General features: G+C 42.3%; 4 protein-coding genes across 4 annotated transcripts; all 4 read left to right on the top strand.

Annotated features, from left to right (window-relative positions):
- Positions 1-7,581: 7,581 nt before the first annotated feature.
- Positions 7,582-8,505, top strand: LOC115766283 (scoloptoxin SSD976-like). Its single transcript, XM_030710151.1, has 3 exons — positions 7,582-7,710; positions 7,773-8,182; positions 8,271-8,505. Exons 1-3 carry the CDS (start codon positions 7,582-7,584, stop codon positions 8,503-8,505), a joined length of 774 nt encoding a protein of 257 aa, XP_030566011.1.
- A 2,215-nt stretch (positions 8,506-10,720) lies between these two features.
- LOC115766337 (venom allergen 3-like) lies at positions 10,721-11,634 on the top strand. Its single transcript, XM_030710230.1, has 2 exons — positions 10,721-10,869; positions 10,934-11,634. The coding sequence occupies exons 1-2, from the start codon at positions 10,753-10,755 to the stop codon at positions 11,585-11,587; spliced, it is 771 nt and encodes a 256-aa protein (XP_030566090.1). The 5' UTR covers positions 10,721-10,752; the 3' UTR covers positions 11,588-11,634.
- A 13,067-nt stretch (positions 11,635-24,701) lies between these two features.
- Positions 24,702-35,063, top strand: LOC115766342 (solute carrier family 46 member 3). Its single transcript, XM_030710236.1, has 5 exons — positions 24,702-24,914; positions 33,018-33,375; positions 33,477-33,878; positions 33,941-34,681; positions 34,744-35,063. The coding sequence occupies exons 2-5, from the start codon at positions 33,026-33,028 to the stop codon at positions 35,033-35,035; spliced, it is 1,785 nt and encodes a 594-aa protein (XP_030566096.1). The 5' UTR covers positions 24,702-24,914; positions 33,018-33,025; the 3' UTR covers positions 35,036-35,063.
- Positions 35,064-45,957: 10,894 nt separating this feature from the next.
- LOC115766303 (netrin-B) lies at positions 45,958-114,238 on the top strand. The gene is made up of 7 exons (XM_030710180.1): positions 45,958-47,976; positions 111,517-111,705; positions 111,974-112,123; positions 112,203-112,310; positions 112,853-112,918; positions 112,981-113,212; positions 113,301-114,238. Exons 1-7 carry the CDS (start codon positions 46,446-46,448, stop codon positions 113,440-113,442), a joined length of 2,418 nt encoding a protein of 805 aa, XP_030566040.1. The 5' UTR covers positions 45,958-46,445; the 3' UTR covers positions 113,443-114,238.
- The last annotated feature ends 1,334 nt before the right edge of the window (positions 114,239-115,572 follow it).

Raw genomic sequence — 115,572 nt, 5'->3', positions numbered from 1 at the left:
AGAGTTTTGCAACAAACTGCAGGCATGATATTTATTTTTCTGTACCGAAATCAAATTAATGATATCTATGTATCTACAAAAAAGAAATATACAAAACAAAATTTTTAAAAATTATATATACTACATATGGAAATGTATGTGTGAGCAGAAACAAAAGCAACTACTTATAGCTGTATCTCCATATAGCTGAGTGCGGCAATAATTAAAGACCCATAATAAAAACTTACAAGTACATATAACTAAATGGCAGCATATCAAATATCGAGTATTTTCTAATTTGCAAGTGGATAATGGTTGGCTTTCTTAAATGGTGAAAAAAGGTGCGCATTTGTGCAAATTGTTATTGGCAATATTCTTAGCCAAATATTGTAGCTAGAAACGAATTGGTCACATAGATAGAACAAATACAATTGTTAAGCTGACAATAACTTCTGGTAATTCCAATAACTTTCTCGCATATGGCTAAGCATTCTATTTTATTATTCTGGTTCAATCCGGAAATTAGTTAATGCACATCTTACTAAGAGTTGGGCAGCAAAATCACAAGAGACGTGAAACTGAATCGTTTTGTGTGCTTCATATACTTTGCTACTTTACAGTCCAGTTTAATTCAAGAAAGGGAGATGTTCAAAATCTTGATAAGCAGATTTGTTCGTGTGCGAAGAAAAATATATATATATGTATATATATTAAACACACGGTTGATTCCCGAACAATCATATTTAATCACTTTAACAATCTGGAATCTAGTTAAATTTGATTTATTTCTTTTATTATGCTCAGGCTCAAGAGTTTAGTTTTTCACTGAATATGTTAGTTTGCACCCGCGTTAACGTTGACTAATTTAAGTAATAATTTGATAAGTTTTGCACACACGGGAGCGGTGCCTGATATAAGTTTATGAGTTGATAAGTAGTCAGAGCATAAGTCTATATATTTCCAAAACCTTAAACCATCTGAGCATAATCTTAACTACTCTATCAGTCTTACACGCAGTTAAATATTATTTTATTATTATAAAAAAAGAACAATGCTATTGTTTTCTGGTTGGTGTTCTTTTTTTTCGATTGTTTATTTGTTTTGAACTTTTTGCATGTTGATAAGCAACAACAAGCTATTGCGTATCACTTAGCGCAGTCCAATTGGTTGGAGTCCTATGTATTATTCGTATGATTCATCATACAAATTTTTGGACGAGCTGAACATTGTTAGAGCGGCTCGCAATCAGGGCTGCAAGCTGTGCTTGAAACAAACCAATTTGAGTCTTATACACTATTTGCTATAAGCCGAGGCTTAAGCCAAATTATTTTTTTGGTTGGTTTTTGATTCTGATAACCAAACAAATGTTGAAAACATATAAGAAATGAAAATCAGAGTTTCACGATGGGGAAAACCTATGACCCGAACCTACAGACAGGAATTTGGTTCAAGTCGGGATCTGAACCACCGACAATTGTTTTTTTTTTTTTTGGTTTTTAGCTCTGTTTGTAAGATCTAAAGCCAAATTTTTATACCCTGAACCCATTAAAAATTGGTATAGGGGTATATTGTATTTGTGCGAAAGCCAAATGTATGTAACAGGCAGAAGGAAGCAACTCCGACCGCATAAAGTATATATATTCTTGATCAGCATAAATAGCTGAGTCGATCTAGCCATGTACGTCTGTCTGTCCGTCCGTCCGTCCGTATGTATGAACTCAAGGATCTCAGAACCTATAAGAGCTAGAGACTTGATGTAGCTAGAGACTTAGATGTAGATGCTCCTAGCTCCCGCGCATAGCGCGTTTGTTTCCGATAATCGAAAACTTACTCCGTTTCCAAGCAATCGATATCGATATCCTGTTTTTTGGGCAATTTTGGTAAATAATAAGAACTAGAGTCACCAAACTTGACATATAGCTTCTAAAATAGAATATATATATGATATAGGATTTTTTTCATGGTTTTCCCTCTAGATTAATGTGGCATTCAAATCTCGACACCGATTTTTTGGTCGAAATTCATGTCCAAATCTTACCCCAAGATTCGTATGTAGACTTGGGTCAAAATTTACCACCCTCACATCTCGGCCAAATCTCATCCGATTTTCACGAAGTTTGGCTTTTTCTTCATGGTTTTCCCTCTAGATTAATCTGGCATTCAAATCTCGACACCGATTTTTTAGTCGAAATTCATGTCCAAATCTTAACCCAAGATTCGTATATAGACATGGGTCAAAAATTACCACCCTCACATCTCGGCCAAATCTCATCCGATTTTCACGAAGTTTGGCGTTTTCTTCATGGCTTTCCCTCTAGATTTATCTGGCATTCAAATCTCGACACCGATTTTTTGGTCGAAATTCATGTCCAAATCTTACCCCAAGATTCGTTTATAGACATGGGTCAAAAATTACCACCTCCATATCTCGGTCAAATCTCATCCGATTTTCACGAAGTTTGGCGTTTTCTTCATGGCTTTCCCTCTAGATTTATCTGGCATTCAAATCTCGACACCGATTTTTTGGTCGAAATTCATGTCCAAATCTTACCCCAAGATTCGTTTATAGACATGGGTCAAAAATTACCACCCCCATAACGCGGTCAAATATCATCCGATTTTCACGAAGTTTGGCGTTTTCTTCATGGTTTTCCTTCTAGATTAATCTGGCATTCAAATCTCGACACCGATTTTTAGTCGAAATTCATGTCCAAATCTTACCCCAAGATTCGTATATAGACATGGGTCAAAAATTACCACCTCCATATCTCGGTCAAATCTCATCCGATTTTCACGAAGTTTGGCGTTTTCTTCATGGCTTTCCCTCTAGATTTATCTGGCATTCAAATCTCGACACCGATTTTTTGGTCGAAATTCATGTCCAAATCTTACCCCAAGATTCGTTTATAGACATGGGTCAAAAATTACCACCCCCATAACGCGGTCAAATATCATCCGATTTTCACGAAGTTTGGCGTTTTCTTCATGGTTTTCCTTCTAGATTAATCTGGCATTCAAATCTCGACACCGATTTTTAGTCGAAATTTATGTCCAAATCTTACCCCAAGATTTGTATATAGACATGGGTCAAAAATTACCACCCCCATAACTCGGTCAAATTTCATCCGATTTTCACGAAGTTTGGCGTTTTCTTCATGGTTTTCCCTCTAGATTAATCTGGCATTCAATTATGAACACCGATTTTTTGGTCGAAATTCATGTCCAAATCTTACCCCAAGATTCGTATATAGACATGGGTCAAAAATTACCACCCCCATAACTCGGTCAAATTTCATCCGATTTTCACGAAGTTTGGCGTTTTCTTCATGGTTTTTCCTCTAGATTAATCTGGCATTTAAATATGAACACCGATTTTTTAGTCGAAATTTATGTCCAAATCTTACCCCAAGATTCGTATATAGACATGGGTCAAAAATTACCACCCTCACATCTCGGCCAAATCTCATCCGATTTTCACGAAGTTTGGCTTTTTCTTCATGGTTTTCCCTCTAGATTAATGTGGCATTCAAGTCTCGCCACCGATTTTTTAGTCGAAATTCATGTCCAAATCTTACCCCAAGATTCGTATATAGACGTGGGTCAAAAATTACCACACCCATAACTGGGTCAAATCTTATCCGATTTTCACGAAGTTTGGCGTTTTCTTCATGGTTTTCCCTCTAGATTAATCTGACATTCAAATCTCGACACCGATTTTTTGGTCGAAATTCATGTCCAAATCTGACCCCAAGATTCGTTTATAGACATGGGTCAAAAATTACCACCTCCATATCTCGGTCAAATCTCATCCGATTTTCACGAAGTTTGGCGTTTTCTTCATGGCTTTCCCTCTAGATTTATCTGGCATTCAAATCTCGACACCGATTTTTTGGTCGAAATTCATGTCCAAATCTTACCCCAAGATTCGTTTATAGACATGGGTCAAAAATTACCACCCCCATAACGCGGTCAAATATCATCCGATTTTCACGAAGTTTGGCGTTTTCTTCATGGTTTTCCTTCTAGATTAATCTGGCATTCAAATCTCGACACCGATTTTTAGTCGAAATTCATGTCCAAATCTTACCCCAAGATTCGTATATAGACATGGGTCAAAAATGACCACCTCCATATCTAGGCCAAATCTCATCCGATTTTAACGAAGTTTGGATTTTTCTTCATGGTTTTCTCTCTAGATTAATCTGGCATTTATGTCCAAATCTTACCCCAAGATTTGTATATAGACATGGGTCAAAAATTACCACCCCCATAACTCGGTCAAATTTCATCCGATTTTCACGAAGTTTGGCGTTTTCTTCATGGTTTTTCCTCTAGATTAATCTGGCATTTAAATATGAACACCGATTTTTTAGTCGAAATTTATGTCCAAATCCTACCCCAAGATTCGTATATAGACATGGGTCAAAAATTACCACCCCCATAGCTCGGTCAAATCTCATCCGATTTGTTTGGCGTTTTCTTCATGGTTTTCCCTCTAGATTAATCTGGCATTCAAATCTCGACACCGATTTTTTAGTCGAAATTCATGTCCAAATCTTACCCCAAGATTCGTATATAGACATGGGTCAAAAATTACCACCCCAATAACTCGGTCAAATCCTATCCGATTTTCACGAAGTTTGGATTTTTCTTCATGGTTTTCCCTCTAGATTAATGTGGCATTCAAATCTCGACACCGATTGTATGGTCGAAATTCATGTCCAAATCTTACCCCAAGACATGGGTTAAAATTTACCACCCCCATAACTCGGTCAAATCTCATCCGATTTTCACAAAGCTTGGCGTTTTCTTCATGGTTTTCTCTCTAGATTAATCTGGCATTCAAATCTCGACACCGATTTTTTAGTCGAAGTTCATGTCCAAATCTTACCCCAAGATTCATATGTAGACATGGGTCAAAATTTACCACCCTCACATCTCGGTCAAATATCATCCGATTTTCACGAAGTTTGGCGTTTTCTTCATGGTTTTCCCTCTAGATTAATCTGGCATTCAAATCTCGACACCGATTTTTAGTCGAAATTCATGTCCAAATCTTACCCCAAGATTCGTATATAGACATGGGTCAAAAATGACCACCTCCATATCTAGGCCAAATCTCATCCGATTTTAACGAAGTTTGGATTTTTCTTCATGGTTTTCTCTCTAGATTAATCTGGCATTTATGTCCAAATCTTACCCCAAGATTAGTATATAGACATGGGTTAAAATTTACCACCCCCATAACTCGGTCAAATCTCATCCGATTTTCACAAAGCTTGGCGTTTTCTTCATGGTTTTCTCTCTAGATTAATCTGGCATTCAAATCTCGACACCGATTTTTAGTCGAAATTCATGTCCAAATCTTACCCCAAGATTCGAATATAGACATGGGTCAAAAATTACCACCCCCATAACTCGGTCAAATTTCATCCGATTTTCACGAAGTTTGGTGTTTTCTTCATGGTTTTCCCTCTAGATTAATCTGGCATTCAAATATGAACACCGATTTTTTAGTCGAAATTTATGTCCAAATCTTACCCCAAGATTCGTATATAGACATGGGTCAAAAATTACCATCCCCATAACTCGGTCAAATCTCATCCAATTTTCACGAAGTTTGGATTTTTCTTCATTGTTTTCCCTCTAGATTAATCTGGCATTCAAATCTCGACACCGATTTTTTAGTCGAAGTTCATGTCCAAATCTTACCCTAAGATTCGTATGTAGACATGGGTCAAAATTTACCACCCTCACATCTCGGCCAAATCTCATCCGATTTTCACGAAGTTTGGATTTTTCTTAATGGTTTTCCCTCTAGATTCATCTGGCTTTCAAATATGAACACCGATTTTTTAGTCGAAATTTATGTCCAAATCTTACCCCAAGATTCGTATATAGACATGGGTCAAAAATTACCACCTCCATATTTAGGCCAAATCTCATCCGATTTTAACGAAGTTTGGATTTTTCTTCGTGGTTTTCTCTCTAGATTAATCTGGCATTCAAATCTCGACACCGATTTTTTGGTCGAAATTCATGTCCAAATCTTACCCCAAGATTCGTATATAGACATGGGTCACCCCCATAACTCGGTCAAATTTCATCCGATTTTCACGAAGTTTGGTGTTTTCTTCATGGTTTTCCCTCTAGATTAATCTGGCATTCAAATATGAACACCGATTTTTTAGTCGAAATTTATGTCCAAATCTTACCCCAAGATTCGTATATAGACATGGGTCAAAAATTACCATACCCATAACTCGGTCAAATCTCATCCGATTTTCACAAAGTTTGGCGTTTTCTTCATGGTTTTCTCTCTAGATTAATCTGACATTCAAATCTCGACACCGATTTTTTAGTCGAAGTTCATGTCCAAATCTTACCCTAAGATTCGTATGTAGACATGGGTCAAAATTTACCACCCTCACATCTCGGCCAAATCTCATCCGATTTTCACGAAGTTTGGATTTTTCTTAATGGTTTTCCCTCTAGATTCATCTGGCTTTCAAATATGAACACCGATTTTTTAGTCGAAATTTATGTCCAAATCTTACCCCAAGATTCGTATATAGACATGGGTCAAAAATTACCACCCCCATATCTCGGCCAAATCTCATCCGATTTTCACGAAGTTTGGCTTTTAATAGCCTCAACCCATTAAAAATGGGTATAAGGGTATATTGTTTTGGTGCGAAAGCCAAATATATGTAACAGGCAGAAGGAAGCAACTCCAACCCCATAAAGTATATATATTCTTGATCAGCATAAATAGCTTAGTCGATCTAGCCATGTCCGTCTGTCTGTCCGTCCGTCCGTCCGTCCGTATGTATGAACGGAAGGATCTCAGAACCTATAATTTGAAATTTTAGATGTAGATGCTCCTAGCTCCCTCGCAGATCGAGTTTGTTTCCGATAATCGATAACTTACTCCGTTTCCAAGCAATAGATAAAATTCGATATCGATATTCTGTTTTTTGAGCAATTTTGGTAAATAATAAGAACTAGAGTCACCATATAGCTTCTAAAATAGAATATATATATGCATTTGATGTTGGAAGAAGAGGGTTCAGGGTATCCCCTAGTCGGGAGCTCCCGACTAGAACCTCTTACTTGTTTAAATATCAGTTATGTCACAGCCCTCATTTATGTCTATGGAAGGCAGTCTGTATTGTTGATACACCTGGAATGATGGGGGCAGGTTGACAAATATTAAAACTATACTGAAAATAGATTTATTAACTAACAATTGTCTTCACTTGAGAACATGAAGCTACGTTTGAGCTAAGCAGAGTTCAGTTCAGTTATGATATTATACTTGCTTCCCTTATGAAGCTATTAATTGTTTTGGTAAATGTAAAATATTGTTAATCAATGCCTGGAATACAGATGCTCGGCAACTGGCAAACAGAGTTGGAGACATGCATCGCATGTGTTTGCTTATTGATATAACTTTTTATATTTCTATTAAATATACAAATAGAAGTTAAATAAATAAAATACAAGTTAAATAATTAAAAATGCCTTGCCATATTTTCACGTTTTTGGACAGCTTCTTCAGCGACTACTATATAAGCCAAAACTAGAGGCACATTGGCAGTTATGTATTTGGCCATGTTGCGAATTGTTTTGGCAATATTTTCGGCGCTGCCTCTGGTCCTCGGACAGACGAATTACTGTGCTAAGAGCCTGTGCGGCACCGCGACGCACATTGCATGCAACAACAATGGGGTAAGTCTATTGGAAATGCATATGTGGCCATGTTGCCAGCCAATTGACTGTCGATTTCTTAGGCCTGGGACGCCAGCTGCCCGACCAGTCCGGCGCCCTTTGTTATCGACATGAATCTGGACCTGAGGCAACTTGTGGTGCGGCTGCATAACGTCAGGCGCAACAATCTGGCTCTGGGCAAGGTGGCCAATTACGGGCCAGCCCGTAGAATGGCCACCATGCGCTGGAGTCCAGAGCTGGCCACGCTGGCAGCCCTGAATGTGCGCCAGTGCGCGATGGAGCACGATGCTTGCCACAATACGAACAAGTTCAAGGCCAGCGGCCAAAACTTGGCCATGATTTCCTACACGGGCGCACAGGCGAGCCGCACCAACGCGGACCTGCTCACCTCTTCCATTAACGGCTGGTGGAGTGAGCTCAAGAATGCGAACATGGTGGTTATCAACAGTTATCCAAGCAGCTGGAGCGGAGGGTAAGTAACAGCAGAAGCCATCGATGCAACAGTTCAATTCTTCCGAGTCTAACCCTTTTCCTCCTGCTTCTCCTCCCCCTCCGCGCAGTCAAATTGGCCACTTTACTGCCATGGCCCAGCAGGCGAACGTTGCCGTTGGCTGCGCTGCCGCCAGATTTGTCAAAGGCGACTGGAATAACTTCCTTCTGGCCTGTAACTATGCTACCACAAACTGGGTCGGCGAACCTGTTTACGTGCGTGGACCGACAGCTGCAGGCTGCAATACGGGCACAAATGTCAACTATGCGGGTCTCTGCAAGGTGGCCGAAGTCTACAATGTCTAGATCACGTTTTGTATGAATAAAAATCGTTTGCAATCATATTTTCACTTGTTATTTTAAGGATTATGTTGGGATTAATATTAAGATCTACTCCAATCAATCGGTGATCGTCTAAAACAGAGCTTTTAGAATTTTGTCATATTCTGTAATCAGGAAAAACTTGCAGTTTTGGTTGGCTAGGCAAGCACTTGCTCTTATGAGTTATATATATGTATATATAGAAGAAGACCACCATTAATGTTGACAATGCAAACGGTACCAAGAATATATAGAAACCGTTTAATGGCCATTCACCATACGTCCGTGCCACACACAAGCCAATAAAAATCCATTACAAACGGAATTGTAAACACCAAGACTGTCATGTGCTCTGAGATCTTGCCGGGCTTACTCAGATCCAATCAACCAACAAAGTAAACGCGAGCTAAGAAACTTGTTATTGAACTCGTTGCTCATATTAATTGGGCTTCATAGAAATTGTCTCGCCTCTGATGCACAAGACAAAAAAAGGTCTGTTTTAGTTAATTCAACACATGTTTTCTAATTTAAATTAACAAGTATTCTGTCTTCTATCTATTCCATCTACTCGTGGGCCAACTTGTACCAACTGTGTTGATGCTCAGCCAACTCCGCTACTAAATCAACATTTATGAATTGACAATTGTTGGCGAATTTAAATAAGCGAGTGCTCGCATATTAGTCAACGCTCAGACACCTGGTCATGATTTGCGATAATTTTCATGAAAAATTTGACTAGCGTTTTTCCACATTTGGGAGTCGAATTAAACAAGAAAATCCGACTTGATGCACACTTTCAACCCAAAAGAAAGTTTAAGTAAAAATTACAGCTTCGTGGCTTTTAGGGCTTGGGCTATGCCTTCGTCACTGTTGGACCGGGAACTCTTTTATGTAATAAAGATAAATATTTAAAAATTTCTCTATTTTCTAAGCTTATAGACAGACAGACTTTTAATTTTCACCCACTGGCTCGGTGACTTCCCATCACTATCTCTTTATCCTATATACTTAACACTCTATATATCTAGTAAACATTTCTTTACTTTATCAATAACTTCTTTCTTCCTTTTTCCTGTTTATTATCATTAAATTAAGATTAATTTCGATTTTTACTTAAGAACACTGTATTCTCTTCTAACACCCTCTTTTTTAGCCGTGGGCTCTAATAGCGTCACTGACAAAAGTAGCTATGAAAAGGGGCGTAGCTGGGCGTGCATTCTAATTGGACTTTTAGCATTTAATGTTCATATTGTGGTGTATTGAATACTAAGGAAGACACTCGTTTTGTCGAGCATTAATAAATAAATAAATAAAAATAAAAACTAAAATACGTGTTCCCAGCAAAACTCTATTTGGATGCACTCTTATGCCAAACGTTGCACATTAAAATATTTTAAATATTGCATTAATATGCGTACTTCGAGAGTTCCCGCAAGGATTGCGGGCTTTCATGCTCTGATTATATTCAGGAAGGATTACTTTAAGAAAAATGATAGAAATTTTATGTTTGTATTGATGTGTGTCTATGCATGTTGTATGTATTTGTATAGTAGCCTTTAAAAATGGGCCCATTGCGAATACCTCTTCCTTACTTTCTAGCTCTTTCGTCCTATTTCTCTCTCTTCCTCTCTGTATCTCTCTCTCTCTCTCTCTATCCTCGCTCTCACATAAATCGACCCCGTACTATTGTTCTTTAACTGATATGTACAGTAAACACCAAAGATCGCTGTCAGCCCAAGGTAGAATTGTCACGACATATAGAACTTGAATAGTGTGTGTGTGTGTTAATTTGTTTTAATACTTTTGTTTAAGTACGGTTAGCTAATTTGCTGTTCCTGTTTGTGTTGGACAAGTAAATATGGTCAACGCACGTGTCTCCCCCTTTCTCCCTTGCGTTTAAACATTATCTCTTGTTGCCTGCCATCTCTCCGTCGCGTCTTATAGCATTGAGCTTTGGCTAGGCATTGAAATTTCCACTTCTTCTGGACATTCTCGGCTGTGGATTCGGTGAGTTATCAGAGTGCTTTATCTTTAGCTACTGGTGACGTCTTTTATTGTTGGGCTCCATTCGGAAATAAACGTTTGCGTATCATTGTGAGAACTGAGCCAACTTTGAAATAAATATTTGATCAATTGTTACGCCCGCTAGATAAAGGGGCCCGCAGCCAGCACAGTGGGTATAAAAGCAAGAGCCGCAGCCACAGCTGGCAACAATCGAGCCAGGCTATCGAAATGCGCAACGTACTATCCATAACAGCTGTAGCCCTACTGCTGGGCATCGCCAGTGGCACGGACTACTGCCAAACGAGCTGTGGCAGCACCCAGAACATTGGCTGCAACAACAGTGGGGTGAGGGGCAATCGCAAGGAGCGGTCTATCTATGACTAGCTAACGTACTCTTTTTTCATTACAGGATTGGGGATCGGCATGCCCCAGCGATAGGGCCTTGGTGGATCTGACGACGTCCGATCAGAACGCGATTGTGGCCAAGCACAATGAATACCGCAATTTCATTGCCGGCGGCGGGGATAGCAAGCTGTCGCCCGCCTGCCGCATGGCCACCATGCAGTGGAGCGACGAGCTGGCCTATCTGGCGTCCCTGAACGTCAAGAGCTGCCAGATGAGTCACGATGGCTGCCACAATACGGACGACTTCAAATGGTCCGGCCAGAATCTGGCATGGATCGGCTATTTCAATCCGCTGAACGCAACGGCCAATTCTATCAGCTCCGTGACCATGTGGTACAACGAGGTATCCGACACCCAGCAGTCCCAAATCGATGCTTACCCCTCCAACTACAACGGACCAACTATTGGCCATTTCACCGTTATGGTCGCCGATCGCAATACGCACGTTGGCTGCGCCGCATCCATCTATTCGGTTTCGGGTCAGTCCTACAAGGCCTTCCTCATGGCCTGCAACTATGCCGCCACCAATGTGATTGGCGTCAAGATGTACAACTCGTGCACGGTCCCGGCCAGCAAGTGCACCACGGGCGTCAATCCCAGCTACAAGTTCCTGTGCAGCACCCAGGAAGTCTACGATGTCAACAACCTGAACTACTGAGGCTCACGTAACATTGTTAGGAAATAAACTTAATGCATATAAAAGAATATGGGTACTTCTAATTGGAATTCGGAAATATTGCTTTGCTTATCGAGCAACAGTAAACAGCTATGCGGCTTAAAGTAAATCCTTTTACTTAACTGAGCAACATAATAAGATAGCCGCACAACGAAGTTCAAACTTACTGTAGTATTTCGATATCTATTACGGATGGTAAACGAGTCCATTATATATCTGCCTTTCTACTGCTTTTTCTTATGACTATATTGGTTAAAGAAATCAACTTTTATTTAACATGCACACATTTCCTTCCATAAAGATTAAATCAGCGAATTTGATTAAAGTTCGCCTCTCTATGAGACTTTCATCTACGCCTGCTAGCCTCACAGACTTTGATGGCACTTTGAAATGTACAAGCTTATTTATAATTGAATGTTTGATTGACTGTTTTTGGCGAATTCCCCCCGCAAATGTGGAATATTGATGGAAAACGATTGCATTCTATTTTTCGCATATACTTCTATAGGCTGCACACGCATTTTCAAAGATATCTGTGAACATTTATTGAACAAGTTTCGCATCATTCGCGAAATCCACTTCCAAGTTTGAAAGTTTTGGTATTGTCAATATTTTAAGCTAATATGTATTTGAAATGTTTTGCAGAAATGAATAGGGCAATTATGACCTGAACCCGGGCTCTCCCAGTACAATATGAATATGAGTGCTAGGGAAACATATGCTGGGGAATTATCAACGGGATACAGGATATTTTAAAGTTGTGCAATCAATACAATTAATTTGTCAAAATAAAAAGAAAAACATTGCGTTCGTAAGAAGCAAAAATATTTGAGTTCTTATCTTTCGCGAAGCCCGTCTACAGTATGATAGTAGAGATTCTTAGATCACATTTTTGAATGAGCTTCAACTTTACGCTTAAAAGCAATTATTGCTTTTGAATGGCGCTGAGATAACTCACAGAGATAACTTAAAATAAATATAAACATAGTTGTAACTGAATTATTCAACTCGTGCTGGCAGCCAGGCTGCAAATTACATAGTACGACTGGGAAACCACTCCAATCCGCTGGCTAGGCGCGTTCTAAAAAGGTGTAAAATTGGAGGTGTCCGAACGCGGAGGAGATTGCGAAGGTCCCACCCAATCAATCTCCCAGATCATGCTGGCAGCGTTTTACACATTTATATTTGTTTGGCCCGAAAATGATGCATACTTTTATGTGCCAGTGTTTCATTCTGAGCTGGACAGGATCAGCGTATAAAATGAATTAAGTTGTGCAACGATGGCAAGTCTTTAAAATTGTAATCCGATTGACTCTGAAGGGGCTTCGATACAAAGATTATATACCTTTGGAAATTATGTAAGATATTCCAAATATAACTACAGCATACTTTGCAACAGGTCATGGAAAATAAGGTTTTTTGTGACCGATACGACATTTTAAAAACCTTGCGGTTTTGCAGATATGTGCTAATAGTGAAGCTCGTTAAAGCTTAGTTTAATTAAAATATCTTGCAAAACAGAGTATTTTAGCGTAAATTTTTTTCTTTTTTTGTTTGCTCTATTTTAATTTTTCTGCTATTGTATTATTAAGTTTAGCTTTATTTTAATTTTTCTGTTAATATCTGGAACAACTTAAATTAAATTTGTATGAATATTTACAATCTACTTATTCTACTGGTAAGTCTTATATACAAATTTACAGTGTCAACTATAAAAATCGGTCTGGGAGATCGATTGGGTGAGATCTACGCAATCTCCTTCGCGTACGGACTCCTCTAATTCTACGCCTTTTTAGAAGACGCCTAGCCAGACGAGAGGGATGGTTTCCCAGTCGAGCTATGTAATTTGCAGCTTGTATATTTGTAACGTCCCCGACTTTCGGCACTCCTAGGTCTTTTTCCAATTCGGAAGCTTTCAGATAGACATCGGAGCGTTTTTACTTGAAACACCCTGATTTTCGTAAGACGCAACTTTGCATCCGTATACCAGAACGGACGGACATGGCTTTATCAACTCGGCTGTTGGTGCTGATCTAGAATATGTATCTTTTGGGATCATAAAAAAGTTACAACACCTTCTACAAGGGTATCAATGAATTCATTTAACAAGCAGCAGTATTATTTTTTGAAACTAAAAGGCATTGATATTCTTGATCAGAATCAACAGCCGAGCCGAGTCATCCTCTCAGAGATCAAGTTCGATAATTTATGTGAACTATAGTTACCAAATTTGGTATGATGGCTCAAATCTAGTGAATACAAATCCAAAATATTTCACGCTGTGATTAACTTCTCGCGTGCCCGCAAAAATTGCAAAATGTGCTGCATTCTTTTCTGCGTCCATGTTAAATTTCACAATGGGGTGCTTTCAATGCATGCATGTATGTATTTATGCCAGACATCAGCTTGTTGCTTCATTTGCTTGCCTGCGGGCATTCGGTGCATTGCTTTTGCGCGGAGACTGTTTCCCTCGCATCCCGTCGACGGGCTCTTTGATTTTGATGCCAACATGCGTATGGGTATTGCTGTTGGCAACTGTTGTCTATTGCAATCGCTGCGATAACCGCGCGCCAGCAACAGTCCCAGCTCGCAGCCCCAAGCCAAAACAACCCACCGCTTCTCCCCAGCCCCTACCACACACACACAGACGCACACGCATACACTAACAGACCGCGTCACGCCTTCAGTTGTGCTCTGTCATTGTTGTTACATGCCGAATTTGTCGTGAAATGTTTTGGTAATCAATTTATATGCTCCGCGACGTCTCCAGCGCCCAACTCCAGCTGGCAGCTATAGTTTGTGTGGTTGAACCACAGAGCCAGCGATTGGCAGCTGTCTTCAGCCCAGTTAGCTGGCGAAACTCACCTGGAAAAGTTCTCAGCTCGACTAGCTAACTGATATCGCGCTCTGTTATTCCCAGCTACAGTTGCCTGCAGACCCCCATGAGCCCTGCCTGTCTATTTCCAGCTTCAGCTTCAGCTTCGGCACTGGCTTCAGCCTTTCGTACGTGAAAATGAAGCATTTTCCATTTGATGATAAGAAAACATGTTTGGCATATTGATGAATGCCTCCAGAGAATTGTGTTGTTGTCCTCAGTGCGCTTGTGTCTGTTGGCAGGGCCCCCCGCCCCTCTCCGTCGCTCTGCCATAAAGCAGCCTGCCACGCGCTGCGGCACATCCACAACTTGCGGCAAGGATTGGAATTAGGTGGCGACGGCCAACGAGCTCGATTTTAATGATGTGACTGACGGGCGAAAGCGCTTACCAAAAATGTACTCAGCGTTTCCTTTTTGTTTTCATATTTTTTCATATTTCCCCGCCAACCAACCCCCTCCGCGCCCGTTCGTCTGTTTATTTATGCGTGCGCCGGAGTTTGTTTGCCTTGTGAATACGTGATGCGCCCACGGGTAATGGCAGGCGCCATCCAAGACGACGTCCTGGGCTGGGTGTGGGTCTGTGCCTGTGGAAGGGCCACACACATTTGCTTATGCTAGCATCTTTTTTTTTTAGTTGCCAGCATTGGAAATAATAATAATAAAAATAATAATAATAATTTCTCACTTCATTTGTTGCGCAAATCGAAAATGAGCTTCGTCTTTGGAACCGTAACTGGAGCACCACCCACCCACCTGCCCATCAGGCTCTGCTTGATGTTGCCTGATGGCCGCTGATAGGTTTGCTGTGGGTTCTTCCTACGGTTTCTAGCATTGAATTTTAATGAGCTGACCAACGCTGCGTATGCGCAATTTGAGCAGCCAATGGGCAATCAGCGAGCATGCAAAATCAGTTGACGGAGTCGGGCCTGCAAGAAAATGATTTCTATACCCTAGCAGTGCGTTTTATCATTTTGTAAGACAATATGTAACGCATCGAAGGCGATAGATCTGACTTTAGATAGTTTTTACATATAGCGGGGAGATATAACCCGGCTCAATTGTTTTTCTTATTTTTACGCACATTAACTGCTCTTGGTTAAAATAAAATTTACGTGTGCTACCCAAGTACTGTTTGTCCCTCTTCATAGATCTTTCAAAAATGCAATTGAAATCAATCGCATGAGGGTGCACAACACCCCCACAATTTGTGCAACATATCTCAAAAATATATATTTCAAAATAGATCTCTAAAAATGAGCATGTAGCTGAAGTCGAAATAAAAACAATAATGTTTGATGTAAGGCTTTTCACAATTTACCCACACTTGCTGGTGGAATTTTTTGAGTTGTCCAACACTACGCCTTAGCTAACACATAATCTTATTAAAGTGCAGTTTCCCAGCTCTCAAGGGTTGAACTGATCATCAACTAGTCAGTAAGTCAGATTTATATACATAGCGATCGATCTACGCCAACAGACTTTGTTTCTACATTAACTAATTTCCAACACAAGAGCTATCGTATTTCGGAGTCAGTTAGATTGTATGTGTGTGATACATTATGTTTCTTTTGAAATGTTGCGAGAAAACTCTCAAATGGCGAGCTTAAATATGCCTTAGACTTCAGCCAAAGGCCTTGCAACATCGGACTTTTGTGTTATGTAGCTGCCATGGGTATAATAAGTAGGATCGAAATATATTTCTTAGGGTATTTGGCAGCTTTGATGCACTGAAGACAAATTTCCTTATTTATTTTTTTAATATTTTTTACATTATATTTTTGAGTAATGTTAAAAACTGAAATTCAAGGAAATTTGTATGCTGCAAATCGTTAAAATTCAATTACAGCAAATTACAGAAAGCAGCGGCCCAGGAAAAGAAACAGCAGTAGAACCAACAGCAGCAGTAGCAGTAGCAGATGCAGTAGGCTGGTGTAGGAGCCACAATTTAAATTATCGGCAAGGTATGTGCTGGTGCGAGTATCTATTTAAGCGCTGCGCAGGAAGCCATAAAAATTGTTGCTGGCAGGAAGCAAAAGCGGCGCCAACTTTTGCACAAGATACGAATACGAGCCAGGCGGTACTTTACAGGTCTCTCCCTCTCTCGCTCTCGCTCTCTCTCTCTCTCTCTTTCGCCAGCTCGCTGCGTGTGCCAAAAAGCGTTTAAAGTCGACGATGTATTAGCATTTCACTTGAGCAAAGTTTATCGAAAGGCAATCATAAGGCAATTTATAAACGGACATGCAAAACTTTTGTGGCTCAAGTTTGGTTGGCAGCGGGAGAGACGCAGAGGTAAAGAGAGAGAGAGAGAGAGAAAGAGAGAGAGAGAAAGAGAGAGAGAGTGAGCGAGAGAGAGGACTGCGGCCAGGAAAGCAGTTAACAAATTGGAAAGCAACTTATACTCCTAGTGATAGCAGCAGAAGCAGCGGACCAGGTCGAAAGTGCAAGTTGAGATAAAGTTTTTAAGCTGAGGGCTGCGACAAATTCAGAAAATTGAATTCTTTCCCGGAGCTGGCTTAAGAACATAAAGATACTATCTGCTAATGAATGCAGCTGTTTATGTCTGTGGCAAGCAGCAGCAGCAGTTATCCCTTCTGCATCCTCGTCTTCTTCTTCAGCTACTTCTCGCTATTAAATTAGCTGCCAAGTTGTGAGCCAATTTCAATTTGTGCGACAACCATTTTTTCTCTCTGCGCTCGCACACTCTGTTCTTAGCATGAAGTGGAGTAAATGGGTTTTGTCCGCGACACTTTTGAAGCGACTTGTTAAGTGTTGTGCCACGCCTATCTTGGCGCCCACAAATAGCAAATATCCCAATGTTGAGTAGATATTGTACCTATAGCTTCTTGTATTCGAATTAAATCTTTTGAGTCCGTAGCTTAAGATTTGCTGCAAGCTATGCCCAAAATATATACCTGCCACGCCCGCTTGCGCTTTCTGTCCCAGACCCGGAACAGAGTATTTTACAGTCGTTAATTGCAAACTGCAACTTTTAAGCTTATTTTTGTTATGTTACATCATGCGACATCCAAACAGCTCAGCGACTCCTACGTGTCGTTGACATGTCGAGTGTGCGTGTGTGTGTGTTCTGCATGCCGTAGCATACTTTTCAGCGTCGTCATTCATTAATCAAGTTCAGGGCACTTTAAAGTGGCGCTGGCGCGTCAGTGCCAGCACCACTCACGCTCGCACACACACATGTACATCATGTGTGCTTATGTGTTAAGCAAGTTATAATGATGCAATAACAAAGCCGCAGCAGCCGCCTCAGCAGCAGTTGGCATCCACCTTGTAGCTAAGCAAATCCTAGGGGAGGCGTTTTTGCCACATCCACGCCCACAGTGCGCCGCCACCCCAACGCATCCAGCACTCATTGGCCATAAACGTTGATAAAGTCATAAAAAAAAGGAAACCAAACATGCCAAGAAAGAAAATAATAAGCCCCCGCAGCATCTTGGCAGCCCAAGCAAACAAAGGCTTAGCCACGGGCCGGGCCAAGCACTTGGCATATGCTGGCCAGCAACAACAACAACATCTTGGCTATAGCAACTGTATCAGTGGCAGTAGCAGTAACAATAACACATTCCGGCTCTTATCGAGAATGGGTCAAAAACTAAGCAGGTCTCTTCCCGCCCATCGCAATCCCTGGGGCCACACTCAACGCTGTCCAGTTGCGAGTTAAATTGAGTGAACGCATGCAACTTGAAGCCATAGAAGATAATAAATATGTGGATAAATGCACACATACACACACATGCACGCATGCACACACGGACATATATACATGTACATAACATAATATATAAGTATTTGGTTAAGTAGCACACATAAAACTCGTGTCCCAGGGGCGCAGTTGACACGCCAAGTCCAGATGCGAAGGTGTAGCTGAAGGGCACCTTAAAACTTGATGCCTCGTTGCGGCATCAATCAGTCCATCCAATCAACTGGACTGATCACAAGCTGAAATGCACGAACAACAACTTTATTTATGGCCCAAAGTTTTGAAATCGATTGATTGAGCAGCACTTTTACAACTGAATGCCCACAATTCCCAATGGCTGCTGTGTGCGTAAGTATATATGTGTGTGTGTGTGTGTGCGTGTGTAAGCAAAACCTCAAAGCCTGGCACAGCAAGTGTTTGCCACCAGCCTGGTCCATTGCATCATTTCGCCGACCTGTTGCTGTAAATTTTGCGGTTTTGCAATCAACTTGTTGGAACTGCACGGCAGGCAGCTGAAAGCTTATAATCAAAAAGGGCGTGGCAGCGTGTTCCTGGAAAATAAGTGCTGCAGACATAAAGCGAATGCACGATAATTAGACTGGCAGAGACCAAAGCCTGGGGCCCACGCTGCGAATAAGCAATAAGCAAGTGGTTTGTATTGCTCCATCGGAGGCCCCAAAATGTATGAGTTTTGTTTCCTAGAGATACGGTTACAGATACACCCACAGATACAGATACAGATACAGATACAGATACAGATACAGATACAGATACAGATACAGATACAGATACAGATACAGATACAGATACAGATACAGATACAGATACAGATACAGATACAGATACAGATACAGATACAGATACAGATACAGATACAGATACAGATACAGATACAGATACAGATACAGATACAGTACAGATACAGATACAGATACAGATACAGATACAGATACAGATACAGATACAGATACAGATACAGATACAGATACAGATACAGATACAGATACAGATACAGATACAGATACAGATACAGATACAGATACAGATACAGATACAGATACAGATACAGATACAGATACAGATACAGATACAGATACAGATACAGATACAGATACAGATACAGATACAGATACAGATACAGATACAGATACAGATACAGATACAGATACAGATACAGATACAGATACAGATACAGATACAGATACAGATACAGATACAGATACAGATACAGATACAGATACAGATACAGATACAGATACAGATACAGATACAGATACAGATACAGATACAGATACAGATACAGATACAGATACAGATACAGATACAGATACAGATACAGATACAGATACAGATACAGATACAGATACAATTTCATTCTGAAATATAAATCATTCAAGGCTCTTAAATCAGCTATTAGCAAGCGTTGGGAATCAAATTTCATTTATTTACCAAGTGTCGTTGGGCTTGTTTAAACGAAACGAACGTGTTTTGCCATATTCCATTCTTGGTAACAGATACAAATTCAATTATATATACCCGTCTTTAAATACAACTGTGTTGTATAATAACAAGTGAGTATTACTGTTAATGACTTGGCAGACCTTCAATATCCAATGGCCGACAGAAGCTTTCAGCTGCAGTATTTGCGCCGAATATACCCTACAATTATGAAGGTGTGCAGTAGGGTATGCAAATTTTATTTTCAACACCATAACATTTTCATAGCTTTGGCCAGCAGTAGCTTCCGAATCGAGCTACACCTGACTCCATACCCTACGAATGTCTGGGACATGGCAGAGATTATTGAAAAGTTGCCTAAACGATATTCTATGAGTATGCTTTACTGAGGACTGTATCTCAGTTCAAACTCTTTCTCAAGCGTATCTGGAATGGATGTAGTATAAATAAATATATATATATATATATATATATACATAGTTGTAGATAAAGATACATTATACATGTCAATAGACATAATATTTATCATTATACATACATATTCATACATATACAATATCATTTGTATTAAAGTATTAAAGTATGCATAGTTTAAGTCCGAAATTAAAAGTTTTTTCCCAGATCAAATTACTGTATTGAAAGGGTATCCAATATGCGGCACTTTGCGCTTGGGCTCACTTGTTTATTTGAGCCCAAACAGCATTGTTTAGCGAAGCTTTTGGCCAAGACACCCACAAGCACGCAGCTGGTGAGAAAACGGTAAGTGCAGCAGCCAGAAACTTGGCCAGCATTGAACTGGTCGAAATTAGTTACGACTTGTTAAATCTTTGCCTCAATTCAATTGTTCTTGTTGCTAATGTTATTGTTGTTGTTGGTTGTTAATTTACAAACGTTATGGGCAAGGTTTTGACACCTGGCTGGTACTTAATGGCGCATTCACCTCTGGGCTTTGGGCTTGGCTTTATCGCCAACTACACGCAAAATCCAGTGACGCACTTCTCAGCTTAAGCCTCCACTCCTAACGCCGGCAACATCTCCAACCCATTAAGTCCCAATTTGTCTGCGTTTTGTAATTGCTTGTTGATTGCTAATAAGCAGCGACCAATAATTATTGAAAAATAATAATAATATGCAAAAAGCCATGAAATGATGTCAATTTGCGCGTCCAATTAATCAATTGGCCCATTGGTAGCATCCACACCTGGCGATTGCGACAAAATGCAGCCCTGACAGCGAAAACACTTCAAGCACAGATATGCGCGAAAATTGCCAAGCAAATTAAATACTTAAAAAATAATTTTTTTAAATTATATACAAACGCGATTAGATGCGATTTAAATAGATAAATGAAATTACTAAAATATTTGATTCACCAGTCATCATTTATTATTGTCAAAAAAAAAAACAAGTACGAGGTTCTAGTCGGGAGCCCGACTAGGGGATACCCTGAACCCTCTTCTTTCAACATCAAATGTATATATATTTTCTATTTTAGAAGCTTAATGTCAAGTTTGGTGACTCTAGCTCTTATTATTTACCGAAATTGCCCAAAAAACAGGATATCGATATCGATTTTTATCGATTGCTTGGAAACGGAGTAAGTTATCGATTATCGGAAACAAGCTCGATCTGTGCGGGCACTAGCAGCACCTACATCTTAAATTTCAAGCCTCTAGCTCTTATAGGTTCTGAGATCCTTCCGTTCATACATACGGACGGACGGACAGACAGACAGACGGACATGGCTAGATCGATTCGGCTATTGGTGCTGATCAAGAATATATATACTTTATGTGGCCGGAGATACTTCCTTCTGCCTTTTACATACATTTGTATTTTGCACAAATACAATATACCCTTATACCCATTTTTAATAGGTTCAGGGTATAAAAAGTGTTATAAAAACGGTTTGTGTTTCGGTTCAGAGTTGAGTTAATCGCTACCCAACACTGGAATCTACCAAATATGGTTAGAAAAGTCAAGTGGTTGGGGCCAAAGAAAGAATATGCTTTGGTTCGGCATTAAGCTTTGCTGCTTTTCTGGCAGCTGGTTTATTTAAAAGATCCTGTCTGTTAAGTAATAAATTGATGCTCCGAACCTCGTGTAGACGCCAGACGGAGCAAATATAGTAGATACAAGTGGCTATCAGGTTTTCAAATACTTTTAATGCACTCAAACAATAAATGTCGAAATACGTCTCTTTGTAAAACACGTTTATGTACAACACAGGGTATCTTCTAGTTAAGCTCCTTCGCCAAATGCATTCTTGTTGGATTTTTGTTCGAGAGAAACTTCAAGAACGAGTACCCTCGAGCTGCGATGGAAGCGTTTGTCAAGTGAAAGTTTGTCTTGATAACTTTGATTTATTGACATACGAATGAGCGAGTCATGTGAGCTCCTAACTGCAGGCCCCCTTTCCCTCCAGCAGCTCCCATGTTTGATAGTTTCCAACAACTGTTGCTGCTGCTACTGCTGCTGCTGGTCTAAAGTTTCCACTGACTATGCTGTGCAAAACTGTCAGCGTGAATTTACATACTGAACAAAAAAAAGAAGAAATAAAATAATAATAATAATAACTGCAGGCGGGTAAACAAAGCGCTTCAAAACGGCTGCCTAGTTGAGTATATAGGGGGGGTGCGGCGGCAATAAGGTATGGCGGGGGAGAGGGGTTTGGTTGGCAGATTATGGTGCGACTTGGATTGTTGTCTTTGTTTTAGTCGCATAATTACAATTGGAATTTAATCAACAGCAGCGGCGGCGGCAGCGGCAGCGGCAGCAACTGCAGCGCGTTCCAAGCGACCAAACATGATGCACATTAATTATAATCTTTGCGAAGGGTATGCCTATTTTATTGCACATAGAAGAATAAGTCGCCTAGTTCATTGGGTGTGTAATAAATACTCTGGAGTAGCTAAACAAATTATAATTCTCAAGTGGTTCTGGCTTTAGACTGGGAAGAAGAGTCGGCAGCACGGTCTGTTGTTGAAAGAACTGAAAGGTTCTCTGAAATAGCTGTGCATAATGATAGTAATAATAATTATAAAAATGACTATAACAATCGAAGAGATCTATAGGGTATTTAGAGCACAAGACTACCTAGATACCTCCTCATTATGTCGTTTTTCTATTTGTATTTGCTTTTTGCCTTGCATCGAATTACCAAATGCTTAAAAACTGCATATACATGCATTTTTTTATGCGAAAATCATAATAAGCATTATCATTATTATTATTATTATTATTATTATTGATACTTATCAAGCGAGCTGCAACAGCGGCTGCGGCTGCGACTGCACAGGGCGAAGGGGCTGGGCCAGTGGGTGGTGGGGTTAGGGGGTGTCCACAGCGTTACAGCTCAGCGACGCTGTTCGCTTTGGCATCAGTCAACGGACGCCGTAGAGCTGCGGTCTTTGCGGCACTGCGGCTTTGTAAGTCAGGGGCAAATGGGCGTGGCACATGGGCCGTGGACTGCCATCATCAAAACAACAACAGAACAAGTGCGATAATTAAGACTTCGTTTAAAAAAATTGAAAAAAAATAAACATTTGATTGAGGTAGCAGCAACAACAATTGGCCAGCAGACAGGTGGGTCGTGATAAGCACGAGAGGGGGAGGGGGATGAAAGCTGCGGGTGCATTAGGTACTTGAAAATTGTGCACGAATTGCCGAAGGGCACACACACACACACATGCACAAATTGACATCTTAGGGGTTCCCTCGATCGATTAGATCGAATTTGAATTATTAATGCTAATTTATTGATTTTTTAAATATACTTTTTTTAGGTTACATTTGCTGCTTCTTCGGAATCGTATGCTAATCAAACCTGGCTGGAACTCATGGGACCAGATCAAATAGCGGCTTGTACTAGTTACTAAGCAACTAGCTGCACTACGTTTTGAGCCACTCGATAACAAGGTGGCTCTAGCCGTGACACTTCAGATTGCAGTGCTGAAATCCCCGCCCCTCCCCCGACACCACTTCCGTCGGTGGCTTTTAGCCTCGTTCATATTAGAGCCAAAATGTGCTAACGACGTGAATGTCGTTCGTAAGCAAAAGTTACCAAAAGTGACAAGGCGAAAATAATTGAAAACTTCAATAGCAGCATTGACGTATTCACAATTAATATCTAAAGGCAACAATTCACAATTGTTCACACACTATTTGTACATAGAGGCGGTAAGTATCTGCGTATCTCGTACGCTGTGTCAATAAACTGAGTACATAGGGTATTATAAAATTAAGCAACGGTTGCGACGGCATTCGATTAATAAAGATATCGATACAAAATATTGTTTTCAGAGGGTAATTACCTGCAGCAGGCTTGCAACATCTAGCCGCAGATATCAAAATGATGTACAAAAGACAATACATATGGGATATATATTTATCAATATACATTTTATATCTCTTCTCAAAAACTTTTTTTTATATATTTTGTGCATAATTACATTCTTTGTCCTAACCCACTTCTAAGTAATTGAATCGAGGATCACTCGGATCTCACTGCTTACAACATTTTCCAACACTAAAGCTCTCGAATACTAGGATATTTGCCAGTCGGGCACACTGTTTAATTCGGTAAAAATCTTTTTGCAAGAGAGAGTCAGTGAAATTGCAGACGATGTGAAGTTTACGACTCGCTTTTTTGTGCAGTTGAATATTTTTATGTAATATATATGTATACATACATATGTACATTTGTGTAAGTATGGATATACACATTAATATGACTTTTTATTATATTTTCAAATTCTTTTTTCTTTTGGGATTTTTGACACTGTGGCAGCAGCGCAGAAGCCATCGCTGTCGCTTATCAGATGTCGCACAGCAATATACGACGGCGTCGACGTTGGCGTTGGCGTCGCCCAAGCACAAGCTGGGATCTGGGCGATCGACGCGTCGCATGCCGCCCGCACGCGCTGCTGCCAGCAGCGACGCTGACGCCGACGTCGCCGCCAGCAAAGTTTACCGTGTGGCGAGTCGACGGCACTCATTAAATTCAATACAAATTTTAGTCGCTGAGTTCAGCTCAACGTCGCTGGTTTAGGCATAAAGCAAAGCTCGTTAACCAAGCCCTGTTTAAAAAAAAAAAATAAACAACAACAACAACAATAGACAATAGACAGTTGCAAACGTTTGCCATGTTGTTGCTGCTGTAGAATCGCCACAGTTACAAATAGAAAAAAAAAACGTGCCTAAATATCACATCCTGGCTGCAAGCGTGTATTAAGAAATTGAAATATAACTTGCCTAAAGTGAGTTTCCCGTTACCGGTTGTGTGTGTGTGTGTGCGTATGCGACTGTGTGTGTGTGTGTCTGTGTGGCTTTTACTACTAATTTCATTAAAGACATGTAAATTAAATCAAATTCGCGTTTGACGTGAAATTTGTTTGGGCTCTCGTATGTGCATCGCACTCTCTCTTTCGCTCACGCTCTCACTGACAATTACTCTCTCCATGTGTGTGTGTGTGTGTGTGTGTGTGTGTGTGCTTGTTTGATTGTATTGTTGTTCATACTTTGTTGTTTGTGTGTTGCGTGCCAGCGACATCCTACAAACTAACGTACTACAAATTGTTCACGTTCATAACACTTATGCTATTTGCATATTTTTTTTTTCTGGTTTCTGGTTTTTATTTATTTACCTACATATTTATTTATGTACCTTTTTTTTTGCTCTTTTGTGTCATTGACTTGATTAATGATATATGTGCTGATTTTTAAGTTGGTTTTTTGTTGATTTTTTTTTCTGTGATGATATTTTGTTTTTATATTTTTGCGTGATGATTTTTGATTTTAGTCTTCTTTTGTTGCGTGCTTTTTGATTAATTTACATTTTTTTTTATATATTTTATTTTGTTGGGGAAGTTTTTTTTCCTGTTATTTTGATTGCCAAATTAGTGTCTAATTTATCAAAGCGATCTGTTCCCATTTTCTGTTTTGTTTACGGAGTCGCCGCACACGTCGCTTGTTGGAACTGCCGCAATTTTAGACTGTTTAAGTCCCCATAAATAAAACATTGTCTATTCAAAGTCACACACACACACACGCAGCTCTCCAAGTGTGTGTGTGTGTGTGTGCAACTATATTTAGCTCTTTATTTTATCAATGAATTGCGCATAAATAAAACCTAAAGTCGCTTTATTTTCTATTTTTTTTTTACTGTTTTTTTCCAACTAATTGTATTTAATTATTTTCAATTTAGAGCTGAGCTAAAGCACAGCTTAATTTATATGATGTGTGGTATGCCGCACACGGCTTTGCCGCCCCCAATGTACACACCCCCACCTCCCGTATACCCCCTGCCCACCGATACACCCCCTAAGCCAACCTTATATGTGAATATGCCTTTATATCTGCGTATCGTCGCGATGTATCTCACAGATAGGCATGCAATCAATAACTTAATGGACAATTCAGAGCGCCGTAGTCGTGTATGTGTGAGTGTGTCTGAATGTGAGTCTGTGTGTGTGTGTGTGTTTCGGTGGGTGTGTGAAAAGTTTTGTCAGCAGCCGGAAATGGGTAAAAATATGATTAGAGACGGCCCGGCAAATTTCCAGCAAATTTCCCGCAAATTGAATTTGTTTTATTAACTGGCAAAGCTTGTTTTCACAGCAGCCGGTTTGCGCCGCGCAAGCCGCGCAACGCCGCTCAACGCCGCACAGCAGCGCATCACGCTGGCAAATCTAATAAGTTAATTTTCATTTATATATATATTTTTTTACTGTCTATCACTGCGTCGGCAAGTCCATTATTGTGTTAATCTGTCCGAGCTCAGAATTTCCTGCATCAACTCTATGGGGTATACGGGGCATAAAAATCTATACAAATCGTAAAATATTACTTAGAAACCTGCAAGAAATGCTATATACCGATTAATTAAGTAAAAGACTTTAAGCCCAAGGCAAATTGGTAGCTAAATTTGAACTTCGTCCAAGCTTGGCTTTAACCAGACATAGTCAAAAAAATCTAGTAATTCGGACCACAGTTATATATGCTTTGAAGCTGTAATTCCTACCTAAAAGTTCTTTATTTTGATATTTTTGAAAAAACAAGTATTGGTTGTGCTTTTATTTTGGCTCAGAACCTATTGCTCTTTCTATAGATCTCTACAAATCAACATTTAGATTAATGGATTTATATTAATTTATAGAGTTATATAAGCTTACAGGAAATTAATATTTTAATAAACAACCCAAAAAAACATGTTTATTTTTAATAAACATAGCTTTAAGGCTGACAAACTTATTCCCAACAATAGAGAAAAGCACACTTCGTGTATATATATTTTTCATCGTGAAGCTCTGCAAAATACACCGTGGAAGCTTTCCATATTTTAAGTGGCAAAACATGCCAGATGCGAGAAAAGCTGAATTTTAATATACATCTTTTAACTGATTTGAAATTGTCGTGCAATCCACTAAATCAAATTTATTATGCAAAATTATCGTAAGAATATCTAGAAAAAACCGCGATAAAATTCGTCGCACTTGGCAGAACCATAAAGTCTGTTCGATTAGCCGATCGACACATTGTCTTTAAGTACAATTGTCTAAGCGACAGTTAGTTAATATGCCAGATCACGACACTTCCTGGTTAGCGAGACCCAGCTAAGGCCACAATACGGCCAATACCCAGACCCAAAATAGTGCATCGACATGTTTGTCTAGCTGTAATTGAGCAATTGACCTCAATGGAAATGCTTACGCTTTTGCCCCAACTTTTGTTGTTGTTGGGGTACAACGCACGTTTCTGAAAAGTTGGATGACATTGATGGCACTACGAGACCTATAGAAGTAACTGTAGACCGCAGCACTACAAGCATATGCTTATATCTGGTAATGCATGCTAATTACTCAGTTGCTTTCGAGCCGAACCAAAGCATAAGACTCTTTGATGATAGTTTCAATGTTGTTTCTAATGTTTTCTATACCTCAAATCAATTGAGTTTTATATACGCGAATGGAATTTACCTGATAGAAGAGTCAGATTAGAGATTGCGAAATAAAATAAGGTTTTCAATTATCTTTAACATTATATACACCTACGCAATGACGTTTATTTAACTAAATTATTTTGGCTATCGCCTCTCTATGCGATTTTCACGAGTTGAAGTAAGCTTAATAGATTTATGTTATTTTTTAGTGATGTGTTATAATACATTTGATGTCAATCGATTTGTTTTATTACACTCTTGATCTCTTTACTCTTTTCTGCCTCTCTCTTTCACATTCTTATTCTCTCTTTTTTTGCCACTTTTGCTCGCTCTCAAGTATTACCTTTCTATGCGGTTTTTACGGTCTTAAGTTGTTATTAAAATTTATTCTTATGCTCTTTCGTTTTACGAATGTGAATACCCTTGATTTTTGCATATCATACGTGTATATGCCAATGTAGCTGATTGGCTTTTTTCTTTTATCTACACCCTATGAAATTACTTTTGCATTTCATTTATATCTATATACTACTCTCCTACAAAAGAGGGAATATCTGATAAAGTGCAACAATGTGAAACCGAACAGCGCTGAAAATTACTGGAGTAATTACAAAATTGCATAGTAATCGGTGTGATGAATGTTATTAATTTCAAAGATATCGTTTTTGACAAAATCGCGAAAATATTTCAAGTTCAGCTTTTGTTTTTTTTTTTTTTTTTAATAAAAAGAGAGAGTATTACTGCAATCAAGCTTAATTGCTTTTGCTTAGACTTAATTTTAGCTAAATTAAATCAGTTTTTAAAGCGGTGATGGGGGGTGTGGACGTTTGATTATTGTATTGTTTTCATTAATTTTTATTTATTTAGTTTTTCGGAAATACTAGACTAGTGGTTCGTTAAGTTTCTGCGTTTTGGATAATGCGATCTAGAGATTTGATTTATATGCAAATCGCTGGCAAAAATATTTGGCTAGCCGAACTAAACAAAAAAGAAAAAAAAACTAAGCCGCAATTAAAGGCAATTTAGAAATTTTATTCGCGAGCAAATCGCGAAAAAACTACGATTTAGGAGCCGAACAAAGCATGATAATGATCTTGTGCATGTGTGTGTATCTGAAAAAGACCCATGTGTGTGTGTGTCACACACTCACACACGTGCACACGCTGGCATTCTAGTCCAAATAGACAGGCAGACGCTATAATTAAGCCAAGCTTGAACTGAGTTGTCTTTGGGCGGCAGCGACAGTGGCAGCGGCAGCGTTGACGGAAGTTGAAGATTAAAACGGCCAGCAATGCACTTTATGGGTCGCTAGAGTTGCGTGTGTGTGTGTGTGTGTGTGTGTATACGTGTGAGTGTGTGTGCATATGTATATGTGTGTGAGTGTGCGTGTGTGTGACTGTCAAGGTCAATTAGCCGTGCTTAATTTCTGTCACTTTTAATGGATGCTAACAAAAAGTAGTTGCCAAGTTTTCATAAGAGTCAGCCGAAATAAATGTTGTTTTTATACCCTGAACCCATTAAAAATGGGTATAAAGGGTATTTTGATTTTATGAAAAGTTTGTAACAGGGTGAAGCAGCCGCGACCCCACCAGAACCCTTCAGAGCTAAAAACTTGTAAAGTGAACATAGGTCCTAATAGAGCTCTCTCTGTATGGGTCTATTTGCCCCGTTTCCAAGCGATCAATAAAAATCTAATGCTAAATCCGGTTTTTTGAGCAAATCTCTTAGGTTTAAAGAGCTAGAGTCAACAAATTTAAAATGTAGCTTCTTGAATAGTATCTGCAGATCAAGTACCTTTCATTTCATAGTCCCTCCCCCTAGCACGATCTACACTTAGTATTGGTAGGAGAAGTTCGGGGTATCCCCTAGTCGGGCACTTTTGTGTAGAGCACTCTTATTTGCTTTATACCCTGAAGTATGATACGACACAATATGATATACATAAGAATTTTTGTTGTAAGCTATCAATCCAAATATTATATTTCAAATGCGTTTTTCTAAGATATGGCATAATATGATATAAAATAAAATCATATATATCAGTGTGTTTCAGCATATAAGAATATTATTTTTATTATTTACGGTATAAGTTGTAGTTATAAACTATGAATCCAAATATTATATTTCAATGAGCTTTGATATGACAGATATGACATATTATAATATAACATGATATCATATATGTTAGCGCATTTCAGCATACTATAAGAATATTATTTTAATTATTAATAATATAAAATAAAGTTCTAAACTATTAATCAAACTTTTTTGTTGCAATGCTCTTTGGCTAAGACAATACAATAGCCTGGGACTAGAACCCGGATCCTCGTCGTTCAGTTTATTATAGACATTAGACATATGTTAGCGTAGGTCTAAGAATATTAAAAAAAATCATAAAGTTTTCATGCCATTATTATTAAAGTTATTTGAGTATAAAAAAAAAACAAAACAGTTTATTTCTGGAAATTCTATTGTGCATATGGTTTATGAGGCTGCAATTCTTAAATTCTTCTTCCATTAAAATATAATTAATAGTTGTTATACTATGTACCGTGATTCTCAGGCAATTAAGTTTATTGTGCATCTCGCTCTACGTATTATTCCAATCAATGTTTATTTTTCTTAATTGCTTTAAAACCGGTTTCAAAATGATTTTGAACAGGACTTCAAATATTTGATTCAGATGGTTTTTTGATTGATTGAGACTTTAAACTTTTGTTATGCTTCATGACGAATCCTCATTCTTTCACAAAAAAAAAAAAAAACACAATATTCTATATATACAAATAAAAAGATATGTAAGCAATTACGAGCAAAACGAGACTTGAAAAGAAAACAATATTTGTTGGCCCTTAGATGACTAATTTCGTAGTTTTCCTAATTAATTATGAAGGCAGATTATCGCGTTTTATATAAATAAATAAATGAATTAAGTCAGATTGAGGTACAAATTGAACCTGTTTTGACGGGGTAATCTTTATGTAGCTATAGTAAGTAAATAAAATGTAAAATTGGGTAAGCCTCTCAGCTGAATCAGAATCAAATCTAATTGGCACACATTAAACCTCGGCTATGCCATTATCCTATGATCTGAAAAGGCGAGTTGTTTTTGTCGCATAAAGACTAAATGCCTCATTTAGCTCCAGGTACTTGAACTAATTGAAAGTATGTCTAAAGTGTCTGTTAAACTGCGAGTGAGAGATGGAGATAGAGGGAAAAAGAACGTCAAATGGCGACAATAAAAGACAAAGTCAGGTGGTAAAACAATTTGGGGAATACCAAAAAAATTGATATACATATATATACACGCGCCAAGATAAGCAATTCGAGACAGTTCGAGTGACACAAATGTAATTAGGTTTTCGATTGCTCGTAATGCGATGAAAATGCGTCGTGTTCTACAAGTCCGGGCAAATGTCTTGTCAAAATAAACGAGTCTGCATCGGAAATTGACAAACAGCTGCCGAGCATTATATCGATAAAGGCAAAGAAAAAAGCAGTACTGAGTAATTGATAATGATAATTGATAATGATAACCACAGCAGCCGGCCAGCCAGAGGCAGAGCCCCAGGCACGGGCCCAGGCCGTGTCAGTCGAAGTTGCCGTTGACGTTAACGTTAATGTTGATGTCAGCGTAGCGCTTGATTGACACTCGCTCGTAGCATTTATAGACTAGGAAGAGTCGGCAAAAGAGCAAAGGCAAAACATAAAGCGAAACGAGGGGCAAACCCCGAAAGCCAGAACCCAAAACAGAAATACAAACGAAATACTTTCGCTGGCGATTGTCACTGGCAAATAATCCAATCAGAATAAGTGGGAGATGCGCACGAAAATAGAATGACAACCAAAAATGTGACAGCGGACAGAGTGGCGGGGGGCTGGCGGCAAGTGAAGCTTGAATGACCCCAACCCACCTGTCCCCACACCCCCGGCTCGACCACGATTAATACTCATGCTGTTAAGCAGAAAATTAGAGAAGCGAAACGACTTGCGATCACAACACGACCTACTGAATGATCGATTACAGTATGTATGTTGCGATGATGGATTCTGTGGAATGCAGATTAGACATGCATTTCAGAATGTCTACGGTATGCATAGCATAGGGCAGGGGTGTGCTTGTGTGTGTGTTTGTTTGTTAAAGACATATAGACAAACGCATGAAGAGCTACTTATATAGTTCCTCTTAAAGATAATCATGTGTATGTATTATATACTATTTGTATGTTTGTGTATTTACTTTTAAGTTTCAGTTATAATTTTAAGTTCTAGTCAAGCTTTATAAATAGCTACGTAAAGTGCATTTAGTGAAAATACCAGATAAAGGTTGAAAGGAGGGCATTCAAAGTCTGTCATTTTCGAATATTTCTTTTTTTAATATATTGTAATCGAAGTTCGAGTTATAATTTTAAGTTATAGTTAAGTTTTATAAATACCTATACAAAATACATTTGGGGTAAAGACCAGATTTTGATTTAAATTTGTATACCCCAGCCAAAGAGCGTATTCAGAGTCTGTCATTTTCGACATTCTTTTAATATATTGTAATTTCTTGAACGCGCCTATCTCCATCTAACCGTCTCTCACTATCTGTTGTTCAGTTTCTATTGTCGTTCAGTCCTCCCAGTTTTTAGATCTTAGCATTCAATGGACTTTGCTACATCTGCTTCTTTTTGCAGCTGACAGTATATATGACTTATACATTTTATTAGCGGTCAAAGCAATGCTTATTAAATGGAAAAACTTGTGTATTTATAAATATCACGATTATAAGTCTCATGTACGTGTTATTGGCTGTTATAGAAAATTTGTATGGAATGGCAGAGAAATTTAACGATTGCATACATAAATATTGCCTTTAAAAAGGTCTTGATTACAAGCCAAAAACATGTTATTTTACAGTGTTTCCAGTTGATTACAAATTGTGGATAGCGAATAAAACTCAGATTATGATATTAAATAGCTAAGTTATTGTTTATAGAGCTAAACTTGTGTAACTAAACACATATGTGATCAATATTTTAGAGCTTTAACGAGCGCTCTCTTGAATGTCGCCGTTCTAAGAGATTCTCATGGTCTCAATTAAGGAAATACGAACTGTTTTCTGTCTTATCTGGGTGGATAGAAGCTTAGCAAATCTGGCTTACGATATCAAATAGCTGAATTGTTTTGACATTGTGAAATTGAATACAAACTCGATCCGTGGTCAAAAGCTTCAACCAGCCCTCTCTAAAATAAGCCCTTCTATGAGATTCTCATGGTCTCAAGTAAGGCTTGTAGAATTTTTATGAATATCTTTAGAAAAGTCAAGGTGTTAGGTTGAGCGTGCTTATCGCCGATGTGCAATTTCGTTTACCCTTTCCTCTCTCAAATATCGGCTTTCTAACAGATTTTCATGTCATATTTTATTGCTTTATTTAAATAGATACGATTATGTCACCCAAGGACGGCGGTGGCATTGACCTCACCAAGCACAACAACAAATATACGCTCAGCCACACCACAACGCCGCCAGGCACGCAGCTGGGCCAGGAGAAGGCTACCGATGGCAGCGGTGAAAAGACAGCCACGCCAACGGCCAAGCGCACCTGGCGCGAGAAGCTGCGCCTGGTGGCCAACAACATCACGGTGGAGCCCATACTAGCGGCATATATTATGCCCAGTGTGCTCTCGAATCTGGCCACGCAGAACCTCAACTTAGAGAAGGCGTGTCGTGTGAACATGGCCTACGGAGACGAGATCTGCGATGCGCTCACCCGCCGCCAAACGGCCAACTACACGCTGTGAGTGAGCTTCCCGTTCTCTATATCTCTTTCTCTCTCCTCTCTCTTTCTCTCTCTCTCTCTCTCGACAACAATTTAATTCTTTAATTCTCTATCTGCAGCGAGGAGGAGACAGTGCAACAGATGGTCGCTCGGATGGCCGCATGGAAGACGGTGATTCAGTCGCTGTTTCCCTGCCTTCTGATCCTGTTCTGGGGCTCGTGGAGCGATCGCCATCGCCGTCGCAAGCCGTGCATCCTTATACCAGTGGTTGGTGAGTTCCTCGGCGTTGTCGGCCTTATGCTCTGTGTCTACTTTGAGAACGCGCCAATGGAGGCGGCCGCTCTAACGGAGGCCATTTTTCCATCGCTCAGCGGTGGCTGGTTCACCATGCTGATGGGCGTCTTTAGCTACATTGCGGATATAACCACCGAGGAGGAGCGCACCCTGCGCATCGGCATACTCAACGTCTGCTTCTCGGTGGGCGTGCCCATTGGCATGGCCTTTAGCGGTGTCCTGCTCAAGTAGGTGCTCTAATTGGCCCAGCTGGATAGCTCTCCCGATTAATTCCGTCTCCTCTTTCCAGGCAAATCGGGTTCTATGGCGTATTCTCCATCTCGGCGGCCTTCTACGTGCTGGCCTTTGTGTATGGCTTCTTTTTTCTGGAAGAGCCCGTGGCACGACCCGAAAAGACCGCCCCGCAGAAGAGTCTGCTGGCGGATTTCTTCGACAAGGAGCATGTGGTGCAAACCTTCCGTGTGGCCTTCAAAAAGGGCGAGAATCAGCGTCGTCAGCGGGTCATCCTCTTGATGATTGTCGTCATGGTGATCATTGGGCCACTTCATGGCGAGATGGCAGTCACGTATCTGTTCACGCGCTTCCGGTTCAACTGGTCCGAGGTGGAGTTCAGCTTCTTCTCCACCTATGCAATGTTCACGGGCCTCATTGGCGTCATCTTCTGTGTGGGCATACTCTCGCACAAGCTGAATATCGATGATGCGCTGGTGGGCGTGCTCTCCAGCACCTCAAAGATATTGTCGTCCTTTGTGTACGCCTTTGCCACGCTGCCGTGGCACATGTATCTGGGCGGACTGGTTGAGATCTTTAATGGCACCGCGTTCATAGCCATGCGCTCGATAGCCACCAAGCTGGTGTCCAAGGATGAGCTGGGTAAGGTCAATTCGCTGTTTGGCGTCGCCGAGGCACTCATGCCCATGGTCTTTGCGCCCATGTATACGACTCTGTACGCGGCCACGCTCCGGGTGCTGCCGGGCGCCTTCTTTCTACTCGGCGGCGGCCTAACTGTCTTCTCCGTGGGCATCTTTCTGTGAGTATAGATCCGTACGTATAGCTACTCACTCTTGATACACCTTGACCTTTTCCTTGCAGTTGGATGTACCGCTTCCAGGTGCGGCAGCGTCGCAACGAGTCGCGCTCGGACACGGAGCACGGCTCCATACGAGAGCCTAATGGCAACATCAATGCCGTCGAGGCTCTGGCTCTGGCCAGCGAGGCCAAGGGCCAGCTGAATGGCATCATTGCAAATGTGATACACGAGTCCCTGGAACATGCTGAGGCACATTCAAGCCCAACGGCAACGGCGACGGTGACGCGGCAAAATGGCATTGAGAATCGTGGCTATGTGCAGGACGCACTGGATGCCAAGGTCAAAGATACCTAGAAGCACGTACCCGTCTGCTATATGTATATATATATATATATATATATATACACACATATATATATATATATATATATATATATATATATGCATCTTATATATATTGTATAATTATTCTGTACCTACTTATTATGCCGGCCTGCGAATCGAACCGCGATCGCCCTTTGAAGTGCCTCCAAATCGGTGGAGCAGGTCGCGTATTATCTGTACCTACGTATCGTACGATCTGTAAATTGTTTAGCTCTAAGTCAAGAAAAATTTGTAATATTTTTTTTTGGATCGAATTTGCTATACTACGTTTTTTTTTCTGTGCGTCTTTGTACTATTATATTTTTTTTGTGCTTAGATTTAAGACTGTAAAAGTATTGAATAAATTTAATAACGTCCAATCGGGGCTTGACCTTTGCATAGCGGAAGTGGCCGCAGGATATGTCGGAAAACGACACCGCCTATTTGGACAATGGAACACTGTAATCAGTTTTTGTGGCAACTGCGCCGCGACAATTACACACACAAATAACACAACCCAAACCAGGCCGAGAGACTGCTGTCCAAAATGTCCTGGCTGCCTGGCTGCTGCCTGGCTGACTGGCTGGCTGGACGACCGGCCTATCGCGCACTTCCTGTCCGCCGGAAAGGGAACAACGGCCGCACAATTGGTTTGCTCATGTCGCTGATAATTGTCGTTTGCGTTGCACAAAACGGATGAGTGCTGTTTTCCCTACTTCGGGCATATTAGCTATGACCAGAGCTAAGCGCTTTTCTGGTACTAAGCTCAGGTAAACTTGAACCTCTTACGAAAGCAACGTTTTCTCGTTTAAAACGCAACGAATTTCAATTTAGGATTCGATTTTTCAGAATTAAACGATATTAATCGTTTTTCGATTGTGTCAATTAATGATCGTCAAATCTCTTGGCTTGTCCCTTGGCAATCATCATATATGTTCTGCTGACCATTCTTTCAGAATTTACCCAGCGCCAGCATTTTAATTTAATAATCGATAATTTAGAGTTAATCGATAAACAGAGACTTTCGCTTGATTTCGCTCGATGATCGTCGAGCAAATTAACGCACATTATACATAATAAAATTGCCTTCAATCAATTAATTTCTATTGTTTGATATGCCACATAAAACGCATTGATTGCAATCGGTTAATCGATTATATTTTGTGTGTAATTGTTGCTGTACATTGATGTTGTATCAAGGTAAGCAAACACACAAAAGCCTTTAAAATTTCCTATTGACAATGTAATATCTTTCTCTTCGAGTATATTTACATATATTAAATTTACTTATCGATATATTCGTCTGACTATCGATAACGTGAAAACAATCGCTCTTGATAATTCACAGCCAGAGCACTCGCGCTTCGTGGTTCTGTCGTGTGCTGGGATGTTGCTATCGTTGTTGCCATTTGGCGACCGCATGCGGCACATACTGCACTTGACAGCCACGCGCGTTGGAGGTTGAGGGCGGCTGGTAGGCGTGGCAATTGCCCAACATTGCCCAACGCAGCTCCGCTGCCTTTAATTACTTTTTTCGATATCGACTACGGCAGTTGGGCGCGTACGCCTACCTGGGCACGCCCACAGCGGGCGCCCACTCGATCGGATCAACGGCAGCGGGAATGGGCCAGAAACTCACCAAACAGCATCCACAAACATGTTGCCAGCAGCATTGTTGATAGGCCTGCTTGCTGGCAACATGCTGCTGAGCTAGATGTTGCGTTGCGCTGGAAATTTGATAGCTTTTTCAGATGATGTTTTTGACCCATAAATAATTGAAGTAAACAATGCGGAGAGCGACAGGGCAAACGAATTGAAATTGGAATCAACCCGAGTCGGAGCCAGAGACAGAGCCAGATTCAGAGCCAGAGCCAGGGCTTCGGTAACTGGGCCCATAAATCTACGCAGAGCTGCATTTAATCTGGCTTAAACACGCATTTTCTTGACAATTTCACAGTAAAACTCTTGACTGAACATGCCCCAAAGTTGTAGCAAATGAATTGAGCCTGCAGCGAAATGACAGCCCGACAACGTGCCGCATAATTAATATGCGATTTTCGTCTCTTAACGCTCCAAATGGCCACTAAACCACTATAAATTCACAAATGATAACACTAAATCAAATTCAAATGGGGAAACTCTGTGGTTCCTTTCGCTCTGCTCTCAATACTGGGCATCAAACGAGTTAATGAAGCGTGAGTGGCCCCACTCAAAGAAGACAAAAAACGAAGTAGAAACCGCCATGACCAGGGCCCAGTCACAAAATAGAACTTGAGCCTCGTCGAGCTCTCAGTGGCGGTGGTGGGAGATGCTGAATATGGCGGAAAAAGTCAAGCGATTTGACCGTTAAATTCCCTTCCAGTGCTAAGGGCGGCTGATTAAGGGAGGGGGGATGCGGGGGGGTCTGGGTAGCTGGGTAGCTGGCAGGAAGCATTTCAGCCGCCTTTCTAAGTGATGCGTGGCCGATTGGGCGGTTGGGCGGAGGGGTTGGTAGGTCTATGGCAAATGGAGGGGTCACACATGCTGCCACCGGCGGAAGCTTATTTTGTCTCTTGACCTCATTTCTGGCTTTTCCGCTTCCGGTTTTCGCCTGATGCCAAATGCTAAGTAGTTTCGCTTTTAGTGCAAAATGCTCGACTCCACTTCAGTTGTTGTCGTTGTTGTTGTTGTTGTTTTCGCTTCGCATTTGTTTGACTTTGATATTTGCTGGAAGGCCACTTGAAGTCTTCACTGTGACGAAATTCCTCTCTGTTCATATTTTTAAAGCATTTCGATTATTTGTGTGCGCAGCTCTGTGTTGGCGTTTCTTTCAGCTGATATCGCTTCTCTATCGCTTCCTTCACTTCCCATGGGGCAGCACGTGTTGATGAAAAACCTTTTGGCAGGCGAGTTAACAGGAATCATAAGTCGAGTCGACTGGGTTTTCGGTAGATAGCAGTATGTAGCCATGTCCATCCGTCTATTCATATGTCAATAATCTCTGAGTTGCTTAGCTATGAATCTTTATATAGTTTCGTCTTATTCCTGCAGTCAGAACATGTGTCGAAGACAGCCGGATCGGAACATTATATCATATGGTTGTCATAGGAACACGATCGGTTTGGAATTTGGTTTTCGTATGAAAAACTTTTGTGTCTTTCAATATATTAAACTAAGTAAATTAATTGTTTTATATATAAGAAAAGTCGAGTACCTTATCATATATATATTTATATATATATATATATAGGAAGAATCAGTAAGTATAACAAGAATTTTATATGAAAAACTCTTTTACTTTTCAGATACCAAAATAGTATTTGACAATTTAAAGATTTCCTCATATATAATCAAAGTCTCAAGAAGATAATTCTTTTATGTTATATATATCTTTCTAAGGATCTAAAAAAGTTTTCCTTGTGACAAACGTTTGCTTTTCCAAGATATCTTGACCTTAGCTATAACGAGCTTCATTATGCTCCTTGATAAAAGCAAGAGCGTTTAAAAAAAGGAATAAATCGATCTTGAAAACCCCTATGAAATTGCCCTAGAACAATGATTTTAAATCTTATTATACAATAAATATAAACGAGAATGTAAGCATATCTTCGGCACACCGAAGATTTAATACCCTTGAAGACATTTCCCATGGACATATTAAGAATAGTGAAGCTGGTAAATGCAGAGTTAGATGAAAACATCTTGAAAAAAACAAAAAATGTTGCCATATAAGAAACTGCTTTTCGACAGATCTCTCCAACGGCAGCTATATGATATAGTGGTCCGATCCGGTCGGTTCCGACATATGTATTGTCTATCAGAGAAATACGGACCTAAGCTAAGTTTTAAGTCGATAGCTTTAAAACTGAGAGACTTGTTTGCATAGAAACAGACGGAAGGACGGGCAGACGGGCAGATGGACAGACAGACATACAGAGGGACGCACCGATGGACAGACGGAAGGACGGACGATCGGACGGACAGACGGACTGGCGGACAGATGGACAGACGGATCTGGCTTGATCAAATCGGCTGTTTCGGAGATGTCTCCTGCTATGCGTTACACATTTGATGACAAACTTATAGTACTCTCGAAAAGGGTACACAATTAATATAGGAACTGTTATTTTTTGAATTTCTATATGAACCAGAGAGTTTTCTATGGGAAATTTGAGTGAACAAACAAATAGCTGAACTTTTCAATAGCCAGGACTCCGAGTATAACCTAGCCGGGAGGTCGAGCTCCGTGCTGCACTTGCGCCCGGCTGGCGGGCGAAACGTATGGAAATTATGATATACAACTTTTCGTATATGGTAAAATGTGAAGCATTCCGTTTTATGGTTTGTATTTATTTGATGAACATTTTGTTGTTTTGGCTGCTTGTCGGTTACCCGTTGGGCTTATTTATTTGCCGTGTTTGCATTTTTGGTTTCAATTAATTTTCAAAAATGTTTTTCTACTTTTTATTATTTTCGTTATTATTTGTATTTTTGTGTATATATTTTGTATTTTTGCATTGTTTTCTCTCGCCTTGCTAGCAACAATTTTTGTTGCACAAAATACATCATTTTGTAGTTTTTGCTGCACGCTTGAAAGCTTCTTAACGCTTTCTCTCTCGCTCCGTCTCTCGCTCTCCCTCTCGCTTTCTATTCCTGTGTGTGTGTGTGAGAGTGTGTGTGGGTGGGTTTGTTATGTATTTCTAATGAGCCCTGTGGCTGGCATTTCACCACCTACCCCACCCCACCCTGTATGTATAGTGTGTGTGTGCGTCTGTGTGTGTGTGTGTGTAATTTATTTCATTTAAATGATTTATTTATTTTGTTCATTGCCTTTTGCAACAGTTCTCGCTGCGTTGGCCGTGGACGCCTTGGCCCTAGCTCTACAGTGACTCCCACGCCCCGCTCCCGCCCACATTGGCATATCCTTCGCCTGAGCCCGTCTCCGGCGCATTGTTGTGGCAGTTGTTTTTGTTGTTAAATTGCTTCTGGCATTTGATTTGTACATCATTTTTAACGAAGCATAAAGTTTTATATGGCAACAGCAACAGGATACCAGCAGTAGCAGCAGCAACAGCAGCAGCAGCAGCAGAGCAGTAACATCCTTGTTGTTGCTGTTGTTTTAGCTCTTGACTTTGGGCTCTGCGGTTGAGCTCTGCGCTTGTGCGTGTGTGCGTGTGTGCGTGTGTGTGTGTGTGTGTGTGTGTGTGTGTGTGTGTGCGTGTGTGTGTGTGTGTGTGGGCGTCTCTTAATGAACAAAAAAGTGGCATGCAGATATTTTCTCGTTTATTTCGTTTGCCAGCATTGCGCCCCGAAAACTGCTGAGCTGCCCTCCTCTGCGCCTGACAGCATATCAAGTAGGCATTTTCATTTGCAGGAAATATTAAATCAACAAATTACAAAATTACTATACGACAATCCCCCCACCCCTCACCTCCCCGCCAGTCCACAGCACCCTTTCCGCACAAAAAAAAAAACGTGAAAAGATGTAGACTTCCATATGCATGAAGTATTTCGGTACAGTAGTCATTCGTTAAGTGCCACACCGAGAATTCAGAGATCATTCTAATGCGAAAGTAAGCCATAGGAAATAGGGTTTCTAATCAAATATACTCAAAATTAACTGATGTCTGTTAGGCAAACAAAATATACAAAAGTCTATCAAATATTTAACAAGCAAGTCGAGAGCACGCGACTGTGAGATTCCCTGTAACTAGATTAGTTGTCAGAATCTTATTAAACTCAACCAATTTGGGGTAAAATTATCTATGCTGAAGCCTTGGTCTCTCACGCTCACATGATGGTATAAATCGATTAGATATTATAACAAAATCTTTTTAATATATAAGCTATATTAACACGAGAAAGTAAGGATATCTTCGGCAAACCTACGTTTCGTCCGATCGTTCCCATAGCAGCTATATGGCAAAGAGGTTCGATCCGGCCGGTTCCGACATATGTACTGCCTGTAACAGAAATACGGAGCTATGCCAAGTTTCAAGACGACATCTTCAAAACATCGAGACTAGTTCGCAAAGAAACAGGGAGATTGACAAACGGACGGACGGACGGAAGCACAGACGGACTGACGGATGGAGGGACGGGCAGATGGACTCTGGCTATATAAATTTGGCTGTTGATGCTGATCTAGAATATATATATATACTTTATGGGATCGGGGATGGATGCGTTAGACATTTCATGACAAAATTATAAAACCCTCTACAAGGCTTTAAAAAGGTCTATAAAACTTATTTATAATACATAAATTATATCAGAAGAGAAACGGTCTGTCACATATTTTAAAAGTTTGAATAAAGTCAAAAAAGCTCTTAAAATAAATTTGCTCGTTGCACGGAAAATATTTCAAATCGTTAATATTTTCATATACAAATTCCAGGCTATTCGAGCTCTAGCCAAAATTGGCATCTGTTAAATATGGATGGATAAATAGAATGGTTAGCGCCAAAGTTGTTTGTAATTTTGCAAAAGAATTTGTATTTTTAACTAAATTATTTTTGACTTTTTAAATAAGTTTGTTTATGATTTGGCTGATTTGGTTAAAGTTAAGCTTTACTGTTGAATTGAATTGGAATTGTAATTCCGGATTGGACTCTGTGCATAATCTTCTTTTACCACTAGAAAATGGGTAATACAAATTTGTAGACCAAAAGAATTTCAGCTATTTTATGAATTGGAAAAGACAATACAAATTTATAGCAGGTTTAACTTCCGGGTGAATCTTGCAGAGAGCGAGAGATAGAGGGAGAGAGGGAGAGAGAGAGAGAGAGAAAGTCTGCTCGTAGGTGCATTGAGGCATTTAGCTGCAGTTCTTAAGTCCACACATTTGCCCCAACTCCTAACTCCTCTGTCTTTCTCCGTGCTCGTTGGTCATGTCAAGTGGGTGAGGCAGCAGCAGCAGCAGAAGCAGAAGCATCATCATGCTCATCATTGACGCTGCATCTCAAGTGCAGCAGGCACATCAACATCAGCTCGACGAGACTATCGGAAAATCACGTAATGGGCACGTATTCCAAATATTTACTTAAGACCAAGCGGGCAACGCAGCGTGAAGGCAGGCAGAGATGGGGCAAGGTGTGGATAAGGTTGCGGGTGAGTGCGTGGCCAGGGGCAGGGGCAAGAGCGGGCTGCATTAATATTGTTGTGGCAAACCAATTGACTTGACAAGCGACGATGAGAAGCAGGAGCAGGAGCAGCAGCGGGAACGGGAGCGGGAGCTGGCGCGGGCGTAGGCAATGGGGCGACAACTTCCTGCAGCAGTTCTTTGACTTAATTGCCGCAGCGACTGCGACTGCGACGGCAACTGCAACAGCAACTGCAACGGCAGCGACTGTAAACAGTAGTCGAGGCGGCAATAAGCAAACTGACATTGACTTTGACTTTCGGCAGACTCACACAGCGACTGCAGGAACTGCGAACTGCGGTCTCAGTTTGGCCGCCTGTCGATATTCGTTTGATTTTATTGTGGCATGCACCCCGCGGAGTTGTTGTTGTTGCCGCAAGTGGATGCAAGGGATCATACAGACAGCAGCATCACAGGGACCGATACCAGTTGCAGTGGCAGTCGCAGTAGACAAACAGCCAAACCCCATGACTAATCACGCATTACGACTTGGGCATATTTGCCTACACTCAAAGAAATTTATGCCTTGAAGTGCATCATGAGAAAGGGATTAAGGGAGTGTGATATGGCTGTTCTCCCAGAAGGTACGCTCTACCCAGCTTCGAATTGCCGCAACATACTTGCGCGTTTACCAACACTCGGATCGCAAACTGAGCGCCTTCTTTTTCCCTAGGCTCCATACTATGTCAAATTTATTCCTTGATAAAGCTGATATAGATATATCATATTTATATCTTAAGAAAATATGCATATATATATATATAAATATATTATAAGAAAAATATTTTATCTATCAGAGATCTCAGCTATATGAGAGTTGAGAGAGAGAGAGAGAGAGAGAGAGAGAGAGAGAGAGAGATAGAGAGAGAGAGAGAGAGAGAGAGAGCGAGAGAGAGAGAGAGGGAGTGAGAGAGAGAGAGAGAGAGAACTGTATAAGACGAGTTATAGGCCAAGTTTTAAAAGCCTATTCAAAGACATATATTCAAAAGGATATTGCCTATATTCTATATCATACTCTTCTCTGTGGGCATAGAGTGTATATAGAAATAAAGAATTTTTCAAAACTCAATCGAATTTCTTCTACATTTATTTCACATTTGGTTAACTCAGCGCAAGCACAATTGGTTTTGGTTTTGCCGCTTGAGAATCGCATAGAAAGGTCGCCTTGGAATTAGTTTGAGCTGGTTGCACACAAAATTTACAGTTAGCTGCGCTCTTTGATTTGGCAAACGGCTGCAAGTGCCAATGCCAAACGGCCAAACAGCCAAACCGCCACGCCCCCCAAAAGAGAATTTCACTTAAGTCAGCTGCAGCTGCAGCCTTGGCTCTGACTGCGAGCAACGCAAGCATTATCATCCGTCAAGTGCGGGCACTTTGCTTGGCAGCGGCCTGCCACGCCCAGTGTGAGGCGCCCGCAGCTGGCGTTGCAAGTGCAACTGCCACAGCATCTAGCGGCACCATCAGCGCGGTGCGCTACGCGTAGCTGGCGTCATGATTAGACGTTGCAACTGCTCCCGTTGCAAGTTGCAAGCATTTATTTTGCTGTGGCTGCCCCGCAGCTGCTGCAGTTGGTGGAACAGCTGATAAAGTCGCTCGGCTCGCAGGTGAAACTGAAAGTTAAAGCTGCGCACGGCCCGCCCCGGCTTGAAGCTGGAATCGGATCCAAGTTGGGGCGCAACTTGGCGCACGTAAATAAATGAAATTAAAATTCCGTTACGAACCCGGCTCAAAAGTCACAGCCACGGGTCAAATACGCTTCATAGTTGGCCAGCTTGGACGCTGATGGGGCCTGACAGGAGCAAAGAGACCGAAGAGTTTACCGCTAACCGCTTTGCCATACAAGGCCTATACAACACCCAGGCCAACCCCCCTGGGCGCACACATGAGTCGCAGCTCTCATACATAAATATTTATAAACAAAGCGAGCTCCGGCTACAAATCCGTTATAAATAAAACATAACGAGTCGAATTGTTGGGAACCACTCGAAAAGCAACTGAAAACCGAGAAATAAGCGCAGACGACGCACAAAATGTCAAAAACAATAAATCAAAAGGCGACCGAAAAAGGCGGTCAGGAGCCGGGACAAGTGGCTAGGGGGGAGCAAGGAGCTGGGTGTGCGAAGGGGGGCTTCGGCAAACCGTTGGACAGTCTCGCGGCCAAACGGAAGCAAAGCGACGGCCGTCGCAGCTTGGGCACGTTCCCAGGCTGCCCGAAAGGTAACAAGCGATAAATAAATGCGTGCGGAGAAGTGAAGGGGACAGAGAGAGAGTGAGTGGGTGAGGGGGAGGGGGGGGGGGCATTTAGGGACTGCGTAATGCGGCCTTACAAATTGCAGATGACACCACAGTGACAAAGAGAGCAAAAAAAAAAAAGAAAACAAAAGAAAAGAAAAGTAAAGAAAAGGCTGATAGTGCGAGTGGGTCAGGGGTGCGGCGGTGGCTGGCAGCGTGTCCGAGTGGAGCATGCCTTTTGGCGCGCTGACGGCATTAACTGCCAATGAGAGGCTGCTGCTGCGCAGGCGTCCCGGCGTCGCGGCGACGCTGCGTCTGCGTCGACGTCTGACGCAGCATATTTGTCGGCGTTTTGCATTCTGAATGAAATAAATTGAATTGAATTCATGACAGCGGAAGTTTTGAAAGCGCAGCGCGAATTGAGGTTAAGGCGAAGACGCGCGCTTATATGGACTGACAATACACACACACACATGCATATATCAGCAAACGATTTCACATTTCCTGTGCCACAGTCACAGTCAACTAATTTAAATTGTCTCGGCTTGAAGTTTGGGCAGCTTGCCAAAAAAATAAAAACAGCGACAAATTAAACACATCAAATGAAATGTTTGCAACAAATACCAGTGGCAACATGTGCCTGAGCAACAAATGTTGCTAAGAAGCAGCATCCACAAAACCTACATCCACATTGCGCACAGTGGTAGGACAGGCCCAAAACCACGACATATTTTTTGCAAAGGTTACAGTTTACAAAAATTGTATTACCATATGTGAGTGTATGTATGATTGTTGTATTTTATAAATTTCGTGTATATATACACAATTCGCTCAGTTTTTTAAATCTAGATGAGCATTGCTTGGTAGAAAAAAATAAGACATTATTATCTATGAACGTAAAGAGTATGTTATATATATAATAAAAGATAAAGCATATGTAAAGCAAATGTCACATGGCCTTTCATTGAAATGTACACACTTGTTGCCCACAGTGCAGCGCATTGAAGCGATGCCAACAGCAACGCCACACAGTGCAGAAAACTAAGCAAGAGACAGGGCGTGTGAGAGAGAAAGAGAGAGAGAGCGGGCGTGAGGGCGACAATGAGAGCGTGTGTTGCGGCCCACAAGCAACGGACGACAACGGCAGCGACAGCAACAGCAGCCGGCAAGCGACCGGCCCGAGATGCTGCGGCCGTTCAGTAACTGACAAACGTTTGCCAGGTGAACAACGAAGCCGACGCAAAGCGAACAGTGAACAGCGAACGAGCAAAGCGTGTTTTTGTGTGTGTGTATTTGTTGTTGTCGTTGCTTGTGCTCGTGCTTGGCGCACAGCCCACGCGCGTATGTGTGTCGTATAAATTTTGTTAGCATTTTTTTTTTTTTGGTGTGTTGGTGTTGTAGCAACATTTGCGGCCAGCAGCCGCAGCAGCATCCGCAACATGCAGTGGTGAATTGGCCGAGACCAAGAAACGAAACGAAACGAAGCGAAGCGAAGCGTAGAGCAGAAGCGAATCGAAGCGCAAAGAAACTCAACACAACAGCAACAAATCATTTGGCTTGTTGTCGCCTCGCCTGCAGGATACGCGACGAGGACGTGAACAAAACAGAACTACGCTGGCCGTTGACCGAGTTGCATCGCAAATCGCATCGCGGTCTCTTAGCCCACAGCAAGCGCCAGAACAAGTGGCAGTTACAGCCAGCGATAGTGTGTGTGTGTGTGCGACAGAGAGAAAGAAAATAGAAGAATCAGCAGCAGACTGTGAAACAGAAACCGAAATTGAAATCGGCAATCGGAGCGGCAGCTGTTGCATGCGGCCGCCGTGCCAGACTCAGTGACGCCGCCGCTCAGCGTCCAGCGTGCCGCGTGTTGCGTGCTGCGTGTTGCGAGTTTTTGTTGTTTTTGTTTTGTGCTTGCTTCGTACGCGCATTGATCCTCGCGAGTGACAGAGACACATATACAAAAGCATAAAAGAGAGTGAGTGAATAGAGAGACGAGTGAGGCGACATTGCGGTATTCAAATCGCAATTGGCCTAGGAATCAACTCGAGGATGAGGCTGCCGCTGCCGCTGCTGTTGCAGTTGCAACTGGGCGCGCTGCTTGCCGCATGCTTGGCCAACGCAGCCGCCGGCATCAATATCAATGCCAACGATCCGTGCTATTTTGAGGGGAAGCCGCGCAAGTGCCTGCCCAGCTTTGTGAATGCCGCCTACGGCAATCCGGTGCAGGCGTCCAGCGTCTGCGGCGTCCAGCAGCCGGAGCGCTTTTGTGAGCTGCAGCGCGATGGCAGCGCCGGCGAGTGTCGGCTCTGCGATAAGTCGGAGCATGGGATAAGTCGTTATGGTGCCGCTGCGTTGACGGATCTCAACAATCCGAGCAATGTGACCTGCTGGCGTTCCGGCAGCGTGAATGTGCCCCACGATCCAGACACAGCGCCGCCGGACAATGTCACCCTAACCCTGTCGCTGGGCAAGAAATACGAGCTGACCTACATCTCGCTCTCGTTCTGCCCCAAATCACCGCGGCCGGACTCGCTGGCCATCTACAAGAGCTCGGACTTTGGCCAAACCTGGCAGCCCTTCCAGTTCTACAGTTCGCAGTGCCAGAAGTTTTACGGACGTGCCGACCGCGCAAAGATCAGTAAATTTAATGAGCAGGAGGCACGTTGCATGAACTCGCAGCACGATGGGGCAACCGGCGGCGCCGCACAGCGTTTCGCCTTCAACACGCTCGAGGGTCGTCCGTCGGCAAATGATCTGGACGCGTCGCTGGTGCTGCAGGATTGGGTGACGGCAACCGATATACGTGTGGTATTCCATCGTCTGGAGCTGCCGCCGCAGCTGCTGCTCAGTCGAGCCAAGGCCAAGGGCAATGCGAACAGCTTCAGCGATGAGATGACCGCCAGCCAGGAGGAGGAGGAGCTGGATGGACATGAGCTGGATGACCAGGATGAGTACGATTACAATTTGCAGGACAACGACAGCGCCGGCTACGACCAGGAGGAGTACGAGGAGCCCAAAAAGCATCTCGAGCTCGATGACGAACTGCATCTAGACTATGCCAACGATGGCGAGAGCAAGCGCCAGTCCAAGCACAAGAGCAGCGCCTACGAGAAGCATTTCCAAAGCAAGCTCACGGTCAGCACCCCACCCGCACCGCCGCTTCCGCCAGTCACGCCCAAAACAACGCCGCCCAGCAAATCGGGCACATCCTCGGACAATTCCGGAGCGTCCGTCGCCATGCAGCAACTGCTTTCCGTCTCGCAGCATTATGCCGTCTCCGATTTCGCTGTCGGCGGACGCTGCAAGTGCAATGGCCACGCCTCCGAGTGCATTGCAACCAGCCCCGGCCCCGGCTCAGTGCATGCCGACGCGGACGATGGCCAGGACGACGATATGCCCGCCTCGCTGCACAGCGTCCACTTTGGACGCACCACCTCCGCCCTGCAGCTAAGCGCCAAGCTGGCCATGACCTGCGCCTGCAAGCATAACACCGCCGGACCCGAGTGCGAGCGCTGCAAACCCTTCTACTTCGATCGCCCCTGGGGACGTGCCACCGACAACGATGCCAATGAATGCAAAAGTGAGTACATAGAAAATGCCATCCCCTGTGCCCCATAAAAAAATGCCATTGGCCCCAATATGCGACGAGGACTGCCAATAAAATGCCACTGCAATTGGCTTATCCATAAAAAAATATATATATATCTATATCTTATATTCACATATATATTTCTGCATTAGAATATATAGACATTTGTTTTATAGCCCTCTTCAGTGTATTATCCCGCCTTAACTTGCATATAAATAAGCTTAGTTTTCTTCAAATTAACTACATAAGACAATTTTTGCACTCAATCAAAAAACTGTTTTCCACATTTGAGAAAGTTTTCACTAATTAAATAGTGAATTTCAGAAAACCTGTGAATATATTAAGTTTTAGGTAGAGCTGAGCAATTGAATGTCAAATCGATTGGGCGAAATCTTAAGCTAGGTTTACTAGCTATACTACTTTTACACGCCTTTTCCACGAGCAGGCGTGAAAGTGTGAATCACGTGTGAAATTTATTTCGATAGAAATTCTTGCCAATGAGCCCGAACCCGACCTACAAATACGATCGAGGGGAGCTGAATTATCCGAAATAGTGAAAAACATCTTAGCTTAATTGTAACAAAGAATTTTGAAGCTGACTTTTAAGCAAATCGGTTGGTAAGCACAAAAGTTGCATACAGCTGAATTTCGTTATTTTTCCACGCTTGCGGGTGGAATCGAGTATTTGAAATAAGTATTTTAAAGGGTGCGCATTTTAATTAGCTATTGTGTAATTGCTTGTGCTCAAGTTGAACTTAATTTGGAAAAAGTGCGGCAACTTGTTGAGTAGCCCTCGTCAAGCCTCAGAATTCCTCATAGCTGGCATTCACTGTCGTTGGGTCCGTCGGACAGTTGTTCGCCCTGTTGTTCGGCCCCGTCGAGTGGCGCTTTCAATTGCCACCATTGTGCGGCTTGCACTTCTCCTGAAGCGCATTGAACTCGAATTGAATGCATTCTGCCAGGCAGCGGAGCATTCGGTTGCCAATGGCCATGGCCAATGCCAGTGCCAGTGCCAGTGTCAGTGCCAGTGGACGACGCCGACGTCATCGGCATTCTTCGCCTTGCATTTTTGGTGCTTAATTCAACACTTGGATGGAGCATTTGAATGCCTCGACGTGTGGCATGCGGCGTGCGGCATGCGGCGTGCGGCGTCTGGCAGGACCAGCTGCAGAACCAATCCAATCGATTCCAATCGAATCGTGTCGCACCAATGTGCCGCGATCTACCCCCGTCGCCCCCTGGCATATTTGTTGTCAAAGTCAGCGGGTCATTTATGCCATCATCATCATCATCATCAGCGTCATCCGAGTGTGTCCGCATTTGTACAAACCAATTATTTGTGTTCTTTGCTGTTGGCTCAGCATTGTCCGCACCTTGCAGACGCACGCAGACGCAATCCGCCCCCACTCCACTCTACTCCACTCCCCTCCATGTCCATGTCTATGTCCATGTCCATTGCTATTTGGCTGTCTCGCCTCCACAGAGAGCCATAAATTACTAACGATTAACTTTTTGTGGGCCAGCGTCTAGAATTAATCAAAGAAACAAATGCGCAGCGGGGCGACATCAAGTTAGGGCGTCGCTTCTGTCACGACGTTGCGGGTCAACCCCATAACGGTAACATGGCCTGCAGTCGAAGGTCAGCGTCAGCTCTGGCGACTGTGCTAATTTATGGCTTATAGACCAAATCTCCTGGGCAATTGGCATTTGGGAAATGAACCACAAGCCAGCAGCTGTGCGTGGGCCATAGACTAATCTGTGGAGAGAAATATGCCCGAACTGCGACCGGCTGCATTCCGGGTGACAATATGTTTGTCCGTCCAAACGTACGTCGGGAACTCTAAAAGCTAAAGACTTGACTTTTTGTATGCAGCTCTTGCTATGGCACGTGCATCTCAAGTTTCTTTCAAGTCTACAAAAGCTTGTCGCGTTTCCAGGAAATCGATAGGAATCGGTATCGAAATGATGTTCTTTGAGCAAATCTTGGCGCTTTTAAGAGCCAGAGTTGCGAGATGTAGATGCTCGTATGGTATGCACATATCCAAGGTATTCTTTTCTCTCCCTCCCTTATTTTCTGGAAACTGCGAAGACCTTTACTAAAGTGTAGGATTTGTTTTTATTTTTATTTTATATCGATTTAAAACTGGATTTGCGAACTTTCTTTCCTCCTCTTAATTTTTTTTTATCCATATCTCATGAATATTTAATTTAGTGAAAGAATCCTTTCTATCCCCTTCAGACTAAAAGTTTTTATTTTTCCATTTCGGAAATGCAATTATTATTGTTAATAAAAATTGTTGTTCTTCTTCTCTCTCAAAAGTTGAGTTTTATATTCGATATTCAGTATTTCACGTACTTTGCCAACAATTATCCACACACATTCATAGTACCTGAAGTTTTCAAACGTTTCATTTAACTGCAGCTCCGAATTACTTTGATTAGCATTGAATTCTGTCTGGCCCTATCCAACACTTTACTAAAGAGGGAACAGCAAATTGATTTAACGCACAAGTCGCTGCGATTCAGCGCTGAGATTAAAGGCTTTAATTTGAATTAGTTTTGTTTTTTTTTTCTGTTTATTTGGGCGGGGCAGCCACTCGCTCAGCGAGTCCACATCCGTGTCCGTTCTTTCATTTCCCAACAAGAAAGCTACAAAAAAATAAACGGAAACAAACAAACTCGAAGCGCTGGCAAAGGCAAGTGATAAAAATATTTATGTCGAGCGAAATTCCAAGCGACGTCTGCCCGGCTGGGTCGCGGCCATCCATTATTTGGAGTCCCGGCACCGTGCCCACGCCCCGGCACGGACTGACCAGCTGCCTGCGGAAGGTTTTGCCAAAGATTTACGCGAGCCAAGCAGAGTAAATATTGAAAGAGGAATCGGCTAGCCGCGGCACGATGCTCTTGCTACCTGAAATCGAGCGGAGGCCTACCCCAAAAATGCCCAAACCCTGGCCGAAGTTTATGGCCAAAGCTAAACCCAAGTGCCCAACTGCGACGCGACCCGCTTCCAACTCATTGAGTCGCACATTAATATTTAGATTTGCTTTATTCGCCAGCAATTTGTTTCGAGTTCGTTATGGAAACGGTGACCCAACCACTAGCACTGCACGCTCGCGCACAGTGGGACAAAATGGCAGGAAACCAAAGGCAAAATAAAAGTTACTTATTTAAATAATTTTCTAGCTGAGGTGCAGCCCGTAAATGTAACACAATATTGGGCACAATATATAAAAGAATATGCATTATAATTTTCGTTTCAATTGACGCACAGTGAAACAAAAGCAGAGTAAGTGAATACATAAGGGGGTAAAATGAATGCACAAATTATTTTACGGCGTTATAATTGAATGAACATGATAACGAATAATTCGTGTCTCTAAATCAGTTGCTTTAAGCAGTTGCACAGTGAGGCAACTCTTGAAAACTAAAACAAGAAAGAGGTTCCCGACTAGGGGATACCCTGAACCCTCTTCTTCCAACATCAAATGCATTTATATATTCTATTTTAGAAGCTATATGTCTAGTTTGGTGACTCTAGCTCTTATTATTTACCAAAATTGCCCAAAAAGGAGGATATCGATATCGATTTTTATCGATTGCTTGGAAACGGAGTAAGTTATCGATGATCGGAAACAATTTCGATCTGCGCGGGCACTAGGAGCACCTACATCTAAAATTTCAAGCCTCTAGCTCTTATAGGTTCTGAATTCCTTGCGTTCATACATGCGGACAGACGGACGGACAGACAGACAGACGGACATGGTTAGATCGACTCGGCTATTGGTGCTGGTCAAGAATATATATACTTTATGGGGTCGGAGATGCTTCCTTCTGCCTGTTACATACATTTGGATTTTGCACAAATACAATATACCCTTATACCCATTTTTAATGGGTTCAGGGTATAAAAAATCAATAATATATTTTTATAATATTTTACTACTGGAAATAATGCCCCAAATCAAAATAGACGATAAAGTGTTATAAGAGTGTATAAGAAATAATATTAAAATCAAGTAAATTTTCCAGTTTGCGCGTTGAGATTCGGAACTAGTTCAAGCTGCGAACGATTGTTAAAAAAGTCTGCTGACAACAGAGCCGAGTTGTTTGTTAAAGAGCTATATAAATAGGCTGCTTACCTGTTTGGTCTTGACTTGGCCAGGTCTTGCGCCAGCCAGCTTGTAATTATTGGAAACTAAGCTAATATAATAAAATATAAGTCATGCTTCTCACCTGTAAGCAAATATAATATTTCAATAACCTGATAAAATCTGAATTTAATCAAGAAACTCACCTGTTTTTGGCCAGAGATGAATCAATTGTGGTCCACTGCTTGGTGGAAGTTTGTGGGTTCTATTTGTGTGTGTTTTGTTGGAATCGGTGTTTTTGGTCGCGGCTCTTCTTTTGGTCTCCGGGGATCCGAGTGAAGCGCATCTAATGCGCGCCATCTGTTTAATTTTCAGAGTTTTCCGAGTTTTTGGGCAGCGGCTGCAATCGAAATGGAAATGCGAAACGCGAATTGGGAAATGGGAAATGGTGGCCGAGCACAGGCCAAGGGTATTGTTTGTTGCGCCCCCATTCAGAATTTTATTTCTTTATTACACTTATGTGTGTGTTTGTGCGATTTCGGGGGTGGTTGAGGCGGTTTACGGCTTGAACTAATTCGCGGCGTTTACATTGCAATCTCGTGCCGTACCCCGGCTAATCCCGACAGCTGTGCGCATTTAGCATGGCCACAAAAGCCAGGACAATAGCCAGGACAACGCTCAGCTCGGTTCGAATCGGATAGTTCCCGGCTTCGTTTGGTTTGGTTTTTCCTTTGGCTGACTTGCAACAAATTGCGCGAGTTAACAGCGGCCATTGCTCAGTAACAGCTACAGCTATCAGCTGGCAGTTAAGTTGTTGCACATATGCAACAAGAATCATTGCGGCTCATATGTCTGGGCCAGGCTAGAGCGAGGGGCAGGCAGCGGGCGTGTGGCGTCACAGACGGGGCATCGAATGGCGAGCGAATCGCTTGGAACACAAAACAAAATGCAACACTTTATATGCCAACCACAACAATGTGGCATCGTCGAGGAGGCGTGGCATGCCTTTTGGTGAACTACTGATGGAGGAGGGAGGAAACATGTTGGCAACTCTGCTGCGGTTACATTTTGTTGCAGTTTGTTGGCGGCGCGCCTGAAAGTATGCAAAAAACAGTTGCTTATTTAAAAAATAGCATAACGTAAAAAACTAGAGAGAAAGCGATACGCGTGATAGAGACAGAGCGAGAGAGAGAGAGAGAAGGAAATAGCGTGAGGGAGCGACCGAGAGAGAGAGAGAGAGAGAGAGCTGATGGGAATGCATAATGAGTGTCCTTTGTGCCAGGACGCGACTTCATTCAACTTCAGTCGACTCCCAACTCCAGCGCAGACTGTACTTAATTTTGTGTTATTTTTGGGAATGTTCAAGGGGTGGGATAATGGCGGGGGATTAAGATTATGAATGTGATTTGTTGTTCTGGTCAGGAATGCAAGAAATTCGAGTCAAAAGCAAAGATATGCCAAAGCCAAACTACAATGGGAATTTTAATTAGTGCGCAAGAGCTTACTACACCCAAGCAGTGTTGGTTAACAGTGCCATTATTAAAGTTTACTGGCTTGGGTATTGTAATAAAGAGAAGCTATATCAATATGCCTGATGGATTATCAATTCGTTATAAATAAGCAGAACCCCATCCATCTCTCTGATTGCAGATATGTTAATAATAGGTATATTTCATGCAACTAATATATTTACTTAAGGAGAAGGTTTGTAGTGTGTAGTTAAATTTTGTTAATGCATGTGCATGTTTTCCTATAGTGCTGTAAAAACGATTGCAGATAAACGGCTGTCAGTGTTGTTAAAGCAAGTAAGCCCAATAACTCTCTACGTCCAATTTTTTACTTTTTGGCATTAGAGAGTTCTTCTATAATTTATATATTATTTTATATTTTATTTTTGCTTTAAAGCAATGTAAAACGCATTTCTGCTGCAGTCGCCACCACTGCAAAGCTGCTGTTAAATTTATCGGGCACTAGGTTAAGCACAACGTAATTTATTCTCACATTGTAAAGCTGCAGGAAAAGAACTCAGATAATGTTGCTGCTGAATACGAAATAGTTTAGTTAAAGGTGGTCAGCAGCGAGGGTCAGCGCTGAGAATATTCCATGACCTGAGCTGGTGAAGGAGCGGAACAGGTAATGAAATGAAGGTGTGTAAGTGAATTTATGTACTAAAATACGTGTGAAAAAAGGAGCTTATTTTAGAAGACAAACTGAGCAGGGGGCAGTCGCAAAGGATAAGACATTGCTTGTGTCACCCTTCACTGTGCGAACTATTATTTGTTCTTCCCTAATCCTAATTTAGTTTTTAAAAATCTATAACAGTGAAAAGGAGTCTTGTACAACTGCATAACGTAAATATGTTCGCGATCAGGATCTAGCTATGTTCGTCTATATGTGCGCCCTTCCCTCTGCCTGTCCACTCTTCGTCCTTAGGAATGCGCCAATCTTGAGAGCTTCAAAAATTAGTCTTCCAAATTAAATTGTATATGAATGTATCTCAAACAAACTTTACACTATTAACAAATGTAAAGCCAAGTTATTTATTCAGCATAAAGCAAAGATAATAAGGGCTGGAGAGACCATATTTGGTTTGTAGGCTCTCTCCTAGCAAATGCAGCTTAAAATAATTTCACTTTTTAGATAATTCGCCCAGTTCGACGGAGAGTTGAAAAGTCGCCTTTTAAAAGCTAGATCCTTGTGCTTTAAAAATCTTCAACTGACAGCTCAACGTTCGATTAGTCGGTTCTTTGACCATGAAATGCTGCAATCTCGCAAGCTCAGCTGACACTTGCACAATAAACATGCTCATATATATATATATATGTATATATATCTCTTGGCTGATCTCTCTGCGGCTCCAACTGAGGAGGTTCCCACGTTGCGTTTTGCCAGCGTCATTTGATGCAGTGGCAGTGGCATAAAAACCACGCAATTTGCAACACTTTTAACACTTGCACGGCTCAATGAAGTGCAACGGCAACCGAACACCCCAGTCGCCCAGCCCAACGCCCCAAATCCGCAGCTTCCTGCCGAACCGCAGCACGACCATCGCTCCCCCATCACCCACTCCCCTACCCACTCCAACCCACCTTTGGTACATGCCACAGCAAAGTTGAAGTCAAAGCAAAGCGTAAAAACCCCAAAGCATAGAGAGAGAGAAAAAATGAGTTAAACAAAATGTGAAAATAAAACGGAAACGGAATCTGAAAATGCTTTGGAAGCTAACTCTGCTGCTGCTGCTGCTGACTGCTATGCTGACTGTTGCTTTATGTTGTTGTTGTTGCTGTTGCATTCAAACTAACGCAGCCGCATGATTTTGCGGTCTATGCTCCAACACCTGCCGCCACTCCCCCCACTGCCTGCCCAGCCTTGCCCCTTATCATACTTGCTCGAAAGCACTCGCTACTCCACATGCTCTCAGTGTAATCGAATCTGTGCATTGCTTGCCTGCCCACCACCGTTCCCCACTCGCTCTCTCTCTCTACACACACGCACACACACTCGATCTATCCCTGTGCTAACTGCCCATGCCCCTCGGCCCGCCTCTTGCCTTGCCCTGGTCCAAGCGCTTTGGCCCTTTTTCTGGCCGCCTTTATTTGCCTGGCTTTTCATTCGCAGTCATCGCAACGCTTTCGCGCGCCCATTACCATTGGCTACGTGCCGCAGTTTTTAACTGCCTTTTAGCTACGGCAATCTAGCTGGCACTCTGACTGCCCAGGAGGCAGCCCCCCTCCCCCCTCTGCCTGGCTGGCTTACTGACCCAACTGACCACACGTAATTCAAATGGCTTCAAATTGCGGGGCGCGCATTGCAAATCCCCGCAAAGCTGCAGCTGCCACACAGTGTTGCACCGCAACCCCCTCCACTGCTTATGGCAACGCCTTAGTCCCCCCTACCCATACCTCCCCCCCTCCCCCCTTCTGGCATAAAGTGCCTTTGTTAAAAGAGGCCATCAATTTGTTGGCCATTAAAAATGGGCATGGCAAATTATAAACTAACCAAAATTCCAATTGGAAGTAATTAACGCCCTTGTACATGTGTGTGTGTGCGTGTTTGAGTGTGCGTGTTTGTCTGTTGGGGTCGAGCAGGTCGGACAGGCGACAAATCGCTGCAACTTATTTACAAGCAACAGCAACAACAACAGTAGCACCTAACTATGACCAACAGCACCCGGAAAATAAAATAAACAGCTGCGAGTCGCCGACTATTAAATGCTCTATTGATATTTGAGCAAAAATGATATCATATGCCGAGCATATGAGGCAAAGTCAGAAGAATAAAAATATATTTCCGACTCGTTCACTTGCAGTTTTAGGCCAAAATGTTAACAATATAATATCATATTTTTTTAACAAGAAAGTTTTATTACATGTTCTTCAACCTCCTCGAAATTAAAGAGAATTTTTCGAGACATATTTAATCAATTTTAAGGTTTTTTTACATTTTTTCAAGCAAGCTCAATGTTAAAGACATATTTTAATGTTTTTTCCATTAGCAAGAACCTTTTCTAACACTGACAATCTGACAATTCTTGTTTCTATTCAAATGTCTATCAGCTGTGAATCCGACTAGCTTACACAGATATTATTCTATGGCTACGTAAACTAGTCGGATGTCTAGATGTCTATTTTGATGCGTTGCACATTATGTAACAAAATTGGAATACCCCATTTGGAAGGGTATAAAAAGGGCCATCAAATACTGGGGGCCTGAGTTGGCCCCTAAATGAATTTGTTGTCTGTTGGAACCCTGCTGCTTAGAAGCAAAGCTGAAGTGTTTGACTGGGTGGAGCATGGTGAGGGGGAGGGGGCAGCTGCTAACAGTAGCACAAACAACCACACAGACGCACACACATACAGTTGTACGCCCGAAAAGAAGAGGAGACATAAAATGTTAAGCACATTTCGGCTGCTATTTTACAGTCTGCGGATGCGAGCGCCGCCTCGCACACCTCAAACAGCACTCATCTATTTTTCTTCATTAACACACACTCACATACATAAATACACACACACACTCACAGCGGGCACGACAAACGCTTTAATAGTTTTTCCGTGCCTTTAATTTATGTGAATTTAAAAACATTTTGTGGCCAAGCGGCATTGAGGGAAGTGCTCGTTGGGGAGAGGTTGGCGGGGGGTTAGTTCTAGGGCAGTTTTACATGCCAAACGAGCTGCACAAACACAGCAACAACGTTGCATTGCCATAAGGGGCCCCCACTCTCCCCCTGTCCATACTTTTCAGATTGCCATGAAAATTGCTTTTAAATGAAGTTTTTTCGCAGCAGCAGCTCAAAATATGCTCAAGCTCAAGCAACTTGGCAACAGAGCTTTACCCAACCACAGGGTATTTTTGTTTTATGCAATTTTAGACTACGCAACACCCTGTGTAAAGAACACCCTATCTATATCTATATCTATATCTATATCTATATCTATATCTATATCTATATCTATATCTATATCTATATCTATATCTATATCTATATCTATATCTATATCTATATCTATATCTATCTATATCTATATCTATATCTATATCTATATCTATATCTATATCTATATCTATATCTATATCTATATCTATATCTATATCTATATCTATATCTATGTCTATATCCTTATTGGGTAAAATTTCTCCGAAGAATAGTCGTTGGTTCGGTTCACGGTTTGAACCAACTCTCTTAAAATACAAATTGTTTATGCCACGTCCTCGTACGCCTATTTATACGGCCAGAGGAGTATTTGCAGTTGCAAGGCGCCAATTGTAATATTTTAAGTTGTTTAAATCAACTTAATGAAAGTTGTTGTTGTTGCTTTTTGGCACAAAGCAAGATCTATGAACGTTGGAAATTACAAGTTGTTCTCGGCCTTTAATGAAGGTCTAGTGTTGTACGATGGTGGTTGATGGGTGGGAGAGGGGGTGGGGCGTCGCCTATAGTCTGTGCCACAATACTAAAATTGGTAAATCTCGCCATTTGTGCACATTTGGTTTTGACCAACTGCCTGGCAGTTGGTTAACAGCACTCGGCTGCACCCGCAAATGCCTTTTTATGTGCCACACATTGCATGGCGATGGCGTCGAGAAATAGCAACAACAACAACAACGACAGAAACAAGGAGTGCAGCAATTACAACAAGAGATCAACTGGAGGCACTAAAGGAGAATCGGTGTGGCAGGGGCAGGGACACGGGGCAGGGGCAGTAACTTTTGCCAGGCTGTGGATGGGAGCGAGCTGTTGTCAGGGGATGAACTAAAACTGGTGCACGATGACTTCAACATAAGTCAACACTAATTGCAATTTGCAGCTAAGCACACACACAGACACACACACACAGATGAGGGGTGCAGTACAGAGCATAAGTAAAAGGATAGCGCACAATAAAACAAAAGCAACTGCAATCTCTGTGCATATTTATGGATGAGTGTGTGTGTGCGTGTGTGTGTGTGTAATTTGTTGTTGCTGTTGTTGTCGGATTGTTGGTTGTTGCTGTGGCGGCATTGGCGGCGTCAGCGTTTGCCTGGATTTTAGTTGCCATGAATGAAACGAACGAGTGCAACAAACGTGTGCGTGTGTGTGTGTGTGCGTTTGTGTGTGTGTGTGTGTGTGTGTGTGTTAGTATAAGCAAGACACATTTGCAATTTAATTTGCACAGCTCAATGCAAACAGAAAACTAAAGCAGTAATCACTACGACGGTTCAATACCCTTAAAAATTAGCTCTTAAACTGAGGTCATGTTTATGGACCTCTATATATCTATATACATACATATATATATATATATTTCAATATCAAACACACATATAAAACTGAGAGATGTTTTATTTAATCTTGAAAGTTTAATGAATGAAATAGAAAAGAGATTTCAGCGCATTTTCCAACCTTAGGATATGCTTTACTAAATCTTTGAAACATACATCTAATGTTAAAAATGAGCTTGAAATAAAAAAGATAATTATGCTTAATTAATAAGCTCAGCTTCTTGTCTAAGCTGCAGCAGTGTATAGAAAATTCGGCCATGATTCGGTCAAGATGCTCTTGTAACTGCCACGGGGCAGCCCTGCTTTGTGGCAAAGACACAAAAAAACGAACGAAGAAAACAACAAACCAGCAAAACAAAAAGAAAGGCATGTAAAACAAAGCAAACGAAATGTTTGGCCAGCAGCAGAGACAACAAAAATATTAAAACCGAAATGCTCGAAAAATAAACAAAAACCCAGAATAAAAACCTTCTTTTTTTTTTTTTTTTTTTTTTTTATTTATTTATTTATTAATGGTCGACAAAACGAGTGTCTTCCTCATTATTCAATAGAATATACAATAGAATTTTATGCTAAAAGCCTAGTTAAAGGATACAATTTTCTAAATAGCATCACCGACCGATGGAGGTGTTTTATTTGCCAGTCCGGCCAGCTGTGCCCCTTTTCACAGCTAATTTTGTCAGTGACGCTATTAGAGCCTACATCTAAGCAGAAGGTTGTAAGTAGGAAAAAAGTGTTTTCAAGTAGCATTAAAATAATCTTAATTTGCTATATTAATAAAGAAAATACAATAAATAGGAAAAATGAAAGTAAGAAGAATTGTTAATAAAGTAAAGCAATGTAAGTTAGATAAAGAGTGTTAAGTAGATAGGACAGAAAGAAAAGTAATGGGAAATCACCGACCCGGTGGGGGAAAAATTTTTCAGCCTGTCCGGCAAGCTATGCCCCTGCTCATAGCTGGGAATGGTCAGCGACTTCCCGAAGGTATCCTGAAAGCAACGATTTTATTAGGGGTAGAGACAGTTCGGTAGAGAAAGCGTGATGCAAACTATTATAATTTTTACATAGCACGCGAAAAGGATTGTGCATAGCGTAGTCTGTTGTGCACGTAGATAGTAAAAAGGGGCGATAATTTCTGGTTGGTCTAGCCGGAACAGAGAATTGAAGACGCCCTAGCAGAAAAGGAGAATCTATGTCGCCAATAATCAACTTATGTAGAAGGACAACACCGAGAATTGTCCTACGGTTGGTTAACGACGGAAGGTTGAGAAGAAGCAGTCTGCTGGAGTAGGATGGCAACCGAAGATTAGGGTCCCAATTTAAACCTCGTAAGGCAAAAAGCAGAAATTGCTTCTGAACAGATTCAATACGATCCTGGCTGTTGTTATACTGTGGAGACCAAATGCAAGAGCAGTATTCAAGGATAGGGCGAACAAGAGAGATGTACAGAAGTTTTGTTATAAAAGGATCGTTAAACTCTTTAGACCATCGTTTAATGAATCCAAGTACACCTTTTGCCTCATTAACGATGGTATCTATGTGAAGATTGAAACAGAGTTTAGAATCAAAAATTACGCCTAGATCCTTAACTGTTAGTATACGTTGCAAAGGGATATTGTCGATTGTATAACTGACAAGATAAGGTGTAGTACGATTAAAAGTCATAAACATACACTTTGAACAGTTTAGATGCAATTGATTGGCAGAACACCATAGTTGCATAGCGTTCAAATCGTCTTGTAGACGAGAATGATGTAGGGGATTAGTGTATGATAGAAAAAGTTTGACATCGTCCGCATACATGAGTACACGGGCATGTGATATGACAGAGGGGAGATCATTTATAAAAAGGGTAAAGAGTAAAGGTCCAAGATGACTACCTTGAGGAACACCAGAAGTAACGTGAACCCGTTTAGAGGTAGTCAGCCTCAGCATTACTCTTTGGGTCCTACCTTTTAAATAAGAATTAATCCAAAGCAGAAGAGACAGGGGGAAACCTATTCGGTCAAGTTTAAAAAGTAAAATGTCATGGTGCACAGAGTCAAACGCCTTACTGAAGTCAGTGTAAATGACATCAGTTTGCATTTTCGAAAGGAAAGCATCGTTTACCAAGGAAGTAAACTCAAGCAGATTGGTCGTAGTTGACCGATTCTTTACGAATCCGTGTTGAACAGGGGAAACAACTGATTTGCAGAAATGCTGCAAATTCGAAGTGATTATTTTTTCAAATAATTTAGGAATAGCGGACAGTTTTGCAATGCCCCTGTAATTTTGTATATCAGACTTCCCACCTTTCTTGTGAAGAGGAATGATATAAGATTCTTTCCAAAGAGATGGAAAGACAGAAGTTTCAAGGGATAGATTAAAAAGCTTTAGCAATGGATAAAGAAGGGAAGAACTACACTCCTTGAGAAGACAACTAGGAATATTGTCCGGCCCAGGAGAGTAAGAAGACTTTAAAGAGTTTATAGCTAATAGGAGAGAGGAGTGTGAAATAATTAGAGGAGGTATATAACTTGCGGAAGAAATAGTATAAGGGTAAGCATTAGTATTAGGACAGACTGAAGAGTAAGTTGATTGGAAAAAATTAGCAAACAGGTTAGCAGAATCAGTGTCATTGCTAGCTTTATCCAAGCCAAGAAAAAAAGAAGATGGCAAACTTGAAGATTTACGCTTCAAGTTTACAAAATTATAAAACTGTCTCGGATTTCGGGAAAATTGTCTTTTACAACGTATTAGATAATTCTCATAGCATTGAGAATTAAGAAGAAAGAAGTTCGACTTGGCTATGGAATATTTAGCCAAGTCTGTACACGAACCAGACTTTTTAAACTTTTTAAAATATTTGGATTTTACATTTTTTAGATGTGATAATCTGGTAGTAAACCAGGGTGGTTTTGAAAAAGTAGTCGAAGGAATTGACTTAGGAATACACACATCTAAGAGGGAGATTAGGGTGATGTAAAAAAAATTAATAGCTGTATTCATATCAACTGAGTCATATAAGAAAGACCAATCGGTTGAATAAATAAGCTGATTCAGCAAAGAATAATTTCCTTTGCGAAAGCAATAGCGGGGCTTATTGGCTGATGAGCACGAAATGAGAGGATTACAATTTAGCATTGCAATCTCTAAAGTTGGATGATAGACATCCTCAGGAAGAGATAAAGGAGGGGACCTAGACACATTAGAAATAAGGTAGTCGTTAACAAATACAAGGTCAAGTGTTCTAGTCAAATGATTAGAAATTGAATTGATTTGAAACAACGAAAGATCAAGCATGCAGTCTATAAAATCGTGCTGTGCTGAGGGCACTAGATAATTTTTGGCAGTAAATAATGACCAAGAGATGTTGGGCAAATTAAAATCACCCAACACCATAAATAGGTCACTATCACGCACGTGTGAAGAAACTTCTTTAATACAAGTAATATGTTTCATATAAACTTGAATATCAGAAGAGGGTGGGACATAAGAGCATGTTACATAGACATTCCGTGTAGGAAAAGACACCTTAACTGAGACAATCTCAGCGTCAGTAGGCGTACTAAAACAGAAAAGTTCAGACTGGAGAGTGGCTTTAACGGCAATTAACACCCCACCACCTCGAGTCGGCCGATCATTTCGATACAAACTAAAGTTATTTGATAAAATCTCAAAATCAGATATGGTTGAGTTCAACCATGTTTCTGAAAATGCTATTATATCCGAATTGAAGGAAGTGCTGGCCATGAATAAATTTTTAAGTTTTGAAATAAGACCTCTAACATTCTGATAATGAATAAAGATTTGGTCAGAAGATGAAGCTAGTTTTTTGGGGCAAAATAAATAACTCAAAAAAAAAACAAGTACAAACCACGTCGTTGGGCGATGTCGACTTCGCAATACACTGTAGAGTGCAATGAAAATAAAGATTGATTAGTTGCCTGTTACCTCCGAGTATATTGGCCCGATTCATAAGCCAACTGACAAATTTGGTAAATCTGGCTACAAAACATTGAGATAAGTCTTCTTGCATGGCCTGCACAAAAACAATATACCCTCTTTCAAGTTGTGTGCAGAGTATTTAAATGTAAATATGCATGAGAACCACACAAAGCGTCCAACTATGGGCGTGGCATGCGCCACCAGGCCACGAACATAATATAAAATAAGTGTATGCAAATTCGTATATGTTAATTTCCGTGTGTTAAATCTAATTTAATCACGAGGCGAGACTAATAAATTAGTCAAAAGCACTAAATGAAGCCAACTGCTGTTGCCATTGCCTTTGCTGTGGTTACAACAGCAACAACAAAAACAACAAAGGCAGCAGCAACATTTGGTCAAAAGCATAAAATTGCAATTTGAATTTAACAAGAAAACATTTGGCAACTAATTGGAGCAACCTCCAAAAACAACGAGAACCAAACCCCAAAATGTGCCCAAAAAGGCGAAAACGCTTTGAAGTTTTCTGCCGTCTGCCCATAACCTGAGAACTAGTTAGTTCAGGGGCGTACTGTGGCAGGGGTGTTTGCTGAAGGGAGGGTCGGAAAGGGGGGGAGGTAGGAGCGGTGGCCGCATCGCCCTCGTCTTTTGTGGCGCAGCTGTCGGACAAATTATAAAGCCAAAAGAGCCATAAAACATGACTAAAGTAGATGAATGCGGTGAAGTACCCCCCGCTCCCCACGCCCCTTCAAACTGAACACGGAATCCGAGACCAGCGAAACGCGTGAATGTCCAGCCACAGATTCGCGTGGGGGCAGCCTCTCGCTGTTGTTGTTGTTGTTGTTGTTAAGCGGCTTGCGGTCAGCAACGTAGACAAGATCGAAACTGCCAAAACGAAAAACAAGTAAGCAGTCGCTTAAGCACAGTCTGACCGACTAGAGCATACCCTCTGCTAAAGTTAATAACGTAAAGCAAGACAGAGTTGGAAAAACTTATACGTTTATGACATGCTGTGACAATGATAACAAGTACATAGAAAACTATAAATATGCATGTATATATACTCCTTATACATAACACCTACAATAGGGTAACGCCATTTTGAGCATTTCAGTGGTTACAGGGTAACCAAAGAACAAGACCGCACAACAAAAGTCAAAAGCGGCAAAAATGAGAAAGATGCAGACGTGAAGCAAATCAGCAAAGCAACAAAAAACATGAACAACAGTTGATGGGCGTAAGAGGAGTAGCCGTTAAGGGGCGTGGCAAATGCCACTGCCAACGACGCCAACGTCGTGATGCGCCGCAGTTGCCGCAAAATGCTTGCGCAAATTAAATAGTAATTGCTTGAGAAAGTCAGAAACAGAAACAGAAACATGCAGCAGCCGAATTGGGAAGTAGCACGGTTAGGGGAGGAGGTGGGCGGGGGGAATGGAGGATTTAGAGTTGCTAAAAGGCAAAAAGTCATCAGCCATGTTTTGCGTTAAGCGTCAAGTCAAAGTTGAGTTGAACAACTGTTGGGCAACTGTTGATGTCAGGCTGACACTAAGGGGTTAAGGTTCACTCCTCTGCGATTGTGAGTGCATGTGAATAAACTGAATAATTGCTTAAAACAAGTAATTGAAATTTTAAGCTGAAATAAAGTTGAACAAGAAATAATTGAAATTATTTATCAGTGCCTCAGACAATGGCTAACTAATTGACGAGTTCATTAACTTCCAAATGAATATGTTAATGCACACACACTCGCACACAACAAAAGGTCGGCAATTTAATTTTAAACTGTCGCTAATAACTTTTACCAGGCGCTTGGCCGATAAACTAATGAAGGCTTAAATGATGCATCGCTGCGGCCATTTATTGAGTGCATGACAACTAATGAGGTACGCGGCGGGCGGTGGTGCATGGCAATAAAATGCAGCTAATTAAAATGTGTAAAAAACACACACACATACACACACACACACGCACACACACACGCACAACTGGCGCAGAGTCAAGTGTTAAATATTTAACACAATATGTAAATGCAATTTTCAAGCGTTTCGGTATCGGTTTTCTGGCCAGTTCATAATTTTTCCAACATAATTTATGGCCAGCAACGGCAGCAGCAGCCGCGGGCAAAAAAACGCAACAGCAATAACAATAAAATAAAAATAACAAATAAAAGAAACAGAGAAACAAATAAGACTGACCTGATCGAGTGTGTTAGACTAGGAGACACCCTGCACACTCCCAACCGGGCGACTTTTCTTGTCCAAGATGTGAGACATTTTTTTTTCAAAGAACTCAAGTGCCCTATATATACCTAACACCTAACCTAATCTATACCTAATCGAAAGAGATCTCTGTGTGTGTTAACGAGCGCCCACAATCCAAATCCATAAGTTCCGGCTAATCTGCGAGTGTTATCAATTTATAGTCCCCTGTCTCTGAGATCGTGACAGACAGCAGTCGTTGCAGCTCGTCAGCGGAATGATGCAGAATACCCCTTAGTTATTTTCTCTTGGATGTAGGGTATAAAAATGTGGAAAAGCCATAAACAATAAAATGCACTAATAAAATCTCACGCATTTTTGACTTCATTAATATGTTTAACAGCTGATTTGCTTCTGTTATTGTTGTTGTATTTGCAACAAATTACGCAACACTTAAAACTCACACACATTTAATTGTTTTGCATGTGTGCGTTTGTGTGTGTGGGTGTGTGTATGCGTATTAAAAAGCGGAAAAAAATACATTCATATTTGAAAACATTTACCGAAATACTTAAATTAAAAGCAAATGTTGCGTGCGGCTTTTAATTGTTCAGTTCAGTTCAGTTCTCGCTCGATTTTATTTTATTTTATTTTATTTCAATTTTATTTGATTTGATTTTATTTTTGCAACCATTTTGCATGCATTGTGCACATTAGCCTCTAATTGTCAACTCTTGTTTCATTGTTTTTGCATTGAATTGCATGCAAATTGACTGACAAAGTGAGAAATGTTGACAGAAACCCAAAAGCCACAATGCCAAAACGTGATGGGATTTAAATTTTATTTCCTTGACTGTACTGACAGCAGATCTGAAATAGATACACACAAATTGCACCACAGACAAGTCCAATTTCATATGATATTCATATATGTGTATACAAATCGTTACAGCCAATGTTTGACAGAGATTAATTGGTGTGAATAATGAAACTAAAGCAGCTTAAACTAATCCAAAGCTTTGGCATATAGTTTAAAACCCGCATGGAAGTTGAGTCCTTGAAATGGATTTCTTTATAGCCACGTTTAATTAAGTAGGTCTCAAGTATGTGAACTGTTAAACATAAGTTCGTAGCTACTGAGAGTTAGGGAACATAAGCTTTAGCAGTGGCAAGGCTGAACAGTTACTTCCACTTCCATTTTCACCCATTTTCCGCTCGTGGAATTGGATTTTGCTAAAGGCTTGCAAACTGAGTTTGCAGTCAATTGGAAAACAATTTCAGCTTAATATTTGACTAGATCATTGATATAATTTCATTGTTTAATAACAAGCTATCTTATAAATAGCATTGGCTAATACTTTGTCCTGCGACAATACTTCACCCCTTACCCAAGCATTGGGCACGATCCCGAATCCGTGTCGCTTAGTTAACTAATTTACCTAGACCCTTAGACAATTTATATACCGTAACGTAAAAAACACAGGGCTATTCAGTTCTTTTGTCACTTTGTCGCATTTTGCCCATCATCAGGTCCACTCAAATTTCGATTGTTTTACAACACTTGGCCGTTTAATATTAGCAAAATGTATTTGGTTTGTGTGTGCCATGTATTTTGAAATTTTAACTAACCATTTATCATTCAACGAGCCAACTAAATAGCTGACAAACAAAATAAATTCTCTCTAATTGGCATTATCCAGTGTTGAGTAATGAATATGCATGTACATGGAATGCTGACGAAACAAAGGCACAAACCTAAAGTGAATGAGAATGCTTTTGTCATTTGAATGAGCTTGAGTTATGCAAAATGCAAATATGTTTATTGAAATATTTGGCTTCGTAAATTGTTCAGTTCGCACTGCAAACAGCATTTGATTACGGCAATCTATCCGGTTGGCCTTTGGAATAATTCTATCAATTGCTCAACGATGCCATTAAAATTAAAGCGCTTAACATTCGCTTTGATGAGCATTACATTTAAGTCTCGTTGCGGTAATGCCGCACAATTAACTGGAGCAGCAGCAGCAGCAGCAATTGTTGCTGTGCCAGCAACTGCTGCAGTTGCTGATTGGCAGCATGGGCTTGTGGCACGACTGAAATTTATACGCGATAATTAAATCGAATGCACTTTTAAGCTGCTCACAAAATATGTGTGTGTAATCAATTTAAGCTTCTACTTAATTATGTGCATTTTTCAAGCCATGCTCATGTGAAACGCCGCGTATACGTAATCTTTTATGCTAGCTGAAAAACAAAATAGTATAATCACTGGCAAGACGATGAAGTGTTGAACAAGTAAGTGAGTCATTATGGCCACTTAGTAAGCAGGATGCGGGTTCAAACCCCTACTATATGAACACATATGTTGGACGCTGATGGAATAAAACATAATGCGATTGTTCAATATTTTATGAAGTGGCATAAATCTTAAGTGTTGTGTGGATCCTGCATTTCTGGGATATTATATATAATCGTACCTATAAAGGTCGTTGGTTCAAAAGTAGAAATAGTGTTGAACAATGTATTGCACACATTGTCAGGTCTTATAAAAGAGGAAGCGAGAGCCTAACTAGTGTAAGAGTATAATATAATATATTTTTAGTGATTGGCCATATTTAGTACATAATAATTCGATTATATAACAATAGTAATATTAACATTAAAATTGATAATAATCATCATAATAAGGATAAAAATAATATAAATAAAAATAATAATGACTACAAATTAAGAATAATCCCAGGGCAAGAGCTACTCAATTTGCATACCCAATCCCGAACTCAATCCAATACACAATCTTCACTCGCCGCGCCGCGTTGACAATTGAAATTCATATTGTAAATGCGAGTGCGTCCGATGAATTGATGCAGAAATTCATTTACATTTGAGCTGGCGGGCGGCAGCAGATGACATCAATAGCCGCGCTTTGATTACAGTTCAGTTTCAATTTCCACCCGCCGGCCAAAACAAAGCAAATCAACTTTGCGGCTGGGAAAAAAAAAGTGAAAGAAAAACCAAGTGAAAAAAAGATTCCAGCAAAAGCAGAAAAAAAGAGAGAAAAAATCATCAACAGAGCGACGCGTGACGGCGACTACGCCGGAAATGAATAAATTATTTTTTAAAATTAAATATTTGAAATGGCAAAGTTAACATAAAAAGCGAATTATGCGAGCGGACGGACGAACGCAGGAGACAGCCGGGCGGCAGGCGGCAGGCGCCCAGCGGCGGAAGTGGCGACCGTTAAAACACTCGCAATGAACTGTCGGAAACATGAAGAAGATGAGCTGAGCGGCAGTTGGAAGAGAGGGGGCGCTTGGCTGGAGTCTCAGTGCAGGCAGCCAGTGGCTCGATATTAATTTTATGCAAAGTGTGCAGCGTTCGGAAGATATTCCCGAAGTGGAAGCAAAGACGCCAGCGAGCTGGACATAATGCGAAGTCGCTCAGGTCAAGCTGAAGAACAGAGAGGTAGGGAACGAGAGAGAGCAAGGGCGCGGGGGAGAGAGAGGGAGGCATATGGCCATAGCCATAGGCATAGACAGAGGCAGGATATAGAGACATAGAGGCAGAGGCAAACGCTGCCCCCGCAGGCGCAACGCGAGGCAATGTTAACAAGCAGGTTGCAGCAGAGCGACTGCCACAGCAGCAGCAACAACTTGAGGCCGTGTGACAAGTACCTGCAAATGATACTATAGCGCACAATGTACTTGACTGTGCTGGCAATGTTGCTGCTGGCGCTGTATGCCGGCAATGCTGCTGCGGTGCGTTGTATTTATTACACGTTCAATGACAGCAGCAACAGCAACAGCAGCTGCAGACGTCGAGGATGCGCCCATTGGGCCTGGGTGCCCTTAGCTTAAAGCTGTTTACTTTTAGCTGCATTTATGAGGCCAAAGGCTAAGACAACCAGCAGCCAGCAACAAACAGCAACAAACAACCGAAAGCAGCAAACAATAAACAACCAACAATCTGAAATGTGCCCAGTGTTCATGGGGCACGCGCGTTTTGTATTTGCCCTTGCATTTCCGGCTGTGCTTGTGACTGAAGCTGCAAATGGAGCTGAAGCTGGAGATGAAGCTGAAGAGGAAGCGCAGTCACCTTGTCTGTATCGCTGTATCGGCATGTGGAGACAACAACAGCAACAACAACAACAACAGCAACAACAATGGAGCGCGGCGCACATTTCTATGCGCTTTAATGAAAATCCTCTTATGCTGCCTGCTGACTGCAAAGCAAGAATAACGAATAACGAATACCGAATAGCAAATAGTGAATTAAGATGGGCAAATGTGAATAAATGGCGATTTTGGCGCAAAGTCACGAACGCACACAGGAAACTGTGACTTAGCATTGTGCGTTTACTTTCTAACACTGTTCTGTATAAATTTGTTCAATACTACGTGTTACATAATTGTATATTTGTGCTGTGAGCTATATGCTGGGCTTTTCAGCATTGTGTACAAATCTCAATCTATATGCCTATCTGCTTATGCAACTTTACAACACTATGTAAGCATTTGGCAAACAGATAGATTGCCATTCACAACCCTGACTACACATTTAAGTCTTTATGCTATGCTTTTTTGCAATACTCAGCAGTTGAATCTATATGTATGCTTCTTATAACATTTTACAACACTGACTATATACTTTGAGAGTGATTGAAGAAAATTGTAGTAAATGTAGCTTGAAAACTAACTGAACTGCGGACATGTTTGGAGTTGTCCAACAATAGAAATAATCAACACATAACATTATAAAAAGGGTTACGGCTTTATGCCTTTCTGCTCGCGTTTCTCGGCTCTTTCCAACACTAAATACAAATTTAAATCTAACTGCCATGCTTTTTTTGCGGCTTTGCAATATTGAATCCTTATTTAAATCTATATGAAATGCTTCTTTTTATTTAAAATTGTACAATACTGAGTAATTAAAGAAAATTTAAATTAATGAAACTTAAAAATTGCCCTTTGAATATGTTTAATGATGTCCAACACTCCAATCAGATTTTGCTAGATCAACTGAAAATTAAATTCGAACTTAGCGAATCTTAAAGTGGAGCATTGCTTCGAACCGCGAAGCGGACCAATAAAAACATGTGTTGGGTTTGCTTTGCCGAAAACATCTGAAATTCCTTGAACTTACATTTATGTATGCTCAACTAGACTGTGACTGACTTCACATTTAGTGACTCTCACAGTCACAGTGCCTGCTCAACTCTGGCTAACGAGACGGCAGCAGCTTTGTGCCAAGTTTTGTTTAAAGTTTACTTCGGTTTGCATGCGGCAACGGGGCAACGTCAGGAATCGTGGCATCAGCAGCAGACAGCTGTAGCAGTAGCAGTACAAGCAGCAGCAAGAACAAAAATCACAACAAGAACAACAACAATGCATGAGACAACTGAAGAGTTGTCGAGGCTTGACGAAGTCGTTGCGGCTGTGACTGCGGCTGAGATGCTGCGACGCGTTGACGTCGGCGCCGGCAGAGCTGTTGTCTATTTACCTTTGAGTTAGTTAAACTCAGCGCCGACTGTCTGCGCTGTGGCTGCGTGTATATTTTACTAATTTAGATTAACCTGCAGCTAAAAAAGAGAAGAAGAAAAAAATTTGTACAGAACGAAAAAAAAAAAACAAAAAAAAAAAAAACAAGAAAAAGAAAAAGGAAAATTCTATCGCACACATGAGCACGTACGGGGCAGGCCAGAGCCCGTTGTGGTTAGGGGCAAGCAGCCAGCGGGGCAACCAGTTGGCTGGCAATTTAAGATTATGAACCACACGCAGACAGCAGTTAGAGGAGGCGGTATGGGGGGTCTCTCTCACTGCCCAGCCCAGAGTCCAGATTCAAGTCTAGGCCTGGCCATATGCTCACTGCCAACTGGCGACTGGCGACTGCTGACAGTTGTTGGGCTTTTGGTTACCTTCGCTCTGGCAGTTGGCCAGCTCTGATGGAATCGGAGACCAGTCTGGAGTACAGCAGGTGCAGGTGCTTTTTGCCATTTCGCCTGGGAGGTCTGGCTGGGTCTGACTGGGTCTGGTCGCTCGCTTTTGATTGCTTGCCAGCAAATTGTAATTGTGGGCATTAGCAGTCCGGGCAGTCGCCTCTGGTGGCGCACCTCCTTCCGTTTCGTTTCATTTTGCATCGTTCCGTTCCGCTTTGGTCCGCCCTCCATTCCCGGCATGCCACGCCCTGCAGTCTTGTCGTCGAGCAACTTCATTGCATATTGTAATTGAAAAGTTTAATCAAATTATAAGCTAAAATTTCATGTAATTGCAATTGAGTTGAGGGAACCGCGTTTCTTCGTCGCGCTTAGTGGCAACTCCCACAGACGTGCCTGTGGGTCAGAGCAGTAGGCGTGGCCATGTCGCTTCAGTGTGTGTGGTCAATAAATATGCATGAGCTGTTGCGACTGGGGCTGAGACTCTTCGCACAGCCATTTCGTCTGGGTGTGGCCAAGTTGTGGGCTCATTAGCAAAGCGCTTCGATATGTTATCGATAGTTGAAATCGATAGGCATGGCACTCGTTTTTATACATAAACAAATTGACATTGATAATATTCCAAGACTGGTTTCCTTCTGGCTATCTACTTATATCGATTATCGATAAGTGCAATCGATACCATTTTCAATTTCCTTATCGTATCAGTTTATTGAAACAATCTTAAGACTTTTAACTTACCCGATATCGATATGGATGTTAGATTAGAACTCATTGAATATGCGCCTCGATATGTTATCGATAGCTGAAATCGATGGGTGGCATAAATTAAGCAAAGCATTTTAACTTCCCAAAAAGATTTTACATGCTATCGATGTGGATTATTCAATAAGTGTTTTCTCGATATTTTATCGATATCTGGTTGAGTGAAACCAGAACGGGTTTTGATATCGACTGAGTGCTTTGATATGTTATCGACAGTTAAATGGTTTATTCACATATATTATCGATAAGAGCTAACGATATATTTACAGTTTGTTTTCGCACTGATTAGCTGCAATTGCAACGCTCTTCAGTTGGATTATCGATATTTTTCAGTCCGATAACTTATGGCATGTCTGCTGTGGCTCTACGCCCGCTCTCCACTCATTAGCACAGAAACAAGTAACAAACTACGTTGACATTGTTGCCAAGCACACACATACGCACACACTCACTAAATGCTGCAACTGTTCTTCCCCTCGTATAGTCGTTTCCGCCTCCCCGGCCCAGTGCTTTGACAATTTATGCGCTCCACATATGCAACTCCTGGCTGTCCGCCTCCGTCCTGCCGTCCGGCTGACTGACAAACTGAAAGTGAGATTGCAATGCCAAGCGCCAGTTGCGCACCTGGCCCCCTGTCTTGCACCTCCCCTCACCACTTTACCCACCCTCTACAGGCCATCTACATAGTTGCCCTGTGGCTACAAGTTGACTTTGTGCGCCTTGTCTTGTTGTGTGTTCTGTGATCTGTTCCGAGCTCTCAACTCTGAGTTCTCCCAGTGTTCAGTTATGAAACATTAAACACTTTGCATGCCCCGCAAAGCGGCGAAGGGGATATGAGTGTGTGTGTGTTGTGTTACATGGGCGTGGCATGAGAGGGCAAAATGCCGGCACAAATCATTAGCAGGCATTAATTTTGCTGCTCGCATGTGCCGTAGCGCGGCATGGACAGGGGTCTGCGGGCTGGGGGCGGGGAGGCATGCCGTCTCGTAGTTTTTGCCTCTGGGGCGTATTGTTATCGTTGGCACACATCAGACTCGGCGGCTGCTGCTGCTGCTGTTGCGGCGGCAACGTCAACACGCACACAAAATGTTTGCCGACATCTTAGATTGCCAAAACGTAGCCAGCGGGTTACACAGTCGCCAAGCAGCAGAACACTGGACAGGATCGGGGGCGGCACTGGGAAACGCTGTTAATTGTTATCTATGTAACTGCTGCCTTGTCCTTCGTTGTGTGTGCTCATTGTTTCGACACCCACACAACAGCAGCAGCAGCAGCAGCAGCAGTAACTACATCAGCTTAAAGTTTGCGGCGGCCTATTATCGCAGCATTTGTCGCACAGTGGTATAGATAGTATGCATACGATACAAGAAAAAGGCACATATTGAACATCAATTAATCGATAAATATTAATTGAACTCGTATAGTTTCTATTATGGAACTGACGCCCTCAGTTCTAACATAAGTGCAGCGCCATTAAACCAGTTAGCGATATGCAACTGGAAATAAGTAGTCGATGTATATATCAAGTAATGCCTAGTTACGATAATTGCTATCAGCCCATGTTTTCGATTAATCATTCAATACATATTAGTTCAACTCGAGTAATTATTATCCTGCTGTTTACGCAGCAGTGCAGCAGTTTTGAGCCTTTTTCTCATCGATATCCAACTCAAAAGATGCTATCGATATATATCGATTAAAGCATTATTAAGATATTTTCATTTAATCCAAGCTACTCAAAAAATATGTCATTTAACGCTTTATAACTATCGTTTGTGTTATCGATTTGAGCAAAAATAAAACGCAAAAGCAATCGACTATTTTTGGTGCTATCGATTATTATTAGTACACCGATCACGCATCCTCTAATTATATGTGGTGCTTTTATGTGTGAGCACCTTGTGTCAACTGCAGTAACTAATAACAATCGATGGTAAAGCTTTTGTAAAATATCTACAAATTGATTAATTTGTTAACTAGCAATACAAATGCAAAAAATTATTGCCTACATGTATTGATTTTTTCATTGGATAAAGGGCAAATAAACAAAAATATTTTGATCTATCGATTTATATACGTAAATTATTCACTTAATCGATCAACTTCACCGATTACGCATTTAAGGAATCATTCTAATTATCTGTCATTTTGAGCACTCAATATTTGAAATGTTTCCATTGTGCCTAATATAATTTGTATACCCTGTAAGCATTGATATGGGGTACACTAGTATACAACCAGAACTTTGTACAGAAAAAGCCTCTCTGTATGTATATATTCCCTTGATCAACGTGGCGAGCTGAGTTCTAAATTAGCTATACGAGCTAGATGGTTGACATGTAAAACATTTATTCTGGTGGTGGAGGAAGAGAAGGTTGCATGCCTCGTTGCGGCAGAGTGTAAGTGCTGGGTATTATACAGTCGGCCACTCTCTACTAAAGCACTTATGCATGCTTTTTTTTATGTGCTGCCTCTATCGCCCCGTGTGCTCTGCAGCCAAATCACAGTTCAGCTGCGAACGCTGCGTATACGTAACGTGGCTGCTGCTTGCGGCAGCAAGTCTGAAGGGGAGTCTGCGTCCATGGCCAGGTCTGGCGCCCTGCCAGTCGCCTTCGTCTGCTCCGCTCTGCTGTGCTTTGGCCTGCGCGCCTTTTGAGTTAATTGCGTTTTGCTCAATTTAATATTGAATTTAATTAGGGGCGCATTTTTGCTCGGTAAGCAAGCGCTAGGTAGCAAAACAGTCGAGCACATGCTGTGCCCCGCCTGCCGCTGCGCATCCTCTGCCATCTCGTTTAGCTATTTCGACTATGCGGCCAGCGGCGGCTGGAGGGGGATTTGGGGGGCGGGCCACCCAAGACACATTAAAAGCTTTTAGGGCAAATGAGCAAATTAAATTTGATATGCGATGCGGCCGACCCCCACCCAACCTTTGGCCGATCCCCGGACGCCTTGCCCACCTAGCCTGCGCATCCTCTTGGAGCAGCTTCTAACGTATAATCCCATAAAATTAATGCGTTTAATTGAAAGTGTTAAGCATTTTTGCCATTGGCGACAACAGAAACAGCAGCAGCAACAACAACAACAGCAACAATGGAGCTCGGCATTTGTTAAATTGCGGATTCATTGAGAGAAGTTTTCCGCTGGCATTTCGATGAAGTCGACTGGGAAAAGTGAAAAGTGTTGCAAAACAATTGACAAACTAATTGACAAATTGACGCTGCAAAGTAGGCAATGCGCGCTTACGAAGCTTGCAAGTTGGAGTGTTGCATGGCAATCAATTGCTCATTAAAATGCTGCAACACAAATTGCACAAGGAGAGACACCCAAGGGACGGGAACAGAACGAAACCGAGAGCGAGACAGGGAGACAGAGAGAGATAGAGATAGAGGGAGACAGAACAAGAGACTGCTGGGTGCAGCATGAGGCATAGCGTTGGCAGGACTCGCTCGCCATGTTGCATGCCACAAAATCATCAACACGTTAATTGAATTGTTGACTGACACACACGAAGCAAAGTCGCGTGGCAGCAGGCGGGGGCAGCAGCAGCACCAGCAGCAGAGCAGCTGCGTTGAGAGAGACAACAGGAGGCCAACGTGCGAATGCGGTGCACCGCCACGCGGACAGGCGGGCGGTTGGACGGCTGGGCGTGGCGACAATAAAGGAGCGAGAGGAGCGGGCCCAAGCACTTTGCTTAGTTGATGGGTATGCGTTTGCTTTCATGCTTCGCTTAGCTGCCGGCATGCAATGGCCAACAGCAGCAGTAGCAGCAATGGGAGGCAGCGGAGTGAAGCGGGCACAACGGGGCAGAGTCATGTCAGCGCCAGTTCCAAAGCCTCTATTGCAAAATGGCTGAAAGTGGCAGCAGCAATGACTGACCAAGTGTGCGTGTGTGTCTGTGCATGTATGTGTGTGCATGTGTGTGTGTGTGTCCATATGTGTGTCTGGTAATTAATGAAATTGCAACGCATTTGAATTTTAATTAAAACAAAGCGCGCAAATTACGCACACAAAGCGTTAAAAACAGCTACAGAGCGCCAAGAAAGAGAGAGAGAGAGAGACAGAGAAAGAGAGAGCGAGCGAGAGTTAAAGAGAGGGAGAATTTTAGCTACGCCGCGACTTCAACTTGAAGAGCTTTAAGTAATTTACTCAAGACTACAAATTGGTTTTGAAATGAACCGGTTTTAGCCCTTAATACCAATTCTTAGGACAATACGAACTGATCCTTAAGCTGTTTAAGGAGTTGGTTCGAGAGCAGGCACACCTAGCCCAAACCAAACCATTTAAAAAAAAACTCATTTGGCTCGAAGAGGGTTATGTTTTTTGTTATTTGAATATTTTATAAGCTCCAAGCCTCGAGCCCAATCCTGAGTACACAAAGGTATACACTTGACGCAGCTTCAGGCGAGACAATGGCTTAAACTTTGCACCGAATCAAACCGAAACAACTTGATTGGGTTTGTCATATAACATTTGGCCATCAAGTTCAGACTGGAACTGGTTAGTGAAGTTGGAGGAGACAACATAATTGCGCTTTCGTGTTCCCTAAAGTTTCTGTCCCCCACTCATCTTTTATTATTGATGGCTGTTTCTATTGGTGCCAGCTCTGTCGTATGCAAAAATGCAATATTTTTGCCAGGCTGTGATTTCTCTAGTTCCAAGATAGTCTCAGCCCGCTTACAGCCGAACCATCTTTCAGAATGTTAATGTGGAGGCATTCTCCACATTTTTCGGGAAGGAAGCCTTTGATAATCCAAAGAAATTTTTTGCTCAGCTACAGAGATATATCAGCTTGTCCTTGTGACAGGCATATAAGTCTTGAGTCAGCCAGCCCAAGCTAAATGCACATTATATGCGAGTCTTCAAATTAAACGAATGTCTCAAATTTATCGATATTTAATAATTTTAAATTCAATTTGTTTCGGTCAAAATGTAAAATTAATCGATTATCTCACACTTATCGAACAACACTCTATATGCCTTTGAAGCACGCATCTCTAATAACTGTATATGATTTTTTTTCAAAACACTTCCTTTGATACGCGATACGCGCTTCCTTATATGGTTTCCCTTTTCAAAACAGTCTGCATCCCGTTCTGTATTAGTTTCATGTTAATATAAAAACTGGGAATTAAAGCTTGATGTTTTTCAGTGCCATTAAAAAATTAATCGCTTCTCGCATATACATGTATAAAGTTTTTCCTTTGAAGAGCTCATCTTCTTATGAGGATTCTCTTATCAAAGCTGTTCAGAACCTCACTGAAAATTGGTTCTACTTAAAAGCAATTAGTGCAAACTTCGTTTGTCTTATTTGTGCAAATGTTAACGTAATCGATTATCGAACATTTATCGATATTCTATTGATGCGCGCATCTCTAAGCCCTTGCGACCATTCGCTGTTCATGGATTTTCAATCGTTGTCTGGTCCTCCGACTGCGTCCACTGGGAGCTGGCAGCCTTTTTAGCAACTAAATTGCTCGCTTCCGTTAAGTTGCCCAGCGGGCCCCCACAGCAACAACAAGAACAGGAACAGGGGGAAAAACTTTAGCTACCTGTAAACAGTTGAGAGACAAAAGCTCTGCGCTCAGTCCAAGTGCCTGCCTATTATTAGTTAGTCCCTGCTGAAGCCTGTGTGTGTTTGAGTGTGTGTGTTTGTATTGAATGTGCCACAATGACCAGGCCACATGGGGCTGCTGAGTCGTCTGTTGTGAAGTCTGGTCCTGGTCCTGCTCGCTCCTGGCTCAATGGGCAATTGCTTTTGTTTGGCTAGAACAAAAAACACATTTTTGCTCGGCTATCGTCGGACCAGAGAGCGCTTCATCAGACGCCCCTGCCCCAAAAACTTCCAGACCCCCCAACCCCCTCGCTGCACCTCTGATTCCCCTGATTCCCCATGTAATTGCGTTTGCGATATTAGCCTGAAGAACACTTGGCGATTTTTTTTCCTCTTGTTGTTGTTTTAATTTTTTTTATTGCTGTTTTTATTTTATTTTTGTGTTGGGCCCATTGAAGTTCTTGCCTCTGTTGCAGTTTTCAGGCACATGCCCCCACCTGGAAGCCCTTGCCACACACACATGCCAGCCCCGACCAAGTTTAATTTGAATTGTTTTCATTTACAGTTGCCATTTATTCATTCATTGACTGAACGAGCAGCATTTGATTGGCAAAAAGGCGAGCCGAACGTTCGATTTGCAGATGGAAATTCAGATATCCATTGGGGCCCACTGGGGCCGGGGATCTTTGGGGCCTGTGTGTATGCTTTTTAATATGATTTTTAGACTGCTTTTTGATATACATAAATTGATTTGCATATGTGTGTGTCTGTGTGTGTGTGTGTGTGATAAAGGATAAATCGACATGCAGCAATTGGCCATTTGTCACATCGATCAGATGAGTAAACGATTGACTCAATCAATGGACGATTGGTTGGGCAATCACAAATGGTGCGAGTAGAACGTGAGGTTACCTTCTGGTGCATTCAATCAATCTTTTAGGCTTTAAATATCCTTTAAATATTGCTTAAGGATAGTGCAGTTTAAAAGCTGAGATTGAGTCATTGCATACATACTTCAACATAAAAGAGTTTGTTCTGATTGATTGACTGACTGACAGTCTGGCAAATTGACTGCCAGATTGACCAATTGACTGGCAGATTTATTAAATGACAGAGTGCTGATTGACTGACGGACTGATTGATTGACTAGTAGATTGACAGACTGGCTGATTAGCTGACAGATAAATTGACTGATGGATTGATCAACTATAAGGCTGGTTGACTGACAGATTGACTAGCAGATTGACCGATCGACTGACTGCGTGGCTGACAGACACATTGTTTGCCAGCTCGACCAAGTGATTTACTGACTGACTGATAACTGACTGACGGATAGCTTAGTTGACTGACTTATTAACTGCCAGATTGACTGACTGATGGACTGACTAAAAAATTGACGGACTGATTGTCTGATTGACTGATTGATTGACAGAAAGATTGACTGATAAACTGACTGACTAGCAGCCTGGCTGGCTGACAGATTGACTGGCAAAATTAATGATTGACTGACTGATTGGCTGGCAGATTGATTGACTGCTGATCAACACGCAGCCACAACTGTAAGAGCTGAGCTTCATATACGCTTTGCTCTGGCAATTATTATTGGCTGGCAGATGCGAAGGCATTCGTGTCATCATTTATGTTAATTAGACACATTCGGCTGCAACAGCTACGTGAGTCACGCGTGTCACGCGTTGCACGGCGCCCAGCTGCGTCGGCGCCCACGTCAACGACAGTGACAAAATGTCAGACCCAGCAACAAAGAGCTACAACAACAATAAAAACAACAACAACTTTAAGAACAACCAGCTGCAGCATAAATCATAATTTGTCAGCCCGAAATTTTGGTTGACGGTCGCTGCGGCTGCTTTATTGTTGTTGTTGTGGTTGGTGTTGTTGTTATTGTTGCGGCTGCTTTTTATATAAAGAAATAATAATACAGAAAACAAAAACCTAAAATTTGCTGCTGCTCTGCACGCTTCTCCCTCTCCCCCTGTTGCTCCCCACACTTGTTTACATATAGCTGCTTTTTCATTAAAGTGTTTTTGTTTTGTTTTGATTTTTTCTATACCCTTCCAGAGGGTGTTCAATTTCTCTTACAAAATATGTAACACAGAGAAGGAGACATCTTTGACGCCAAAAAGCATATAGAGTGAAACCTTCCATAACTAGGCATTCGCCGTCGTGGGGGCTATGCCCGATTATAGGTTATGGAAATTCTTTGTCTATTGTAAAAATATATAAATTCTTGACCAGAATCAATAGCTATGTCGAAATAGTCAGCGCCTACATATCTATATATGTCTAAATTGGCAGGATCGAACCACCATATCATGGTTATAAAGATATCTTGTCTCTCTAAAATCTTATTATAATACGACAACCACCAAGAATCGGGGGAAACAGGAATTTTTGTAGGGAAAACTTTCCACATAAGTTAATCAAGCTCGGATATTACGATCTGAAGTATGCTAATGACATATCAGCGAGCGCTAATTATCTACAATATACTATATGAAAAGGTTCCTATAGGAACAAACATTCGATAGTAAGGATCTTCTATTTAACCCCTCGAAGTCAGATTTCTGTTAGTGTATTAAATCTTCGTGCGTGCTGCTATTTTGAATTTTTTTGTTTTGTTTTTCAATTTAGCTGCGCTTCCCTACACTTTGCTTCTCCCCCCCGCTCTGGCCGACCGCCTGCGCATTTGTTTTATTGGCCCGCATTTTTCTTCATTTAATTTGCATTCTTCGTAGTGTTCTTTTCACTTAGCTGCCTGTCTTCTTATTCTCCGCTTTCCATTACTTCATTTTGCCTTGCTTTGCCTTTGCCTTTGCTTTTCTTTTGCTTTTGCTTTCCTTTTTCGATGCTGTCGTTCTTTTTTAATTAGCCAAAAATGCGCTTAATAACAAATGACAACAGCAACAAAGAGAAATTATAATTTATATGCCTGGCCCCACGAAGTGGGTCAACGTGTCGTATGCGCAATGCGAGCAATACCCCGCTCTCGTTCTCTCTCTCTCCCTCTCTCTCTTGCTTGCCTTGCTTCACCCCTCTGCGCCTATGTAGCCATAATTAGCTGCCAAATGCGCTTGACTTGCACGGCAAACACGCCGCCACTCACGCGTAACACAGAGACGTGTGAAACGCTCACGCGTGACTGGCCACGCGTGACTCACGATGCGCGAGAACAGCTCGAAACCTCTTTTCATGGCAGCGGATTATGCCGAAGTGCAGCAGAGAGAGATAGGGAGAGAGAGACAGAGAGTGATATAAAGAGGTGTAGAATAAGGAACAGAGAGAGCGAGATGACCCTGGGGAGGGGGGCAGATCTTTCAGCCTGTCCCGAGCAAATGTACAAATTTTCGCCCTACTCAAATCAAGAGTCGCAACATTGTCGCTGATATCCAAAATAAGCAAAAGATAGGATAAGCAAAGTCTTTCACAGACCCAATTAAAGAGAAAGAGTCACAGTCACAGTTTCAGAGTCACAAGATGCTGTCACAGTTTCCCAGCATGCAATGCACATTGCATTTCTCTGAGACTGCGCGTTTGGCAAGCGTTTCACGCGCGTTTCTCAAGCGTTTTTATGCGCATTGCAAAGAAATCGATTGGCTAACGAATTTGCCAGCTGAACAACAAATCTGCCCGCTGGCCACAATGCTAAAACGGTAAAAGACTAGACGCTTCAATTATTTGCCTGCTTAAGCACATACAAAGGGGAAGGGAGGGGAGGGGGCTGCATACACATACACACACACACCCACACACACGCACAGTTAGACAGAGACATTGCCGGCGGCAGCAAGCGCTGCCAAATGTTGCTGCCACAGACTCCGACTGCGACTCAGATCCAGTCGCAAAACCCAATTCCAGAGGCTGAGGCTCATCAACAGGACAACGTCTGTTCGTCTGTTCGTCTGTTCGTCTGTCCGTCTGTCCGACTGTCCGGGGGCTGTCCAGTTGGCCAGTTGTCCTGGCTGTCACTGCCAACAGTGGGGCTTACAAAGAGTGGACAACTGTGCGCTCTGCTGTGGCCTATGGCTGGGGCACATTGAATATCTGCCACACGAGCAGCAGGCAGCTGCTGCAACTGCAGCAGGTTGTCATTCCAAATCAGTAGACAACGCCCCCCGGCGTTTCGTGTGCGTGCGTGTGTGTGTGTGTGTGTGTGTGTGTGTGGTAGGGGGGAGTCGCTGGGGCAACAGCTTCACATGCGATTTGCATTTGCTTGTCCCTGCACCATTTTTCATGCTCATCAGCAGCAGCAGCAGCAACAACAACTGCAACTGCAACTGCCATTGAATCACCTTCGCCTAGCCCACCCTGCCCCCCCATGTCTCATGTGTGCCGCTGCTCTCCCCCTCAACCGCCGTCAGCTTTGTCACTTAACTCGAAATTCAAACACACTTTTCGGTTGCAATCGCTGATTGTGAAATCTTGTTTGTTTGTCTCGTTGCTGAATTTGCCACGCCCACGCCCACCGCCTCAAACGCCCATGCCCAGCTCGCCTTTGAACTTTCGCAAAAGGTTTATTATTCGAGCATTTGCCCGAACACAATTCGAACTCGACTCAATTGGGACCCCGACAGCTTCCGTTTCAGCACGCCAGGTGGCGCACGCGATGCGATCGCGTGTCGATCCGAACACCTCCAGAGCCCGGGACTCGGGCCCAGTCCCTCAGAGATCTTACGGCTTACATGAACGCACGTCGCATGAAAATGGGCGCGTCAAAACTAATTAAATAACCCGTTCGTTCATTTGTGGCTGATCTGGACTGGGCCCGGGTCTGGCTCTGGCTCTGGGTCTGGGCCTGGCTCTGTCTGAGATTTGGTTTACTGGCTGCTACCCGGCCATGTTCAGCTGTCCAAGGCAATTAATTTTCAATTATCTCTCAAAATGTATACACAAAAGCCAAAAATGCAAAGATGCACAGCGGCAGAGAGGGACGCGGAGCGTGGGCCGTGAGAGAGAGAGCCCTTCAAATTGTAATCAAATGCGTTTGATGCCAGACGCTGCTGCCAACCTGCCCCTGCCCCTCCCCCCTCCCATGAACGCTTTGCTCATAACTTTATGCGGTGTCAAAGTAAACAAAATAACAAAACAAAAATCGAGCGAGTCAAGAAAAAACGCGTCACGTCAAATTGGCCAATTAAAGGGCCAATGGACATATGGGGAAAACGGAGCCCTGACCAGACCAGACCCGACTAGACCACATCAAAGCCAAATAGACCTAATGCGTAATTACACCGTTCGTTTTTTTTTTTGTTTTTGTTTTTTGATTTTTGTTTTTCTTTTGAAATCTGTTCACTTGGGCGTATTACGTATGCGTGTCTGAAGAGCCGTTCTCAAGAGGCCTCACAAGCACAAACGATGAAAAGGTCGCCGTGCCGAAGTGCAGATGCGCTCTCCACTATATTTATATGTATAACATGTTATCCCAATTATGTAGAGTATCCAAGTGTATTTTAAGTAAAGCTACGCATTCGACTGCCCGGGGCTATAATACAATTTGCAAATAAGCTTATCCTTTAAATCGGTTTTCCTTAACTCCAAGGTTCTTACGATGAAGAAAACTTATATTGAACATTAAAATACTTGAAAGAGGATTTGGCTATATTCGATTTTCTGAGATTTTATCGTTTTAAGTGCTGTAAAATACAACAGTGTGTAATAATATTTGTGTTATTATTCGACTTTTCTGAGTTAGTATGATTGGGAATTATTTGGCTCGGTGAACTTGCGACTGCAGCAGTGGGTTTGCTTGAAATATTTAAGAAACTATTTAGGTACTGTATTTACGAGTTTATTCGTATTTTTGAAGATTATATAACTATTTCTGATTTTATTATTATTTTTTACTTTTTCTGCCAGCATACATTTTTTTATGTAAATAACCAATGACAGTTTAAATTTTATTATTGCTTTTTTTTGTACTAAAAAAACTTACCTAAAAACCACCAGCTGATTTAAATAATTGATGTACCCCTTCTATAAGATAGTGTATGAAAATCTGCACTAGACCACAATAAAACGAGAAGAACAACAACAGTTTATTTCACTTTCTTCTGCTGCCGCCAGACAGCTGATGTCGACGCCTTGAAACAATGCAATTCAATTAAACTCAAATGCAAATGCAATTTCAATTGAAGCGACGCCGACGCCGACGACGGCGTCGCCGTTAGCGTTGGCGTTGGCGTTGGCGTCGGCGTCGGCGTCGTTGCTGCGTTGAGCATCTTACAGGCTGCATTTGACCGCAGCAATGGTTTGGCAAAGGTCGACTTAGGCGGCAGTCTGGCGTCTCGCTTCTCCAGTCATCTATTCCCATGTATCTATCTCTATCTGTTGTCTAGTTGCGGCGTTAGCTTTTGCGCCTTCATTCTCCTGCTGCTGCTGCTGCTTCGCTTGCTCCTGCTCGTTTTGCGCCTTCTTTCGTTGTCTGCGCCGTTTTGTCTGCCTCGATGTCATTTAAAAATAGTTTTGCGTATGCAGTTGGAGTGGAGCGGGGGCAGCGGTGACAGAGGGGTGTACAGTAGGTTCAAATCTAAAAATATGACAGCAAAGCCAGAGCCAACCGGTTCACAATTGCGCTCAAGTGTTGACCGCTGTCAGACCAAGGCACTCTCCCCAACACACACACACACACACACACACACACACACACACACACACACACACACACACACACACACACACACACACACACACACACACACACACTCACATTGGGCTGTTGCTGCATTGGTAAAGCGATTAACTTATTTGACTAGCAGGCAGCAGGCATCCGAGCAACAACAACATTATCTACAGCAACAGGAGCGGAAGCAGCGGCTGGCGGGTAGCGGCTTACAGTGGGGCGCATCTTTTTCTTTCCTCTGCTGCTGCTGCTGCCATTGTTTGCGTTGAGTCTTTTGCGTAAAGTGTAAATATTATTTCAAGATACTTAACCAATGTTGTCGTTGGCAATGTTGCCAGCACTTCGAGCTGCTGAAATTCAGTTGGGGATTAGCTTGTGCTCCTGGCCCCAACACCCCCGCCACCCCATTGTTGCTGGCGACCGACGACTGACAACTAGCGACGTCCTTGTCCTTGTTTGACTTGTCAGCGCGTGAATGACTCACTGATAGATTGACAGACTGTTTGACTGTTTGACTGTTGTTTGCTTGTTTGTACTGTCAATGCAAACAGCAACAACATCAGCAACAACAACAACAACAACAACAAGAGCGACAGCAACAACTGTTGCCACTTGTACAATTGACAGCCGGGCGGATATAAAAGTCTGACTGGCCAATTAATGAGCCCGCTAATGACGCTGAATGATTGCAATTGCAGTTGCAGTTGGAGATGCTGCTGCTGCTGCTGCTGCTGCCATGTTGCAACTCATTTCACTGATATTTAAAGCCCTCGTAAATGGCTAAAGGCAGGCATCAACTGCCGCCATCAGGCGTTGGCGGCTGCTTTCGCTGCTCTTTTAAGCGACGTCATCAGCAGCAGCAGTAGCAGCAACTGCAATCGGCGGCTACAACAACAATAACAAAAACAACAACAACAACTGCGAGCAGACGGAAACTCATTAGCGAAAACTGTGTCTTGGCAGCCGCCGATCTCTGCCAGCCGTCGCATGCGATATGCGTCCTTGCCGCCCAGTGCAGCCCCGCCCCAAACCCTCACCCATCTCTCCTCATCCTCTGCAGTCTCTGCATGTGTCACCTGGCAGCATCGTTATGAGGCGTTTAAAATTTATGTGCTGCTGCTAATACCCTAACCGAATTGAACAACCGCAAAAAGTGACTTTACTCTACAACCAACAAGTGGCTATATGCAGCTGCGCATAGCTGTATGCGTGTTTAAAAAAAAAAATGTTTTTTAATTCATGAAGATAAAGCTTCTAATCTGTTCAAGATTCGAGCCAGCGTCCTGCCTTAAGGTGTGCTGGTTTCCATATCCTTAAGCCCAACAATTTTGGCTTACGCTTCCGTTCGTAGTATAAAATGTTTTGTATGGGTTAGAACCGGCTTGCTTCAAAGCCTTGGTTCTAACTTGTTTATTTTTCTTTAAATTTTTTACGATTTTGGAGGCTTATCTGTATTTTGCTCTTGTTAACAGTTTGAGAACTTAGTTTGAGTCCAGGCATTATTTTAATTGTTAAACATTTTCCAATTATTTTCAATATCTCATGGGAAAATTAAGTAAATTGTTGCATCAACAGAATATTAATAAGTATACATTTTTGAAGGTAGTGTCAAGTGGATTTAAGATCTCTCGCATGACCTCATCTTCACTATATTCCCTTTGTTTTGTAGAGTATTTAAGATTCGTTGCGGCTTGGGTCACGTTTTGCGCGTTTGCCATGCAACGCCCTCAACGTTAGCGACAACCCATTGTGTCCGCTGCGTCTCCGCCCGCCCCTCTGCCAACGCGTTGCAAGTTCTTTCCTGCCTCCTTGCAGCAACAACCTTTGCTGCTGCTGGGCTTTGGGTTTGAGTTTTGCTGCTCTTGTTTGTTTTTTATGCATAAAAATTTTTATGACGACAGGTTGGCTGACTGGCTGGCTGGCTGCCTGGCTGGTTGATTCTCTGCAGGGGCTGGCAAAGCGATTTCACGCTTGACGTCGTCGCCATGCGGGCGCAGTGGCGCCACCTAGCGGCTCAGCCTGCTGCATCGGTGGGTGCCACCGACAGCCTCGGCCTCCGCTCCTGCTCCTGTTGCTGCTGCTGCTGCTGCTGATGACGCTGCCGTCAACGTGCCCGACAAGACCAAATAAATGAATGGCTGGAAAACGAGCAGCCAGATCTGCGGCCTCAGCCGCAGCCGCAGCCGGAGCCGGAGTTGAAGCCAACGACAGCGACAGAAATAGAGACAGAGGCAGAGACAGAGACGTAGACGTAGATGGAGCCGGTGCCCGAGATGAGTGGTTGACATGTAGCCGCCATTAGCGGTAAGATGACAAGCGTTGAAAGCGCGCCCCGGGAATTAAAACGCAAAAAAAGGAAGAAGAAGAAAAAGCGCGCGCCAAAGAATGGGATGCGATAGTTTTTTTCGTTCATTTCTCGCTCGCTCCTGCGCTTGCCTTCGTTTTTTATGATGACAGCAATAGAGCAGAAAAAACCGCAGCGCAATAAAAAAAAAAGAGGTGCAAAAATCATCAGCATGCTGATAGAGTTTCCGACCGACCAGCCGCCCCCTTGCCGGGCGCCTCCTCGAAACGTCCGTCTGTCACATTAAAGTATCATTTGCAGTCACTCAGCTTGGCTTTTCAATCCGGACGAGCTTCTGTTGCCGCCCACATTGACACGCCCCTATGGCACGCCCAGCTACCTGACTGCGATTAAAGTCAACGGCCGCCCTCAAGCTTTTCCCTGCAATGCAATCCAAGCACCCGCCCTGCCCCACCGGCCGAACTGGCCATCCTCTTGACCGCCCTATTGATTTCACAAATCGTGGCAAACATAATTTATGGAACTTTTGAGTAGCTCAACATTTGTGGCAGCTTAAATCGCGTCTCTGCCACTGATTAGCATTAATTTATTTGCTGGAACCGTCCAACCGCCCACCCGTCCCACTTGTTGCAAGGGGCGTGGCCTGCCGAGGCAAACAGCGGCCTGGAAACAACACGAGAATGAATTGTAATGAAGACATTAACATTAATAATTGCCCAAGTGGCGGCGGTTTAAGGGGCGTGGCGGCTGGCCTGCCACATGGCGGACGGGGCCATGTTGCATGCATTCAATTCATGCGGCAACGCCGACGCAGCAGCCGCAGGGCAGGGGCACTCGCTTAGGAGGGGCCGCAGCCACCGCAGCTTTGGGTATAGAGGCACAGAAAAGTACTTTACTGATAATCTATGTAGGGTATGACCGTATCTAATTACTTCTATAAAGCTTATTGAGCGGCAATCAAGGCGCAGCTAACAAATGTAAGAATAATCTTTTGCGATAGGTCAGAAAGCTATTATCAAAGGTATCGATAAATTATCGATATTGCTATCGAAACCAGCCACCACAGATTTTGGCTGGTTTTCGACATTGTTATCGGCTGTAAAAAATTGATATTTTGGCTATTTTTCAATAAATATCGGTGCTGTTGAAATTCCATAAAATTCCATTAATAAATATAACAATAAGACTTTGTATAAAAGCTGCCAGCTCTTTGAGGGTCCCAAAAGATGTTGCAATTTTTTTGCAGAATAGAAATTGGAAATATTTGTAGAGCGCTCCACAAGTTGCTGTCTCACTGGCTGCCAAATAGTCAGTGCAATTCCTCTTGACTTAAAACTGTCCTGGCTGGAGTTGCGGCAAGCAAAGAGGAGCTCAACGCACTTGCAGCTGCTTTGCTGCAGACTTTGGGCGAGTTCTAAAAGGCTTTACCTGTGGGAGGTTGCGAGTTTGCCTGTGTGTGTGTGTGTGGGAGGACAGGTGCTCCTGAGCAGCAAGGAGCAGCAGGAGGAGGAGTAGGAGCTAAATCTTCTGGCAGGCAGGCGATTCAATGTGAGTGTCAGTTATTGTTGCTGTTGTTGTGGGCGTAAATCTGACGCATTCCTTGGCTGACATACAGAATGTGTTGGTATACGCGTTAAATCCACTAAACAAATGCAGGTCAATTTCAAGTTGAGTGTCAAGTTGGCGGGCAGACAATGGAAAATCGGCGAAAAATTCCACACGTTTTACGACAAAAACTGTCCAAAGCCATTGCCATGAAAATTGACAGGAAGTACCGTGGAGCGGAGGGAGGCTGAAATTCCATCACATTCTTTTATTGAGCTACATCGATTGAGCAACCACTCGCTCGCCCGCCCGCTCGAGAGCCAAAAGAAACTCAATGCAAGAAATCCTTTTATTAAAGGCGAAAGAGCTGGCAACACTGACGATGGCAATAAAAAGCACAAACGACAGCGCGCAACACTGTCGCCGCCAGCGTTGTCGAATGTCGGAAGGAAATGTCGTCATTACTGTGCAACTCATTGAGAGCAACGACAGCAACAACAACGCGCAGAACAAGAATGAGTCCAAGCTGAACTCGTCAAGGAATTTCAGTATTTTCACACTTGATACCAGAAGCCAGCATGCAGTATAAAAATAGAGACAGAAGCAAGAAATGGAGTCTCGTCGATGGGTAGATTGGGTTATACTAGTATAGAAGCGTGGCGAGGGCGGGCCGGGGGCAGCTGTTGGGATTCCTCTCGCTTACGCAATATGCAAATGTGTTAAGAATCTTACAAATTTGTTAAGCAAATCGAAGACGAACCCAAGAAAAGCACGAAAATCCCCCCTCAAACACATTTATCATCAGGCAGTTGAATGACTGTGGAACGGGGCAGCATGCTGGGCAAGGGGCGGGGGCAGCTGTGTAAGTGTGTGTGTGTGTGCTGGTGTTTTGGTGTGTTTGTGTGTGGGAAGGCTTTGATTTATTCATGTGCCAGGTAACACGTTGAGGTTAATAGGCGGGCTCAATGAGGCCCGGACTTGAGGTTTATGAGCTGCCAAACGCGCCCAATAAAAGATTTGCGATTTGTCGGCAATTTGTGAAACAAGGCCGAGGCAGTTTGTTTGCTGCATTCATAAAAAATCGCACATAAATCAGCAGCAGCAGAAATAGCAGCAGCAGCAGCAGCAGCAGCAGCGGCCGCGGCAAGTGGCGCCTTGTACCGAAAGAGTTGTGTCCAGCCAAATGCTAATATCTTCTAAGTATTTGAACGAATTTGGCTTAAATATATATTTTATGAAATATTTTATCAAAATAACCATTGATAACAACTCTTGGTCGAGCAATAGGAATATCAGCAGCTGCAGCTGAACACTCGTCAGTAGAATAGCAGCAGCTTAGCAGACAAATAACAGCAGACTAACAGAAAAGCAGCTCCCGCTAAACAACAACAAACAAGGCAACACAATAACAGCAGCTTAGCAGATGAATAACAGCAGTTTAACAGAAGAACAGTTGCAGATAATTAGCAGCCAACACAGTAACAGCAGCTTAGCAGAAGAATAACAACATTTCACGGAAGAGCGGCTGCAGATAATTAGCAGCCAACTCAATTACAGCAGCTAAGCAGTTGAATAACAGCAGTCTAACAGAGAAGCAGCTGCAGGTCAACAGTGTAGTTGTGTACGAGTAATGGAGGAAGGAGGCTTTTCACAGAGCAGTTGCAGAATAATATGGAAGATAAATCTTTTCCATGAACCATTTCTTAACCAAAGCAATTATTCCTAATATTTTGCTATGACTCGTAATTAATAAATATTTAAAACTTAGAAGAATATTAGCACAGGCTCAAATTAGATATTCATGTTCAGTATACACTTACCTGGTACTTCGTTGTTTATTATTCCCATTCATGTTGAATATTTGTTTTACTTGATTAGCGACTATTTTATGCAAGTTAACGTCAGTACAGCGAGCCGGTTCTAATTCTTCAACTAGAAATTTGTGATATTTCCATTTTCCACAAAAGAAAAATACACAATTACTTAAATATTTTCTGTAATTTAATAAAATTTAAATATGTTATATGCTGGACTATACCGAAATCTTTTGCACTCATCTAAATTTTAATTATCCGAAAGATTCATCACGAAATTTAAAAAAAAAATACTTTTAATAACAATAAAAAATATTATTCCTAATATTATTAAAATGTATGCTTAGTTAAATATGTGACCAATAGTTCACCTTTATCCATGAATTTAACCAAGTAGACTAAACGCGTTGGCAAATATTTAGATATTTGATATACGTAGTATTCCGTTTGAGGATCTTGGCCTGAATCAATTTAAATGCGTGTTTTCGCTTGAGTTTCTTGCCAAATTGTTGCAAGCTCGCACTTTAGGCCAAGAATCGGGCCATAAATCTTTGCGTTCGCGCCATCTAGCGAGCGCTAATTTCACAACTGTTTTTGTTGTTTCTTGTTAAACGCACGAATAAATAAAAATAATTTGGCAACAGCGTCAAGCACACCCCACCCCCCACACCCAACGCAAGGGAAAATGCGAGCGAAGAACACTTCAAACAGTTTTTGGCCTCTGCCACCTGAGCGGTGGTTGAGTGCCAAGCTGGGCTGGTTGGGGTGGTTGGGGTGGTTGGGTGGTTGGGGGGTGGTTGGCTCCAGCGACTTGGTTGGATGAGTCTGTTGATTTCTTCGCTGGGCGCTCGTCCATATAATGCGGCTGAGGCTGCGAATTTAAATTTGATTTCACTGGCGCTGTTGCCGCTGCCACAAAGTAAACAAAAGTTGCCTGCATGTAAATTCAATTTGAATGCTCTTCAATGAGCTTTCGAAAGATGGACGGGAACGGGAACGGGAACGGGAATGCCAGGATGTTAGATGTATGCCTGACGGGTATAAGGGCATGGGAACTAGCACGAGGCACGGGGCACGGAAACCGGCGGGGGAATGGTTTTCAATGGCGGCTGGCGCGTTATGCGCGCGACTGCACTAAGCAGCGATTATCCTGGCACGAGTCCTGCTGCTGCTGCTTCTGTTGTTGGCCCCTGCCCTACCCCATCGCCTGTCGCAATTCGGTAGAGAAAACTTGCGCCAAGTTTCGGTAGCCGGTACACATAAATAACGGCAGCCGGTATAATATATTCATATGCGCGCATAAGCTGCTGAAAATTTATGCTAATGCTGCCGCGCACGCAGCGCCGTTCGCTGCGCAGTCGGCGTCGGCGTCCGCGTTGGGGCATAATCAAACAGTCTGCAAGTTAAACAACTGGCAAAACTTTGGTTTTAACTGCCAGCCAGCAACTGGCAATGGCAATGCACAACGTTGTGTCAGGTGGAAAGAGGGGGAGGCACCCAACTACTAAACGTTGCAACCTCTGACGCGCTGCATGACACGAGCGGCAGCAGCAGCAGCGACGCAGGTGATAAATGTCAGCGCATCCTGTTGCCACATAATTCTTGCTTTCTTTTCGCATTCATTCATTTTGTTGCACGCGACAGCTGGCAGTGCTTGCAACAACAACAGTGGCTAAAAGTGTGCGGCAACTGCACAGGATTGGGCGCTGCTGGCGTGGCATGTGCCACGTTGTGTGGCCTGCCCTGAATGCAGTTATTTGGTGCCCTGCATGCAAAACGAACGCCACAAATTTATTGGCATCATCATCGTTGCTTTTGGCAAAAACACTTTGCCACTCCGCTCCGAAACGCGTCACTTGATATTTGGAGATTTCGAGGTAAGTCCCAAAAGGGGGGACTTATTTTGGGGGAGGTGGTGCAAAGTCTATTCTATATATACATATAATATATGTTTACATTAAATCTTACTCGATTCCTACTACTACAAGAATTTGTTTAATATTTTGGACTTGTGCTTGTTTATTATCACAAACAGTTTTACCCACATTTATATTGTTTCATGCTCAAGCTCTTAGAAACAGCAAGAACAACAGAACAAGAAGAAAATATTTCAAAACAAGGTCTGTAGATAGTCTGAATTCTCTTCTACCAACACCAAATGCTAGGGGGGTCGGAGGTAACTATAAAACAAGTAAGATGTTCTAGTCGGGGGCTCCCGACTAGGGGATACCCTGAACCCTCTTCTTCCAACATCAAATGAATATATAACTATATTCTATTTTAGAAGCTATTTGTCAAGTTTGGTGACTCTAGCTCTTATTATTTACCTAAATTGCCCAACAAACAGGATATCGATATCGATTTTTATCGATTGCTTGGAAACGGAGCAAGTTGTCGATTATCGGAAACAAACTCGATCTGCGAGGGAGCTAGGAGCATCTACATCTAAAATTTCAAATTATAGGTTCTGAGGTCCTTGCGTTCATACATACGGACGGACGGACGGACGGACAGACAGACGGACATGGCTAGATCGACTCGGCTATTGATGCTGATCAAGAATATATATACTTTATGGGGTCGGAGATGCTTCCTTCTGCCTGTTACATACATTTGGATTTTGCACAAATACAATATACCCTTGTACCCATTTTTAATGGGTTCACGGTATAATGAAAGATACTTCGTCTGTATATACTATTCTAGAAGCTACATTTTAACCTTGGTGACACTTAGCCCTTAAAACCTAAGAGATTTGCTCGAAAAACAGGATTTCGATATCGCTTCTTATCGATTGCTTGGAAACGGGGCAAGTTATCGATTATCGGAAACAGCAGGAAATAGCATAACACTCAAAATTTCAAGTCTGTAGCTCCTTTAGATTCGGACAGACAGACGGACATGGCTAGAATATATATAGTTTATGGGATCGTAGATGCTTCCTTGTCCCTGTTACATAAACCTTTACCCTTTAAAATGGCTTCAGGGTATAACAATGTCTTTAATCAGTTGACAAAAATTTGTCTATTTGTAGCGGCATTTATTTTTGTTTTATATAAAAAAATTCTTTTATTTTGACTACACTGGGGATCGAACTCCGGACCTTCTGCCCGTGATTCTTACGCTTAGCTCACCTCACCTCATAAGCGAGCTGAAAGGCCATGACAAAATATACATTTTGCAAAATATTCAAAGTTGCATCTAACAGTTTGGTTGTGTTATTTGATTGTCAATAACATGCAATAAATAGAAAAACATATAAACTGAAGAGATTGCTTAGGGATTGGAACAACCGATCTCCTAATTGCGCCCTGGCAAGGCCCACATAGATAACTGTCGTGTGGCTTATCTTTTTTTATGAAAACTTTGACCACGATTTTCCTCAATTAATTAAAATGGTTAATTAAATGTTCTAAAATGCAGTGCTTGAATCAGCTTAGCAACTCCATCAACTAATTTAATTTAATTACCTTATTTTTAAAGTCAATTATCTGTTTTTTAATCCTTTTTATATTCGATAATCATATGAACCCTAGCAATAAACTTTTTGAACACCAAAATAGCCTCTAACGCAAACTGTTTCATAAAAAAAATATGTCATATTTAATTTAAAATTAAATTAAAATTAGTTCAACGAGCGAGGAAAAAAGATGAAAATAGATAAACGAATTTATTTTCGAGGATTTTAATGACAGTTAGAGGAGAGTCTGAGGTTTCTACTTCTTTAATGTATCTGCTTCTTTCCCTCGCTTTCTCTCTCTCTCTTTCTGTGTTGATCAATAAACATAATGCAGTGTTGAGAAGGGCAATATGCGCATCATTTGTAATGCCATTAGCCTCCGGGGCAACCAATTTGATTAGCAGGCTGGCAAATCATTAGCAAACATAAGTAAGCTGACTCTGGACGGGTAGATGGATTGGAAGGGGAGGGGGATGGGTAGGGAGAGGGAGAGGGGGTGCGAAGCCTAAGAAGAAGGGGACATGGAGCCAGGAGCACTGTGAAGCATCATCGGGGGCATGTTAAACATATGCAAACAAGTGCGTGGATGTGTTGCGAGCTGTTGCTGAGCGGAGCAAATAGGCAACAAATTAAATAAGTAACAAAGTCGAAATCAGAGGCAGGCCAACAGACAGACGAACAGACAGACAAACAGTCTGACAGACAGACAGAGAGAACCCGAACCGAAACAGACAGATAAACATGTAAACAGATGCGTCAGAGCGTTGTGGCAGGGCAAACAGATAAGACAGCTTAGCAGATAACATGAGACAGTCATTTGTGTTGACGAGGATGCCACAAGGAGGCAGAAGAGGCAGCAGAAGAAGCCACAGCAGCTGATGATGATGAGGATGAAGATGATGCCGAAGACGAAACTAGCTAGCAAATCCCCATGGTATCAGACGGTCTGCTTCCTTGCTTCCAGCTTCAGCTTGAGATTCCGCTTCAGCTTCAGCTGCTTCCACTCACATGTATTCGAATTTTGGACCAGCCTAAAATTATGCGCATAAGCATGAGCCTGTCAAGGAATTGGATAGCATGGTTGGGACACAGGCGTTCTTTTGGCTTTTTAATAAATGATGCCACCCGCCCCAAACTCGCAGCGTGCAACGTGGCGTATGCGTGTCGTGTAATTAATGCGCGCCAAATGAATAAGCAAGCCAAGCAAACAAAGAAACAAACAGACAAATAATTTCGGCAGCTTAAAGCGCCAGCTGCCAAGAGGAAGAGCGACTGTGGCGGGGTGACCAGGGGCGGGCAGCATATGTGACTGCGCTGTGCTCCTTCAACTATGCGTGGCGGAAGCGAGTTCACAAATGATAGGAATAAAATTAAGTGAAATAAAAAGCGACACCAGCAACCAGTAGCCCGCAGCAGCAACAACATATACCTTCAGCAGTGGCAGGGATGGGGCAAGCCGGGGGGCAGCACAAAGACGTTACTTTTGCTCGCAGGGCACAGTTGCTGGCATTAGTCTGCCACCCACTCCTGCCGCTCGCTTTGGGGCACGCAAAATTTCTGCGCGTGCTACGCAACCGGCGATAAATTTTAATACCCCAGCGACGTCGGCAGCGCTGCCAGCGTCGACAGCGCTGCTAGTCTGGGCGCATTTTAAAATTTATTGTTATTATGTGAATTTTATAAACGATGCCGCTGCGTTGCTGTTACTATTATTGTTGCTGTTGCTCCTGTTGTTGTTGTTGTTGCACTTAATTAAATTTTATGTGCGCGCGCCTTGAATTTAGCTGCAACAGCAGCGCCTTAGCAGCTGCCAGTACAGTCACTACTGCTCAAAAGAAGGCAAAAAAATAAGAAATAAGGAAAAAGAAAAAGGATTTTCCCAGTCGTAAGTCTTGTAAATGCGATGTCCGCACTAAAAAATTATAAACAGCAGACTCTTCTTAGGGGCTAAGCCCAAATGAGCAGAGCAGAACGTGGCCAAACAAAATTAAAGCGGCCCAATGAGAGCCACAATTTTCCACCATCAACCTGTTTTCCTCCCACTTTTCTTTCATTTCTTTTCATTTACTGCTTACGCGGCGCCCTGGGACTCGACTTCATTTGCTGGCCATTTGGCTGTACCAATTTTTTTGGGGGCCCAACAGATTACATCTAAGTAAATAAGCTGTAAAAGCATTCAAGTCTCTTGTGGCAGAAGGTCAAGGCTGTTAACATAGATAGCATTTAATTTAAGCGGTAATTAAATTAAATTAAATGTATATATGTATAGTTAATAATAATTCATTTGGATTATTTTATATGAATATATGTTTTCATTTAGATATATAAAATGGCATCTAAGGCCATTTAAGGAGCTAAGTTGCAGTTGTAAACGGCTGGCGCCCAACGTTGGTTGCATTTAATTTGTTTCTTTTAAAACCCAACGCATAGCAACCTCCAGCAACTGTTAGTTACTGCTCTTAAGACAGCTTAAGCCTGGCATTTACCTTAAATATTTATTAGCAAGTCTCGCAGGCTGCTTATGCACCAGAGCTAAAACTTTCAAGTGGCGCCCAACGCGCGGCGCAATAAATGTGAGTTTATTTTTAAAGTAATGCATAGCAGTAGCTGACCAGTGCACAATTAAAGTGAGCTTAAATTTTAAATTTATTTTAAAAATGCATCAGCAAGAATTTTAAGCTGCTAGTGCAGCGTTATATTTTTCTAGTGGCGCCCAACGTGTGGAGCAATAAATTAGAGTTCCGCTTTAAAGAGAATAGCTAGACGCTAGACGCTCACTTACTGCAAATTTAGAGGAGTTTAATTTAAGGATTCCGCTTATATAGTTATTAGCAGAAGTCTCAGGTTGTTCAGGACTCACAGTTGTATTCATTGGCAATTTGCATCCAACGTATTCTGCAACAAATTTGAGTTTAAAGGAGCTGCATAGAAGCTGCTACAAATGTCCACACTAAACCAAAGAGCACAAGAGCTGCTCAAGCATTAGCCGTGCGTCGCGTCAATGCCACCGAGCATATGCCACGTGATCAAACAATTTTTGTGGACCAGCGTTCACAGGCTGCTCTGCCCGATTGATATATGTAAATATTCCCCAGATTGTCTGCAGTTTCAGGCTCCATTGGCTACCTGGCTGCTGCAGTTAAGACTTGTCGCATTGCCGCCCGCTTTTAGCCCCTGACCGTTGCCATTAACCCGCATTGGCTGGTGTCCTGGCCCAGAACCTTTTGAGTTCTTATTGCCTTGGCGCATTTTTCGATTAAAATTTATTTGCGCAACTTATGAAAACTTAAATGCCCATAACGAACAGCGGCCGCCCAGCGGCAGCCAAACCTTACATTCCTCCACTTTTGTCTTCAGGCAAATGGTGCGGCACTGGCCGTGCTGGCCGTACCGGCAGCCAGGGCTAAAGTTTCAAATATTTCATAATTTGCAACATATTTTATGGGCCACATTGCAGTTGGCTCTCGCCCTGCTGCAGAGACTGTACGCATAGCGAGCCGGCCATAAAAAATAAAATGGGAGAAAACTTTTGCGCTGATTTACGATAAATTTTGGTACAGAACGAGGCCAACAGCAACAGCAAGAACAGCATTAGCTTCTCTCTGGGCTATTTTGATATATTTGCCCACATATCACTTACATATGAAATTCTAGACATTATTCATGTGCGGCATTGACAGACAGACAAATGTTTCAGTTTCCCGTTGACGATGTCTTCCGTCCCCGCCTCCGCCTCCGCCTACTGCCCGCTGCTTTCACTAAATAATTCAAATGACTTCCGACTTTGACTTTGACGCGGGCTTTCAATTCATGACAACCAGCTCGTAAGCTCCAAATGAAGCGCCTTCTGCACTCCTGTCTCCTGTGTCCTGGAGCAGCTCCTTGCTCCTGCTCCAGCTCCACCTCGACCTGCTGCCTTCTGCAGGTACGCAGCGCACTTAAAAAGTAATTTTATTACGCAGCTACTTACAGCGGCTGTCAGCGACAAAAAGAAGCAGAACTGAGAAAGGGCGGCGGGCAGGTCAATTGTAGCAGCTAGAGTTGGGGCAGGAAATAGGAAGTGGCCAGGCTAGGGGGCGTCCGAAGGGGGAGCCGACACAGTTTCTAAAGATGTCGCTCAAAGGGAAACGGAAAAGCAAAGCGCAAAATTGTTGCTTGTTGCTTGGTGTTGTCTTAGCAGACGCCACGCCTTCCAGGCAAACGCCCACAGTCACACTACTATTGCAAAGTTTTCATACCTCTTACGCTCTTTTCCCTCCCTCTCTCTCTCTCTCTATCTCTCTCTCTCTCTCTCTCTCTCTCTCTCGATGCCCGCCGCCGTCTTTGGCTTTGTTGTTTATTGTTTTTGGTCTTGTGTCGCCCTCGTTTTCAACTTTTCTTGCCGGTTCGTAAAATTTTTCTCATTACAGTTTTTCCAGCTCCGTTGACTTCTTGCCATACTACGGCTGCCTTCAATGCCAGACCAATGCCGGCAAACTTTCGACTTTTGCCTACCTTTTGCCCTTTTGCGTTTGCTGTATCTACTTTGCCAAGGTAATTAAATGACTCGAATCGACTTTTGAGCCGAAACTTGCTCGAGGTAATTACAAAAGAGTTGTCTGATTGATATACTTTCAATGCGATGCCAGCTAAATGCTACTATTAGTCGATCTAACCCAATCAAATTTGAATGTACTAGTAGTTAAATATGTTTCTAAGCGCCTTAAGAATTTTGCATTCTTCCTAGAGTTTCATGTGAACTCAGCTTTATTTGCTTTCAACTGTTCCAGGAGCTAAACTATCTAAAAACTAAACTATTCCCGAACATAACTTTAAGTGTGACTCAGTTGTACAAGAACTCAATTCTTAAACTAAATTCCAAATTTGTTAAATTGAAATTTGCAGAAAAGATTTCCGTGAAAACAAACGATGAAGATGTGCTGTTAGTCGGTGTTTCATCTCACGATTTGAACCAGCGCCCTGTCTTTTGGTATCCTTTGTCATACATATTAAACATTTTTATGAATCAATTGCGAGCTGTACAAAAAAAAAATATTCCGATCCATTTCTATTTTCATATAGAAAATGCAAGCCAAATTTAATTTCTACTCAAATTTGGCATCTAACAAATCTGATTGGATGAGTTTCTTACACTTTCTGTTTTTTGGGTTTCGCTGCGGCTGCTTTAGGTTTAAGGTTAGGTTCATGTTAAAAAGTGAATTAGAATTCCACTCTCGAACCGGTTCAGTACAAAGCACGTTTTGAAGAGTTTTCAGGAGAAGTTTTTAGTTTGATCAAGATATGCGTTTGGTTTCCTTGAACTCAGCTCTCAGCTCATATAACCCGCTTGGCCCTGATGCAGGGTATTCCCGCAGTGTCAGAGTAGTCTAAATTTCACACACAGACTATTTGCTCTTGTCACGATTTTTTATTTATTTTTTATAGAGCATTTAATGTGCACTCTGACGTTGCACAATTTTCCTGCTTTTTATTGCCGTTCTTGTTGTTGTTGTCGTTGTCGTTGAACACTTTTCCTGCTGCTGTGCGCAGTTTTCTTTCGCCGTTCGCTGCACTTCTCGAAACTTGGCCCCACTTTGCACTATTATTAAATTTGCCAACGCCGACGCCATTTTGTTTTTCTATTTGCCTTATGCATGCGGCCATTTTTTTTGTTTTAAGTTTGTTTGTTTTTTGCCGTTATTTAACGCGCCTTCGTGACAAATTGTTGCTGTTGCTTTTTCCGCTTCCGCTGCCGCTGTCGCTGGCATTTCGTTTAATTACTTTTGACGTCAGGTAAATTTCTCCACATTTTTTGCTGGCCTTTTCTGCTGCTCCATATTAGCAGACGCTGGCAGGTGTTGTTGTTGGAGGGGGCGTGGGAAGAGAAGGGGAGAGGGGAAGGGGAGAGGGGAAGGGGAGGGGGAGGCAACGACTGCTAGCAAAAGTGTGCTAAATATTTGTTTAGGCCCGTAGCCCATATTTGTCAATGGCCAATGGAGCGCATACACATATTCGCACACACACACACACACACACACTTCCGCACACACCCATACACATTCGCTCTACTCGTCATATTTGCATATGACTTTGGTTCGCTTTTGGCTCGCATTTATTTTGATGTATTTCCTTTGGGCAAACAAATAACTTTGAAACCCTTTGAGTGTGCGTTGTGCCTGGGGGTGGCCACGGGCCTGGCCACTGGTGGTTGCTGGGGTGGCTGGTTGTGTTCACTTTTTTTTTTGGCTTTGACATAGCATATGTGTGTGCTGTTTATATCCTTTTCTTGTTTTTCATTAGCAGATAGTTTAGCCAGCTCGCCAGCCCGACAGCCCAGGCTTTGCTCAACATTCATCCCTTTTACAGTTCGTTTGATCCTTTGCGGCCTAGCCTTCGTCCTGCCCTCATTAGTTGGCTGCTTCGGATGTGCCTAATCACATGCAGAAGCTTGGCTAGCTGCGATAGCTGCTCGGAGTTCAACTCGCTGGTGTTTGTTGTGCTGTTGCTCAAACTTTGCCTGGTCGTTGTTGTTCTTGCTCAATTCCATTAGCCAGAAGCAACAGAAGCGGCAGCAGCAGCAGCAGCAGCAGCAGCAGCTCGTCAAATCAAACAAATGAAAATGTAAAAATCTACAGCAAACAACTCGCAACAAAAAAATAGAAGTGAAAAACTTTTGCACAACAACATGTCGAACTAAAGCAGAGATTGGGCGTGGGTTTGTTATACTTTTAATCATATAATCTACATATGTGAATATTAATGTATTTCCAGCCACGCCTGACGCCCACTTGGCCATTGCCCTGGCAGCATTTTCCCAGGCTCCCGAGTGGGGATGGGCTGAATGAAAGTTTTGCCTTTTCAGTTCTTTTATTTTTTATTCTTTTTACCTCTCTTTTGCTGTTTTGCTGTTTGTGTTTACTTGTTGTTGTTGCCGTTATTGTTGCCTTTGTGTTTCTTTTAAAAGCTTTTTTAAGTAACTCCAACTAAATTAAGTTAAATACATTTCACGTTCGCGTGCGTGCCCTGTCGCCAGGCATGTTGCACGTGGCGTATGCGCAACATTTTAATTGGGAAATCCAGAAAAACTTGCGCCTTGTCGCTGCCAACCGATCCTGTGGCAAGCGTTTTGGGAGCAGCGTAGCGACTGCGCCTTTAGTTCGAGTGTGTCGCGTAAAAGCGTGCAACATAAGGCTGCCACAGACAGCGGCCGTGGCGGAATGTAAGGTTGTACCAGGACTCAGCTTCATTATGCGCTGCATTGCGATATTTATGTGTGTGTGTGAGATGTGTGTGCGTGTCGGCTTGCTGTATATGCTGCCCTGTCACGCCTCCGCCTTTCATGGCTTTTGCCATAAATTGCAATATTTATGTTTCTGGGTTAAAACTGCAGCCGTGACAATTGAAGGCAGCTGCTGCTCGGCAAATCCAAATACAGCCAAAGGATGCCGCTCCTCGAACACCTATAGATGCACATTTGCATGCACACACACACACACACACACATGCACGTATGTATGCACATATATAGATAAGTACTATATGCAGTTGTGGCCCCATAATAGCTCTGCTTTTGCTTCAGCTTCAGGCAGCCTTAGTCAGCTTCTTCTTTTCTTTCTTTTTTTTCATGCAACTGCAGCAAATGGCAAGTGGTAAATGTGTCTCTCTGTGTGTTTGCTCTGTACTTTGTTTCCCAAAGGGATTTTCTATGTTTTCCCACAGCTTTTGTTTGCCGCTTAGCACACCACACACACCCACATACACACACACACACACACACACACATACGCACACACACTCAAAGTTAGAAAGCAAGAGCTTTTAGTTTTGCATTCGTAGCACTTGGCTTTGCATTTTTCACAACACGCAAAATCATTCGACAAAATATACAAATCTCTACGTTATTTACTGTGTGGCTGTTATTGTCTGTGTGTGTGTGTGTGTGTGTGTGTGTGTGTGTGTGTGTGTGTGTGTGTGTGTGTGTGTGTGTGTGTAACTGTCAGAAAAAAGCAACACAACAATATTAAGGAAAACACACACGCACACACACACCCACAAGCGAGCTCTAGACTATCCTAGTTATAAAATGTGGAGGAATTCAACATATAAAACCATTCACGCTTGTGTTTTAGTATTTATCGGTATTTATTTGAATGCCTGCAACACTATAATTGTTTTCTGAAATTTCAATCTCTTGCTTACGACGAATCGAATCGAATAAACTCTTGCAATGATCATATTTGGCAGCAATCGGAGAAACCTTAAAAACGATTTATCAAACATTTCCTCTGATTCTCAATATTTTTTTGGAATACGCCTTCAAGCTGTATCAGGCATAAGCAAAAGAAAAATATGTAATACATATATGTATATGAAAAAGAGTTCAGTTTCAGTCTTATTAGAAAATAATCGTCACATGTTTTCACCTCAACGGGCGGAGAATAAGTGGAAGTCTCAATTTTAATTAATAAAATGGTTTGTACCTGCACCTAGTCTCATGATTATGTTTTCAACAAACATCTCCTAGCACATATAATTGTGGAATGACACAATCGATAGCCTTCGGATCTGGCAATGCACCAATCACGGCTCCGCCTTGGCGACTCGGGACACTTTCAGTTCCGTTGACAACTGAAATTGGAATGCGATTTCTCCACAAATTGAAATGCGTACGATTGGATGATGATCTATTGAACAGGTTGAGTTATAGCTTGTTCAAAGCAGCGTTTCTATCTGATCTGTTCTTTAAGTACCTTGGCCTGATTACGGCAACCTTTCCCCCCTCGCTCCCTCTCTCTATCTGAGTGCTGGGCCTAAGCTCTGTGGCAACTGTCTATCTGGGTTGGCCGTTGCATCTGCTTTTAATTGCATTGCTGATGTGAGCCAACAAATCGAAACTTGGCTATAAAACCGGCTGCCCCTCTTAACTCTCCCCCCCCCCCCCCCCCCTTCACCAACCTCCTCCAGCTCCTTACCCCCTGCTAGCTACCACCCTCTTATGGTTGCAGTTGCTGCGGCTCATAAATCGTTCAATCATCAGTGGCACATTGACAACACCATTGGCCGTTGGCTGTGCGACTTGGTCGTGTGTCATAGGCGCTGCGCAATTTATACACCACCCCCCTCTGTCGTGCCCCCGCCCGCACCCAGCCCCTCTGCAATCTTTTCTTGCGTCGCGTTTTTGGGCCTTAGACGTAAAATTAATGCAATTTACGTACAAAATGTGCCATTAAAAGCGCATAACCAGGCTGTAAAAAGCCAGCGGAAGTGTGATGGGTGCGGGGTGACGGGGATGGTGGTCGATGGAACGGGGTGGGGTGGGGTGGGGGTATAGTGTCTATTGGAGCTATTGCCAGTAGACGAACATAAAGCAATATGAGCTCTTGTCGCAGTCGCCGCGTCGCCTTGTCTGGGCCTTTTTCCAGCGCCGTCTGTCGGAGCCTCCATGTGCGAGTGTAATTTAATGCCAATGCAGTTTCTTTTTCTTCTTCCTTGCTTCTTCTTCTTCTTCTTTATTTTTGATGCTCACTCGCCCCGGCGAATGGCTGCCGTCTCCAGCTGGCCCCACCGCCCGCGGGCCCCAGCTGGCATGCCACAAATTACCCAGGCAAAGTCCGTAGAGCGCATTTAGCTAAATCGCAGAATTTATGTCTTATGAAAATGCGCTGCAACTCGCAGTCGCAGTCGCAGCCATTCTGGAGCTGCAGCCAAGTGACATTGCCACAAGAGGCAATGCTAATGTACGATGCTATAATAAAACGAGCCATGTTTAACCAAACGACACGACGCCTCAATGCCCTAACACTGCAAACAAATGGTTAGTCGTATTAAATAACCGACTGTATACATTTTGTAGCCACTGTATTTCATTGCCGATGCGCACACAAATGCCTGGGAACTTGCCGGGCACATGCTTTGCTTCATGTCTCACAACTCACACATTGTGTAGGGTATTGGAAAAATCATGATTACAAAGGCAGTGGGAAGGTGACAACGGGGCGTTACGGTGGGCACTGGGGAAACTTGAGAATTTAAAGCTGATTTATATCTTTTAGTTATTATTATTGTTCCATTCAGCGCGCACTTCTCTGCGTGCTTAACTATTTGCATGCCCCGTACTCAAAATAGGTGAAAGGGGTATGCTGTGCTTTTGCAAACGTATGCGACAAGCAAAAGCAAGCATCTTCGAGCCTACCAAATGAATTTATTCATGATCAGGAAGATGAGCTAGACGATGTCTTCGCTCAATTTCATTTTCGAAAGTGAGTTTTCTTGAATACCTCGAAGAGTTTTAGAGCCACCTACACCAAACTTCGCGAGTAGATTCTCGTTTAGTGCACACAACTTAAGAATATTTCACTTTTGGCTACATGCCCCATTAGAGTACAACAATTATTAAAATATAGCTTTACAGCTACAGCCTTGATCCTTGGTATATACACATATTCGGGTGCCATCTTTAAGAACTGAAAGCTTCATGAAGATCGCACAATAATTACCCGAGTTACTTGGGAATACATTACTCACACACAATGTGGGACAACATGAAATAGCTGCACAGTCGCTTGCAGCATGCGTGTGTCATTTGGTTTGTGTGTATCTTAAGGGTATCTCCCAGTCAGGCACACTCGACTTTAGTATTCTTGCTTATTTTTTTTCGCGCTGTGCTGCCTTTTTTGCCATTAATTTGCTTGCGCTTTTCCAATTTCCAGTTTTCATTTCGGCCCGTTTGCACACTCCTTGGCTATGGCTGTTCCGCTCAATGTGCGGCTATGTTGCACAATCCACAAATTATGCCGCCTTAACTGTTGGCTCGCTTAACTGTATTCGGTTTTGTCGCTGCCCCATCAATTGGCATGCCAAAAGTGCGGCGAAAAACTTTTCAATTCAATTATCAACGCCCAAGCATGCCACAGCCGGCTGACTATCTATGCAGCGCTCCAACTATGTGAAGTGCTGCCATCACCACCGACCACATACATGATTGCAGCGCCAGCTACAGCTCCAGCTCCAGCTGTGGCTTCAGCTTGGTTTAGTTCCGATTTGGCTTCGATTTGCCAGCAATTTGGCTCAATGCATTTTGGGTAATTTGTTTGCCAAATTCGCGTGTTGGCGTCAAAGTCGTCAACACGTTTTTTGTGGGGGTGTCGATTGCGATTGCAATGGGCAACATTAACAACATCTACAAAAACAGCAACAACAACAGCAACAAAAACAGCAACAAAAACAAGAACAGCTCCAAAAACACCCACAGCCAAGCATTAATATCAAGACTGAGGCAAGAATCTCGAATGGGAAAAGTTCATTGAATGAAATTAATGTTGCCATATATAACAGTACAGTGCAGCCTCGCTAAGAATAAAACGAAGTTCATTCATGTAAAATATTAATATACAAAAATTAAACATCATTTATTTCAGTTTTCGGCATAATATTATCACGATAATAAACACAGTCCGGATGAGGAGGAAATTGAAAAAAAATATATATATATATTTGTTTACAGTTCAGATAGTATAACATCTATGTACAATTTGTGTAACCTTGTAGAGAATATTATAATTGTATTACAAACTGAAGAACATATGTATATATGCTTGGTCAGTACGTAGAGGCTCGTCGATATAGCCAGATCCGTCTATCTGTTGCTATGCCAGCTAAGTCCTCAGATTAAGGGCTTACATCATAAAACTATGCATAGGTTTATAAAACCAACTGGATCTAAAGCTGCCATTGCCCTAATATTAAGTTTCTGTGTGAAGTTTTTCAAGACATCTTGAGCAAACTTGACATTTACATAATTTAATCAAGCACTTTTTGATCTCATAATCACAGTATATCAATAGTTTTATTGAACAAATCGAGCAAAAAGAGTCGCCCATAGGAACAATTGGTTCCAAATGAAGCTTGGGCTTCAAAAGTACATGTACCAGGGCAATTAAACTTCACCGTAACAAAATTAATTAGCTAACGATAAATCAATTTGTTTTCTCAATGCAAGCTCCAATTATGTTGTTTTGCATATTGAGTGCTTACTGTGTTGTCTCTCTTTACAGTTGTGAGAGTTGCACTCGAAGCTAAATATAAAAAAAAAAGAAGAAAAAAAATAAAATTTGGATGCCAGTCGAGCGACAAATATTTTGGCAAGCCAAAAATTGAAGCGGCCAGCAAAAATATGCTGGCAATGACAAGATGTGCCGCTGGTGGCAACGGGGGGTTGGCAAACACAGTGGGGCAGGGGCACGGGGCACGCGGCACGACTTCGACATCAAATTGTCAACACATTTTAAGCGTGTGTGTGCGTGTGTGGAAGGGGCAACGTGGTATCATAACAGCCTTAGCTCATAAGCAAGCAAAGTGCTTAAGGACGTAGACAGGCCGCAGGAGTAGGATCTGGAGCAGGAGCAGAAGCCGCAGCAGCAGCCGGAGCAGAGACTGTGCCCAGAGTGGGCAGCCAAATTGAAAAGTAAATAAAATTATGCGTCGCAACACATTCGAAATCATTGGCCAAAGACATATCGATGTTGCTTCTATGCCTTTTGGCACTCAGCCCCGCCCCTTGCAAGGTTTCGAGGCAGCGCCAAGCGTCGACGTTGTCAACGGTTGAGTTGAGCTTTTTTTCCATCTCCTTTTTTTATTGGGTCTGAGATGACGACGCGCTTTACGCGTCAGTTGATTTTTTTCCATTTTGGGTCCGCCGTGTGCTTTGCAAAATTTTCTTGATTTGGCTTCTCGCAATCTCAACCGGGCGTCGCTCCCTTGCTCCATGGAATTGGGGCATCATTGAAAATTCAAATCACATCAAATTGTAAAATACACAAACCACGCAAATCGTCGTTGGGCAAAATAAAAATGCGAGTACATAAAAATAATAATAAAAAGACAGACAGAGTCTCAGATGAAGAGCCACAGCCAAAGCCAAAAGCAAAGGCAACGTTAGCTATAAAGTCGGGCGAGCTTGAAGACGGGAACGCAGACTGGCAGTGGAGGACGGAATGCTGGACGAGCTGGCAAATTTCTTAGCACAAATCTGGAGCTGGCGCTAAAGCGGGAGCTGAAGGCCACATTTTGTGCCGGCAAAGCAAATTCGGAGTTTTGTGATAGCAAAAACGGACTGCGAGGGTGTTCCAAAAAAAGGAAAAGGGAGAAACTTGACGATATGGCAAATTTATTGTGCGTGTATGTGTGTAGGTGTTGTTGTAAATTACGGAGGGAGTGTAAAATGAAAAGAGTGAAAATTATGTTGCTGGCGCACCCAATTGAGAAAATGCCCTTCACTTTACTATTACATCTTTCAATAGGGCGATAATTATGTTTGTGCACAACTAAAAGCTACCCTGTAGCCACCAAAAGCTAAACTATAAGCAATTCACAAATTTATTCGAATATACTTAGGTGATGCCTCGAAGTCAATATTCACAAATAAAAGCAAGAGCCTGGCTGGAACCCTAATGTCCTAATGTCCTCGCCAAAGGCCATCGTTGCCAATGCTCAAATATAATAATAAAAATAATAATAATAATAATAGTAGTAGTAAAAAAATTAATAATAATAATAATAATAATAATAATAATAATAATAGTAATAGATGAAGTATTAATAATAATAATAATAATAATAATAGCAATAGCAAAATTAATCATATTAATATTTTTTAATATTATAAATTTGTTAATATAAATATAGAAATATATTGACAATCATAATAAAAGTAAATATTATAATGCTAATGATAATGATAATTATAATATTAATAAATATATTACCATTAATTATTATAATAAAAGTAGAAACGTTAATGATAATGATAAATAAAAGATAATGTAAATAAAAGATTTGTAGGCTTCACTGATAAGACTTAAGATGTTGGCCAGTTTTCGACTAATCTCAATCCTTTTTTGGGTCCAAATGCCCGCGGCGTCAGAGTTTTTTATTGTGTTTTTTTCTACGCAACTAAGCAAATCTTTGTGTTACATCTGTTTGGCTTTAATTATACATAACTTGAATGCTTTTCTTCTATTTAAAGCCTTGGCGCCTGTTCAGCCCACTCGCAATTCGATCACATCTTGTTGGTTACCCTGCCCCGCGCTTTGCCCCCGCTGCCGCGTGGCGATATCTTTCGCCTATAGCTCCAGCATTGGAGTCTGCGCCGCCTTTGCTTTTCTCTTGTTGCATACGAAAAACTAACGAAAATATGAAAATAAAATAAAAAATGTAGACATTTTGTAGCCAGTTTATAGAGATGGTGGGCCAGCCTCTTTGGGCCGAGGCCTGTTTGCTTTTCGCCCATAATTTTTGCGCCGTTTACAACAAACGGTCGCATAACTTGTGAACGGCCCCGGTTCCGCAACGATCCCGGTCCCTGTCCCTGTCCCAGTCCCAGTACCAGTCCCCGCCCCAGACCCTGGCCCTGTCGCCCCGTAAACGCCCCGCCTTATCTCTCGTTGGCTGTCGATGTAGTCCCACGGTCTATGGGCCGCTTGGTCTATGGGTAGAGCCAGCTCGCACTCGCACTCATTCGCATGGTGCCAAATGATTTTCACATGTTTTTGTTAGTGTGTGTGTGTGAGTGTGTGTGTGTTCATTCATTCGCACTTTTCTTTTTGCATGTGTTTTTCACTCGCACTTTGGCTGCGCGCTGCTTTGGCATTTAATTAAAAAGCCTGCAAAATTATGAACTTTTCTTTCTCGACCGCCTGCAAATTTGTTTGTTTTCGCCACGAAAGTCATATATCAAAAAATTGCTTGCCAGATGCGAGTCGGTTTTTTTTCTTCTTTGTATAGGCGGAGTAGTCCGGTGGTTGGGGATTGGCAGTGGGAAATGCGAAATGCGAAATGCCAAATGTAAAATCTCTCGCCAATGATCTGTCGAACTTTTCGCCCAACTCTCAGCCGGTTGGCAATAAGTTTTCCTCTTTCTCTTTTTTTATTTTTCTTTTAACAGAATTCAATGTGCCGATGAGCTGTTTGGGACGACGGGTAGTTGATGGGTAGATGAGTAATGGGGCAATGTGTGCTGGAGTGGAGCATACGAAGCTCTACCCAAAACAGTTCTTGTTGCTGGGAGTCGACGCGTTGAAAATCAAATGAGCTGTAAAGAAAATTCGCGTTAAAATGCGTTTTATTGTTTCCAATTAAAGTGATTGAGTGCGTTGCTTTATATATATTTATATGTATATATACTTTTATATATCCATGTGTATGTGTGTGGGTTTGCATCTAGGCTGAATCAAAAAACCACAAACAATATTGACTGTAAAGCTGTAGTGTCCGACATGCTTCGTTTAATCCCACACAGCACATCAGCACGACCCAACCCAAAAAACAATTTATGCGCTACTTTAGCTAATCGTCGAGAGCGTCGAATATTTTGTTGACGCTTTTCACTGTGTCGATTTCGTTTTTTCCAATTGGTTTTCCAATGGAATTTATGAGTGAGTCTCCCATCAACAGCATTTAGCATACGGCTAGGGGTTGGCTAGCACAACTGCATCCAGTATATTCTCATGTGTTTCACTCGTCAGCTGGCCTGTTCCTATTTATGAGGCAGCAGCTCAACTCGGCTTATTGCTAGCCGCAAAATCAACTCATTTACAATGCGTGTGGCAATAGCTGTGCTCCAAATGCCGGACAGTCTAGCTATCTTATTATCATTATTGCCACCATTAAGTCCACACATATCGGCGGCAATGAAAGAGTCGCAACGATACTCAAATGCCCTGCCCACAAATTTTTGCGTGTAATGTCGATAGAATTCACTTTCTGAGTTTTTCTTTAATTAATTAAACATATTCAGATTAAATAAGCTTTCAAGTTTTATATGAGGGACTCCTCATCAGGGCTTCAAAATATACCCAAAAGTCTTATAAAAATATGAAAAAGGAAATGCCAACTTTGATATTTATATTAAAAAAGTATGTAACATTTTCAAAAATAATCAATTTTTAGTAAAGGAAACTTTCCAAGCTGAATGCGCTCAAAAAAAGAAAAAGAAAAAATTCCTTAATCTTAAATCTTTTATTCTGACATTTTAGCCTTTTCACTTGTGACTGATATCATTTCTCCAGCTGTCGTTGAGACTTTCACCTTTTTAAATGATATAACTAAGTGAGCTCTTGATGGGATTTATAACGTTGGACTCCCAACTCGTTTGCCAGCCTCGGCCTCGACACATAGCTGATATAACAGCTCAGCGCAAAGACGCAGCGCTGAGTGTCAAGTAGAAATAAAAATCATTTTAATTTGTGCAACGATGACGATGACGACGATGACGACCATCGAGTGGATGGCTGCATGAGGCAAGGAAATGGGGGAAGGGGCCAGGGGGCAGTCTGGTAGCACGTCCAATATCAGGGCAGAGCATTTGGGCACATGTTATGCGCCTGCTGGCAGGATAAAACTCATCGATAAGTCTGTTGGGGCGTTGGTGGCATCGCATCCAGCCGCGTTGCCCATTGTCGTTGCCCATTGTTGTTATTTGCCAAATAAGCGAACGGCCGCCCGCGTTTTACTTCCCCGCCAACGCTCCCGCGCCCGCGCCCGCACCCGCTCCTCATGCCTCATGCCGGACGCGTCTCCATTGTTGTCAGCTACGTCGTCGTCGTCGATGATGCAGACATAAGATATGAAAAATATGAAGCAACAGCCATCACAATAGTCGCACCAGCCAAAAGCCAGAGCTGGAGCTGAAGCTGGAGCCGCAGCCACCGCACAGGCAAGGGACACTTTGTGCTGCCTGCTCTCCCTACCCCGCCTGTCCCGCCGATTTAAACCCAGCTCACAAAGCAGGCGCTCATGCGTGTGCAAGTCAAAGTCGCTCTGCGTGGGCACCAGCCTCATACGTAACCAGCTATAGATACAACTCAGTCCGTCTGCGTCACACCGTCCCGTCCCGTCTCGCTGTCTGCCCATATATGAGTTGCGTTGTATAAATCACGCTTAATGCCTTTGGCAACGGGGGCAACTGGAACATCCGAGTACGCTGTGGAACATAAATTGCAGTCAAGTGCTGCCAATTAGTTGGCAAAAATTATTTTATGATATTGGCCAACTAATTAAACCAGCATTACGCTGGACTGACGTTAAGGCTAGTGTCCAGACAAGGACACCAGCTCCGATGCGGGGCCTGGGTCAGCTGGTCAAAAATCGATAAAAGTCGCAGCAGGCGAGAGACAGGTGCCCCAACCCTCTTCACAGCCCCTTGTCTCCCTTTCTAGCCAGCTTTCGCATTGTAGCTAGCATGCAGTTTCATCAATCAACCGCACGAGCCAACAATCAATCATAGTCGAGCAGCAGGGGTAGCTAGAGGGTAGCCCTCAACCTGTCCCAAATAAGTAAAGTACGTAAAAATATCTCTGATTATTAATTATGAAATGAAATTATGAAATGTGCGAGAAGCGACTGCCATTAAACGATTAGGTTCCTATGCTGTCCTAGACAGCAGCATTAGACGTAAGGAGCTTAAGGAAACAATACAATCTTAAAGATGAATAAATGAATATAGATGCATCAATACCCGAAATAGCTGTGCTGAACAAGAGAGGGCAACTTAAATGATTGAACGCAAATAAAGCTAAGCTCTATAAGACGAATGCTTATATTCTAATTCGATCCGAATGCTACTTAAACTTAAGAGATCAACGAAAAGTTAAAGTCCTCACTGATTGACTGACTGACTGATTAACTGTCTGTTCGATTGACTGACTGGCTGATTGACTGACTAACCGACAGACTGACAGACAGACTGATTAAATAGACTAACAGATTGATTAGCCTAGCTAGTCAATCAGTCAGTCAGTCAGTGACTAGTTAGCCAGTCAGTCAGTGAATCAATCTGTTAGTCTATTTAAGTCAGTCAGTCAGTGAATCAGTCACTGACTGGCCGACAGTCTGATTGACTGACTGACTAAACGAATGACTGTCAGACTGATTGGCTAATAGACTGATTGACTGACTAACTGAGTAACTCACTGTATGACTAAGTAACTGATTGACTTATTGACTTACTGACGGATGGACTGATTGACGACAAGACGGACTGATGGGCAGACTAGTTGCCTGGTTGCCTGGTTGCCTGGTTGACTAATAGACTAATTGATAGACTGATAGACTGATTAACTGACTGACTAACTGACTTATTTCGGTACGAGTTTAGAATTATAAATACTGACAGTAGTTACCTCAAGTAAATGCCAAATTTCTGGATTTGAAAAATAACTTATGTAAGGGTGAATAGTATTTGTATAAAACTCACCCATTTTACCTGGTCGTGATTAAACTTAAGTAAACTTTCCTCCAGAATTGAAAGCTGCTAAATTATTTTATGGTACTTTTAAAATTGCATCTCCTGAAATATAAAAGAGAATTGGTTAGATGATCTTATCACACCTAATTACTTATATTGTACCAGTCCTATATTCTAACAAGTATATTAAAATTTTGAATAGGCTAAGAATTGTAATATGCGAACGCATTTCATTTCAGTATATGCTTCCCTTCAATAATTATCTTTAATACTTGTTTTAATTATTATTAAATTTCCAATGCCATTTTCTTTGCTCTTTATCAGTGTGCCAGTGCAATGGACATGCCCGTCGCTGCCGATTTAATCTAGAGCTGTACAAGCTGTCGGGTCGTGTGTCCGGCGGCGTGTGCTACAATTGTCAGCACGATACAACCGGACGGTATTGCCACTATTGCCGCGAGGGCTACTATCGGGACGCCACCAAACCGCCCAATCATCGTAAAGTCTGCAAACGTAAGTGCTGTTAAAGCCATCACCTGGCGATGTTAAGACGCTGCTCAGTCATCAATCAGCGGCCTAGTTAGTTGTAAACAGGGAAAATATCTTTCTAATGATGACTCCTTCTTTCCTTCTCTCTCTCTCTCTTCCTCTCTCTCTCTCTCCCTCTCTCTCTCTCTCTCTCTCTCTCTCTCTCTCTGTCTCTGTCTCTTTCTCTCTCTCTCTCTCTCTCTCTCTCTCTCTCTCCGATTCTCCGTATTTTTTCTTCCACTCCGTCTCACAGGCTGCGACTGTCATCCCGTTGGCTCGACTGGCAAGACCTGCAATCATCTGAGTGGCCAGTGTCCCTGTAAGGAGGGCGTCACCGGCTTGACCTGCAATCGCTGTGCTCGCGGTTATCAGCAGACGCGCTCCCATGTGGCGCCCTGCATAAGTAAGTGTCCAGTTCTCGCTGTCTTGCCCCACTGCACTCTAGCGTAATCCTCATTCACGTACCTTTTTGCAATTAACAGAAGTGCCCACAAATGCGAATATGATTCAAGCTGAAAGCGCCGGCGGCGGCGGTGGAGCTGGCGACTACAAGGATGGCGGAGGCTCCCAGGCTGAGGAAATGAAAAAGTGTAAGTGGCAACTAGCGAGTACCGCGTAATGGAGATGCGAGTAGCGATTAAAATGTGACATAGGACGAGTAACGAGTGAAATGTACCTGCGACGAGTAACGAGTAAAAAGTGACTTGTGACTAGTATCGAGTAAAATGAAGTATGTGATGAGTACAAAGTGAATATTCCTTATGGCGAGTAACAAGTAAAAAGTGACTTGTGCCGACTAACGAGTAAAATGTAACTTGTGACGAGTAACGAGTGAAAAGTGACTTGCGACGAGTAACGAGTAAAAACTGACTTATGACGAGTAACGAGTAAATGTAGTTTGTGACGAATAACAAGTGAAAACTAACTTCCGACGAGTAACGAGTTAACCGTGACTGATGACGAATAGCATGGTACTTGCTGAATAGTTCCTTGTGAAGAGTAACGAATTTCGCTTAGCGAGTTGAGATTTTCAATTAACTTATTGACGAGTAAAGCGTTGCGAGTAACAAGCAACGAGTTTTAATTTACAACACATTGATATAAACATATGTTTATATTATATTCCTCACAGATTGCGGCAAGTGTAAGGCCAGTCCCAAGAAGCTCAATCTCAACAAGTTTTGCATGGAGGACTACGGTGCGTATGCTTGTTGTCCAATTCATATGCCCGAACCTAACCCAATTTTAACTCGCTTACAGCTCTTCTGGCCAAGGTAATTGGCCATGATCGCGCCTCTCAGGATATAAGCACCGAAAAGTTTTCGATAGAGCGACAGAACGAGATATACAAGTACGAGATAAATATACAGACCATTTTCAAGCGGAACCCGATGTCGGGCACGACCAGCTCGCTGCTGGGACGTGGCAACATGATGCTGCTGGTGCCGCGCAAGAGCATCGAGTGTCAGTGCCCCAAGATCAAGCTGAACAAGTGAGTATTCGCTCCTCCAACTGAACTAACATTTCTTTCGCTCCGATTATTAATTCACGATATGCTCCTCATTGCTTAATCTTTACAGATCGTATCTTATACTTGGACGCGACTCGGAGGCAGCGCCGGGGTATCTGGCCATTGGACCCAGTTCAGTTGTATTGGAGTGGAAGGATGAGTGGTCGTTGCGCATGAAACGCTTCCAGCGGCGCGCCCGCAAATGCAGTTGAATCGAACCGGAAACGGAATATGTCAGAGCGGATTTCAATTTCATACACTTGGCTAGGTATCGGTTTTTGTATAAATTGTACAGTTTACTCAAGTTTCTGACCTTTTTCGGCATCATGCTTTAATTAATCCCCCCACACAAACACACAAACCCACATATACTAATACCTATATACACAAACCTAAGCGGAGTCTCCCCATAAAAGAATATACTTAACTATCTAAAAACAAAAAAACATCCTAAATTATCTAGTTAAGCTACTCAGCGGCATTCTAGTCTACAATACTCGAACACTGCACAACACTGGGCAAAACCAACAGCATCAACAACAACAAGCCAAATGCTAATTACAATTTAAAGTGTGAGCCTTCGAGTGTGTGTGTGCGTGTCCGTAACAGTTTTGAGGGTCATAAAAAAACAGTTATAAATTTGAAACAAGTGCGAAAAGAGTTGCATGTTGCATGTTGAATGTTGCGTGGAGCGTGTGTCGCGCAGTGGGGCGCAGCTTTACATAGAATGGAATTTTGGTGCAGGGTAGACAAACAGGCGTAGTCAACAACAACAACAACAACAGCAACAACAACAACAACAGCAACAACAACAACAACAACAACAGGCCAACAAACAGCAGGCTTTCGCTCGGAACAGCATGCAATAGGGGTATTCAAGATAAATTTAACCTTAAATGTTAACTTGTCTGTCGCATGAATTAGTTCAAATGTTATTTGTTTTGCTTATGTGCTGACTACCCCTAATGCCCAGGCAATCATTTTTTTAATTTTTTTGTATATGTAAATTGATTTGTATTTTCAATATATATTTGCCGTGCTTCCAAGTATTTATTTTTATCGCTAACACTTTTTTTCGGCTTCAACGGCAGTTTTATTATTATTATTATTTTTATTTCGATTTGTATTTATAAAATGTATGCTAACAGTTTTGCTGTTAATTATGCAGATGTTTATTTCCCATTTGTTGGTTGGTTTTCACGCGCTTTTGCATAACAATTTGTTTGAGGCAACCGCAGCAGAAAAAAGCGTAATAATAATAATAATAAAAATAAACAGACGAACAGCAACAGAGACTGCAGCAGCAGCAGTAAAATTAATTTAAAATACATTTATTTGAATTTAATTTTCAATCTGAATTATGCATGCAAATCAGTAAGCGTGGTAAAATAAAAAAAAAAAACCTCACAGCCAAATTGAGTGTTTTTCAGGGGCATCCGCAGGGGCAGGGACAGGGGCGTGGCGAAGGGCGTTGAGAAAGACTAGCTGCAGCTTGTAGTGCTGTGTAACTTGTTTTTTAGACAATCTCAAAATCGTTCAGCAAATACAGTAGAGACGCATGCGATCTATGTAGCTGCTGTTTGGCGCACACCAGGCAGTGCTCACTGTAGTATGCGATAAGCCCGACATGCCGCGCGCGCTTCACAGACAAACAAACAAGGGACAACACAACACGAAACACGTTACACAAATTAAACAAGAAAAAATAATATATATACATATATAAAAGCTTCGTAGGCTGAACACTGATATGTTACCCCTGCCACTGCCGTTACCCCCCGCTCCTATGGCACTGGCCTTTGCTTGCATTTACACAGTTACATTTTACACATACACACGAACACATTGTTATCTGTTGTGTTTTTTGTTGTTGCTTTTAACTCTTTTATTTGACTGGGGCCGCGGATTAAACATGTTACAGCTCAAAATGTAACATGATATATGACAGCAAGTGTCGAACTTGATAAATGCTTTAATGAATTTATTTTCGTGTTCTGCACAAGACTCGCCATTCAGTGTTGTTAACCCCCCCACGCCTCCGTTCCGCCTCGCTCCACTGCCTATGCGCTGCCTTCGCCCCCGCGCATTTGTCTGCGTGCTTTTGTCATTTTGCCCCAATGTCCCTTGCCACAGTTGGCGACCGTGACCATGATATATTATATATCCAACTGGAGCGGCGACCAACTCGACATATGCTGATCAACTGGACGGACGGACAACTGAACAGTTAACATGCTGCTGCTCTTAAGCTGAGATTTGTGTGTTGCGCCTGGGCCGCATAATTAGCCGACGACATGGCTCCGAAAACAATGCGTTGCACACACACACACACACACACAAAC

Source organism: Drosophila novamexicana, unplaced genomic scaffold (genome assembly GCF_003285875.2).
Source record: "Drosophila novamexicana strain 15010-1031.04,08,12 unplaced genomic scaffold, DnovRS2.1 tig00001089-arrow-arrow-pilon, whole genome shotgun sequence".
NCBI lineage: Eukaryota > Metazoa > Arthropoda > Insecta > Diptera > Drosophilidae > Drosophila > Drosophila novamexicana.
Note: the sequence above shows the minus strand (reverse complement) of the source record. Positions and strands in the feature narration are given on the sequence as shown.

Bases quoted from the DNA above. Each gene is read 5' to 3' on its own strand.
- LOC115766342 (XM_030710236.1), top strand. From the start codon at position 33,026: ATGTCACCCAAGGACGGCGGTGGCATTGACCTCACCAAGCACAACAAC. The intron at 33,879-33,940 runs GTAGGTGCTCTA...TCCTCTTTCCAG, and splicing joins TTTAGCGGTGTCCTGCTCAA to GCAAATCGGGTTCTATGGCG. The intron at 34,682-34,743 runs GTGAGTATAGAT...TTTTCCTTGCAG, and splicing joins TTCTCCGTGGGCATCTTTCT to TTGGATGTACCGCTTCCAGG.
- LOC115766283 (XM_030710151.1), top strand. From the start codon at position 7,582: ATGTATTTGGCCATGTTGCGAATTGTTTTGGCAATATTTTCGGCGCTG. The intron at 7,711-7,772 runs GTAAGTCTATTG...TCGATTTCTTAG, and splicing joins TTGCATGCAACAACAATGGG to GCCTGGGACGCCAGCTGCCC. The intron at 8,183-8,270 runs GTAAGTAACAGC...CCCTCCGCGCAG, and splicing joins CCAAGCAGCTGGAGCGGAGG to TCAAATTGGCCACTTTACTG.
- LOC115766303 (XM_030710180.1), top strand. From the start codon at position 46,446: ATGAGGCTGCCGCTGCCGCTGCTGTTGCAGTTGCAACTGGGCGCGCTG. The intron at 112,124-112,202 runs GTAAGTGTCCAG...TGCAATTAACAG, and splicing joins CCATGTGGCGCCCTGCATAA to AAGTGCCCACAAATGCGAAT. The intron at 112,919-112,980 runs GTGCGTATGCTT...ACTCGCTTACAG, and splicing joins GTTTTGCATGGAGGACTACG to CTCTTCTGGCCAAGGTAATT.
- LOC115766337 (XM_030710230.1), top strand. From the start codon at position 10,753: ATGCGCAACGTACTATCCATAACAGCTGTAGCCCTACTGCTGGGCATC. The intron at 10,870-10,933 runs GTGAGGGGCAAT...TTTTCATTACAG, and splicing joins TTGGCTGCAACAACAGTGGG to GATTGGGGATCGGCATGCCC.